Source organism: Eretmochelys imbricata, chromosome 7 (genome assembly GCF_965152235.1).
Source record: "Eretmochelys imbricata isolate rEreImb1 chromosome 7, rEreImb1.hap1, whole genome shotgun sequence".
NCBI classification, from domain to species: Eukaryota; Metazoa; Chordata; order Testudines; family Cheloniidae; genus Eretmochelys; species Eretmochelys imbricata.
In genome coordinates, this window is record NC_135578.1 from 20,780,376 (window position 1) to 20,902,699 (window position 122,324).

The 122,324-nt window shown below is 43.2% G+C and overlaps 5 protein-coding genes across 13 annotated transcripts; 2 read left to right on the forward strand and 3 right to left on the reverse strand.

Annotated features, from left to right (window-relative positions):
• Positions 1-12,388: 12,388 nt before the first annotated feature.
• LOC144267781 (uncharacterized) lies at positions 12,389-41,956 on the reverse strand. Its single transcript, XM_077822062.1, has 5 exons — positions 40,317-41,956; positions 36,132-36,238; positions 14,019-14,117; positions 13,514-13,922; positions 12,389-12,934 (listed from the first exon to the last, which is right to left on the reverse strand). The coding sequence occupies exons 3-5, from the start codon at positions 14,094-14,096 to the stop codon at positions 12,393-12,395; spliced, it is 1,029 nt and encodes a 342-aa protein (XP_077678188.1). The 5' UTR covers positions 14,097-14,117; positions 36,132-36,238; positions 40,317-41,956; the 3' UTR covers positions 12,389-12,392.
• An 11,144-nt stretch (positions 41,957-53,100) lies between these two features.
• Positions 53,101-58,404, reverse strand: LSM3 (LSM3 homolog, U6 small nuclear RNA and mRNA degradation associated). The gene is made up of 4 exons (XM_077821679.1): positions 58,314-58,404; positions 55,740-55,850; positions 53,878-53,973; positions 53,101-53,520 (listed from the first exon to the last, which is right to left on the reverse strand). The coding sequence occupies exons 1-4, from the start codon at positions 58,332-58,334 to the stop codon at positions 53,440-53,442; spliced, it is 309 nt and encodes a 102-aa protein (XP_077677805.1). The 5' UTR covers positions 58,335-58,404; the 3' UTR covers positions 53,101-53,439.
• Positions 58,405-59,344: 940 nt separating this feature from the next.
• On the forward strand, positions 59,345-79,328 carry XPC (XPC complex subunit, DNA damage recognition and repair factor). 5 transcript variants are annotated; one of them, XM_077822634.1, is made up of 16 exons: positions 59,345-59,644; positions 62,942-63,134; positions 64,194-64,312; positions 65,922-66,045; positions 66,998-67,082; positions 68,568-68,725; positions 68,979-69,096; positions 70,764-70,853; positions 71,693-72,592; positions 73,123-73,283; positions 73,420-73,501; positions 74,048-74,182; positions 74,849-75,018; positions 75,415-75,508; positions 76,430-76,519; positions 77,516-79,328. In XM_077822634.1, exons 1-16 carry the CDS (start codon positions 59,530-59,532, stop codon positions 77,726-77,728), a joined length of 2,847 nt encoding a protein of 948 aa, XP_077678760.1. In that variant the 5' UTR covers positions 59,345-59,529; the 3' UTR covers positions 77,729-79,328. The 5 variants fall into 5 exon arrangements, with proteins under 5 accessions (XP_077678760.1, XP_077678761.1, XP_077678764.1 ...); XM_077822635.1 differs by having other exon boundaries at positions 71,699-72,592; XM_077822638.1 differs by lacking the exon at positions 77,516-79,328 and adding an exon at positions 77,045-77,457.
• Positions 74,229-101,218, reverse strand: TMEM43 (transmembrane protein 43). 5 transcript variants are annotated; one of them, XM_077822642.1, is made up of 13 exons: positions 101,048-101,218; positions 99,943-100,092; positions 98,086-98,220; positions 97,047-97,141; positions 93,842-93,891; positions 92,392-92,461; positions 90,240-90,310; positions 89,901-90,022; positions 88,935-89,009; positions 88,741-88,842; positions 86,846-86,963; positions 75,656-75,779; positions 75,340-75,465 (listed from the first exon to the last, which is right to left on the reverse strand). In XM_077822642.1, exons 1-12 carry the CDS (start codon positions 101,057-101,059, stop codon positions 75,688-75,690), a joined length of 1,092 nt encoding a protein of 363 aa, XP_077678768.1. In that variant the 5' UTR covers positions 101,060-101,218; the 3' UTR covers positions 75,340-75,465; positions 75,656-75,687. The 5 variants fall into 5 exon arrangements, 4 of the variants coding, with proteins under 4 accessions (XP_077678769.1, XP_077678766.1, XP_077678768.1 ...); XM_077822643.1 differs by lacking the exons at positions 75,340-75,465; positions 75,656-75,779 and adding an exon at positions 74,229-74,513; XM_077822640.1 differs by having other exon boundaries at positions 75,332-75,779.
• Positions 101,219-101,475: 257 nt separating this feature from the next.
• CHCHD4 (coiled-coil-helix-coiled-coil-helix domain containing 4) lies at positions 101,476-121,681 on the forward strand. The gene is made up of 3 exons (XM_077822570.1): positions 101,476-101,794; positions 108,454-108,552; positions 120,491-121,681. Exons 1-3 carry the CDS (start codon positions 101,773-101,775, stop codon positions 120,781-120,783), a joined length of 414 nt encoding a protein of 137 aa, XP_077678696.1. The 5' UTR covers positions 101,476-101,772; the 3' UTR covers positions 120,784-121,681.
• Positions 121,682-122,324: the final 643 nt, after the last annotated feature.

The window sequence follows — 122,324 nt, forward strand, 5'->3', positions numbered from 1 at the left end:
TTTTGATGTTAAAAATACATCATGATATGAGGGGAGAAGATGACCAGAAATTCACAAATCCTCCTATCTCAGGCATGCCTAAGCATGAGGCCTGTAACCTAAGTTCCCTCTAAGCTGCACAGCTGTCTATTAAGCCCCCCGCAGGGGCTCAAGGCTGCAGCAGGGAGAGATGCCTCTGCCACAGCATGGACCTGCTGTGGCGGGGAGAGGTGCCTCTCCCTCCCTCCTCCAAGCCCATGTGCTGCTGTGGGGAGAGAGAGCTGGGGGGAGTCCTCTCTCCCCACTGTAGCCCCTGGGCAGCCTGCACCCCAAACCCTTCATCCCCAGCCCCACTCCAGAGTCGCACCCCCATCTGGAGCCCTGAGCCCCTCATCCCCAGCCCCACCTCAGAGCCCTCACTCCCCCCCACACCCCAATCTTCTGCCTGAGCCCTCTTCCCACTCTCCAAACCCTCAGCCCCACCCCCACCACATGAGTTTTGTTATGTGCACCAATATGGAGCTGATGTGTCACACATCACCTCCATATTGGTGCACATAACAAAATTCATTCTGCACATGTGTTGGAAAAATTAGAGGGACCCCTGCGTAACTCATCATTTCAGTTCAAAATGTACCACCAGACATTATCCCACTGTTTGTTGCCACCAATGCAAGTTGGAAATTGACATCAGAAATGATGAAACAGGAACTGAAGTTAAAGAAAGCTTTGCAAATGAAGAAGGTATTGCAAGACGCAACTGTGATCCTCCTGTGAAAAGCACTCACCCCAATAGTTCTACTGATGTGAACTGGCAGCCCATATATCCAGTACAGCTTTCCATTGTTGACATTCTGAGACCCTGCCCGGTGCGATTTACAATTCTTTTGGCACCATATTTGCTTAATTTTTTTCAGTCTATAGAAGGAATCCCATAGCAGAGAATTGGCAAAGGATCAATGAGCTCTCAGTGACTGCACTGGGCTATTCCCTGATGGGAACCTGGGGCGTAATTTGAACACTAAAGTTGCACCCTGGTTTAAACCCATACCATGTGTCCTTGCTTTCTTCCATATGATGAGCACAGCAGTTTGGCAAGAACTGCAATCTCTGTGCTGGAAAGGAATAGGACTGGCATATCAGGGTGTGGTGCAGGTCAAGACTGAAGTGCATGGGTAGAGTTGTGTGAGTTCCAGGGTTAGACTTGCAGCTGGTACTGAGACTAGGTTGAGCTGCATTGGCAGAGCTATGGAAGAAGGGACCACAGAGCTGGACTATGCAGGAGTATTACAAGTCAGGGTTGAGGTGCATTGGTTACAGGGGCAGTGGGGGGGGGCCTTGTGTGGACTGATAGCCACCCCAAAATTTGCCTTAGCCCTCCCGTAGTCATCCCATAGCAGCCGCCACTCTCTGGCCACCCACCTCCGAAGGCAGAGCAGAGACAGCTGTGGCTGCTGGCTAGGTGCCCAGCTCTAAAGGCAGCGATGCCACCAGCAGCAGCGCAGGAGTAAACCCAGGTGGGCGGGGGGAGAGCAACCCCCCAGCCTGTGTCCCCGCCCACTTGAGTGCACCACCCAGGGCAGGTGGAGGGTCCAAGACTCCCCACAGCGGCCCAGACTGACCTGCTTCGGCCTGGGCTCCTGGGCCCCGCCCCCTGCTGTCACTGTTCCCTGATTGCACCGCTGGCCCCAGAGCCGGGTCCCCCCACCAGGCCATTTCTTACCAGCTGCAAACAGTCAAAGGGTGGTGGGGAGCTCAGGAGCAGCAGCAGAAGAAGGAGATGGGGGAGGACTGTGGCTGCCCGCACCATGGCATCAGCTCGTGCAGCAGCCACCCCACACTGCAAAGGAGCAGGGCCTTGTGGTGAGGGGGGGCACAGCCTCCTCAATTTTTTGTCTAACCCGCTTCAGCCTCCCCATCCCACTAGGGAGAGGCTGGCGCTGCCCCTGATTGGTTCTGTGGATGAAATGAAGCTGGCACTGGGCCTGGCCACACTCAGCCTCACTCTAAATTTCAGGTACTTCCAGGGAGGAAGGGTGTTCTTGTGGTAAAAGGACTAGCCTGGAACTCTGGATTTGATTCCCAGCTCTGTCACAGATTTCCTGGGCAAATCACTGAATCTCTCTGTGCCTCAGTTCCCTACCCATTAAAAGGGATATTAACACTCCCCTATCTCACAGGAGTCTTCCCAGGATAGATCCATTAAGTTTGTAAGGTCGTCCGACACTACAGCAGTAGGGGCCATATATGGTAAGTATCTAAGTAGATCAGAAATGGGAATTACCATGTCACGAGCACTCGGGTTTACAAGCTTCACACAAAGAATGAAGCAAAGAGACGAATGGCAGAAAAAGCAGGAGCTAAAAATGAATGATCAAAATAGCACAAGAATTACATTAAAACCCAAACCTAGTGATGAAATGACAGAACTACCACAGCATGCAGCAGTCTCTCCCCTGCATTTATTCTGTCTTTTGTGCATGGTCTGACCTACTTGGTATATTTTCCCCACACTAAGGCCCTACCACTAAGTATCTTAGAACCCTCAAATCGCATTCCAGATTTATAATGGCAAAGCAGCTGTCAGCTTAGAGTCCTGCCATCGTATCCCTCCCATCTGTTCATCTATATAGCATTACTGTCAATGAGAGCAGGAAGGCTGAAACTGTATCAGATGGAAGGATAGTAACTTGCTGCAGGACCCACAGGGCCAGATGATATCATTTGCATTTCCAAGAGCCTTGGAATCTTCCCTGTTCTTGAAGAACAGTGGGCGAGAGTCCAACCAGAAGAAGGGAGAAGGGACAAAGGCAAAAAGGATTAAAGTTCAGTGGTGCAATGGTGGCATCTGAATTAAACAACACAGACATCCCCAGTTTTGTCGGGAAGTGGACATTGGACTCCAGGGTGGGGCTCAGGATCACTTGAGACCTTCTTAGAGAGGCAAAGCTGATACTGTAGCTTTCCCAGAACATTCCCTCCGCCTCCAACCCTGTTGTGCTATTAGGTATCAGCCATATCAGTCAACCTTGGCCGTTTTAAATCCATAGGGTGAAATCAACTCAGCTGAAACACAAACTTAGCTGAGCAGAAGCAGAGGCTCCTCCTGAATATATTAATTTGTTAATGTTTGCATAGTGCTTTGAAGATGAAAAGGGCTACGTTACAGTTAAGTAGTAGCTCTGGGCACAACCCTGAAGCCTTTACTCAGTACTTAGACTGGCAAAACTCCAAAAGGAAGTTAATGGCTTGTTTGCCTAAGTAAGGATCGAGTAAGAAAGGGGTGGGGACTTCAGAGTTTGACTCCAAATGAATACGACTACCTTGCGCTTACAGAGCACCAAGAGGTATATGTCTCCTTTCACCAAGGATCTGAAATCACTTTACAAAGATGGGGAAGCAGATATGGAGAAGTTAAGGCTACATCTACACTACAGACCTTACAGGGGCACAGCTGCACAGTTGCAGCTGTGCTGCTGTAAGGTCTCCTGTGTAGTTGCTCTATGCCAGCAGGATAATTAAACTAACAAGCAGGGGTAGCTATGTCGGCAGGAGAGCGTCTCCTACCAGCACAACGCTGTCCACACCAGCGCTTTTGTCAGTAAAACTTTTGTCTGTCAGGGCAGTGTTTTTTTCACACCCCGGACCAACAAAAGTTTTACCGACGTAAGTGCTAGTGTAGCCATAGCCGATCTTGCCCAGGTTCACACAGTCTGTAGCTCAGCTGCAAATAGAATCCAGATCTCCTGACTCCTAGTCCCTTGAGCCAACCACTTGATTCCCACGGTCCCCTTCTCATTTGGAAATCACTGCCAAGGAGAAAAAATAAAGAATTTGTTGTTAGCAAAGTTGGCAGCATCACTCATAAGTCTGGGTCAGGACCAGAGTGTGGGAAGAACCCCTGGGATTCCCACTTCTTGGGACCATGGATGTCAGATAAGGAGGCAAATGCATTAGGTGTCTGCGTGGGTGTGACTGGTGCTCTGTCTCCTGTTACTTCATTCATGATACAAGTGGAGGAGGCTGCAGATGGGGAAATGACAAGCCGTCAACAGTTGCTAAGGGAGTTAGAAGGAGCAAAGGAAATTCCCATTCTCTACCCTAATGAAACTGAAGAGGCATGACATTGCCCCGTCAATACCATTCAGCTTTAGTAAAGGTGTAGCCAGATCCAAGTTCCCATAGTCCTCTTGCCAACAGACTGTGTCCCTAAGAAATAGATGATTGACATTGTCAGGGTCCGTTCCCTTACCCTCCGCCCCCCACCATTATACCAACTGGTCTGCTCCTCGTCTACCCTGCAGCTTCTGCCTCTGGGGGTAGATATGACCAAAAAACCAGAAGACTCTTCCAGGGCAGCATAAACTCCTCATGCTTCATGACTAATCCTTCTGATATGCATCCAAAGCCCAGGTCCCAGTTCCATTACCCATGCCATAGACACACACACGATCACTCTGAACTCAGCCCCCCAGCCCATGCTCAGTATTTTGGTGCTCTATGACATCCATTTCCAGCAGGTCCTGGAGTTGCTATCTGCTTGTCTTGGACCATATGAAAACTCCTAGTGCCAGTGTAGCATATTCTCACAAATTCTTTTTCTGGCAGAACATGGACAGCGGAAGGCAGAGATGCTCCCATCGGTCCATACTGTTATACTGAATGCCAGAGCAGACAACCCAAACCTCTTAGAAGGACACAATACATGCATCACAAACAGCTGATCTCTCAACTCCCAGAGTCCATCTGGTGTGTGGGTAGCTGCACGATCAGCAGAGGGGACTATGACGCATGATGCTATTTCTGGATCGCTGCTTTATAATTTTGTATTTAACCTCTAGACCTTTGTTTTCTGCGGGCCAAAACCTTCCCTGGGGAAAGCTATCACTGAGGTCAATAAAACAAATCACATGGTCTTTGGGCAGTCATATTCCCTTTGATTTCAGTGGCAGCTTTGTCTGAAGGCTTTTCTACACTGAGGGTATGTCTACACAGCAAAGAAAAACCCAGGACTACTTAGTAATCCACCTCACCAAGAAACAGTAGCTAGGTTGATGGGAGAATTCTCCTATCAACCTAGTGCTGTCTACACCAGGATTAGGTTAATTTAACTGCATCGTTCGGGGTGTGGATTTTTCACATCCCTGAGTGACAGTTATACCGACCTAATTTCCTAGTGTAGACCAGCCCACAGACAAAGGAATGTATATTTGATTCTCTGACCAGCCTGATAGTCACTCAAAGATAACGAAGGTCCAAATTTACAGGTAAGTAGTAAACAGGATCATCGAGACAGCAGGGGTGTAGATGGCAGGGAACAGAACAATTTGCATTTTAGCAAACATAAGTGGTGGGGGGAAAAGAGTATGGAGCCTCCTTCACCACCAGAATCCATGCTTCCTCCCTGCTTGAATACACTTAACTTTGAGGGGTAATCCTCAGAAGAATCCATGTCAAAGGTTCACTGGTCTATAAAGACAGGAGACCTCAATATCAAGTGATGAGCAATTGAATCAACTGATTGTATACAATATTACTGTGTTATAAAAATGTATAGAGTGAGGTCTTTTCTGAAAGCTAATGACAGACTGGTGATTAAAATCATTGTGAAAGGTATATAGTACACTGCATAAGGATTTATGGAATCTCATTCCTATTGGGCTGTACAGTCTACCCCGACAGAAGGGAAGGTCACAGCTATCTACCTGTCTTCTGTGTAAATTAATCATGGTGAAATCAGAAACAATGGAAGCCCCATTTACATAGAAATCCTACCAGGGGATGGGGAAGCCCACTGGAAGGGAAGAACAACATGAGCTGATCCTGCTTTTTGAAACAAGTTCACTGAACTTTGGAACATATAAGCAAGGACAGAAGCCATCTTTGGCATCCATCATGAGACAGACACCAGGTAAGAGAGCTCTTGAAAGCTGAGAAAGATGGCTCCTACAACCAAGGTGGGGGGCAGTTTGAAGTCTCTGGAACAGAATATAGGAGAGAAACCTCCTTAGACAAAGAAGACAAGGGAAGCCAGCATCTTGTACTTTTGTGGAAGGTCCTGGCTGAGGGAAAGATAGCCATAGCTGAGAAGAAGCATGACTGAGGAGAGAAGCCATCTTGAACAAAGCCTGTATCTTGCTAGATTAAGTTTTAGACTTTTAGATGAATATTTGGTTTTATTTTACTTGTAACTCTTTCTATATCCATTCCTTACACTTTAACTCTCTTAACTCCATGTATATTTTCTTAAGAAATTTATTTCATTTTTACCTTAAACCAACTCAGTGCTGTATTTAAAGGGAAGGGTGTATTTACCCCCAGTTAAGTTATTAAGCTGTGATGTGTTTTGTCTCTTTAGAGGAGCAAACAAACCATATTGTTTCTCTGAACTGTCCAGTAAAGAGCTTGAGATTGCAGAGCACGTGGTTTGGGGAAAGTGTGGGACTGGGGTGTGTTGGGGTGACCCTGCTGGTTGTAACCAAGGCTGGTAGAAGCCAGAGAGGGGCTCCTGGGGTCAGAGCTGCTAAACCAGGGCTGGCTGCACAGCACACAGACACTCAGGATGTGACCTGCATGCTGGTAGGCTGGTTGGGAGCTACCAAAGCAAAGCATTGCAAAGCACCCAAGGTTGCAGGGCAGGCAGTGACAAAACCCCTCACTGGTTTGGCTAGCACCCCAAAATGTAAGAGTGTCATCTGAAAATTTTATAAGCATTCTCTCCACTCCATTATCCAAGTCATAAATGAAAATATTGAATAGTGCCAGACTCCGGTACGTCACTAGATACTTCCTCTCAGTTCGACAGTGAACCATTGATAACTACTCTCTTTCAACCAGTTTTGCATGCACCTTATAGTAATTCTATCTAGACCACATTTCCCTAGTTTGTTTATGACACCGTTATGTAGGACTCTGTTAAAAGCCTTAAAAATCAAGATATATCACATCTGCAGCTTTCCCCTTCTCCACTATGCCAGTAACCATGTCAAAGAAGGAAATTAGGTTGGTTTGGCATGAATTATTCTTGACAAATCCACACTGCCTATTCATTATAACCCTGTTATCCTCCAGATGCTTACAAACTGATTGTTTAATTTGTTCCAGCATCTTTCCAGGTATTAAAGTTAGGGTGACTGGTGTATAATTTCCCAGGTCCTCTTTGTTCCTGTTTTTAAAGATAGATATTATGTTTGCCCTTCTCCAGTCCTCTGGGACCTCACTCAGCCTCCACAAGTTCCTGAAGATAATTGCTAATGGTTACAAGATTGCTTCAGCTAGTTCATTAAGTACCTTAGGATGAATTTCATCAGGCCCTGCTGACTTGAATACATCTAATTTATCTAAATATTCTTTAATCTGTTCTGTCCCTATTTTGACTTGCATTCCTTACCCCTTGTTGTTAATATTGATTACCCATTAATTACCCATAACTCACTGAATCTGGGGGCAGGAGGATGAGGGGGAGGAAGGGAAGTTACTCTCCTTTTCCTCACATGCCTGAAAAGTCTGTGCATAATGTGAATATTTTGCTGCACAGTGTTGCAAGGTCCTGTTCTGGGCTTGATTAAATCACAGGATTCTTTGCTGGAATGGAAAATACTCCTAGCCTCCTTAGCCCTTGACACAAAATGTTTGTTTTGCTTCCAGTCTCCCAGCACATACAGTAGATAACACAGAAAACACTCAATATAGTTGGAGTTCACTGCAAAGGGAATGGAGAAGAGAATTAGTGCATAGCGAAACAAAAGCTCACTTGCAACTTTTCCTTCTGCATTGCTTGGTATGTGTTATTTCTCAACCAGAGTAAGGAGGAAATCATGCGATTAATCAGTCCAACACTGGTGTTCAATGCACAGGGCAAAACCCACCTCTGGTGGCCATAAGTGGGTTAATATCCAACTCCATTTCCTTTCATCCCTACCCCATCCTCATTCTGCTCATCAAAGGGGATGACAGCCTTTTCCCTAGACCTATATAGGCACCATCCACACAGGTACACTCACACAGAAGCACATTTACAGAAGCAGTCATTTGTGTCCTGCCTGAAGGTACAGGATCCCACAAGAACACAGATCTCCCTGTGAGGTTGTGAATTTAAATCAAAAGCCGTAAACACAGAGTGCAGACTAATAGTAATTGTCCTGCAGGAGCACTCTGGTATTAATGCTGACAAATGTCCAACACAAGGGACCTAATTTTGTCGTCAGATACCTGGTTGTAATCCTTATTGAAACCAATGAAAGCTGCACCTTTGTATCTGAGGGTAGAACTGGGCTCCTGAGTTACACCCGTGTTTCTAAGGGTATATTTATGCCCAGTATTCTGAAGTCTGTGCTAGAGAATTTAGGCTCAAAAGTTGCATCACTTTCAGAGTGTCATTTTCCATGAGACTTTGCAGGTTACACAATTCCTGCAGATGCTGTACATCTCCATGAAAATGCCAATCTCCTGTGACTCCCTCATGGATCTCAGCAACGGCCAGATCCTACATTCCTTGTGAACCATGAAACTCCCATTCACTTCAAAGGGGATTTGTGGTGTGCATGATTGGATCAACAATCTGCACCCCCTACATGCACATACGTTCACATAACACTCATATGCCCACGCACATATGTACACACACATACACTTCATTAGCACCTTCACTGAATAATTTACAATTCCCAGGGCTCACAGCTCATTCAGCTTGTTTTGTGAAGCTTACAGTAGCTGTCTTTTCTCTACATGCATTTAGGGACTGTTCCTACAGGCTTAATTCACCCAAGTGGGGCCACTTTTATATGAATCAGGGCTGCAGGCTGGGCGCCCACTGGGAACATACTGTAGGTCTCTTGCAGCCGCAGGAGGGGAAGGAAGAATACTCATTCCAAATGCTAATTGCACTTTGTGATTCTTGACTGCAGTTCTTCTGTGCTTGCAAGTTCTCATTTCTTTTTTCCTTTTGCTCCAAACAGACAATTTAATCTGCCTGAGAGAACCTTTTGACAGTGTATCGGTCTGTAACAAGCTCCTGCTGGGAGCAGCTGGACTGGTATGCAAGGATTGGAAAGGCAGACCTTTCCCTTCAGAGAAAGCCAGGAAACAGAAGGTTACTAGCTCAAGACAGGGAGTTCAGGCTGAACCTGGCATGGGTCTACGGAGCAGCGGCGGCATCTCTCCACCCTATCCTCAAATTTGGCCTTCAAACCTTCAAACATTCTGGGCTGTTGCCCACTGCATGAGATGTCATCATGAATGAGTATAACTCTCAGAGCTTGTGCAATTAAATTGCTGCCTGGAATTTGCTGAGCCTACGACCCACCTTCTGTGCATGTAAGGCAGGCCAGAGAATCCACCCAAGAAAGAAAGCTAATGGAGCTGCTTCACCCAGCGAACCATCTTTGGCGCTATAAGAGTAAATGTGTTGATGGGTTAGAGCGGGGGAGGAGGGGGATGGATGACAGGACACACAGGCACCCTTCCCCATCAGTGTACACATAAGGCAGCTATAATTTAGCCCCCAGAGCTCCAGTGCATGAGGAGAGTGGAAGGACAGCTAGAGCTGACCAAACCCAAGGGGAGTGTCTGCATGTGGCTGGGCATAGCTAGACCCCAGCACCCTGAGCACTGACCAGCACTGTAAGGGTATGTCTACACTACGGAATAAGGTCGAATTTATAGAAGTCGGTTTTTTTAGAAATCGGTTTTATATATTCGAGTGTGTGTGTCCCCACAGAAAATGCTCTAAGTGCATTAAGTGCATTAACTCGGCGGAGTGCTTCCACAGTACCGAGGCAAGCGTCGACTTCCGGAGCGTTGCACGGTGGGTAGCTATCCCACAGTTCCCGCAGTCTCCGCTGCCCATTGGAATTCTGGGTTGAGATCCCAATGCCTGATGGGGCTAAAACATTGTCGCGGGTGGTTCTCTGTACATATCGTCAGGCCCCCGTTCCCTCCCTCCCTCCGTGAAAGCAAGGGCAGACAATCATTTCGCGCCTTTTTTCCTGAGTTACCTGTGCAGACGCCATACCACGGCAAGCATGGAGCCCGCTCAGGTAACCGTCACCCTATGTCTCCTGGGTGCTGGCAGACGCGGTACGGCATTGCTACACAGTAGCAGCAACCCCTTGCCTTGTGGCAGCAGACAGTACAGTACGACTGGTAGCCGTCATCGTCATGTCCGAGGTGCTCCTGGCCACGTCGGCTGGGAGCGCCTGGACAGACATGGGCGCAGGGACTAAATTTGGAGTGACTTGACCAGGTCATTCTCTTTAGTCCTGCAGTCAGTCCTATTGAACCGTCTTATGGTGAGCAGGCAGGCGGTATGGATTGCTAGCAGTTGTACTGTACCATCTTCTCCCGGGTAGGCAAGAGATGAGGATGGTTAGCAGTCGTACTGTACCATCTTCTGCCGAGCAGCCATGAGATGTGGATGGCATGCAGTCCTTCTGCACCGTCTGCTGCCAGCCAAAGATGTAAAAGATAGATGGAGTGGATCAAAACAAGAAATAGACCAGATTTGTTCTGTATTCATTTGCTTCCCCCCCGCCCCCGTCTAGGGGGCTCATTCTTCTAGGTCACACTGCAGTCACTCACAGAGAAGGTGCAGCGAGGTAAATCTAGCCATGTATCAATCAGAGGCCAGGCTAACCTCCTTGTTCCAATAAGAACAATAACTTAGGTGCACCATTTCTTATTGGAACCCTCCGTGAAGTCCTGCCTGAAATACTCCTTGATGTAAAGACACCCCCTTTGTTGATTTTAGCTCCCTGAAGCCAACCCTGTAAGCCGTGTCGTCAGTCGCCCCTCCCTCCGTCAGAGCAACGGCAGACAATCGTTCCGTGCCTTTTTTCTGTGCGGACGCCATACCAAGGCAAGCATGGAGGCCGCTCAGCTCACTTTGGCAATTAGGAGCACATTAAACACCACACGCATTATCCAGCAGTATATGCAGCACCAGAACCAGGCAAAGCGATACCGGGCGAGGAGGTGACGTCAGCGTGGTCACGTGAGTGATCAGGACATGGACACAGATTTCTCTGAAAACATGGGCCCTGCCAATGCATGCATCATGGTGCTAATGGGGCAGGTTCATGCTGTGGAACGCCGATTCTGGGCTCAGGAAACAAGCACAGACTGGTGGGACTGCATAGTGTTGCAGGTCTGGGACGATTCCCAGTGGCTGCGAAACTTTCGCATGCGTAAGGGCACTTTCATGGAACTTTGTGACTTGCTTTCCCCTGCCCTGAGGCGCATGAATACCAAGATGAGAGCAGCCCTCACAGTTGAGAAGCGAGTGGCGATAGCCCTGTGGAAGCTTGCAACGCCAGACAGCTACCAGTCAGTTGGGAATCAATTTGGAGTGGGCAAATCTACTGTTGGGGCAGCTGTGATGCAAGTAGCCCACGCAATCAAAGATCTGCTGATATCAAGGGTAGTGACCCTGGGAAATGTGCAGGTCATAGTGGATGACTTTGCTGCAATGGGATTCCCTAACTGTGGTGGGGCCATAGACGGAACCCATATCCCTATCTTGGCACCGGAGCACCAAGCTGCCGAGTACATAAACCACAAGGGGTACTTTTCGGTAGTGCTGCAAGCTCTGGTGGATCACAAGGGATGTTTCACCAACATCAACGTGGGATGGCCGGGAAAGGTGCATGACGCTCGCATCTTCAGGAACTCTGGTCTGTTTCAAAAGCTGCAGGAAGGGACTTTATTCCCAGACCAGAAAATAACTGTTGGGGATCTTGAAATGCCTATATGTATCCTTGGGGACCCAGCCTACCCCTTAATGCCATGGCTCATGAAGCCGTACACAGGCAGCCTGGACAGTAGTCAGGAGCTGTTCAACTACAGGCTGAGCAAGTGCAGAATGGTGGTAGAATGTGCATTTGGACGTTTAAAGGCGCGCTGGCGCAGTTTACTGACTCGCTTAGACCTCAGCGAAACCAATATTCCCACTGTTATTACTGCTTGCTGTGTGCTCCACAATATCTGTGAGAGTAAGGGGGAGACGTTTATGGCGGGGTGGGAGGTTGAGGCAAATCGCCTGGCTGCTGGTTACGCGCAGCCAGACACCAGGGCGGTTAGAAGAGCACAGGAGGGCGCGGTACGCATCAGAGAAGCTTTGAAAACCAGTTTCATGACTGGCCAGGCTACGGTGTGAAAGTTCTGTTTGTTTCTCCTTGATGAAACCCCCCGCCCCTTGGTTCACTCTACTTCCCTGTAAGCTAACCACCCGCCCCTCCTCCCTTCAATCACCGATTGCGGAGGCAATAAAGTCATTGTTGCTTCACATTCATGCATTCTTTATTCATTCATCACACAAATAGGGGGATGACTACCAAGGTAGCCCAGGAGGGGTGGTGGAGGAGGGAAGGAAAATGCCACACAGCACTTTAAGCACAGCACTTTAAAAGTTTACAACTTTAACATTTATTGAATGACAGCCTTCTTTTTTTTGGGCAATCCTCTGTGGTGGAGTGGCTGGTGGGCCGGAGGCCCCCCCACCGCGTTCTTGGGCGTCTGGGTGTGGAGGCTATGGAACTTGGGGAGGAGGGCGGTTGGTTACAGAGGGGCTGCAGTGGCAGTCTGTGCTCCAGCTGCCTTTGCTGCAGCTCAACCATACACTGGAGCATACTGGTTTGGTCCTCCAGCAGCCTCAGCATTGAATCCTGCCTCCTCTCATCACGCTGCCGCCACATTTGAGCTTCAGCCCTCTCTTCAGCCTGCCACTTACTCTCTTCAGCCCGCCACTTACTCTCTTCAGCCCGCCACCTCTCCTCCCGGTCATTTTGTGCTTTCCTGCACTCTGACATTATTTGCCTCCACGGATTCGTCTGTGCTCTGTCAGTGTGGGAGGACAGCATGAGCTCGGAGAACATTTCATCGCGAGTGCGTTTTTTTTTCTTTCTAAGCTTCACTAGCCTCTGGGAAGGAGAAGATCCTGTGATCATTGAAACACATGCAGCTGGTGGAGAAAAAAAAAGGGACAGCGGTATTTAAAAAGACACATTTTATAAAACAGTGGCTACACTCTTTCAGGGTAAACCTTGCTGTTAACATTACATACATAGCACATGTGCTTTCGTTACAAGGTCGCATTTTGCCTCCCCCCACCGCGTGGCTACCCCCTCAACCCTCCCCTCTCAACAGCGGGGAACATTTCTGTTTAGCCACAGGCAAACAGCCCAGCAGGAATGGGCTCCTCTGAGTGTCCCCTGAAGAAAAGCACTCTATTTCAACCAGGTGACCATGAATTATATCTCACTCTCCTGAGGATAACACAGAGAGATAAAAAACGGATGTTGTTTGAATGCCAGCAAACATACACTGCAATGCTTTGTTCTACAATGATTCCCGAGTACATGTTACTGGCCTGGACTGGTAAAGCGTCCTACCATGAAGGATGCAATAAGGCTGCCCTCCCCAGAAACCTTTTGCAAAGGCTTTGGGAGTACATCCAGGAGAACCACGAATGCCAGGGCAAAGTAATCCTTTCACATGCTTGCTTTTAAACCATGTATAATATTTTAAAAGGTACACTCACCAGAGGTCCCTTCTCCGCCTGCTGGGTCCAGGAGGCATCCTTGGGTGGGTTCGGGGGGTACTGGCTCCAGGTCCAGGGTGAGAAACAGTTCCTGGCTGTCGGGAAAACCGGTTTCTCCGCTTGCTTGCTGTGAGCTACCTACAACCTCCTCACCATCATCATCTTCTTCGTCCCCAAAACCTGCTTCCGTATTGCCTCCATCTCCATTGAAGAAGTCAAACAACACGGCTGGGGTAGTGGTGGCTGAACCCCCTAAAATGGCATGCAGCTCATCATAGAAGCGGCATGTTTGGAGCTCTGACCCGGAGCGGCCGTTCGCCTCTCTGGTTTTCTGGTAGGCTTGCGTCAGCTCCTTCAGTTTCACGCAGCACTGCTTCGGGTCCCTGTTGTGGCCTCTGTCCTTCATGCCCTGGGAGATTTTGACAAAGGTTTTGGCATTTCGAAAACTGGAATGGAGTTCTGATAGCACGGATTCCTCTCCCCAAACAGCGATCAGATCCCGTACCTCCCGTTCGGTCCATGCTGGAGCTCTTTTGCCATTCTGGGACTCCATCATGGTCACCTCTGCTGATGAGCTCTGCATGGTCACCTGCAGCTTGCCACGCTGGCCAAACAGGAAATGAAATTCAAAAGTTACCGTCGAATTGTGTCCACAGTACCCCAAATTCGAGCCGGCAAGGCTGATTTAAGCGCTAATCCACTTGTCAGGGGTGGAGTAAGGAAATCGATTTTAAGAGCCCTTTAAGTCGAAATAAAGGGCTTCATCGTGTGGACGGGTGCAGGTTTACATCGATTTAATGCTGCTAAATTCGCCTAAAGTCCTAGTGTAGACCAGGGCTAAGTGTGGTAAGAATTACTTCACTTTCCCCAGCACCTAGAAGTCTTCGCATAGGTACTGCTGCTCCGATAGCAAACTCCAACTCCCGACCAGCCCAGCTCTGCCTCTTATGTGGCATAATTTAGCCCAGTGGTTCTCAAACCATCAGTCATCCTCACCGCCTGGCCTGGGGGTCACAGGATGAACCCAACCGGGGGGAGCCAGTGTGTTTGGGTGCAGATATCTATGGGTCTATGGGAAGGTCTCTCTCTTACAAGATTGTTCAGATTATGAAAGAGCTAGGGAACGTACTTTGAACCTACAGACTCATCTGAATGCAGCCCCCTGTATCGTCCAGTGTTTGAGCTATTTCTGGACTAGCTTATAGACCCTTCCCTACTGCCTATGACAATTTGACCTGTCTTTTAGGGTTTCGAAAAGCTGTGATGTGCCAGCATCTGGGTTTCTTATGTAGGTCTGCCACCTGGCTGTCAGAGGGATTAATCAGCTTATATGCTAGCTTTGACCCTGCTGGAGAGAGAGGCTCCATCTGTCCTTGCTGTGACCTTTAATGACTCGGGCACCAGGCCCAAGTATTTTTGTTCTAGCGTCAAGTGGGTTTATTCGTGGCTGATTAAATAATCAGGCGAAGTGTTGCTGGTTTAAGTAAACATTTTTAGGCCTCTCCTGAATGTGTTCACTGAGTGGATAATAATGATCAGAACACTTTATGCTAATATTGCACCTTTCATCCAATGCCATCAAAATGCTTCACAATCATGGAATTCATTATTAATATCTTTGTTTTTAGAGAAGGGGAAATGAAGGCACATAGAGGTGAAGTGATTCAAGCTAAGGGCTCATGAGTCATTGGCAGAGCAGAGAATAGAACCCAGCACTCCTGACAGCCAGTCCTTGGCTCTAATAACTGGACAACATCACATGCAGAAGCAACAATAGAGCTTCTCAGTCTCAGATGCTGAACTTGGAGCTCCCTGCCTCCCAGGCAATTCCCTTCACTCTCCCCCATCCCTTTTGTTGTCCCACAAAGAGGGACTTTGTCTGTGTTTGGTAGTGGATAAGGTGACTGGAAGTTCTGATATTATTGTGACCGTCCCGATATTAGAGGCTTAGACTCTGGGGGCTGGCCTTTGCTAATCAAAAGAAGATCTAATCAAAACAAGACAGGAAACCACTGCCTTGAATGTAACCTTGTTTACCCTCTAAAAGAACACATCAATGCTCTTCTCATGTTGAAACTATCACCAGATGATCCCCCCAAAATGTCATTTTCCATGAGACCCTGCATAGACGAAGTTGGAGAATTTGTAACTTGCCAGTGTGAGGGGTCTGGGACCAGTCAGGAGACCCTCAGGACAGCAAAGATCAGATACCTCATGAGTTGACACACTGGAGCTGTGACCCTTGTCAGGTTTATAAAATGGTATTGTAAACTGTAGATGGGATATTGGTGCCAATCAGCTGTCATGGAGTTAGAGAAGATGTGCATGGCTTTAAGAAGGTGGCATTAATTTTACTTTGTGGAAGCTCAGCATGATGTTCAAGCATTGTGTGCTTTTGGGTCTAGCTTGTTATATTATCTTGCCAAAAAAAAAAAAAAACTCTGAAGACTTTCTCCTACAAACAAACCCCAGCTAAGATGGTGGTTTGGTATGTTCTCCATGAACATAGCCTCATGAGAGGCAGCAGTGTCTGATGGATGCAGAATTTTGTTTCTTTTGCACTGAAAATTGCCTGTGTGATGTTTTGTCCATAGCTGTGGACACATTTTCACTCGTCAATTAGCCTAAAGCTCTGTCACAGTGCTATCTTTGAAAAAAGATACATTTTTTAAAAGAAAGATTGGGCCTGTCTGACTTCTGTGTGATGGCCAGTGTGGGGGTATTCAGTAAATATCAGAAGCCTAATCTGAAGAGACCATTCTGATTAGTCTCAGATCATCTGGCCAAATTCTTTGCCGCATAGTTGGAAAATTAGAAGGAATCCAAGTCTGAAAAGCACAAAGGACTGCAGGGTTTGTGTGTGTGCTGTAGACCAGTGTTTCTCAACAACCAGTCTGTGGACCGGCACTAGTTCCTGAGATTTTCCTGACATGCTTTAGGGCAGCAACAAGCCGGTCTCTGGTATCAAAAAGGTTGAGAAACACTGCTGGAGACTGTATGGTGGTGCATTAGCACCAAAGGATAAACCATTCAGCATCCTGAAAACCTATCAGATTCATGCATTTTGAGGGAAAGTTGGCAGCAATTCCTTTTTTATGAAACCCAAAGATATTTTATTTTAAATAGGAATGGATATAGAATAATTTGGGTTGAAAAGAATGTCTGGTTTTTGTACTATGTTTGTATAGCATCTGGTCTATGACTCGGAGTTCTAGATGCCACAGTAATACAAATAAATAATAACAACAAAGCGGGTCATCTAGTCTATACCCCTGCTTCATGCACAGCAGGAGTGATTTCTTTATTCCACAGTCCTCTCTACCATATAGGTGTCTCGTCTATCTTTGATCTCCAATTACACAGATTCCACAATCACCCTTGGCAGCTTGCTCCATAGTCTAATTGTCCTAACAGAAAGGTTTAACATTTAACCCATATTATCTTGCTACAGTTTAAGCTGATTTTGTCTTGTTCTCTCCTAATAGGCTAACAAGTATAATAGATCCCACACTTCTTTTGCTCTTTTCAGCAATAATAGAAGGTTTTATATACTGTTTCCAACTTGCAAAATAATGGACTAACTAGGTAATAAATCAAGATTTAATTAAAAGATTAATATTTATTTTATTTAATTAAATTATTTAATTTGAGTAAAATATTAATATTAATGCTCTGTAAAGGTTGGGAAATCAAACACCAATGAATCAGGAAATTCTAAAGGGAAGGTGCCAAATTCTGCTCTCAATCACTGCTGTGTAAATCTGGAGTAACTCCATTGGCTTCAACAAATGGGTGGATTTATAGTGAAGGCATGGCAGCTGGTAGATCTGGATTATATCCCTGGCTGTGGTACAGAGTAACAGAGCCTTATGTCAGGAAGTTACTCATTCAACAAGCCTTTGCTTAGTCATCATTAGCTGTGACTTGTTTGTTAGTTTAATTCTCTAAGTCAATGCAGGGCACTCGGAAACCTATTTAAGCAAGTCCACAAAAGGGTGTTGCATCAATATAATTAAATCAACTTAGAGAAATGAGTTCATTAAATCAGTGCAATTTCTGTGTGTAGATTTGGTCTTGGTGAAAATGAAAATGAGGCCCAACGGCTCAGATCTCGTGGAAAGGACTCTTTGCAGTTCCCCGCATACAGTTTCTTCCAATGTCTTCCTTTGGGACAGCAGGTTTGCTCCCTCTCCCACAAGGTAAGAAGCAAGGGCATCAGCCCCCAGAATGTGTTCAATCTCCAAGATCTTGGGGAATCCGGCCAAGACCAAGACTATCCATAATAAGGGGCCTCTTAGTGGTGCTTCTTCTATGGTGCCTCTTAGTCCCCACTGGTTGCCCCTAGTTTCCTTGCCAGAATGGTTCTGGTGGAACCCTGTGATATGATTCCCCCCAGCTGTTTGCTGCCCCATACAAGAGTGGGGGAGGGTTCTGCAGCATAGAGGGGACATTTGTTAGATATTAGGCCTCAGGATGCTCATTCCCTCAAAAGAATCAAGTGTGATGATATGCAGATGACTTTTTTAAACAATAATTTAAAATCCCACTGAAATAGGACTTTAATAAATTTGGGAATGTGGACAGCTAACAAGTCTGCATCAATCCAACTTCAGACACAATTGAGATCAGAATCTGGACTCCTATTGCCAGTGTTCATCAGTTTCCATTGCCAATCTATTTCCACACTGATCCTGAAGCCAGAAAGCCTGCCATGTCTTAAATCAATCAGATGAAATGTAAAGCAGAGAGATTGGAATTTGTTTTAATCTCTAGAAAAAATGCAATCAGTTGACATGACTACTGGCCTCATGACATTTCCTGTTGCTGCTATTCTTTATAGCAAGATGCAAACTAGCTGACACTGCTGTCCCCAGATTTAATATCAATAGCTACTGGAAAGCAGAGATAGACCCTGGGATCTGAACATCCCTGAAATTTGAACCTGGCTCTGAACTTTCTGGCCATCGTAGGTGGAGTGGCATGCTGCAATGTGGGACAATATACAACAAAGTCCCAAAATGAGGGACAAAAAAGAATTATTCATGCAGGAATCATAAAATGCTGTGGGATTCCTTCCTCTTCAGTAAAGAGTTCCTTCTACAACATCAGCACAGTGAGTCTTATTTTTGATGTAAATACTCAGCAATAAATAGGAGAGCACATCAGATTTGCCTGGAAGGTAGTAACTTTGTGACTAAAATGAGCATCATCCCCTGAAATGTAAAACAGCTGAGAAGTAGGTTTTGCAGCTCAGGCCCATCTCTGCAATGGGGGGAGACAGTGTTGATTAGGGCAGACGAATGGATCTCTGTGAACAGATTTCTTAGCAAGCTTCAGTCTTGCAGGGGCTATGAGTGATGTGCTGAGCAAAGCAGGATTACGATGTGCTATCAGTTTAGGTGGGGTGGTGGTACTTTAATTGAACTATGGTAGTAAATAAGCCAATAATGCTTTAAATCAGTGGTTTTCAACCTTTTTTCATTTGCAGACCCCTAAAAAATTTTGACTGGAGATGCAGAACCCTTTGGAAATATTAGACTGTCTGAGGGCTCCCAGGGGTCCACAGACCACAGTTGAAAAGCCACTGCTTTAAACTATAATGCCACTGATAATTGCCATCTTTGTACTAACAAAACAGGTACTAGATGCATCCACAGACTTTACTAGCCTCTTATAGGTCACATTAGAGAAGACATTGGTTATGAATTATTAAAATAAATAGTCTAGAGCTTATTTCAAGATCATATAATTGAATAACTGAATTGTGGGTTCTGAAATCCAGATCTGAATCCAAATCTCAGCTACCCTAGGGACTTGTGTTTGTTTGGGCCCATTTCAGAGTTAGTACTTAGCCAGGATTATTAGATCTGAGGCCAAACTTTCCCAGAGATTGGATATGTTTGAATCCAGGGTTATGGTTTGGCCCACTGGAGCAATATCCTTAAATCATGAAGCCTGGATATAAATCTCCACAAGGTGTGGGGGTGAGGATGGACCCAAAGTTCCATTTTGGGTCATCTCTTATCATACCCAGGGAAATTGCATAAAAAAAAGTAATTCCCCTAATTATGCACTTAATCCTCAACCCAGCTCTGGTTGCTTTGTGCTGTAAAGAGTAAAGCACCCAAATAACTGCTACAAAGCAACAGCTGAGAACTTCTAGGAGAGAGCCATGCATTCCCCACCTCCTCCACACAAGCAGAAGGTTGGGAAGGGGGCAAGTTAAGGTAGGAGTGGCAGGCAGGACAGAATGCATTGCACTCTGTCTGTTCCTCAGCCAGCAGAGCAGTCTCTAGGAGATCACTGCAATCACCCACTAGAACTAAAGCAGCCCTTAGGGGAACTGGAAAGGTGTCTTACAGCCAACCTCCTCGCTGGCTCTCTTGAGCTGTGCGGAGTGAAAACTCAGTGCAGCTGAGGATCTGTTCTATGTCTATTGTATGAACCTTCTCTGCCTCAAATAATTTTCTCATCACTATCTAATGACCTTATTCAACCTCAGTTCATTGGTAGAGAAATGGTTTTCCCATGGAATCTCACACCCAAATTGTATTGTTGCAGGTCTCTGCGTACTTGCATTGAAATCATTTTTCCATGTAAACTGACATTACAATCCCATTGTCACTTGGCCCGGAAGGTTTGCACTGAAATAATTTCTCTATATCTCATATATTAATGCCATTGGTCCCCACAGATTGCACGGGAACAGTTTCCCCATGTGCAATCTTACTTTTTAATGCCATTGTCTTTACAGACTAGCATTGAAATGGTTTTCCCATATAATTTCACACTCAAATATAGCATCATTGCAGGTCCCCGCAGACTTGCATTAAAATAGCTTTCCCATTATAATAACACTACATAGGTGACATTTTTGTTGTTGCTGCTGTATAAATGTCAGAGGCAATTTACACATTTTTTAGTGCATCGAAGGTCCCAGGCATGGCAAGAGACTGTGTCATTTTGACAAGCACCAATAGTTAAAATACTGACCCTCCGAAAATAGTGCCAAGCCCCACTTATTATAAACCTTCGCTAAAGCAGCATGGCTGCAACAGCTCCACTAACAATGCAGAGGTGTCAGGCAGTATCTCTCATCTTTATGTTCTCATCTTTACTACTCTGATTTCCACCCACTTCTGGTCTCTCTCCTTCTCTCCCCTACTCTGACATGTGTTCTCCCTCTCTCTGCGCAGTCTTTGTTCTCTCTGTTTCTTCAAAGCCTCTCTTCCTCAGTAATTTCTTGTTCTACACTCAGCTACTAAAATGCTATTCTAAAGGCTTAATACAGCATCTACCAGTTCATTTTCCCATGTTGCTTCTTGCCCTCCAAAAGAAAAGTTGAGATTAGCAGGCTAAACCACAGTGCAACCAACCCCAAGCGGCCAAAATTCTAGAGTCAGACCTCAAAAATTCGTGAAATTGGTTTAAAAATCATGAAACTGTAAATAAAAACAAACAATATGTGAGTTCTTCTGGGTTTGATGCCATTGAGGAGTAATGTTTTCTAGCTTTTCTCTGCAATCAAAGGGTTAGAAACTTTTCTTAAATGAAAGATGAGATTCTTACAAAATAACATGATTCCAGGAGCTGGGGCTTTAAGAAAGACACCAAATATCATGAGACTCATAGTAAAACTGCAAGAACTGACCAGACTGAAATGATAACTCATTCAGATTGCCCCTCCTCCTCATTCCCTGTTGTGTTGCCTCATTTCAACTCTTCTAAATGAACAAAATGCAAGTGCTGGATAGCTTTCTCTCATTTCCTCCCCATGAACCTCAAGAGGATTTTGCTAGCTCTTAGTTTGCCACTTCTCTTCAGAGACGCTATAGAAATATAGAATTCACTTGTGCTTCCCATAGAACGTAGCCCCAAATAACGTGAGGGGAGGAACAATGGAATGGGCTTGTCTGTGGCTGGAAAGCTGGGTAACCTTTAGTCAGTGTGATAAGTCTGATAAAACCTACATTTCCTCCCTACAATCAGCACTCAGCACCCCTGTGTCAAGGTGAATAAAACATCTGACTATATCACCCAGAACATATTTTGTCATGATACAATGGCCTTTTCCTCAGAGAGTTGTAAGGGGAAAGGTTCCTGCTGAGGCCCACTGCAGCTGGTAGCTGCTCATACATTTTGTACTACATGAAGCACACAAGGGACCAAAGCCACAAAGCTCAGAGGCAGATCAAGATTTTGAATCCAGGGTTTTTTTCAATCCATTATAGTGAGAGGTCCAAGAGGTGAAGTTTGGATCTGTATTTGAACATTCCCAAATTCCAGTGAGGTTCTTGTTTGGGGTTATAGTTAGTAACTGTATTATTATTTGTGTTGTAATGACCATCAGCATGGGTCACCAGCAGGATTCTAACCTACGACGATAAGATCCACATTGCAGACCTCTGCCACTTGAAACTACAGGAGTAACTCTATTAGCCAGTAACAATAGTAGGCTGTTATCCATTAGAGGACTAGCAATAAGAGAGGGCAGTGACACATAATTTTCCCAGATGTTACAATAGTAGCCAAAGCACTCCGCTCAGAAGCACGGTCTCATTGTGCTGAGCACTGTATAAGCACTTAGTAAGGCAAAGGCCATTGTATCATGACAAAATATGTTCTGGGTGATATAGTCAGATGTTTTATTCACCTTGACACAGGGTGCTGAGTGCTGATTGTAGGGATGAAATGCAGGTTTTATCAGACTTATCACAATGAAGAGGCAACAAACAATGATTACAAACAATAGGAGAAGGAAGAGGGTAATGGTTAGGACTGGCTGGAAAACAATAATTCTGTTTCATGAAAATCTTCTTGTCAGGATGGTTGAGCACTGGAAATAAATTGCCCAGGGAGGTTGTGGAATCTCCATCACTGGAGATTTTTAAGAGCAGGTTAGACAAACACCTGTCAGGGATGGTCTAGATAATAATTAGTCCTTCCATGAGATCAGAGGTTCTCAACCAGGGGTACATGCAATGTTCCCTCTAATTTTTGACCGTCTGTGTGCGCAAAAAATTTCTTCTGTGCAAATTGCTGTGCTTCTGTGCAAATTTTTGTGCGCACGGTGTTTCGCCGTGTGTGCAGGGTTTAGGATCTGTGTGCACGCATACGCACACAGCTTAGAGGGAACAGTGGGTACATGTATCCCTGTGGGTATATCAACTCATCTAGATATTTGCCTAGTTTTACAACAGGCTACATAAAAAGCACTAGCTAAGTCAGTACAAACTAAAATTTCATACAGACAATGACTTGTTTATATTGCTCTACGTACTATACACTGAAATGTAAGTACATTTACATTCCAATTGATTTATTTTATAATTATATGGTAAATATGAGAAAGTAAACAATTTTTTCAGAAAGTGTGCAGTGACATGTTTGTATTTTTATGTCTGATTTTGTAAGCAAGTAGTTTTGAAGTGAGGTGAAACTTGAGATACACGAGACAAATCAGACTCCTGAAAAGGGTACAGTAGTCTGGAAAGGTTGAGAGTCAGTGGACTAGATCAGTGGTTTTCAAACTGTGGGTCGCGACCCAATACTGGGTCACGGAATATCAGGCACTGGGTTGCAGCTGCTCTGATTAGCACTGCTGACCAGGCTGTTAAAAGTCCCGTCAGCGATGCTGCCCGGCTAAGGCAGGCTAGTCCCTAACTCTTCTAACACTGTGCTGCGCCCTGGAAACAGCCAGCAGCAGGTTTGGCTTCTATGCGGGGAGGCCATGGGGCTCCATGCACTGCCCCCACCCCAAACACCGTCTCTGCACTCCCATTGGCCAGTTCCCAGCCAATGGGAGCTGCGGGGGGGCGTGCCTGCGAGTGAGAGCCGCGTGAAGCCACTTGTGTGCCTCTGCCTAGGAGCTGGACCTGCTGCTGACCACTTCTGGGGTGCAGCATGGCCCTCAGTACCAGGACAGGCAGGAAGCCCGACTGGGAGCCATGCGAGGTAAGTCTGCACCCCAACCCCATGCCCCAAAACCCCTGCCCCAGCCCTGAGCCCCCCCAACCCACAGCCCCTTCCTGGCCCCCAAACCCCTCATCCCCAGCCCAGAGCCCTGACCCCCTCCTGTACCTCAACCCCCTGCCCCAGCCCTGAGGCCCCCCAAACCCGGACCCCCCTCTGCACCCCAAATCTCTCATTCCTGGCCCCAGCCCAGAGCCTGCACCCCCAGCCCAGAGCCCTCACCCCCTCCTGCACCCCAACCCCCTGCCCCAGCCCAGAGTCCCCTCCCACACCCTGAACCGCTCATTCCTGGCCCCACCCCTCGGCCCTCACCCCCACTCCCCAACCCTCTGCCCCAGCCCTGAGCCCCTCCAACACCCCAAGCCCCCCATCCCCAGCTCCGTTGGGTTGGTGGGCATCAACAATTTTCTTCAACTGGGTCACCAGAAAAAAACTTTGAAAACCACTGGACTAGATGATCTCACAAGGTCCCTTCCAGTCCTACGATCCTATAAAGGTTTCAACATTCATTCTGGTTCCAATGTGGAATAAAACCAAGACTTTTTCACAATGTTCATGAAAAAAAGAGAAAGCAAGAGAATATCCAATGGCCTGGGGACTAGGGCACTCACCTGTCATGGAGAGGACCCGCATTCAAATCCTTGCTCCAAATCAGGCAAAGCACTTCTTTAACAAAACTTTGGTTGGGCAGGTCTTGGAGAGACTATCTGGTCACCGAGAGAGAGAAACCCACCCCAGAATAGCCAACAGGCCAGTGATTAGGGCCCATGGTCAGCTCTAAGTCCCTGATCTGAGTCAGGCCCAGCGGGGACTTGAACTTGGGTCCCCCACAGCCCCGCCTAGTCTCTAGCCACCAGGCTATCCTGGGGTAGGGCCATCTCTTTACCAGAAATTCCATCCTGCACCTGAAAAAAGCTCTCCCAACAAACTGGCATTTTCCATTGAAAAAATGTTTCACCAAAAAGTCTGCAGCCAGCTCCAGTAACGATAAGATCAGGTAGTTACACAAGTTAGCTATTGTACAGTTTAATGATTCTGAATAATGTCAACTATCCATAACGGCTGCTCTACCTAGCCATCTTTTGTCGGCTGATTTCTTGTGGGCATCGCAGCAGAAGTGGGTCTTGAGGCTGGGCTTTGATAAGATTGAAGCTTCGTTCAAGTTCTACTATCAAGGCAAATGAGGTAGTATATTTGCAGGTAGAGGCATTCTTAAGAATAATTCCAAAATTCTCCAAATCTAATAACAGAGTTTTAAGCCATCACTGCACACGCAGCCTGTGCTGTGTGTATCAGATGCTCCCCAGGATCTGGCCCATCATTTTTGCACGCACTCAATCTGTCCTTTAGCACAAAGTGTACCTTAGGCAGTTCTTATGTTCCATGGAATTACAACTGTGTTCTTTAATCTAAATGTACACATGAATAGCCAGTCACTTCATTAAGATCAAAGCTGTGATAACGACCTCCCAAGGAATTCATACTGATCACATACTTAACGGGGAGAAAATATTAAAGATTAAATTATGCACATATTAGCTAATGATCTCTTAAGTTATTCTATGAGGATCCCTTGGTAATTAGAATTAACAGGAGAAGCAGAGCATGAGAAAGGAAATCTCTCAATGTCCCCTGCATGCCGAGCATTTAGAAACCCCAGATTCAAGCTATATTTTAACTTGGGGGATACTTAAATGGGCACTATCAACAAAAAACTCATAACACTATAGACTACTCAAACTGAATTTTCAAAATCTAAAGTATTAATATGCTGGTGGTTCCCTTATTTCATTAGGCTGAGACTATCAACCTAGACTGGTTAAGTTTCACTTGTATTTATAGAAAGTTTGGTCCAAATTCTCAGAGACAAATACATAAGGGCACCATGCATACTTTTGCACATGCCTAACTGAGATGTGAATATCCCAGATGTACATGTATTTACAACCTGATTAGTGCACTTTAACCAGGTACGCACTTATTGGAAAATGTAGGCCTCCGGAGTCAGTTTCACTTTCTGGTTTTCATGCAATAGCACAAATCTTTGATTTGGATTCACACCACCTCACTGCCCCCTAAAACTGCCCCTCCGTTTTATCCTTGACATTTTAAAAACATTCACAAATGCTTTTCTTTTCATAGTAGGTTTTGTAAAACACTTTTGTTAAAGAGACTAAACCTTGGGCCCAAACTCTAGCTGGTAGCATGTTCCTTTAATCCTGGACAACACATGACATTGTGAACACACAAGGATCAAGTGAAAACAGAAATGAATACAACTTGATGCATTACAGCACAGGATCAGTGACTAATTCCAGCTTCTGTAGGCGATGGCTCTGGGATGCTGTCGGAAAACATCAATGTGACAAGCAATATGTTGAGCGTGAATCACAATTTCAGGGTTGTTTGTGGTCATGGAACAAAGGGAAGATACAAAATGTCGCACAGGGTGGATTCTAGGCCTGACTCTAGATAATAAACAATCTTTTTCATAAAAGCAAACAAGAAGCTGATTATCTGCCTTTAGAACTGGAGCATCTGAGCCTGTAACATCTGTGGCACCTAACGGATGAAAGCTGAGTCCATCAGACAGAGGAAATGGGCAACATCTGTGAGTCTGTGCCTGTTAAGAGCTTGAAAATCATTTTCTGTCCCACTTTAAAGGTGGCTTAATAATAAGAATTTTACTAAAAAGAAAAGGAGTACTTGTGGCACCTTAGAGACTAACAAATTTATTTGAGCATAAGCTTTCGTGAGCTACAGCTTCGTGAGCTGTAGCTCACGAAAGCTTATGCTCAAATAAATTTGTTAGTCTCTAAGGTGCCACAAGTACTCCTTTTCTTTTTGCGAATACAGACTAACACGGCTGCTGCTCTGAAAAGAATTTTACTGTTAATGCATTATAGAAATTGAAGGTGAGAGATCTGTTAGATTATCTAGCCCATCCCCATGCTTCTGCATGAAAGGTTTTGTTTAAATATTAAACAGCAAAGTTTTCCTGATGTCAAACTAATATGGAAACTGGTTTATAAATACAGTCCTGTACATCAGCAGCTAGCAGGGACCATATTATTGCTTCTAATTAACCAAATAGACCAGGAGTTGGTAAACACTAGGTGGGGCTTACGAAAGATGTTGAAAAAAAAGAGAGAAAATAAAGATGATGGAGAGCTGGTACATGAGACAAGCGTATATTTACAGTGGGGCAGTCTAATAAACATCCACATACTGGGGCCTGTTGTAATAATTGGGGCATAGCAGGTCTAATTTAATTGATGGAAAGTGGTTAAGGTTCACAAATTTTCACATGATTTGTTATATAAAACTGTTTAAGAAAACATGTGAGAAGGAGACAGAAAGACGGAATTCATTTAAACAGAAAGGGTTTACTGATATCATTCAAGGACTGTGTTAAGATTATGAGTGGTAAACAAGAGGAATAGAGGATTGAAAATTAATGAACCAATATTGGTGTGTTAGAAATTAAGCCTAATTGGTGGATGAAATGAGGGAATGAATTATCCCACCCATTGCCTGTTTGGGACCCTTAAAAAGAGACTTTGGGGGACAATAAAAGAAGAACCTTTATTTTACCATCACTGCAGCTGCATTGGAAGGATTGTTGCCGTGACACCAGATCTTGAAATTCCATTGAGCACACTCGACCATCATTGCTGCACCAGTAAGGACTCAAACCTGGTACATGTAGGATGACCAGATGTCCCGATTTTTGGGTCTTTTTCTTATATGGGCTCCTATTACTCCCCACCCCTTTCGCAATGTTTCACATTTGCTGTCTGGTCACGCTAGATACATGTGAGATTGTACTCTATCTTCCCCTCCCTTATGTGCTCCTTTCTGCTCCTATCTTCTTCCTGTCCTCTCTCCTGGCTTTTCCGCTGATCCTGAAATCAATTGTACTGCATGGCATCTAACGTAGCAGGATCTGACAACCCCTCACTGGTCTGGATTGCTCCCCAGAATGTGACAGCATGACAATACAGTCTTTAATTATATAATCACTTACTATTTTTTCCACAGGACTCCAGCCTGTTAGAAGTGGAAATGGGTGGGAATAAGCAGGGAGGCGCAGGGAAACAAGACAATGATGAAAAGGAATCCAAAGAAATGTGGCAGGAAGAGGTGGGGACACAGGGAAAGACATGAAGAATGGATGGGTCACAGGGAAGGATGTGAGGACAGAAGGGCCCTGATCTGCCCAACCCATCAAACCACACAGCAACTACTCAAATTCTTATTTGTAAAAGAAGAAGAAATGTGCCAAACTAGCAGTCGTTCAGTTGACACTGAACTACTGTTTTCCCCAGAGCAATATATCACTGCATAGCTGGGCTCTGGAAGGGGCAGAGCACAAGGCCAAAAAGGAAAGGGAAAAGAGAAGGAACACGAACCTATGGGCATGTCTACACTGCAGCTGGCAGTGAGCCTCCAAGCCCGGTTAACACTGGCATTAATGGGACTCAAGCTAGCATGCTAAGGATAGCAGTATGGACGTTGTGGCCCATCTGAATCTCTAGGATTGAAAGCCTGAGCTCTAACCCAAGCTGCAATGTACATGTTGCTATTTGCAGTGTCCTAGCTTGAGTCTGTCTACCTGGGCTGGGACGCTGCAGTATAGACATACCCCATGACACTTGGAAAGTCTGCATCTGCAAGTGGAAGTCACCCGCACATGCAGCAGCCCTGCCTTACACAAGCCTCATTAACATGGATATTAGAGGAATCAACATGGGTAGGAGACTACTGATCCCTATTCATTCTACAAAGCCACCTTGACACTCTGTCCTCTCACTTAAAAAGGTACTACATCGGCCACAGTGGCTTTCCAGATCATGCACCCATCCCATTATAATGAACAACCTAAACTAGTCATGGATAGAAAAAAATATATATCGGCATGCAGATGAGGCTGTCTTGTTTTGCTTTTGAGGCTCACACTTTTAAAACTGCAAGCACAAAAATGTGCATGCAATGCAAGTTAATGCGTAATCTGCATGGGCACTTGCCATGGATGCGAGTGATTACCCAACTGGTACGTGCAATTGCAGTCATTCAGTGTATATATTTTTTAAATCTTTTCATATTTCAGAATTTTTTAAAATATCCAAAACAGGTTTGAAAAGGGCCCTCAGACTAAAGTACTGAAATCTTTACCCAGTTCTGCTTCTTTACAAAGTTATAAAACATTTGCTTTATAGTGTAACTGAGAACTTTATTTAAAACCCTCCACTAATTAAGATGACAATTTATTATGTGCTGGATGACATGTATTTTCTTTTAGCTGTTTTGAATTTGCCACCTTGCAATTTAATTGAATGTCCCTTTGTTCTTGCAGCATGGGACAGGAAAAATAGAAGATCCTAATATGCCTTCTCTATAATATTCATTACCATAGAAAATCTTCAAATTCTGTCATAAAAACAGCCATAACGGGTGAGACCAAAGGTCCATCTAGCCTAGTATCCTGTCTTCCAACAGTGGCCAATGCCAGGTGCTTCAGAGACAATGAACAGAACGGGAAATCACCAAGTGATCCATCCCCGGTCACCCATTCCCATGTCCAGAAGAGGTGGATGCATTGAACTAAAGGGAAAGGGAATTGAGACGACAGGGGAAAAAGGCAAAATTCATCAGTCTTTCTGTCTCAATATTGGATTGGGTGTCAGGAACTTCTATGTTTTAATTCTGGCCATCTGACACCCATTGTGTGTGCACCACTCTTCTCTAATACCCTGGAATGTTATACCTGCGGAAGTATTCATCATTTCCCACTCACACAGAGTAACGGTTTGTGTTTTTGGAACTGCAGATCATGAATTCCAGCTGTGTCTGTGTGTGGGAGGCCACGGAACATTACACAAGCCATTATAGTACAGTGTATCACAAGTTGCCGCAGCAGTTGTCAGGGTACTGTTTAAACCCTATCCTCTCTAACTGCCTCCTGTAGGCATATTCACCCATATGCCATGGAATCAAGAATAATCCAGTCCCATGGCTGTAGCTGAACATTACACAGCTGACATAGCCCCAGTCTTTACCTGATGGCTGCCCCATTCAGTTATATAGCTGATCCACAGGAACAGAGAAGCAGATATACATAAGGGGCTCTCTTCTGCTCCTATTAAAATCAGTAGCAAAACTCACTGATATCAGTGGGAGCACAATTTAGACCTCACTTTCGAACTTTGTGCAACATTGCCATCTAGTGAATGAAGTATTGGAAACCCAGGCCATGCTTTCTCAATACATTCTTCCATGCACATTGTGCTATGTAGGTAGGATGAAGACCTGCAACTGAACATGCCTTTGCTTCTTATTTACAGCTTGCATTTCATATCACACAGGAATTCCCTGCCATTCATCCTCTATTATTCTCATCCATCCATAAAGCCATCTTCAAAAAGGTTTTGTTTATTTCTGCCTGGAAACGAGCCCGCGCAGGACTCTTCAGAGCAACAGCTCAGAACCAAAATATTCTAAACATTTAAACACTTTCTGTCCCACAAAGGGGTTTTCCAACCACCATGACCAAGGCTTTTTGGTGGGTGTTATGTACACCATATTTGTAATTGGTTGGATGATGACTAAATTATGGCTATATAGATCAATGGGGCTTAGACATAATAATACAAGTAATAATCAGTCCGCTTTTGTGTCGTGGCATTTCAGGTGAGGACCTCGAGGTGTTTCGCAAACATTGAGCCAGGCTCCCAACCTCAGGGGGAGCTCGGGAAGTATTCGCGCCACTTTACAGGTAGTGAAACTGAGACTTCTGGGTCCTACTCCTGGCTCTCCCGCTCGTTTGTTGTGTGGCCTTTGACAAGACAACGAGGCCCAATTTCTTTAAAACTCTGATTTTGGCTGCCCAGCTTGAGAAACCTGAGGTGCTGAGGTCTCACAACTCCAACTAGAGACAGCTGCGGCAGTTGCGCTCTGTCTGAAGGAGACAGACCCAAACAGAGAAGCCCCAAATGAGTACCTGGGGAATGGCTGATAAAAAAGCCTCCCAAAGTCCAGGGATGCTATTAGTGCTAATATTATTGCCCAAATAATTATTGCCCAAATCCTGCCCTCTCCACTGTGTTTGTTAATTGAGTGATACCTCGGATGGATTGGGCCCATAAACCTCAGTGTGTAAACTTCACGATTACGAATAAAAACAGTCACCACCTGCCCAAGATTAACTCAACTTGTTTGCCTCAGATGTATCTGATGAAGTGGGTTATAGCCCACGGAAGCTTATGGCCAAATAAACTGGTTAGTTTCTAAGGTGTCACAAGGACTCCTCATTGTTTTTGCTGATACAGACTAACACGGCTACCCCTCTGAAACTTGTTTGCCTCAAACTCTGAAAGAGGAAGAAACTCAGCATCATCATATCCGTCACCGGAGACATAAGGCGCTCTCTACCTAAACATATCACATCACATCCTAATGCCACAGCTTTATTACAGTAGGGTGGCCCAGCAGGCCAATAAATAATTAAAACCAGTGGCTAATGCATTCTTCAAAGCAAGGAGGAACTTATTGAAGACACCGTGCTGACAATGTTCATGTTCTTGGAATTAAGTGCTCCCCCGTAGGTTTTACATAGTTTGTTTTAACAGTGGAAGCTCAAGAAGATCTGCTGTTCTTCCTTTCTTCCTCCCTTCCTGCTCCTGACCCTGGGGAACAATGCATTGCTAATAAAAACCACAAAGACCAACCCTAAAAACAAATATCCGCTGTTGGGCTAGCCAGGTTTGACTTTTGAAAGAATTTGATCTGAGTGGTAATTACTTTTCATTTTTCAATCTGTACAAGAATTTAGTGCTGGGGAGAGGCACCAGTCCATTTATCTTCCTATCCCTTCACCAGTCCATCCATCAGCATTTATAAAGCATTCATGTAGGCAGCGAGTTATTTGGGCCCATGGTGCTCCACCAATATTCAGGAACATGGGCCCAGCTCCACCAATGTTGGGGCTTATATTTTCAGAGCCATCCCGTCCACAGGATGGACTGGGGCAACCGCCCCGGGCCCCGTGCTTTGGGGGCCCGGTGTTTCAAGGGGACGCGGAGTCCAGGGTGGTCTGAGGGGTTAGGGGGGGCTTGGCCACAGCAGCAGCTCCGCCCTGCATCTTCCTGTCCCTGCTACACCCCCACCCCATCCCCATTCCACCCCTTCCCTCAAGCCCCTGCCCTGCCTCTTTCCAGTTCCCGCACCCTTCCCTGAGAAACACAGGGAGCCGGCAGGGTGGAGCAGAGCGGAGTGGGGAGGGTTGGGGCTGAGTCACTCACTGCTGCCAGCGCCAGGACCCCTGCTAAATCCCCAGGCTGCCCTGGATCCCGCATCTCCCTGAAGCGTGGCACCTCCCCCCACAAAGAACGGGGACCGGGGCGCTAGCTCCCAGCCCAGTCCATTCAGCTTGGACCCGTTCTGGGCACCACCAAAAATGATACAAACCTAGCACCCATACGCATTCCTCATGGTAGTCTCAGTGCTACACCCTAAAGCCCTTTGTTTATTCACCAAGCAGACAGACAGAGGCAGCGGTAGTGCAAGTTTCCTATGCACATGGCCCCATTCGTATACCTCCACCATACCTGGAGAGAGCACAAGTAGGCCTGAGTGACTCTTTCATTCCTTGGCCTCTGTCCTGAGGTTATCCACTATGTTTTTCCGACGGGGAGAGTGGGTGGTGTGTGCGTGTGAAGGGCTGGGTGCTATTCTGACATATTTCAGCTGGTTGAGATAACACCCAAAACAAAATAGCCCATGCCCCATGGCTGTGAACATTACCCACAATACCAGTCACCAGGGATTGACAAGCACAGAGGCTGGCAGAAAATAAACAGCAACTGGGAAATTCACAAGGGCATGCAAAGTAGTACAAAACAAACTCAGATCCCCAAAGGATAAATGCTAAGAATGCAGGCCATATTTACAGGAGCGGGACTCAACCTTGGGAAGCAATGACTCCAGAAAAAGACTTGGGGAGTCATGATGGCTAGACAGTTGAACAAGAGCAGCTCCCAGTGAGATGCTGTGGCTAAAAGGCCTAATGCAACCTATGGATGGATAAACAAAGGAACACTGAGGAGGAGTAGAGAGGTTAAATAACCTCTGTATTTGGCACTGATACGATCACTACTGGAATACTGTGTCCAGTTCAGGTGCCCACAATTCAAGAAGGGTGTTGAAAAATTGCCACGAGAACAATTGAAGGATTTGAAAACATACTTTATAGTGAGAGAATCAAGGAGTTCAATCTACTCAGCTTATCAAAGAGGAAGTTAACGGGTGACTTGAGCAGAGTCTATAAGTCAGGGGCATGGCCAGGGCCTAACCAATTAGCCCACCAACATCTGAACCTGTATGAATGCCAGCTGAGAAAGTGCCATCCAGCAGGGGAGCCAGCCCTTCCTTGGCCCCACTAGTGCTGTGTCCTGCTGGCCCTTCCAGGCAAGTCCCCTTGGACAGAGCGCTGTGCATACCCTCGTCCCTGGGCTCTGCTGACCTTGATACTACGGGAGCAGGCCTTGTCTGGCCAGTGATGCTTCCCAACAGCCTGTGGTTAGGGATTGGGCTATGGGGCTTCTGGGCTGTGTTCCTGCCCTTGCCGTGGTCTGGCTGCATGCCTGGAGTGAGTCACAGCCCTTTCCCACTAGCTCCCAGCCCAGCTCAGTGGCTTTTTTGGAATGGGATCCAGCTTCTCTTGAGGCAGAGGGGTGTAATGAGCCCAGGACTGGGGGCATTGGACCAGGATCCAGATGCCCCCAGTGCTGTCAGGGCCTTGCCCCATGCCCAGTTCAGCACTGGGGCTTGTGGCTGGCCTCACTAGTTCAGACTCCATCACTCTCTTCCCTGTACTGACAGAAGCTCCCTCCCTTGGGGCTGAGGGCTCCTGCCATGCTGATGACACCCCCTCCTAGCCATGTGAGCGCTCCTCGTCGTCAGGACACACAAGTCGGGAGATGCCTATCTCAGGGAGGTTCATGCCAGCAGCCCAGCTGCTGTATGTGCCAGTTCTGGGTCCGAGTAAAGGATTCTCTGGCCTTCTTAGAGAGATAGCAAGGTCGTTAGGACTCTTGGGTTCCATTCCCTCCTCTGTTGCTGGCTGGCTGCATGTGCTGGGGCTGGGCCACGTCCTTTCTCTTGGCCTCAATTTCCCCTGGTGTCACTGAGGCTGCTGTGGATGTGGAAGGAGACAGCCCAAGACATCTCAAGCTCTCATGGGGCTGTGACCATGCACCCCCATCCAGTGCGAGGGGTAGGTTGTTGGGGTGCTGAGACTGGGTGCTCTGTAATCGCACCCTGTCTAGCCCTGACAATCTGGCTCATGACGCAGAACCACAGCATACTGGTGACCGAGTGCAGTGCCATGCCCTTCCTGCCTGTCAATGGAAGGGAATCTGGGGCTTGCTCTCCCTTGCGGCCTGTGCCCCCCACACGCCCACATCAGCTGATGGAGTTAAAAGTCAAACCAGCCTGGGATCATGACCCCCCGCAAGGGGCTGGAAAGCCATGGTCTGCATTTCTTGGGCCCAGCATAGTCGTGGCAATAACATGACACCTCCAAGGGATGAGCTAGCAGGATTGGACCCTGGTGTCTGCTTTGATCTGCCAGCCAATGTGCTAGGTTGTACACTGACTGAGGTTCTCTCTGGGTCTGCAAAGCATGGTACAGCCAGCAGGAAGCAGTTACTCCATTGGGGCAAAGGAGAAGTGTCTATGTGCGGCTTCTGGGTCCACACTGGTGGTGTGGCTGGGCACTGTTATAAGGGAGCACCCAGTGTTTTGGGGGGAGGGGGCCAGTTCTTGCACTCCAATACAAGGGGGTTGTCATGGGGTGCATGCTACTCACTGCTCAACAGCACCTCCTCTTGGTCATCTGGGGAATTAGCTTGCCACTGTCCATGTCCTCTCCTGAAGTCACTCAGTCCATTGCCTCAGTCATTCACTCTGTGGCCCCTCTCTCTCTGGATAGGAGCTGCAGTCAGGGCCATCCCTAGACATTTTGGTGCCCTACGCAACACCCCCTTGTGGGCGGAGGCGGGGAGCGTGTCCCCAGGCCTCTGTGGGGAGCGGGAAGCTGCACCCAAGGTCTATTGGGGGCATCAGCAGGCTTGGGGTGTAAGGGGAAACTGCCCCCCATCACGAGCCGGTGGAGTGAAGTGGGTTGGGGCCGGGTCGCACTCACGGTGTGGTGGGAAGTGGACAACTTCCCGGCCTGCTCCTCTCTGCTCCCCTGGCTCTCAGACTTGGGGGGTACAGGAGAACTGCCCCCCAGCACTCATCGGCGGTGTGGAGCGGGCGGGAGCCGGGTCGCCCCACTTCCTGCCGCTCCGTGAGTGCAGGCTGCGCCCAACTCCTGCTGCAATCCCCCAGGACATAGCTCAGGGGAAGGGGTGGAGTAAAGGTGGGGCTGGGGCGGAGCAAGGGTGGGAAGAGGCAGAGCAGGGGCGGAGCAGGGGCCAGGGCTTTGGCGAAGGGGTGCAGTAGGGGCAGGAGTGGGGGCAGCTTTCCTGGCCAGCTGAGGTCACCAGGGGATCGGGCTGGCCGCTGGAGCAGAATGCAGCTGCGTAGGGCACCAGGAAATTTGAGGCACCAAATTTCCTGGTGCCCTACACAGCCGTGTAGTTTGTGTATGGGTAAGGACAGCTCTGGCTGCAGTGCCTCTTCTTCATGGCTCAGCCCTCCGGCCAAATCACTATCATTCTCCCCTTCTGGGGTCTTATCAAAATCTTCTTCCTCAAAGTCTCAGGCAGTCTCTATCTCCATGGTGCTGACTGCACTACTCGTGCAGTAGTTCATAGGGGATCCCAGGCCGGCCCGCTAAACCAGGTTCCAATCCTGGGACCCTCAGACCAGCAGTTCCTTCCTTCCCCTACTAGCCTGTACCAGGTAAGGGGGCCATAGAGTGGGGTGGCTCCTGCATGGATCTGTGGGTCTTGGTGTGAATAACCCATGGTGGAAGGAGAGCCACAAAGGGACCGTGGGGCTGGCACACTGCTGGGGGGCTGCCTGGTGGAGCAGTGATTTAGGGCCCTCATGGCTCATGTGCTTTCTGTGACATCAGACCTTTGGTCATGGCCTAGCCACTATAAATGGGGGCCCACCCAAATGTCCACTCCTAGCTACACCATGGCTGTAAGTACCTACATGGGAACAGAAATTTGATAATAAAGGGCTCTTCAATCTGGCAGACAAAGGTATAATAAGATCTAGTGGTGGCTACCAGTCAAAATTAGAGAATTCAGACTAGAACTAAGGTGAAGATTTTTAACAGTGAGGGTGATTAACCATTGGAACAATATACCAAGTGTTGTGATGGATTCTTCATTACTAGAAATTTTTAAATCAAAATTGGATATTTTCCTAAAAATATGCCCTATTTCAAACAGGAATTAATACAGGGAAGACTTCTGGCTCATATTATGCATGATGATTACAATAGTCCCTTCTGGGTTTATAATCTATGAATCGATTAAGTGGACTGCAACCCTTTTGCAAGCAGTTCACTTTATCAGATGGTAATAACATTAGAATTTAGTGGGCACCCTGCCTGATAGCTATAAGGGAAAAAAAGTTGTCTATTATCATGTACATCCTATATTATTTTGGAGTAGGCTGATGTGCTCACCTTCTCTCTCTCTCTGAAGAGTCTAGTTCAACACTGCAGGTAAATGGGTGTTATTCTTTCAGCTGGTGGTCTTTGTTCAGCAAGGTCGCCTTGAAGCTTCTGGCCCCCTACACAAGATTAGAGAATAACACTTCTTATGGAGTCAGAGATGGCAGAATTTTTTTAAATAATCATAGGATTTTCCATCTCAGATTAGACCACTGTCCAGTCTAATTTAGTCCTAAAGAATTGTGTTCACCCTCTTGCCTAGGGCATATACGGGTTATGCTGGACAATATGTGAATATCATTATTTCCCTTTTCCATTATCATTGCTACCACCACCATAGTAAAAATAGGGGAGGAGAGGCTGATTTAGTCTGACATCCTGCCTCTAGCACTAGCCAGTATTGGATGCCTCTCCTTTATGGCAAAGGTTTTCACTTACAGAGACCTTATAAACATCACATGAAAAGGATTTCAAGTGAGGAAAGTTATTTTCTTCCTTGCCTGCTTCTCTTGACAGGCAGGGATGTAAGCAGCAAAGCCACATGTCCTGATTTCTGCCTCCTTCAAGTTAGAAAGAGAGGCAGAAGCACAGTTATTTAAAAGTTATGCGCAGAGATGTGACTGTTGGCATTTTTTTGTAGGACACAAACAAGCCCCCAGTGTACTGGCACCTCTGGGCCTTTGCCCCTTAGATCCCCAAGCAGTCAGTTGTTTCCAGAGCACCTGTTATAATGGAATGTTATAAGGAACCTATTACACATCTCCATTTACTTCCTGAATTCAGGATGGACTAGAAACAGAAACACTGGGATTGCTTCCTACTAGGTATTAACATAAAGTCTAGCACAATCGGATCCTGATCTCAACTGGGGCTTCCAGGTGCTACCAGAATACAAATAATAACAATAACAGAAAAATGCATGGTTCAGTGGTCTGAGAATAGGACTGAATACAAGGAATGTCTGGCTAATCCTAATCCTGGTTCATATAGTTCCTCCAGTTGTGGCCTTGGGTAAATCACTTAACCTCTGCATTTCATTTCTGTACCTCTAATCTGCCTGTTGCCAAAATATCTAGGACTGGTTCTGGGAATTCCTGTCTATTTGAAAAGAGCTTGTGAGGGTTAGTTAATGTTTGCAAGGTGCTTTGAAGATGTAAAATGTAATCATCTGGGGATTCCTGACTGGAGTGAAATCTTAGCCTCATTGACTTTAGAGGGGTCAAGATGCTACCTCAGGACTTTGTAACAACTAGAGAGTGTCCCTCCTGAATACCCATCCTGGTTTACACTTGCTCCAGTGCATGCTGGGACAGGACTTTGGGAGTTCAGGAAGCACTGATGGAGACCAATGCCATACAAATAGGATTAACAATACTCCTAACTACAAACCAATGCGATCAAATTTTAAAATTAGGAATTCCCAGTAGTCTGGGACACAACACTGGACACTGCCATTTAAGTGTTCAGTACTACAGTAAATAATAATTTTAAATAACAGCTAGAGTAATTTTGAGAATACATTTGTTCTTATACATAATTAAGTGGATTTTTGAAAGAAGAGTTATCCTCAAGAGTAGGAAATGTTGGAAATCACTCAAAAACACCTTTTCAGACAATATTCCCTGCCCTATGTCAAGACTGAAGATGCCCAGATAAGAACCCAAAACTTGATTATCACTCTGGAACTTCAAGGCATTTTGAGCATCACCCATGTCTAGCCATTGCATCCTACATTCTGCATGTCGTTGCATTTACTGTAAGGCAGTGGTTCTCAAACTTTTGTACTGGTGACCCCTTTCACATAGGTAGCCTCTGAGTGAAACCCCCACTTATAAATTAAAAACACTTTTAAATATATTTAACACCATTATAAATGCTGGATGCAAAGGGGGTTTTGGGGTGGAGGCTGACAGCTCGCAACCCCCCATGTAATAACTTTGCGATCCCCTGAAGGATCCTGATCCCCAGCTTGAAAACCCCTGCTGTAAGGGGACAGCATGCTGCAAAAAGCTATGTTGAAATACTTGCACAGATGGATGCAAACATACAACTTCCTTTCCTCTCAGCGCACAATCTCCTCTCTTCCCACTCACAACAGTTCTCTTATTCTGCCAAAGAAACAAGTCAAGCAAAATGAAATGACTATGGCACAGTCTGTGTTAGCTACTGTTGCCGCCTACAGCAGCCTAGTGAATTAACAACAGCCATTTCAGATGAAGGGTAAGAAAACCTGAGTGTACTGCTTTTTTGTGACAATTTTAGGAGAGTGCACAGTTTCCTGGGAAGAAATGAAGAAAAGCAGAAATTAATGCAAATGCTTATGTCAGCATCTGCATTGCACATCACACTCAAAGGGTATTTCGCTGTTTAGGTAGGGCCTGTCTTTGGAAGTGAAACTTTTTATACTGATCAATCAGGGAAGGGTTATAAATAAGTAAATTGGGTCTATTGGAGATCAATCATGTAGGGTCTGAAACATACACAAGACAATGGACTTTTTTTCTTTCAGAAATAAGCTGCTCCTATCATGGGAATAGTCTTTAGGGCTTGTCTACATTTACCATGGATTGATGCTGCGGCAATCGATCCACCGGTGGTCCATTTAGCGGGTCTAGCGAAGACTCGCTAAATTGACCACTGATCACTCTCCCAACTCCACCCGAATGAGAAGCATAAGGTAAGTTGACGTGAGAGTTTCTCCCATCAACCCAGCATGGTGTAGACACCACAATAAGTCGACCTAAGCTATGTCGACTCCAGCTACATTACTAACGTAGCTGGAGTTGTCTAACTTAGGTCGACTTAATCCCGTAGTGTAGACCTGCCCATAATGTTAGCTGGGACTGCAGTTAAGAATTAAATCTGAAGAAAAATGTGAGTTTTGCTACAAGCCAAACAAATATCTTTTAACTGCACTATATAAGACACCAAAAAAGATTTGGAGAGGTGATGAACATAACTAATCCACGTTGTCTAACTGAAATTTCTTTAGTCATCTGATACAGCAGGATTATAGATCTGACATATGACAAGATCAGGCATCAGTGGGACTACTCACCTAACTAAAGACAGCAGGACCAGACCCTTCGATCTGGGAATTGCTGTATATGTCATACATGCTTAGTAATAAATTATATAATTAAATCTTCACTTTTCCCTGGTACTTTCAACATTAGCTTCACCACTCTTGGTTCATATTTTCAAGTTCCTGAATAAAACACACAGGGCATCTTTGCATCTTCATAACATTTTAAAATAAAGTTCCTACACTTTTTTTCAAGAGATCTATTGTTTTTATTTGTTTAACCTAGTTATAAGCCAAGGGCTGAAATAAATCTTGGCTCCTCTGAATACAGTGGCAAAAGTCCCAGAACTTTATAATTCTTGACATCTGAGAAGTTTCTAAAAAACCAGGATCATTTTCATCATCCCATCACATGGCTGTAAGAATGGTCTGTTGATCAGAGAATCATAGAAGTTATGGAAAAGACTCATTGTTGGCTCACCTAGTCCATCCACCCTCAAGCAATGTAGGATTGCTCTCCATAGCATATTCTCCACTGATTTGTCTCATCTAGTTTATCATGTGACTAGGCTAGTGGTCTGTTCATCATGCAGTTAAGCTGGTGGTTTTCTCAACACTGAAGAGAAGTTCAGGGATTAATGTAAGCCCTGAGTGAAATGAAAATTCCTTTAGCCTTGGCTCATGCATTGTAAAACTCCCACTTAAATCCATCTCATTTCAAGTTCTATTTTGTTAAAGAATTAGAAACAAAACAAAATCTGTCTTAGGCTGGAAAGTTTTACATTCCACTGCATATGAGGGATGGCAACGTGCACCTTGTGGGCCAAATACAGCCCACACAGAGTTCCACAATGTGGCAGTTTTAATCTTCAGTACAAAGGAGAAGCCCACAGAGGTTATCGATCTGAGCATGCAGTGTTCCATCTTGCTCTGAGCAGAAACAGGGCATTGCATGATGGGCCCTGCAGTTAATGAGTACACTTGCAATCTACTACATCTTATTGCACTCAGACAACCAAGTATTGCCACTGATTTCAGTGGGAGCAGGACTGAACCCTAGGTGTGAACCGCAGATAGCTAGCAAGTAACTAAAAGAGATCTTAGTTGCACTAAATTTGCTACCCTTCAGCCCACTGATTCTTCTTATGTGCTCCATATTTATAAAGCCTTACCATGCCAGAACCTCTTTGTTGGTGCACCAGCTTCATCCATGATATCGGTACAGATATTCACATAGTATTTGTGAGTTTATTGCCACTGTAGAACCAAAAGGGATGGATACAAGATTGTAATTTTGTAGGGTCTAAAATATTACATATTGTAATTTTCATTAAATGTATGGGAATAAAAAATGTAAGTTGTAGTCTTACAGTATTTTAGTTCCTGGATGGTGGAAGTAGTGTGGGAAGAAAAAAATGGTGTGTTATATTGTCCTTATAACTGGTTCCTTGAAGCATTAAAATACCTCATGAAAATTATAAACACAAATGCAGATTTATTCAGCTTTATTTGGGTTGTTGTGGAATCCAAAGTATCTGCCCTACCGTAAAGGTATGTAAACAGATATAGCCCAGAGATTACTAGAGATAAGAAAATTTCATCTGGAACTGTAAATTAAATATTATTTCAGAGGTAGCTTGGAAGATACTAGAAATGACCCCCACGCTGCAAAATTTGGATCTAGATGTACATTTCCTCAGTGTTTGAAGATGGTCCAGATTCTCAGTTTTGGCCTATCTGTGTAGAAAATACCTGACATTATGTCAAAAGGCATAAGCAGTTAGACAATTCCTGTGCTGCAGAAGAAGTGTTTTTCACCACTATCATAGAATCATAGAAATGCAGGGCTGGAAGGGAGGAGGCCATCTAGTCCATCCCTCTGTGCTGAGGAAGGACAAAGTATATCTAGACTATCCCTGACAGGTGTTTGTCTAATCTTTTATTAAAAACCTCAAATGACAGGGATTACAAACCTCCTTAGGTCACCTGTTCCAGTGCTTAACTATCCTTAGGCTTGGCAGAATTTGATTTTTTTTTTTTTTGGTAATTTCAACAGATATCAATATTTATTTTTATTTTTAAACAATTTAAATATTCATGGTTTCACAGGAGGGGCAAAAGGGGGATGCTGGTGCAGCTATGGGGCCAGTGAAAGTGGGGTTTTCAGGGGGCTCCCTGTACAGCTGAGGGGCCCAGTTTACCATATCCCTGCAGATGCTCGGTACAGGGGAGGCTGCGCCCTCCAGGGAAGCGGAGACCCTGTTTGATTACTACTGAAGGATTTTTTTTCATTGATTCATCTATCTGTGTGTGTGAAATTGATGTTTAAAGATGATTAACGGTACAAATCAAATCCTACCAAGCCTAAACTATCCTTATAGTTAGAAAGTTTTTCCTAATATCAAACTTAAATCTCCTTTGCTACAAACTAAGCTGATTCTTCTTGTCTTACCCTTAGTGGACTTAGCAACAATTGATCACCACCAACCTTTTACATATTTGAAGACTTATGTTCCACCTCAGCCATCTCTTGTTTTGACTAAACAGGGCCAGTTCTTTCAACCTTTCTTCATAGGTCATGTTGTCTAAACCTCTTATCATTTTTGTTGCTTTTCCTTGGTCTCTCTCCAATTGCTTTATTTCTTTCTTAAAGTTTGGTGGCTAAAACTGAACATAGTACTCCAATTGAGGCCTCACCAGTGCCGAGTAGAGTGGAAAATTACCTGCCATATCTTACATACAACACTCCTGCTAATACCGAACAGAATGACATTTGTCTTTTTCTGAGCAGCATTGCACAGTTGACATTCAATTTGTGATGCACTACAACCCCCAGATCTTTTTCTGCAGTACTGCCGCCTAGCTAGTTATTTACTATTTTGTATTTGTGCATTTTAATTTTCCTTCCTACATGTAGCACTTGGCACTTGTCTTCATTGAATTTTATCATATTTATTTTGGACCAATTCTCCAATTTATCAAGATCATCTTGAATTCTAATCCTGTCCTCTAAAGTGCTTGCAACCTCTCCCAGCCTGGTGTTATCCACAGATTTTATAAGCATACTCTCCTCTCCATCAACCAAGCCATTAATGAAAATATGGAACAGTACCAGGCCCAAGACAAACCCCTGCAGGTCCCCACTTGATATGTCCTTTCAGCTTGACAGTGAACCATTGGTAACTACTTTTTGAGTAGGGTCTTTCAAGCAGTTGCATATCCACCTCATAGTAATTTCATCTAGACCATATTTCCCTAGTTTAGGGAATGTCATGTGTCCCTTAGGAAAATGTCATGTGTGACAGTGTCAAAAACCTTAATAAAGTTCAGTTGTATCACATCTACTGCTTCCTCCATCCACTATTGTAGTTACTCTGTAAAAGAAGGAAATTATATTAGTTTGCCATGATTGGTTATTGACAAATCCATGTTAGCTATTACTTATCTTCCAGGTTTGAACAATTGATTAATAATTTGTTCCAGTATCTTTCCAACTTAGGCTGAGTGGTCTGTAACTCCCAAGGTATTCTTTCTCCCCTTTTGGATGACCCTGTTTAGGACCATGTCTGCCTTTCATGAGTTATCAAAAATAATCGCTAACGGCTCAGAGTGCTTCAGCTAGTTTATGTATACTCTAGGGTGAATTTCATCAGGCCCTGCCAACTTAAGACCATCTAACTTATCTAAGTATTCTTTAATTTGTTCTTTCCTTGTTTTGATGTGAGATCCTTCTCCCTTGTTAATATTAATTGTGCTAAGCATATGGTCACCATTAACTTTTTTTTTTTTTTTTTTTAGCAAAGCTGAGCACTTCACTTCAGCATCTTCTATATGATCTGTTATTAGCTCTCCTTCCCCCATTAAGTAAGGGGCCTACACTTTTCCCCATTATTCTCTTAGTCCTAATGTATTTATAGAACCTATTCTTTTCCTTGCTAGTTGTAAGTCATTTTTTTGCCTTTAGCCTTTCTGATTTCGTCCTTACCGGCTTGTGCTATTCGTTTATACCCATTCTTAGCAATTGTCATTGTTTCCACTTTTTTAAAATTTATTTGCAGGTCTGTAAAGAGCTCTTGACGCAGCCATATTAATGATCTCTTACCATTCTTTCCTTTGCATGGGGCTAGTTAGAGAAGATGTATAGAAGAGGAGGAGAAAGGGTTGCCCAGCACAATCCACACAGATGTAGCTGGAAGATAGAATTTTCCGCTGTTTTATTTGCATGACAAGTTCCACCACTAACTGACTTTTGATAGACAAATTAACTCTTGAAAATTGAGGCTCAGAGTTCTGATTCCAAAACAGATCAGTTACCCAAAAAGAGATCTGAAAAATAGGCAGGGCTAGCTCTTGAACAACCTTGGCCCCAGTACAATGGTATCTGGGTGCCAACTGAAGCTCTAATACAAAACTGTGGCTTCAGTAATTTGTAAGGAGTGTAGCTCCAGGTCCTTTAAACTTTTAAATTCCACAATGAATCACATAGCACCTAATAATGCAGCCCTTACATGTAAGACTCAGTAGGACTTCTCTTGAGGAAGGCAGTGGTGCCAATTACGGACACTGGATCTGGGTTCTACTCCCAGCTCTGCCACTGACTCACTATGTGATTTTGGGCAAGTCCTTTAATCTGGGTGCCTCATTTACCCTATCTATAAAAACTGACATAATGATGGTTACCTTTGTAAAATGCTTTCATGTTTATGGATGAAGTGTGCATAAGTCCTTAGTATTATTATTCACGTGAGGGCTCTTCATCTCTGTAAACTGGCTGCTACTCTACTCTAGCATTTTTCTGAGCAATCTAAAACTGAGAAGGAACCCCTCCAAGGTACAAGGTGATGGTCAGGAATTGTCTATCCGTAGGATGATTTAATACCAAAGCAAGAGGTGAGACAATCTTGCTGCCCCTTGCCCTGAGCCAGACAGCATCAGGCTTTCAGCATAGCAAAAAAACACAGAGTATATCCCACCCTTACGCAAACTGGCAAAACAAATCTTTATTTGCAGGAAACTTAGGCTAGTGACCCAATGGAGACCAGCCCCTGCTAATCTGCCTGCTATTGCCTCAAACCTCTCAAAATTCCCAAGTGCCTACTGGTCCCTTAAAGTGGAAAATGTTCTGATTATTTCCTCACAAATATCCAGCTCATAAACACAAGAGAGACACTGAAGGGAACAGTTATGCAACAAGGCCTTATGGAAGAGAAAAAGTGCTCAAGGCAAATTGGCCATTTACATCATGTATTTTCATGCTCTGTTTGTAATATCTTGCTGCAAGATTTTCACATTTCTGTTGCGACTAGAGATGGGTGAATAGGCTTGGATGAAATAAATAAAATACCCTGCGTGAACCTTCACCCCACACTTAATTTGAATGATTTACTTTTAAAGCTCATACACATTTGGTGATTTCTACATTTTTAAAAAATCATGTGCCCCCAATATCATGGTTTCAAGTGGCAAAATTGGGTTTGATTTCAAATTTCCCCAAAATGCAGGCTCTCTCTGATCAGGTAAGTGTGTGGGTGGGAGGGAGGGTTGGCCTCATCTCCAACTAGAAGCAGAAGCAGCAAGAAAGCTATTTCTGTAATATCAATGGCTCTCACAAGGAAGCCAGATTTCCAAGCTGGAGGCTCAGAGAGGCTTCCAAAAATCTGGATATTCTTTGGAACTGAAATGTCACAGCTTCAGAGGTTCAGCTATCATTAACCATAACCAGAAAAAATAAAGTGTTAAAAGGATAAAGTGTGAACGAGATATGACGGTTGCTTCCACAGAGAACCTGTGGAAGAGTACAGTCAACCTGTGGAACTCCTTGCCAGAGGATGTTGTGATGGCCAAGACCATAAGAAGATTAAAAAAAGAACTTGATAAATTCATGGATGATAGGTCCATCAATGGCTATTAGCCAGGATAGGCAGGGATGGTGTCCCTAGCCTCTGATTGCCAGAAGCTGGGAATGAGTGACAGGGGATGGATCACTTGATGATTACCTGTTCTGTTCATTCCCTCTGGGGCACCTGGCACTGGCCACTGTTGGAAGACAGGATACTGGGCTAGATGGACCTTTGGTCTGACCCAGTAGGGCCATTCCTATGAAGGGCTACTTTAAGCACAAGCCAAGCAATCTGAGAACTGGTTCAGTGCATGTTCTGCAACTCAGGAGCTTGTCACATCTCCCTTTGGAGCAGCTAAAAGAAAGTTGACACCTTTCACTCCCTCATCTTCTCTTTCAGTATCAGAAAAGGACTGGGGAGGCAATCTACTGGCTGATCTCTTCTTTAGCAACAGGATCCGAGAAGAAGGCAGTTTGTTACATAATTCCTTCCCTTCCCCACTGTGGGAGACTGGAGCCCTGCTTTTGCTTGGGGCCCCATGAACATCACACCAGCCTCATGCATCGCATTTTGGTGCGTAAGCATTATGTTCAGATTGAGAAAGCAGCTGTCTCTTACGTATATAGTTTATATAGAGCTTCAGAGATTTGCTTAATGTGATAGATCTAGGCTGCCCATGATTCCCACTCCATCAGACATCACTTCTTTGAAATCAGTGCAGTGTCCATAGAAACTTTATCAATATGCAGATGTTTGTCAAGTGCTTACTGATGCTTATGATTGCTCTCCCTCCTTGGCTGCTTATGAGTCAGAAGAGTGAGAAGCACAAATGAATGACTATATCAGCTGCAATCAGAGTATGCTGCAGCTGACAACACTCTTACTAGCCTTTGGCTACAACAGAAAGAGCCAGAGAGATTAGTTCAATGTTTTTGTTTACTTTCTTAAAAGTTCTTCTGTGTTAATCAGACAAAAGAATCACTAGTATTGAATAAGGTAAAGGATTTGCCTCCTTTTCAAATAGGAATTAGAGATTACAAGATGCTGCCTTATATTAAAGGACACAGCAGCATGGTCCAGTGGATAAAGCACTGGATCAGGAATCAGCAGATCTTTGCTTTCTACATTGACTCTGACCTATGGCAAGTCACCTCATCTCTTTGTGCTGCAGTTAACCAGCTGTAGAAAGAGAACAACTACTATGTGGGTGAAACAAGACAATCACTATCCTCTCGAATGAACTCGCATAGAAAATTATAGAAGACATAACCACCATATCACCTGTAGGTGTATGCTTTTCATACAGCGATCACTCTCTATCTGAGCTCTCATTCCCATCCTCAAAGGAGACCTACACAACATCTTCAAAAGATGAGCTTGGAAGCTTAAACTCATAACTTGGCTAGATGCTAGTATGCCAAAGTCAGCCTGGGCAGCTATAAGAGGGTGGTGGAAGGCATATATATTAGCACCAGAATGATAAAGGCCTTTTTCCCCATAAGCCGAGAAGGGGTTACCTCAGGCCAATTCAGGACTCCTGAGTCCAATTAAGGGCTGCCTGAGACCTTTAAAAACTCTTCCTCAGGTGAGAGAAGGGGATAGCGAGACAAGCTGCTGCGGGGCTAGTAGGAATAAGGAAGAAAGGTTGCTCCAGGATGGAGGGCTGCTCTCTTCCTTACAGGGGAAGCTACAAAACAGACTGTCTGCCGTGGGAAGGGCTGGCACCCCAGAGCCAATAACAAGGCCATCCACCCTCAGAGTGAGGGGAAGAAAAGGTATTTTCCCTTTTCTTCAGTTGGAATTGGTTTCTTTTTGTTTTTGTGTGTGGTTTTTTTTTGGCAGGGGGCATTCCATCAAGCCCACCACAGGCTTCTCTAGAGAATACCAGGAAATAAACTGCCAAGTGGGAGAGTAAACACCCTCCAGAGTGGAGGCTGACTTCCCCCTCTGGCAGTGAGCGCCTAGGGTAAGCACTGAGCCTGCTGAGGCAGAGGCGGTGCCTTGCCACACTGGATACTAAAAATCATGGACTGAATGAAGTCACAGGATTTATGTCTTATTACAACAATCTATAATCCACTTACCCCTGCCCTCCCAACATACCCCTCCCCCCCACACTTCCCCCTCCTACAACTGGAGAGGTGTTTGCGGACTACTTCACCTTGAATGGTCCCTTGAAATATATAAGCTCGAAAGTTTGTCTCTCTCACCAGCAGCAGTTGATCCAATAAAATATTACCTCACCCACATTTTCACACATGAAAGAAAAGGACACAATGGTTTTCATTTAAGCTTACAGATGTGGTTTGGGGACTGAAGCCAGGACAAGTAATTGCTACAAATCTTTCCATTTGACTATAAGGAGAATTTCCATTTACCAGTACCAGTATTAAGTCATTTAGCATATATGTAGAGCAGCCATTAGAAAGCAACATAACACTTGAGCAGGTTTGAATGGCACCAGCAGAGGGCAATAGTGATCTATGGCTACTCTAACTAGTATATTATAAGGACCCTGTTAAGAACTGTTTAATTTTAATATAGTGTCTTCTGTTGGTTTGCATGGGAACTTCCTCTCTTGCCTTAATTAAGCAGGCAACTAAAATTTAGCCTGGAGGAATGTATCATAAACATATCTAATTTAAGACAAATCAGATTAGCTTCCATACTTGTTAACACTTCAGTTCTTCCCCAGATTTCTGCTAATCAGAAGCATGCAACATCTATACACCTGGAAGAGGTAGCAATTTTACTTTAAAGTCCTGGAAGTGGACAATCTAGAACATAGCAAATCATTTCACAGACTTTCTGACGGCAAGGGCCACAGTCTGAGATGGAAGCCACAGGAATTATTTGAGGCAAAAAAATTAAACCATGTTCCTTTAATTGTGCCTAACCTGTGTCATTGCTATGTAAAGAATAGAAAAACAAACTGTCAACTTTTATGATGTTAGGAAGAAACATGTTTATAGCAATTAATTGTTAAGGATGAACATGACAAAGTCAGAGTCACCTGATGCAGAGATGAATTCACGTACACCCTTTCCCTGGTTCAAGTTTCTTCCCTACAATCATAATTTGAAGGTCTAGAGGAAGACTGGGTACACAGCTACAGTTAGGCTGATGCTCAGAATTACGAGTCTTTTAAATTAAGAGTTTATAAAGGAGAGAATCTCAGTTTCATCAAACAACTGTTTTTATCAAGGTTCTCTGTAATTTACATAGAGTGCATTGGGGAAGCCAATAAGTGATTCATGACAAAATTTTAGACAAGCATTTTGTGTTGAGCGATACACTCACAAACACATTTGGCGTAATGACTTGTGTAGCATTTGTGGGGATTTTGTTGCCCAAAGAAGTTCATAAAATGAAATTAGAGCAAAGGAAAATTTAAAATTGCAAGGAAAGTCTCAGTTGTGAGGTCTGTTAGACAGTGAATGATGGAGGATCCCTTAATGCATCAGCACCCTTGACAGCTATAAGATTTTGCACCCACCCAATCCCAAATTAGAGATCCTCCACCGAGAGAACACCTCCTCCACCCCTTCAATTGAGCAGTGGGGTGTTATGACAAAGGTGCACCAGCTGGAGAGAAATGGCTTGCTACTGGGACATCAAGACAGACCAGGGCTGCCATAGAGTCCCTTTAAATGAGGAGCCATGTGCTGCCACTGGCTAAGTCTGTGACTACAATCAGTCCATAAATAATATTCCCAAGGAAGTGGGGAAGCCCCATTGGTTGGGTCATTTAAAAGTGGACTAGGCAATTATTAGAGAATATATTGTAAAGAGCAATCCTGTATTGGCAGGGGGTTGGATTACATGATTCAACCGGCTATAATTTGAGGAAGTTATGCTTGTAAAGCACTCTGTTGCTAAGGTGTCAGATGAATAAAGTATAATAATAATGAACAATTAGTTTTAAAATTTAAGAAACTAGAGATGCAGAATTATTATTTATATAATAGCATTAGGGCTGTACCCGGTATTAGACAAAGACGAGCTCTGTGCCCCCAAAGAGTTCACAATCTAAAATATACAATAGCATATCTACATAAAAGTTATAAGGCCAGACCCTTAGCTTGCAAAAGTCAGATAAAGCTTCATTGAAGTCAGTGGTGCTATGCCAATTTACTACAGCTGAGGATCTTGCCCACTGCAAAATATTTCATATATCTCCAGAAATAATCATTTGAGGTCCAAAAATGTTAATGCTTTCTTTCTAAAGTTTAAACTATTTTAGTAATTGCAATACAAATGTGTATTATTGACTATAAAGCATTATATGCACTAAGGGTCAAATTCGCCCTTCTGATTCACACAGTAGGTTTAGATTCCACTATTCTATTATCCTCTATGCGTGGTGCAGTCAAGAGAAGTCCTGTGGATAGTAGAAGAGAATTTTGCCCCAAAGAAAGTGCTCATTTGAATAAGTGATTCCCACCAAATCTTTTCATAGGATTAGGCAGAATTTTCTGAAATACCTTATTCTGCCCCCAGAGGCAGTTAGTCATTTTCCCAAAAGGCCAGGTGATCCAAATTTTGAAAGTGGGCCGTTCTCTCGTTCAAACATATTTAGGTAGCAATGCAAAATTTACCTCAGAAGCAGGTAACTGCACCTCTTTCCTTCAATAGTTTGTTTCCCTCTCCAGGCCACATCATCTAGTCCCTTCCTTTCACCCATCTTTGTTTCCCCCCTTCATCCTGCATAAAAATTTGGCTTATATATTATCATTTTTCATTTGAACTTTCTATTTGCCTTTCCCATTCTTTTTGTTTAGTATATAAAAAGAACATCCTCTTTAGAAACCTGGAGCACAGCATTGTGCAGCCAAGTGCTTTGCAAACTTCCCTGTTGTGGATGACATGCACATTTCTCCTTTGCTATTCTATGCCTGAGCCCCTGCATAGCTCTGCCATTGCAACACATTAACCCACCTGTACTATGTACCCTTACTATTCAAGCCAAATCTCTCCTTTGCAGGGAGTACCAATCCTGCCATAATGATAATGAGGTAACAGACTTAGCCCACCCAAACTCACATGTAATCTAACCCAGATTTGAGGAAGGATATTTAAAAGATGAAGGCTACCCTACCCATAGCCCCTCCCCACCTTAATTATATTTCTGACAGTATAGTGTGGAAGTAGAGCCTACCTTAGATACAGAATGAGAAACTCTGGTGAACCAAAACATAGCCTATACAATCTGTCTGTAGGTAAGAGTTATCAACTGAAGCTGGTCCTTCCTCCTTCAAAAAGCCAGATTTGATCCAAGCCATTTCCATCGGCTCAGAAAGAAAATAAAGAACAATATGTTGACAGTAACTGGAAATAACAAGTGTTTGTCATGTTTTAAACAGAATTTGATATATGTACACTCAGAAGCTTAACCTGTTTCTAATGCTGAGCTTTAATCACACCAAGGCTGGTTCTCTACAGAACACTGAAGTCAATGGTGGTGATAGGCACAACTGGCACATGCATGCTTTCTGTGCTGCCGTTCTTCAAGCTAAGCTGTTAACCACAATTGTTTTTTAAATGGTGTACTTGTTTCACTGGTGCTATTAGCAAAGTAGCCAGTCAGGATTTCAGGAGTTTGAATCAGTCATAATGCAGGCATGGGGTGGAAGGAGGGGGTGGAAGGGGACGTTGCCCCCTGCCCCGAACTGCAAACCTTGGGCAGCCATGGAATTTGCCCCCCACACACGGTCCCATTGGCCTGACTGGAGCTGTCCCCCCAAATATAGAAGTCAAACTATGCCTGTGAATGCAGGGCACATGTACTAAACTGTTTTATATTTACTCTGCCCCTGAAGTCATTTGTGCCTATGTAAATATCAAGACATATTTGGATATCTAACTCTCCTGCTCAGCATAAGTAATTAGAATCACATTTGATGGCAGTTTTAAATTAAAAACAAATGACTAATTTGAGAAATATAGGCACAGCTCAAATATACATCACTGATAAAATCAGGCAAGGTGAATCAAGCTTAAACCTGAGGGAACAGAGCACCATCTAGTGTTTTGGGTGAGTTAAAATTCAAAGATCAGCTTCAAATTAATCTACACAGAAAAATCACAGACAAACAGTCATGGGGGAAGAAGCAGTTGTAAACCGAACACCCATCCTATGGAGAGGCCTTTTGGGGCCAATTGGCAGGAAGTGCTGCACCTGTTTTGAAACACCACATTAAATACCAGCAGCAGACAGTAATAAGGCAGAGTTGCACTACACCAGAAGAAGCCATTAAGTGAGGAAGGTTAGATGTTTACATGTTATGAGCATTTCCTAGTCTGCTGTGCTGAATGAGGTTCACCTGCAGGAAAGGTTTGAAAACCACAGTGGAAATGGGGCATATTGCCTCCACTGTAGATCAGTAGTAAAAGGAAGCTGCAGACTCTTCCATAAGAGGAGCTCTCCACAACTGCACATGGGAGCAGGGCATCCTACACCTCATCAAAGGCAATACAGGTAGTGAATGGGAGTCAGTGCAACTTGAACAGCATTAACTCATGCATGGATATGAATGTAGGTCATGGACTGCAGCTGCTCTCCTTACCTCACAACAGAGTTGACTTAGAGCAGCAGAGCTTCCAAGGCAATAATCAAACACAGCATAGAGAGGGAAGCTTGCTACAAAGTCACTGGTTCCCTTCTCCACCAACCTTGTTCTGCTCCCTTTCCCTTCAGTAGAAGAGAGCATATAAGGCTACATGAGGGGCCTAAACACAAAAGCATTATTCTTAGATTAACTATTCTTGCATGTGGAGAGGACTAGAACAATTTGCCTACCTAGCATGTTCTTTGCACCACATTCTAAAAGTTCTACGGCTGTCAACAGAAGACTCTATTTTTTAAATGGCATAATTAATGCACTGTAGTTACCTGCAGTAATTTGAACTTCGTTTCAGCTATTGTTTCCATTTCACATACTTGAAGATACACCTCTCACTGTAAATGTAGGAAAATCATACCAGAGCTCCTCATATCATGAAAAATACAGAAAAGTTAAGTTGAGATATTCCACTGAAACTATAACTGGCTTTCTGCCCAGGTTCTCTTGAAATGAGGGGAGCAGAAACATACAGAACAGATGCAACCTGGAGGTTCTTGACAATCCTTGGCACAAAAGGCAGCATTTTCTCTTTTTAGAATACAAACCCAGAAGTAGAGTCTCACACATCCGGCACTCTTATTACTCTGGCCACATAAACTAGGGGTACTGTAGATCAGAAAGGATGTTCACTTCTAGGAGAAAGCTATTCAGGACAGCAGCTTGTACTGGCAAATATTATAAACTAAAATGCTAAACATGCACTATTTGAGAAACAGGCCCAGTATAGAACCAGCATCCTCAATCTAGCCCAGAGAAATTTATTGAAATGGGAAATATACCCCAATTAGGTAGCTGGCCTTTTATAACTCATAAATTGCATAGATACCTAGCTCTCATACAGTCCTTTTCAATAGTAGATCTCAAAGCGCTTTACAAATTTGGTTGGTATCATGATTCCCATTTTACAGATGGGGATTAATGGTCTTGCAGAAACTGCTATGCACTGTGGCTTAAACAAAGCCACAATTTCAGACACAGATGCTACGACTCCCATGCGTCAGTGCTTGCTAGGTTTAAGAGTCTAAAGAAAGCAAGTTTCCTTCATCTACCAGGATCACACCTTCCAATTAGACTGCAAGACACTGGTGACTACCTATACAAATTGGACAACACAAATGGTTGATATTCAGACAACAAATCCTTTCAAAACTGATTTTGGATACTAGTTACTAGGACTATCCCAGTGTAAAGCAGAAGACTCCATGCTTTAGAAATTATGAATGGTATGTGCATACACAAGGATACATGTTAAGAAACTGAGCACAAAACAGCCACCTCTGTATGACTGATACAACAGTGCCCTGTATAAAGAGTCAGTACAAGCTGTAACCCTTGCAAATTAGAGGAAACAAAGATGCAATGCAACATAAAAAAAATTAACCTCTTCCATAAAATAACTAAGTGCATTTAATTCCACAATAAGTTGTAACTTGTAAATACGATGCATGTTGAAGGTTATTTTTATATACCAAAAATTGATGACAAATCAATAATCCAAAAGATAAACCATATTTATTTAAAAAAAAATTCAGAACTCAGCAATTGCCAAGATTGCAAAACTGAACAGATTAATTTACTGATCTGACGGACACCTGTATTATAGCATTTAAATTTACTCTTTGAAAACTAAACTGTCTCACACCATTGTCTTTCGTCATTTTTGAGGGTTATTTTCAAAGATCCACATGCCAAGGAGGTACAAAAAAACAAAAACAAAACACAAACCAACAATATCATATAAAAATATGCAGAGTTTTACACAGAAGCGTGAGCTGAACAGGAGCCTTATCTCAAAGCGAGCAGCTTCCAACCAGGGCAAATCCTTTGTAGTTTCAGCCAACCCTCAGTGGGGGAGCTACAAGCACAACGCCGTCACCTCTGACAAAAAGCATTGGAATATTCCTCTTGGTAGACTAAGTGGAAGGAAAGGAAAACGTAATTTACACAATGCATCTGAGAAATGTAACCAGCTTTAAATTCATGCTCAAAGAAAGAGATATCAAAGGTTCATAAAAAGCAAGTTTTGAGGAAATACAACTTAGAGTCTTATCCACACACTGAAAAGAGCAATACAGTTAGCAGGCAGGTTTGCTGTAGCTTTTACTTTGATAACAATTTGCCTGAAGTTGCTTTAAATCAAGTCCTGCTCAAATCTAGCTAGCAAAAATCAATTTTCATCTGTCAATTTTAAGTTTTTTAGATAAAACATTTAATTTAGAAAGTACTTTCAGTTTTTCTTTTCTCAACCACAAATACATTTAAACCCTTACTTTATAAATCTCTTCATAGGTTTCCTCATCAATCTCTATCGTTGTCACAGTCTCTTCAACATCACCCAAAATCATATTTAAGTGCTGATCATAAGCCTGTGCGAATGAGACCAGTTTCAATTATTTTCTTTATAATCTGTACCACATACAACAAAAAAGTGTTTAAATCTTTGTAGATCAAAGCAGTTCAAATACAAACTAACTAAAATGAAAGTAACTTTTCTTAGTGTATTTCAACTTGGACTCATGAATAATCAATTGCTTTGACTGTCAAATATACCAGTATTTTAACATGAGTGTTAATTTCACCTGCACTAGTGAACACAGTACAACTGTTTTCTTTTTACAAATTAATTTTCTTTCAAATAGTTGTTTCAGCTGTCACATACTTTTACCAAATTATAGTTGCACAGGTTTAAGATTACTAAAGTTATATAAATAGGGCCCTACCAAATTCAGGTTCCATTCTGGTGAATTTCATGGTAATATGATTTTTAAAATCATACATTTATTGGTTTTAGATATTTAAAACTGAAATTTCAGGGTGTTGTAACCGTAGGGGTCTCAACCCAAAATGGGGTCGTGGGGGTGGGGTTGCAAGGCTATTATAGGAGGTTGTGGTATTGCCACCCTTACTTCTGTGCTTTGAAGATTTGAAGCTTTCAAGATGTCATAAAAGAACCTAGGCAAAGGCCTTAAAGTGGCTCTCTTAATTTAGTCGTGTATGAACAGTAAAAATCCACACAATCATCTCCACTAGGGGTGTGAATACAGTTTAAAAAGTTAACCATTTACATGATTTAAAAATGTCATTTAAACGGTTAACCGTTTTAAGCAGTTGGGGCCCATATGGCCAACATGGCTCAGGCTGCTGCGGGCAGCGCAGCTAGCCCCGCTCAGGCCAGCTGAGGTTAGCGGTTAACTGGTAAGACTACGCTTACCCATTAACCTTTTACATCCCTAATCTCCAGTATGCACACTGAAACTGGATCTACCTGGGGCCAACCCAGCATAGCGCTCAGAAGGCCTAATCAGAGATGACCATTCTCAACACACTACATCAACATGCCATAAACCACACTGGTGCTGAAGCTATTTCAAGGATAGCCCATTTGGGACTTTGAAGGTGAGGACTATACCACATTGCAGCGTTCAGGAGGGATGCTTTGACTGACAAAAAGCCAGATATCAACTTGTGAGAGTAAGGGACATGTCATTATCACTGAAAGTTGCTTGAATACAGACTAGACTTCTGTAGGATATCAGCCTGAGCCCAAATAACATTATTTTTAGAGAATGTTTCAATACCTACTTTTTATAAAGCTCTTTTCATCGGTAGATTTCAAAGTGCTTTATAAAAAGGTTGGTATCATTATCCCTATTTTACAGATGGGAAACTGCAGTATATAGAGCTGAAGTGACTTGCCCAAGGTCACTCAGGAGGTCAGTGGCAGAGGCAAGAAACAAACCCAAGTGTGTGCTGAGTTCCAGTCCTGAGTTCTATCCACTAAGCGACACTGCTCTAAAGTAGTTTAAACTAGATTTTTCCTAAACCATCATGTTGTAAAGACAACTGGTAATGGCAGAAAAGAAAATCCAGCACCTTGTCATTCTAAGAACAGAATAAAAGACAAGGATTTATACCTTTTACAGGTACCCATACTCAGATACCAAGAAACGCTCAGAAAATGTGTCAGGCACAAAAAAAACTTCTACACACTTTAAATAGATCGTAAAAATGAACTTGAATGGAATGCCACAAAGCAACCAACCTTTATGAGTATAAGTTACCTTGACTTTTATATCTACTGTTTCATAGTTAAAAGTACACCAGTGTTAAATCTTTCCAGTGTTTCACTTACATGTAATCTACCTCGAAGTTCTCGGTCATTCCTCATTTTCACATAGATTCGTTCATCTAGACTGAGTCTGATCAGATCCAATGGCTCCTCTACAGTATTTGTTGTTTGTTGCTAAAAAAAACAGAAAGCAGCTTTCACAATAACTTATGTTCAAAAGCAGTCTCTCTCTCTCTCAGGGATAGGATAAAGTACCCTTCACCTTCATCTCAGTCATTTGATCCAACCCAAGCTGGTAACAATCAAAAATCATTACCATAAGATGAGCATTTGGTGGCCGGTATGAAGTGACATGAATTTCAGTCCACTTCCTAGTGGACAGGCACTACCACCACAATTGGTACCATTTACTGGCAGTCTTAGTGACAGGCCAGAAACCTGAACAGAAAGGGAACCAAATATGCCTTTCACCCTCAAAGCTGAGCTTGCACGGTCAGGTCTGAGATACCTTGGCAGGGGATGTAGAGAAGCTTACACTGTCACTGACTATGCTGTTCTCATTGGTGGATAATTATTTGTATTATTGTAGCACATAGCAGCTCTAGTCATGAACCAGGACCCCTCTGTCCTAAGCATTGTGCAAACAGAACAAAATGGTGGTCCTTGCCCCAAAGAGATAATGCATTGGGGTCTCCGGGGTAAGTGTCCTGTATTTTATATTCCTTCACAATTATTCCTTCAGCTTCATTTTCAACAAAACAAACTGCAATAAAAGTAGGAAACAAGGCCATGTATTTCTTAAGCTTGATAATAGCACTGCCAATACTGAGGTTCCAGGAGACATAAAACAGCACTGAAATGGCACTAAGACCACAAAGAACAATGCAAGTTAGATTTTTATTTTTTAATAAAGTAAAGATCATAGTAAAGACTGAAACAAAGGAAAAAATTCTGATGTAAAACACAGTAGTGAGAGGTTAAAGATTTGCTGCTCCATAGGGAACATTCAGTCTGCCTCACGTCAAAGGTTGCAGCTTTCTGCTATTTCTTTATGTCATGCCTCCACTCTGACATAGAATCATAGCGGATTAGGAGGAAACCTAAGGAGGTCATCTAGTCCAACCCTCTGCTCAAAGCAGGACCAATCCCAACTAAATCATCCCAGACAGGGCTTTGTCAACCCAGGCCTTAAAAACCTCTAAGGATGGAAATTCCACCACATCCCTCGGTAACCCATTCCAGTGCTTCACCACCCCCCTAGTGAAATCGTTCTTCCTAATATCCAACCTAGACTTCCCACACTACAACTTGAGACCATTGCTCCTTGTTCTGTCATCTGCCACCACTGAGAACAGCCTAGCTCCATCCTCTTTGGAATCCCCACTTCAGGTAGTTGAAGGCAACTATCCTTTTTCTGTTCTGCCTTAGCTTACTAATTCAGGGAAAAAAAAGCATCTCATGTCACTCTTGAGCAAGTCCCTCTGGTTGAGCAAGGACTGAAGAGTGGTGGAGGCATGCTCTGAAGCAGTGGTCACCAATCCTAGAGAATCTCCCAGTCGATAGCGACCTCCGGCTACAGCGGGCCCCATGGATGGGGGGTGTCTCCCTCCCCACACCGCTCCTGCCTGCAAGCACCACCTCTGAAGCTCCCATTGACCAGTAGCAGGGAGCTATGGCCAATGGGAGCGGCTGGGGTGGTGCTTGCAGAGAGCGACAGTGCACAGAGCAACATGCCCTCCCCTCCCCCAGGGGCCGCAGGGGCACATTGGCCCCTTCTAGGAGTGGCATGGGGTCAGGGATCCTGCCTTAGCCTCACTGCACTGCCGACTGGGAGCTGCCCAAAGTAAGTGCTGCCTGGTGGAAGGCCGTGCCCCAACTCCCAGTCCCCTCCCAAAGCCAGTACCCCACACCCCCTCCTGCACCCCAACCCTCTACCCCAGCTCTAACTCCCTCTCCAAGCCTGCACCCCAACTCTCTGCCCCAGCCCAGAGCCCCTCCTGCACCCAAACTCCCTCTGAGACCCCACACCCCCTTCTGCACTCCAGCTCCCTGCCCCACCCCGGAGCCCCCTCCGACACTGCAAACCCCTCAGCCCAGAGCCCACACCCCCTCCCAACCCTCTGCCCCAGCCTGGTGAAAGCGAATGAGGGGAAAGCAGCGAGGGAGAAACGGCGGGATGGAGTGAGCAGGGCAGGGCTTTGGGAAAGGGGGGGGGTAGATCCCTTACATTCAAAAAGTGATTTGGGGCATAAAAAGGTTGGAGGCCACTGCTCTGGAGGGGGCTGTATCCAGCGCTTCTTTGCTGGAGGGCCGCAGCTCAGCTAGACAGTGAGCGTCTGAGGCAAGCTGGGGCGGGCTGAGACAGGGGACACTGGGGAGAGCAAACAGTGAGGGGACCCCCCCCCCGGGTGAGCCTCATTCATTAACCGCCCCGGCACTGTCTGAGCAGGGGAGAAGCTGAGTAAGAGAGGGGGCTTGTAGCGACAGCGACCAGGCGGGAGGGCGACCCCGCTGACGGGGGGAATCCCCAGGAGAGGGGACCCAGCCTCTGGAGGAAGGGGAGAGCCTCGCTCGACCCCACGCACGGGCCCAAAACGTGGCTCCCGCCAAACAGTGAGAAAGGGGCGAGTCGCTCACCTGGTCCACTTCGTCCGCCATCTTTCAAACGCCAGCCCCGCCTCCTCTCGCGAGACTCTGTCACCCCTCAGGGAGGCGCCGGCGAGTCGGCGCGTAGGAACGGAGGGGGGTGGCGCCACGCATTGCGTCGGGGAGGAGGCGTGGCGCGGTCTCCAAGCGAGGGAGGGGCAGTTGCGCCGTTCGTCGGCCCAGGCTGGCAGAGGCGGGGCCTGGCGGGAGGGGCGGGGCGGGGCGGGGCAGGCGCTGTCTGGGCCCGCCCCACAGGCAGGGCGAGGGAGAGAGAAGCCAGGGGGCGCCGAGGCTTGTTCTCAATGGTTCCCCAACCCCCTCCCCCCCCGTTGTTCTGCCCTAGACGCTCTATGCGAACAGGGCCGGTCACTTGGCCTCAGTTTCCCCGCTCCCCTGACCGCCACAGGGGGATAGGTAGGGTGTAGCGCTGGCTCCCAAAGGGCGTGGCGAAGGGAAGCAAATACTGGTAGACCCACGTTACAGATGGGCAAACTGAGGCTCCTTTGGAATTACTTTATAACGGCCTCAGGAGGCGCAGGAGCGGCCAGCGTGGGTCAGCCCAAGGCCTGTCTGCCCCGCAGTGGCCGTGCCAGGTGCTTCAGCAGCGTTGCCCTCCGGCAGGCGCACGGGGGACGTGTTAGTGCGAGGCCGCCTCGGGGCTGTTCAGCCGGGCGACCGGCACGTGTGACCGGGGTAGCTCGCTAGCCCCTGCCCGCAGTCACTCCTGGGGGGCAGGCAATGGGCACACGGCGCTCGCCCGGACTGGGGCGGAGCGGACACAATGGGAACAACCTCTGCCAAGAAGGGGCCAGGACTGAGCACCGTCCAACGGGCCCCTGCAGCGCCCCGCACAGAACAACGGCCGCCCCGCCATCCTGCCCTAGGCAGCTTTGCGCAAGTGGGATGTGACGGGCGCTGTCTCCCGCCCTTGCGGGCTGCAGCCCAGCCGGCCGGGCCGGAAGAGACGTCAGGCAGAAGGGGAGGCGAGAGCAGAGGTAGGAGGCGGCTGTGCCAGCCCGGCCTTCCCAGGGCCTTCCTGCGGCTACGGGAGACTTCGGGGGCACATGCTCTTCGGAGGCGGGGAAAGCGTGGAAAGGCCTTGCCAAAGGAGGAGCGGGCTGCCTTCACCTCCGCCGTGTTTGCTTTGTGTCCCCCGCCGGTCTCTGGTTGCACCCCTTGAAAGACGCAGCTTTGAAGAGGAAACAGCATGGGAAAGAAGCGCAAAGGTTCCCTGCAGCAAGAGACTGCCAGCAAGAAATTAAAGGGAGAGCCTGCTGCAGCAGCCACCAGGGCCCCCCAAACTCCCAGGCAAGAACCAGAGGGTGAGTGTAGAAATAGACTCTCTCTTGGCCAGAGCCTGTTACAAGCTGTTGCATAAGCATCATGGAGAATATAAAATAAAGGCGAAGCAGCACCTGGCACCAGATTTCAGAGCGGGGAGGGAGATTGCCACTTTCCCCCAACATGCTCCTTTGTTATTACTTTAAAAATGACTTTAAAATGCTCCCTCTATGCTGATGAAGGATTTTTTGTACCATATTTCTGTAGGACATTAATCTCACTTGATTTTTTGGACTTTCACCTCATTTAAATGTTACCGTTTTTGCAAGCCTTTGGCCTGCTGTCCAAAGTGCATTTCTAATTAGATTGTGAAGAACAAACCAGATTTCCCCCTTAGTGTTTATTTCTAGCTGCATTCATTCTGTGACATCCGTTTTCCTGAAGGGTTTTTGTAGGAGTTAAAAAAAAAAAAAAAAAGTAAAAGTTTATTTAGAATTGTTTTTGTCTCTATTTGTCTGTTTAGAGCTAAATAAAGCCTTTGAAATATTTTAAAGAGCAGATATACCCCCTTTAAAAACACAATCTGTTTTCATATCCACTAAATAGTGTAGCGTTTGTGTTTAACTCCATCTGCTGATCTGTTGTCTATTATACAGTATGTAGTCATGAGATCATGGCTGATTTAGCTTTTTTTTTGTCCGCCTCATTTAAATTATACAGATGTTACCTAAGCAAGATAGCTTTCTCTCTAGAACTTAGAGAAGTGCTTACTGCTGTCGGTAGACAATCCAAGGTTTCTAAACCTTTCCTTTGTCACAATGAAAGAAGGCAGGATCAAATGATTTGGTCTGACAGGTGCAGCTAAGAAGAATGAAAGTTCTAGGGTGGATTGTTGCTGGTGGCTTTTAGTAAATGTATGTCATTTCAACAGATCTTTAGGGCATTATCCTCTGTGTAAAATATAAGCATGGAATTCAGGCCATTCTTAATTCAAATGATAGTAGAGTTCAATTGATTGTACATCTGCTTGTGGAAAAGGCTAACTGAAAGAAATTCTATAAAATCTTAAGGCCTGATCCTGTATTTCTTGTGCAACCAACACTCAGGCTCATAATTAATATTATGCTATGGTATCTTCTATTCCTTCACCACATCTTCCGTGCGCATAATTTCTCTCTGGATTTCACATGATGTGGTGAGAGTTCCAAGCAATCTGTATCATTCCTTAACTTGTGAGAGAGACCCTAAATTTTCACATGGTGTCCTGCTTTTTTGTGACTGCTCTGTCCAATATATTGGATTTGGTCCTGCAAAGTGCTCAGCACCTTTAACTCCTGTTCAGTGACAGTTGAGGATACCTGAAGAGCCTCAGAAAATCAGGCCTCTCATAAACACACCATTTAAGAAATAATGGTTTTGAAATCTGTGTAGGTCTTGATACAATGTTATTGGACCGTGGTGTCTATGTGAAACCCTATTAAAGACAGGAGGCTACTTTGTGGGCTCAGGAGTGTGGTGTCACAGAGCAGTTCACAGGATTGGGACCTTTGTGTTGTTTTGTTTTTTTTTTTTTAAATGGAATGTTTAAAGTACAAAAGCCTCTCTCCTCAGTAAATTTTCTCTACAAGGTTGTTTTTTAAAAATTTAATTGAATTTGAACCAATTTTACTGGTCTCAGAATAGGGTCCATTGTGGATGCCCACCAATTCATGCAGTATTGCCAACCCCAGATGTTCAGAACCATGACTCAGGCCCCCAGAATGCATGGGATTGGCTTAAAAATCATGAGACTGTAAAAACATAAGAAGGTCGTCTTGTTTGCCTTCTGGAGTGTTGTTGTTACTTATTATTTATGGTACATTTGGGTCAATTTTCAAGTTTTGCTTGGCTGCCTATGTTACGCTGGGGGTCGTTCTAGCTTCCATAGCAGTCCAGTATGAAGAGGGTGCAAAGGGGCACCTTAGACCCCCCCCCCCCATTTTCCCCCCGGGGTTATGAGTTCTGCTATGCCTTGAGCAGCAGATACTGCAAGACTTGCAATAAAATCATAAGAGTTGGCAACTCTGCTTCTGATATGTATTTACAATTGCACTGGTTTGCAATTGCTTGGTCCTATGTGAATTGACTTGAAATAAGAAAGCTTGTTTCAGTAAAATTGATAAACAGAGTCAACAGAGATCTCTCCAGTTTTCTTGCTTCTCTCAGACTTCCAGACGCTGTAATTTTATAACAGATAATCTCTACTTTATTAGGAAATAAAAATCTAGGTCCTAATCCTAGCTAGCTCTATACATGCAGAGGATCTTAAAAGTGACCTTCAAAGCTTTCTCCAAAGTGGGTTCATTACAAACTAATGAGGTGAATGTCAGACAGCCACTGGCAGAGGAATATTCAGCTAGTAAATTACTGTAAATGTAGCATTGGAAAAAAAAAATCAGCTCCTTCAAAATTACCGTACATTGGCTGGTGTTTCTCTGCTATACTGACCCAGAATGCATTGATCTGTAGGCCTGATCCTGCACACAGTTAAGCACATAAGTGACTTCATGCAAATAGCCCTTTTGCTCATGCATTGACTTCAGAGGAACTACATGCATGATTAGAGTAACTTATATATGTGAGTGTTTTCAGGAACAGTGTGTATGTCAGCTTGGACACCAGCAGTCTCCCTGGAATATGTAATAACCCATAAGGGATTAAATAACTGGCATTTTTTTCCTTACATAGAGTGGCTTTGGAAACCTCTTATAGATATAAAATAGCTATTCCTATATACTGGATACCAAATAAAATAAATTCTGTGGAGCCATGCCATATCCTGAAAAAGGAGGAAAACCTGGCACATTGCATGACGGGATTGTACCCATCAATCCAATCTCATATGTACATAGTGCACCCATCACAGTGGGCTCAGTGGTTTCACTGTGATGAGGAAAGCATCTTGCTATTGTTACAGGAGAATCTTCAGAAGTGCTTTAAATCCATCTTGCAAAATTCCACTTGTCTGGGAAAAGTAACTCTTTTGAGATAGGTGAGAACAATATTTGTTTTTCATCCACCATCATTTGTAAGGGCAGGTATTGTCCATCTTGTGTATTTTGGGCTGCTAAATTTCGCTGATAGTTTTGCTTCAAATGCACTTTTTGGTAAACACTTCACATTTGTTATGAAAATATTCTCATAGGCAGTGTGTTCATTTTAAGCCTGCATTTTCCCCTGCAACCTGTGAGTGATGTGCTGGCTCCATTGAAGTTGATGGGAGTTTTATTATTGACTGAGTTCTGTGGGGCTAGGATTTTGCTCTTTGACATGTATTTTTCCCCTCTGATCCATTGCAGGTGATTTTGAAGAGGAAAAGCCCAGTATGAAGAAGAAACTCTCAAAAGTTCCTGGTGGAAATAAGAAGAAGAAAGGAGATTGTGACACTGAAGTTCATAGCCTACCAGGTAGATCTTCAAGGCAAAAAGGAGGAAAATCAGTAGTGAAGGAGGAAAATAACATAACTGTAAAAAACAAAGGGGAAACGTGCCGGTAAGTTAATCTACAGCATCAGCATAATAGTCTGGGACAATATTGTGTTCACTGTTAAATGTGTTTAGTTAGAGCCTGATCTTGCAAATACACACAGGTTCCTTTACTCACACTAGTAACCTCATAGTTCCACTATGCACTTGAGCATAATTATTCAGGTATATGGTTGTTTGCAGGATCAGGCTGTTGGAATTCATTCTGGGTGGAAAGCGAATATTTGAGACGTTTTCGAGTTTTATGTAGCGCAAATAATTTAAATTTTATATGGAAGTTGCCTAGTAATTTAGGCCAAAAATTCAGGTTTGTTTGTCTTTAAATGAAGGTAGGGAGGAGGAATGTAACCTAGGACAAGAAGAAATGGGCTTAAATTGCAACAAAGGAAGTAATAATCCTGCCTTGTGTGCAGGGGACTGGGCTAGATGACCTATTGAGGTCCCTTTCAGTCCTACACTTCTATGATTCTATGACATTTGTATTTAAAAATGTCAAAGAAGCTTTTGTGTGGACTAATAGCAGGAAGTGAAACTGATCAGTCTTGTTTCACTGGCCAACCTGAACAAAATTTACTAAAATAGTAAAACAGACAGTTCTAATTCCTGTTCTTTTTATACTGATGATTCTTCAGCAAGATTAACAGTTCTTGAATTCTTTAAGGCCCTGATCCTGCAAAATGTTATATGGAGACAGAACCTCTGCATCTATGTAGAGCCCTGTTGATTTGGGATCTTTTGAGGGTGCAGGTATCCATCTCCCTGGAGATCCTTACAGAATGGGGACCTAACATTACACACTGCACTGGGAAGAATATTTCCCTATATTTACTGTTCTACCTCTATTTATGGCAGGATATTTTACTTTACAAGTACAGATGCATTGTTTGCATTTGTAGTTTGCTTGTCAAATATTTTAAGGCTTTGCAGCTGTTATTTTTAATACAGATATATTGTATTTGTTTTTCTATTATTTTAATGTTGTTTTCCTCCAATTTTTAAACAAACTAGCAAACAAACTACACTAACTCTTAAAGCCTTTTTTTGTTGTCTTTTGTAATCTTTATAGTGCTTTACCGGGCCCCTCTCAGAAGGAGACGACAATGAAGAGAAAATCAACTATTAAAAAAGAAATGGATGAAGATGATGATGGAGATGGAAGTGAGGATGAGTGGGAGGATGTGGAAGGTAACAGTCTTTTACAGTGGCCTTATCAACTATTCTGCTCTAAATATTGTCATATACTGTTGTTCTCAGTGATGATTTATTTGACTCTGGTGCAACCTCTCTCTTGAATTCAGATAGTTTCTATACTCAGTATTACAGCTATAGATATTTTTTTTAATTGAATCTCTTCTATAAATATTATAAAGGATCTAATCTAATATACAGATCAAGATTTTGAACATTCCAGTGTTCATGGGTGTTTAAAGATGGATCCAAACTAAAATCAATATACTTACCAGCGGGTGGCATTTTAGCCTCCTATTATTCATCCACAAACAGTGGATAAAGGGGCAGCCTTGCCCCTCTTCTAGAATTTCCTTTACTGCTTACTTAAATAACATAAGATTCCTAGCAGAATTTGCCCCTGAGTTTAGGATTGCTCCCTGCAGAACCTCTCTATCCTGCCCCTCATTCAGTCTGCCTCAGAAAGACACTAGGGACCCTTTTATGTATGGTAGTTGGTGTTACTAAGACCCACCTAGTTTAGCTGCCAGTGTCTGTGAGCAGAACAGCTCTGCATCTTTATGCACCTGATACCTATTAACGTGTAGCAATGCTGTTACCCAACATGTGGCACTCCCTGAGCTATTTGTAAATATGAGATATCACCTTATGCCGAGAGAAGCTTACAGTGAGTCCAACAGAAGAATCAGACTGTGATTTACTGTGATCGAGATGGAGACTGGGCAAGTTAAGTCATTCAGTCAGATACCAGTTAGTTGACCATCAAACCAGGTTATGAAGACCAGAATTGAATTGTATTGTATTTTAGCTGTAAATGCATGCCTACTAAAGTGAACTCCCTACTTAAAAACACTCCTGAATCTTGTCAGTGCTTTTGAACTGATAGAGAAGGATTTAGCCTCAATGTAGGAATAAGGCGCCAGGGGAAGAGGAGCTCCAACAGACAGAGGGTGAAGTTAAGAATACCAAAGTTATGGTAGAATTTTGACATTGTTACCGTACGTAATAATATCCCTCTACCACAGAACACATGGTAGAGTCCCAAACATGGTACTTTAAATAGGGCAGCAGTGCTGTAGAGAAGGCTGCATTCTCAGCTCCTACCTAATGTGGAGCACCCAGTTCAAAAACTACTAATAAAGATTATTTTACAAATAACTGTCTAAATGTATTGTTCCTGTAAGGTGCCATCGAGACAACTCTGAAACCTAAGTATTGTGTCCCCAGAACAAACACAGCATGGCCCATAGCAATGCAAAGCTTCCCTTATGCTGCTCCACCAGTGTTCCTCAATCCACTTCTGAAGTAATGATTTGTTCTTTGGACTTTCTGCTAAAGGAGGTTGATTGTGATGGTAGTATTGTGAAAGGGAGACCTGTCTGCTAGAAACTGGACAGTGTCAATACCTTGATACTAAAGCGACTGGCATTTCATGAATACCTTAGATACAGAATATCTGCTCATTTAACACAGGTTACTGAAGAGACACCAAATGGCAGTGACTTTTGGCAGTTCAACTTTGGCTATGTTTGAACAGGTGAACCAGAGAGGAGACTCCTCAGGGCCATTGATTCCATGGGTATTAATTTTAATTTTACATTTCCAGAACTCGAAGATCCTGTCCTGGATAAATCAGGAACAGCTGCTGCCCTTCCTGCGCTAGTGTTGCCCAGCAAACCAGTTGAGATAGAGATTGAAACTCCAGAGCAGGCAAAGAAAAGAGAGAGAAGGTAAGATCAGTTATACAGGGGAGGCAGCATAGGCCAGTGGGTAGAGCGGGGGGGGGCCAGGAGTTGGGAGACCTCTCAGGTTCCAACTCTGGTCACTGTCTGGCTGTATGACTTTGTCAGCTGGGGTAAATGGTCATAGCGCCATTGACTTGAAGTCACTGGAGTTATGATCATTTAGACCAGCTGAGGATCTGTCCCCTGATCTTTAGATGTGCTGAGCATCCAAAACCTGAATTGAAGTCAGTGAGAACTCAGGGTGCACAGCACCTTAGAAAATCAAGCCCTTAACTTCACTATGCCTTTCTGTGTCCCCATGTATAAAATAGGGATAGGGATACTTACTTTTGTAAAGTGGTTTGAGATCTGGGGCTGTTGTAATGTAACTATACAGTACTATGACTGTATATATCTTCTTTGTCTTTTCCCATTTTTAATATAGTAGTACCCCTTCAGTAAATTCAGTTAGCAGCAGCCCTCTTAGATCCTGTCACAAGTTTGGGTAGTGAGGCTAGGAATTTACATCTGGTCTTATAGATGTATGAATACTAGTTATAGGTGGAATCGTGTTACCTGTATGCTGAATTTTTCTTTCCTAATTCACATGGGTATTTGGGAGGGTTGAGTAGGTAGGTAGTTCATGAAAAGTGCTAAATAAGTACTAAGTATTTTTTATTGTTTTTGTACCTCCTTACACTGGCAGCTCTTTAAATCAAGGCACTAAGTCTCAATAGTAAGGTATATAGTGCTCACAGTTTTTTAATCACATCTGCACCTCATGACTATTTGCATAGAATTGACTGAATTCTCCCAAAGCATGCACAGATCTTAGCATAAAACCTGGAATTGATTCTCTGACGCATTCTCTTTTTTGATTATTCAGAGTCCTGGTCAGGAATCTGGAATAGTAGGTCCACAGGGTATTACAGCATTCATTTTTTTTATAACACTGCAGAGAGAAAAGGAAAGCTGAGTTTGAGACCTATCTCCGGAGAATGATGAAACGCTTCAACAAGGAGGTTCATGAAGATACGCATAAGGTGAGGGTCACAGAAGCAACATGGCAGAGAGGGTACAGATCATGAAGACTTCGGAACAGTTGTGGTATGTGATTTGAAAAGGCACAATGACATTTAGAGCCAATTCTAATCTGTATGATTCATGGACATGCCTAGAAACTAAAGGGAAAAAGGAAAGCAAAGTTCCAATCAAATTCACATACAGGTTTCTCTCTGATCATCATTTGGAATCCCCTGCCACTTGGAGAATCTGCATTTCTGGAATTCAGGAACAAAATAGATGTCAGTGGTGTATATAGGATTAGTTTCTGAACTGGAGTGATTCCCACTCATATTCATGGAGTTAAACTATTCATCACATTTGAGGCTGGTGATACTGATGAGCATGAAAGGGATTTTGATCCGGATCCTCAAAGGTATGTAGGCACCTAACTCTCATTTACATCAATGGGAATTAAGTACTTACATACCTTTGAGGATCAGGGCCTTTATCACCTTCCTCTGGAGCAGGGTAAGATGGCCTTGTGTTCAAAGCACTGGAGCTCAGGAGATCTGGGTTCAATTTCTGTTTTGACACAGATTTCCTCTGTGCCTCAGTTTCCTATTGCTAGATCCAAGGATATGACTTTCCTACTTCACAAGAGCATTGCAAGAATAAACCCATTATTGTGTAGTGCACAGATACGATGAAAGCGGCCAGATAAGTACCTAGATACATTGAGTTAAATTAGGAAGGCATAAGTACATAATTTTACCATTGTTTTGTTATTGGCAGATCTCCTTCTAGCTTCTGTTCCAGTTTTTGTACTGGCTATGGGAAAAGGGTGGGAAATCCAGTACAATGAAAAGTACTTAAAATAAGGACTAGCTTTTGACTTCAAAATTGTCTTTGGAGATGAATATTGCTTCTGCTCTCAGGTGAAGCAATGACAGTTGTTTCAAATGTTCAAGACACAAAGTTGGTTTTGTATCTGTTTTGTGCCTAGTCCTAGAAAACAAACGATGTGAAGTGTTTAAATCAAAGCTCATCAGTGTTTCCAGATGGTAGATGGATGCATGGCTGTCAAAAAGGGAACTTAACTGGCATTTCATTTTGCATTAATTTCAGGTATAGTTTAAAATCTGCTCCTCCTTTTTTAGCTATCTTTATTTCACGTCCCTAATAATTGTGCCATGGAGAGGGAATTGAAACAAAGATCTTAGAACTGACAATTTGAAGACAGAATTCCAACGGAGGCCACAGAAATTGTAGTCACAAAAGGCCACATTCTCCTCTGGCTTACATGGCCACAATTCCTTTGAGAATCTTGGTATCTCCTTCCTCGTATAGCTATTGGGTCAGATTCACACTGGTATGTTAACTGTAATGGAGTTGCACCTGAATTAATATGGCTTGTTGTATTTGTATTTGCCCTATCCCTGGCTGTTGATGGAGGAGTAAAGTCATTCATTGAAACAGCCAGTGTGTTTGGTACAATCTTAAAACCTATTTTCTGTCTCCTCCAGGTTCACCTACTATGTTTGCTAGCAAATGGTTTCCATAGGAACAGGGTCTGCAACCAGCCAGATCTTCAGGCTATTGGCTTTTCCATCATTCCCACCCACTTCACTAAAGTGCCTGCAGGTCGTATAGACCTTCTCTACCTTTCCAACTTGGTGAAATGGTAAGAACCTTCCTTGTAATCTAGCTCTCTCATGTTAATTATTGAATTTTTGATGCAGCACAAGGAGAGAGAGAAAGCTGAATGAGTGTAGTCATCCAGACTCAAGTGATTTATCTTGTTAAATACTAGTGTGGGGAAAATCCCACCTCCCCCCCCGCCCCACACACACTTTTTTTTTTTTTAAAAAGAGGGGTGAACTATGAAGAAGTTATTCAGGAAACTAGACACTAAGGTGAATTTGTCATTCTTCAAGGTTTGTTGCAACCTTCACTATCAACACTGAACTCTCTGTTGATCGAGAGAGCCTGCAGTCCACTTTAGAGAGGCGCTTCGCCATCTATGCTGCAAGAGATGATGAAGAGTTGATCCATGTGAGTGACTTGAAGTCTGGAAGCTCCCAAGGTTGCTTGCTGGGGTTGGATTCCAGATCACTGGGGTAGAATTGCTGCTGTAGAGGTTGCAGGTTAGGCTTAAGGAGTGGGGCTGGATTTGAAGAAAACTGATGGATCATCTCTGGGCCTCAGCTTTCTCTTTATTTTTTCCTGTTTTGAACGTAGCCCTGGTGCTTTGAATGACATATGTGCCTTATAACCTGAAGAAGCACCCACTGGGATCCTGCTGTGGTTAGCCCTTGATTCTAAGCTGTACCCAACTGAAGGCCTGATGATTTTGGCCCTCTGTTCTAGGCAATATCCACTTGCCTTAATGTGTAATTGGTCCTGATGCTGGTGGCTTCACAATAAGTATGTGCATTGTTCAAAATCATTACCCCTGAGTCTGCTCTGGCAGTGCAAAGCAACTACAAAGCCAGATTAACCAGCTCCCTATTCCTCTTTTGTGAAGCAATTCCTAGGGGGTCACAGCCCCTTCTTGGTTCCCGGTTTAGGGGGTTTACCTGGAGAAAAGAGTTGTGATGAAGGTGTTACTGCATTGAGGCAATCCTCAGCAGTCAGAATGACCCTTTGAGGCCAAGGGCAGCCAGATGTGATTTAGAGTAGCCTGAAGGCTTTAACTGACCACTACTTTTTAAGACATCTGGCAATAAGTCAGCCTGTGACTTTGGAACTGGAGTAGGGGCAAACTAGTCATGTCTTTCCAGTTCTTATAGGGGTTGCTGGTTAAAGAAAAATAATTCATGAGCGGAAAACCGAACATTGAGGGAAGGCTTCCCATCCTTTGGGAGAGCAGCATATGAACTGCCATTTTGCAGGCATTCTGCCCACAACTCCGTCATGCTCCTTGGAAACCTGGGAAATTGCAGCCTTGGTCTAGTTGTAGAATGTCTTTGCTGTGGCTGGAGATGTAAAAATACCTCTAGCTAGGAACTGAGGAATTACGCTTACATACGCTGGTGGGAGATGACCACAGACAAAGTGAACTATGCCTGAGTTTGAACACTTCTGGTTTGAAGTTATCTATTTTTGCCCATTTCTGCTGAACTCCCACATAACAAAACAGTCAGCAGGTCACCACTGATACTAGGTTACAGTCACTAAACTACCATTGCAGTGTCCATATGAATGGCAGATGTTTCTATATAGTAACATCTTGTTAGCATACATAATTTATTCAATCCATCCTTAAAAGAGGTGCCACTTTGTCTCCTTTAGCTCTGTTTACCTCAGGAATGAGGAACTGAGAGGAAAAACGGTCCAGTGTTGGGGCAGTAGACTAGGACTTGGGAGAACAGGGTGCAAGGCCCTGTTCCACCACAGACTTCCTTTGTAATATTTGGGAGTCATTTAACTTCTTTATGCCTCTGTTCCCCATCTATAACATGGGGATGTTGTGAGGATAAATACATATATTGTGAGACATTCAGACACTGTAGTAATGGGTGCAATGTAAGTACCAGAGACAATTGAAATGAATCTTTATCAGCACACATTGCACCAGGTTAAAGATCTGGATGAAACTTGACTTTTGGGTTGAACTCTGGCTCCAATGTGGTTTTAAGCTAGTTGTTCATACTTAACCACCCCCCGCCCCCCCCGCAAAAAAACCCCAACCCTCAAGTTTTTTCTTTTTTCTTAAACAGATATTTTTACTTATTCTACGAGCGTTACAGTTGCTCTGCCGGCTTGTGCTGTCTTTGCGACCCATTCCCCTGAAAGAGCCAGCGGGAAAGGTAGGGTTAATTGGGATTGTGAAATAAAGGAATTGACTATTTTAGGAGTCCACACTCTGGCCCAGAGGGTGATCATTAGGAGTCACATGATGTTAATGAAGAGGGAAAAAATAGGCTGAATATCAGAAAAATCTTCCGGACAATGAGCTGTATTAGGGCGGAGTTGCCAGAGTTTAACGTAAAATGTGATGCTAAACTGATTTAGCTAACAGTAAAGGCTGTGTGGACACTCTTATTTTGGTTTGAATGTCTTATTTCAGTTTAGTTTATACATGTTTCTTTTCAAATTAAGATGAATAGAAATAAACCAGGTTTAAACTTAAATAAGAGTGTCCACACAGCCTTTGCACCAATATAAATTGAATAAGTTTAAAGCCACACCTCAAGTTGAACTGGTGCGACTGAGACAAGGATTTAAGCTGTAGAATGTCTTCCACCACTTTTCTTTGGAGACCAAGTTGCTTGGGACTTTTAAAACTAGGCTGGATGAAACTAGAGTTGGACTGAATGATCCAATAGGTCTTTTCCATCTCTGACATCTGTGATGGAGACTAATTAACAAGCTCAGATCCTTTAAAGACAGCCAGCCTGTGTATCTAGGCAGTGTTCTCATCTCTGGGTTGGGAACACAGAACACAGCCTCTTGAAGCCCACCAAATGGCCCTACCCAGCTGTTTGACTTTAGGTTTATGGTTCCCTAAAGCTTGCATATTAACAGGACTACTGTACTCACAAAACTTTGTTCTGCTTCCTCCTAGCCCAGTTAGTGGAAGTTGGAGTTTGTTAGACAAACATTATTTACTCTAGAAAAATCAAAATCGCCTCTTTTTTGTTTTGAGGGCAAGAGCTCCTGCAAGAAGCACTCTGCCAAAAAACCTAAGGCTCCGTCAAGAAAAAGCTCCTGCAAAGGAGCCAAGCAACAGGAAACTCTGTCAGGGAGTGAAGGAGCTGACAAGGAACCAAACACCTCTGGGTCCAAAAGGAAAAGTAAGTCAAAGGTGATCAAGGATTGCCAGGAACAAAAGGAATCCAGCGATGATGAAAGCAACTTGGGGGAGGGGGAAGAGGAAGGAGCACGCAGGCCCAGAAACAAATGCCAACGAAGAGTGACCTTGAAAGTGTCTTACAAAGAGGAGAGTGGAAGTGACGAGGGTAGTGTTTCTGAGTTTGAGGCTTCGGAGGAGGAAGACAGTCATTTCTCTGATGAGGATTTTGAAACTGTCTCTAAGAGGCAGAAGAGAACATCAGGGCCCCATAAAGCAAGGGTAGTAGTTGAAAATAGCAGGAAAGCCAGGTCTTCCGAACCAAAAGGGCCCAAGAATTCAGGTGGAAATGAGCAATTGCTGGCAAAAGCAGCTTCTCCAGGCTCTTCTAATACACCCAGGAAGAGGAACAAAATAATCTCTAGTGACGATGATGAGGAGCAGGAGGTGGTGAAAGTGACAGGCACAGATCAGTGGTTGGAAATCTTTGTTGAGCGGGAAGACAGGTGGGTGTGTGTGGACTGTGTTCGTGGCATCGTTGGCCAGCCCTCTCTGTGTTTTAAATATGCCACCAAGCCAGTTTCCTATATTGTGGGAATTGACAGCAATGGGCATGTAAAGGACGTAACGCAAAGGTACGACCCAGCCTGGATGACTTCGACAAGGAAATGTCGTGTGGATCCTCAGTGGTGGGAAGACACGCTGGAACCATATAGAAGCCCCTTTGTGGAAAGAGAGAAGAAGGAAGAAAGGGAGGTAAATGGACACCAGACATTCAGTGTCATTTCATACTGAGAGCCAAATTCTGACATCCTGAGTCTGGCAAAGCTCCCTGGGAGATTTTCCCTTAGAAGGGATGCTGGGATTTGGTGCCAGAATATTTGCTGTATTCATATGTGGGTGTTTTAAATCTGGGAACATATATGTGTATGTTACAAGAAATAAAATAAAATGGAAGCTGTTTAGAAGAGAATCTGGAGAGAACAAATCCAGAGGACAACCCCATTTGTAATTTGTTGCATAGAATAGCATTGCCCTTGTCATGAAACACTTTGAACCAAGTTAATCTGTGGTGTAATTCCATCATCACCTAAGGAGATACACCAGGGATGCCTTTGGTCATTTGGATTACCTGCTTTTGTATGGGTTTCTGATTTTTTTTTTTTTTTTTTTTTCCCCCCGATCAAGTTTATAATGCAATCTGTCATCTTTTTGTAAAATGCTGGTAAATTTTTGTAAAATGCAAAAGACCATTGAATTCACTATTATTTGCATGGTTCACACAGTTTCTAGTTAAGCTTCAAGACCAACCTCTGCCGACAGCCATTGGAGAGTATAAAAATCACCCTCTTTATGCATTGAAGAGACATATCCTGAAATATGAGGCCATCTACCCTGAGACTGCTGCTATCCTAGGATACTGCAGAGGAGAGGCGGTATATTCCAGGTGAGACCTACCTGCTTGTCATATTGTAAAAAATTATACAGGTAGCTAAATTGATTGAATGTCAGCAAGACAGTTCTGTGTATTTTTGCAGTCCATTGAAAGAGTGTAGACAGTTGCTTTGTTCTGGCCTCTTTAGAGACTGTGTGCACACACTGCACTCCCGGGACACCTGGCTGAAGGAGGCTCGCGTGGTGAGGATTGGGGAAGTGCCCTATAAGGTAAGGGAGCTTGGAATCATGTCAGTGCAATGTGACTGCACTCTCTGGATAAATAGTCATTGCTTTTATACCTTCTGCACAGACAAGATTTGCACAGCGGACTCTGTGACCAGGGCGGTGAGGGGAGTGGGAGGAGTCAGAGATGGAATTCTTTCCCTCCAGGCTACAGGGAGCTGCCCTGCTGCTGTGGATCCGTCAGCCAGCTGTGTACCAGCTCTACCCAGAACTCCACTATGTGTTCTTCACACTCTCAGGGACCATCCCTGTTTGGAGGCTTCCTGCCTAGCAGAACTGCACTCGTTTGATTCTGTTCAGAGCCTTCCAGGACCCTTCCTTGAATTGGAGGATTTGGCCCCAATTTGCTCACAACATGCCTAGGTGCATCGAGCATAAGCTATAAATTACAGATGTCAAAGCTATGGAATGAGCACCCCTTTCCTCCCAGACCCTTCTTTTTCGGTCTCCCAAATAAAATCTGAAATCCCAGATTAGTGTCTGTTTGTTTGTTTCTAAAGTGTGACAAATGCAGCCATTGTGTTTGCACAGATGGTGAAAGGATATTCCAACCAGGCAAGGAAAGCACGACTGGCAGAGCCTTCGAACAGGGAGAAAGACGATTTGGGGCTGTTTGGCCTGTGGCAGACGGAGGAGTACCAGCCTCCTGTGGCAGTGGATGGAAGGGTAGGCAAGAGGGAAGAGAGGGCGGTGTGTGTGGTGAATGCAAAAATCTGGAACAAGGACATAGGCTTTATTTTCCTAGAGCATCTTTGAGTGTTAGAGGTAGATCAGCTTCTGGATCCCAAAGTTCTGGGATTTGTAGATTATATTGGTTAAGTGCCCAAATTTTAGTCCCACCTTAAGTAGGCCTCCATTTTTATGATTGGAAATCATTATGGAGTTCTGTGCCTGCAATTCAGGGCTTGCAAACATGCGGAGTTATTCTTGATTAACTTTGTAAGTGAATTAAGTTAATTCGGAATAAGGCACTCTCTTCCGGTGTAAGAGCATCCACCTATGGAGAAAATTGGAAATAGTTAATCTGCTTGAAATTCCCATCCTACCTTATTCTGGATTAATTTTCAAGCCCATAGTTACAAAGCACAGATGGTAACCATAAATCAGGGTTGTCTATGTAGCTAAAATGTAGTTGCAAAGTGTGGCCAATGTCTGAATATATGGCTTGTGTCCTGAATATTAAAGAATTGTTGCCAGTGTCGCTAATCAGACACTCAGAATAAGGATAACTAAGCAGACACTTGTATCTATTTCTGAATAAGAGCACGAATTTCCATTCATCTCCTGACTGAGCATGAGGCTTCACTTTTTATTTTCATTTTTCAATAACAGGTTCCCCGGAATGAATATGGAAACGTGTATCTCTTCCTGCCCTGCATGTTACCAATAGGCTGTGTGCAGCTAAAACTTCCCAATCTGCATAGAGTGGCACGGAAACTGGACATTGACTGTGTTCAGGCCATCACTGGATTTGATTTTCACGGTGGCTACTCACACCCAGTGTACGTGATGTGCCTGCTTTCTGTTTTGTTTGACCTGTGAGGATTTTTGTATATTGCATGGTGGGTGCTCCATGCTAAGGGTATATTCCATGCCATTTTCTCTGTCAGCTGCTGTAGAGGCAGGACACCTCAGAGCAAGCTGTGGCACATGACATCACAGAATTCAGCTCAACACGTGTCCTTTCATTTCCATTAGCAGCCTGCTCTTGCTCTGGAAGAGTAGGGAAGCCACCCTTGCAAATGCATCATGTGAGATACTCTGCTTTCTCTGTCAATACTCAGTAGTCTTCGGTCTATGATGCATCGATACGTATTGGCCTGCTTCCTTTCTTCCTCTAGCACTTGGCCTGTTTTGCGGGTGCATAAACTGATAGGTGAATGTATTCTCCTTTCCAGTACTGATGGCTACATAGTCTGTGAAGAATACAAAGAGGTGCTCGTCGCAGCCTGGGAGAATGAACAGGCAGAGATAGAAAAGAAGGAAAAGGAGGTGAGAATTGTTTTCACAGGGTCCTTATTTTTATATTGAACAATAAGTCACCTTCACTTACAGTTATGTAAAATAACAGTCAAACGGGGTTGCAAGCATTAAACACAGAGCTGAGCCAATGTAAATGTGTAGTGGTCACAATCTTACATTTCAGTAGAACCACTTGTCCAGATGGATTCCTAAAGCACTTTACTCTGTCTGATATCCAAACTGCAGGGATGCACGTGATCCATTATAATAATGCAGCCATCTCTGAGGTGGACCACAGCAGCTGTTTAACAGCACACAGCAACGTTACACGGTTGTTCAAAACAGAAAGTGAAGAATCCATACTCTGAGCTAAATTTTAGGCATAATATAATTATCCAAGTTGGAATTTGCCAGGGAATGAGGGTCAGCATCCCTGCTCATTCACAAATAATTATAAATGGCCATGACATCGGTGTTACATTTAATCCAAATGATGACCCCTCCAGCAGCCCTGGATAGTGGGGCACTGATTCAGTACTGACTTTGAGAAAAGTGCCCAATTCAGTATTAACTCAGAGACGAATGCCCCATATCCTGCAGCATCTACTGATGTTCTTTTGGGGCCTCCTACATAAATACTTATATAAGACACTGCTTAGTTTGTGAGACGTGACAGCAAAAAGCCATGTTGGCTGCTGATAGTGAGTAAAATGGTATAAAGTTATATGATGGAATAAATACAATGATTCCTGTACAAACAGATACCTCTTAAAATATAATGATGTTTGGTTAATAGGCCTACTGAATGCTCAAGAGTGATGCAATACATTTAAATTAATATACAGAATTTCTCCGTTTTGTTTAAACACCAAAGACTGTTTGTATGGTTCTGAATATATCAGAATTCCTGACTTTAAGGATTTCTTTTTTTGAAATAACAATTCCACATAGAAAAGAGAGAAGAGAGCACTGGGTAACTGGAAATTGCTGACAAAAGGACTTCTCATAAGAGAGAGACTGAAGCAACGCTACTGCAGAAAGGTAAGAATCTGTGTGTATATCTGCTACTTGTAAGGACTAAAGAGTTTTCCAAGGCAGAATTTGCCTGCCAGGTAGTGCTAAGACCTGTCAGGAAAATGGTAGCAGTGGAATTTGTACTGGGTTTGGAACAAGAATTTAGCTCAATCATGTCAGTTGAAATCTCATCCTTGTTTAACATAACACGAGCACTCTGCAACCAGGCAACATGGTTTTATATTATGGCTCTATTGTTCTGACATCATATCCACTTCATATTTTGGATTTCTTAGTCCAAACCACAAATGTAGTTTTCAGAGGCATAAAGTGACCTGTGTCGGTTTGGGTTATGAAGTGAAATGATTCTGTCCTTAAATATGTTTTTCATCATGCTCGGTGATAAGTCAGATTTTAAAGCCGGTTTATTCTTACACTCTCTTGACTAGTGAATATTCTTTCTGAACTTGAATTAATGCTGCACATACGAGACATGGACTGATACTGCTTTGTGTAGAGAATTACATAAAATGTACCGCTTGTCTGTTATAGATCACTCCTGCTAACTAGAGCAGCATCTTCCATGGTGATGAGACTATTATGACAAAAAAGGACTCTTAAAAAACACCCCCTAACCACAGTTGCCAACTTTCACATGGTAAATAAGCACCTAGGCTTTCACAATAAGGCAAAAATCAAGCTAATCCCATTTCAAAACAAGGCCAAAACAAGCTAATCCCTAAGAACCCCAACACTGTATGTGACTAGATCCCCCTAGCGTGCAGTGTGGGACTGTGGTGGGCCTGCTGTGCCTCGCTGACTATCTCCCCCCTGCTTGCCAGGAGCCAATCAAAAAAAAAAAAAAAAATAGCAACAAGCTAAAAGCCAAACAAGCTATAAGCCAAAAACTAGCCAACAAGCAACTCACAAATCAATTAAGCCAAAAACAAGCCCAATTTCTGCGTTGTTTTTTTTTGTGGGTTTGGCAAGTTTGCCTCTAACATTCATGCTTATTTTTTCCAGAGTGAGGCATCCGGATCCATGATTGAGAAAGGAGCTGGATTTTCTTCTGATGAAGAAGGGGAGCCAAGTTCAAAGACTCCAGCTGAAGATGTGGCGGTTTCTTGGCCTCTGAATCGGCAAGTGGAGGAACAAAGAAAAGAGAAAAAAGGCAGAAAGAGCAAGCGGGAAAAGAAGGGAGAAGTAGCACACTTGTTCCCCTTTGAGAAGTTATGACCAGAACCCAGGCCTAAACTCTTTATGTTCAATTTCCTGATGCAAGGATGAAGGTGGTTGGTTTCTTTAAAACTATCTTGTAAATAATTTCAGAGCTAGAAAATGTTTGATGTTTTCTACCAGTTGCCTGCTTGATACTGAATGAGTCAAAATTATATAAATAGAGCAAAGAGCAGATGTGGAGGTAGATAAAAATACATCACAACAGGAGCATACCAACCAGTGTGTGCTTTCAGCTCTCTTGTATATATGTATTTCTGATGGTCAAAGGTGGACTCTCTCCACAGTGTAATGTCAAGCCCTTCTCTCTGATCTAGCATTGAGAGTTCTATAAAGGTGAAACTGGATTTATTTTATCATTTCTTTTGGAGTCATGGGTAACCTTTTTATCTGTGGAGCTTTGAGGGACAGATTTGTAGATATCATATCCTTCTCACAAGAGTGACCCATTGCAGCTGTTCTTCCCCTTTGACAAGTATTGTCACCCCTGCAGTACACCTATTGCTGCATCACTTTCACAATCTCCTTCCCACAAGTCTTGTTTACCAACAAACAGAAGCATGTGTAGCTGCTATTCAGGAGTCCCTCCTGTACTCTATTACTGGCCTATTATCGCTATTGGTAGTTAACCCATATTGTTTCAAATCAGCAGTGCAATAAATTTTTATTCCCATTTGTAGTCCATCATCACAAGGGTGGAAATGATAAAAAAAAAAAAAAAAAAAAATCTTTAAAAAATGCAACATGACAGTGTCCCAAATTATCTCAAGACTTTTCTCTCTCGCTCTCTCAAAAGGATTATGGAGGCAGGGAAAAGATCAAGGACTGAAAAGTAAAATAAGTCAAAACTACACTTAAGAAATTTCTGTCCTTTGCAAAACATGTAAATGTTAGCGATCTGCCAGGTTTTGAGGTGCTATTGATTTTTTACATCACCGCCTTTATCATTTAACTAAAATAACTTTTCACCCTTAATGTTTATTTACTGTCTGCATATGGCATAGCTTGGACAACAAAAGCAGACCAAGAACTTTCAGTTTGGGGCAAAATTTGCAAGAGCGCCATTGCCAGAAGTAAAAGTCAGTGGGACTTAAGCACTTTTGAAACTGTTACCTATTGTCTATAGCAAGTTTCACTTTCTCTCTCTTTAGCATAGTTCTTGGTTTGTATTCTAAACACTGTAAAAGAATGTTTAAATCCATGCAAACTGTTTATGGGGTTTGTTTTTAATGAAATAGTACTTGATCTAGACTCTAATTATTTTTAGAAAACCTATAGTTGGGCCTAAACAGACCTAAATGTCTCTTTAAGAAAACTCCTGGTTATGGAGGGAATGCAGTAATGTTAAGAGCCTGCTGCTTCCTTGCCTTATGCCATGGGCTCAAACTCATAACCCCAGTAGAGAGGTTAAAAATGCAAGGAAAAAAAGCTTTAGTACTTATGTATATTTAGAAAAATATTTTTATACTGAATTTTTGGAAAAAAAATAGTGTTTGCAAAGATCAATCCTATGCATGGTCCCTGTTATTTCTATGGGTCATTCTTTAGTGCATTTATCTGTATTCCCAATGAACAATTATTAAAGGAAAAAGCAGTGACCTCAGACAGCTTAGTTGTCATTTTTGTATTACAGCAGCAGTATCACCAGTCCTAAGTGTTCAAAACATGTAAATTTGCGTTTCTTTACATTCTGTTCTTTGAGCTTTTTAAGGTTTATGTTAAGTTTTTTTTTTAAACAAAGACTAGAAATGCTTTTAATGAAAGCTGAGATTCTCAGGTAAGTACTTGACTGCAGATGAGGCTTCAAGAAAAACTCTAGGTATTGCAAGATTTGACAATACTGCAGTAATTACCAGAGGGTCCCTTTTGGGGTCTGGGTCCTCTTGTGCTATATGCTGTGCAAATACATGATGACATGCTCATACACTGAAAATGGTTCAGGGTAAGGACCAGAATCCAATTCACTGAAATTTGTGAGTCTTTCCATTAATTTAAATGGATCTGAAATTAAGTAACAGCTAGGCATAAATGGAAGATGACTATGGAATCCATTTGCATGGTCAACCAGTATCCTAGGAGATCTAACAGAGCTTCACATAAATTGAATTTTGGACTGTATCACTGGTGGAGGTTCCTATCCTGTACAGCCAGCATAAGAGAAATTTTATTGCTGCAGTTGTTACTATAGAAACTTTTGTATATATGCAATAAAAGCACCAATTCTGGCTATGTTGCTTAGAAAGAAAATGCACCTCTGGTAACATGGAGTTTTGCTTCACATTATTTGTGTGTGTAAAGTAAGCTACTGTGGATGCATACTTAAAATTGTTCTGATTGTATAATTAAGCCTAAAGCTCTTAAATATTTAATCCAATGGAACTAGAACCATTATAATAGTTCCAGTTCCATTGTATAATGCCTTTCAAAGGGTTGTGGAGGTAGGAATGTTGCTGCAGTTAAATAAGGAGAACTGGAGGTCCTGGTGATGTCAAGGAATTATGACGTGATTGGAATAACAGAGACTTGGTGGGATAACCACATGACTGGAGTACTGTCATGGATGGTTATAAACTGTTCAGGAAGGACAGGCAGGGCAGAAAACGTGGGGGAGTAGCACTGTATGTAAGGGAGCAGTATGACTGCTCAGAGCTCTGGTACGAAACTGCAGAAAAACCTGAGTGTCTCTGGATTAAGTTTAGAAGTGTGAGCAACAAGAGTGATGTAGTGGTGGGAGTCTGCAATAGACAACCGGACCAGGGGGATGAGGTGGATGAGGCTTTCTTCCGGCAACTCGCAGAAGCTACTAGATCGCACGCCCTGGTTCTCATGGGTGACTTTAATTTTCCTGATATCTGCTGGGAGAGCAATACAACGGTGCATAGACAATCCAGGAAGTTTTTGGAAAGCGTAGGGGACAATTTCCTGGTGCAAGTGCTAGAGGAGCCAACTGGGGGGGAGAGCTTTTCTTGACCTGCTGCTCACAAACCGGGAAGAATTAGTAGGGGAAGCAAAAGTGGATGGGAATCTGGGAGGCAGTGACCATGAGTTGGTTGAGTTCAGGATCCTGACACGGGGAAGAAAGGTAAGCAGCAGGATACGGACCCTGGACTTCAGGAAAGCAGACTTTGACTCCCTCAGGGAACGGATGGGTCCGATCCCCTGGGGGACTAACATGAAGGGGAAAGGAGTCCAGGAGAGCTGGCTGTATTTCAAGGAATCCCTGTTGAGGTTACAGGGACGAACCATCCCGATGTGTCGAAAGAATAGTAAATATGGTAGGCGACCAGCTTGGCTTAATGGTGAAATCCTAGCGGATCTTAAACATAAAAAAGCTTACAAGAAGTGGAAGGTTGGACATATGACCAGGGAAGAGTATAAAAATATTGCTCGGGCATGTAGGAATGAAATCAGGAGGGCCAAATAGCACCTGGAGCTGCAGCTAGCAAGAGATGTCAAGAGTAACAAGAAGGGTTTCTTCAGATATGTTGGCAACAAGAAGAAAGCAAAGGAAAGTGTGGGCCCCTTAATGAATGAGGGAGGCAATCAGTGACAGAGGATGTGGAAAAAGCTAATGTACTCAATGCTTTTTTTGCCTCTGTCTTCACTAACAAGGTCAGCTCCCAGACTGCTGCGCTGGGCATCACAACATGGGGAATAAATGGCCAGCCCTCTGTGGAGAAAGAGGTGGTTAGGGACTATTTAGAAAAGCTGGACGTGCACAAGTCCATGGGGCTGGACGAGTTGCATCCGAGAGTGCTAAAGGAATTGGTGGCTGTGATTGCAGAGCCATTGACCATTATCTTTGAAAACTCATGGCGAATGGGGGAAGTCCCAGATGAGTGGAAAAAGGCTAATGTAGTGCCAGTTTTTAAAAAAGGGAAGGAGGATGATCCTGGGAACTACAGGCCAGTCAGCCTCACCTCAGTCCCTGGAAAAATCATGGAGCAGGTCCTCAAGGAATCAATTCTGAAGCACTTACATGAGAGGAAAGTGATCAGGAACAGTCAGCATGGATTCACCAAGGGAAGGTCATGCCTGACTAATCTAATCGCCTTCTATGATAAGATTACTGGTTCTGTGGATGAAGGGAAAACAGTGGATGTATTGTTTCTTGACTTTAGCAAAGCTTTTGACACGGTCTCCCACAGTATTCTTGTCAGCAAGTTAAAGAAGTATGGGCTGGATGAATGCACTATAAGGTAGGTAGAAAGTTGGCTAGATTGTCGGGCTCAACGGGTAGTGATCAATGGCTCCATGTCTAGTTGGCAGCCGGTGTCAGGTGGAGTGCCCCAGGGGTCGGTCCTGGGGCCGGTTTTGTTCAATATCTTCATAAATGATTTGGAGGATGGTGTGGATTGCACCCTCAGCAAATTTGCAGATGATACTAAACTGGGAGGAGTGGTAGATATGCTGGAGGGCAGGGATAGGATACAGAGGGACCTAGACAAATTGGAGGATTGGGCCAAAAGAAATCTGATGAGGTTCAATAAGGATAAGTGCAGGGTCCTGCACTTAAGACAGAAGAACCCCATGCACAGCTACAGACTAGGGACAGAATGGCTAGGCAGCAGTTCTGCGGAAAAGGACCTAGGGGTGACAGTGGATGAGAAGCTGGATATGAGTCAGCAGTGTGCCCTTGTTGCCAAGAAGGCCAATGGCATTATGGGATGTATAAGTAGGGGCATAGCGAGCAGATCGAGGGATGTGATCGTCCCCCTCTATTTGACATTGGTGAGGCCTCATCTGGAGTACTGTGTCCAGTTTTGGGCCCCACACTATAAGAAGGATGTGGATAAATTGGAGAGAGTCCAGCAAAGGGCAACAAAAATGATGAGGGGTCTGGAACACATGACTTATGAGGAGAGGCTAAGGGAACTGGGATTGTTTAGTCTGCAGAAGAGAAGAATGAGGGGGGATTTGATAGCTGCTTTCAACTACCTGAGAGGTGGTTCCAGAGAGGATGGTTCTAGACTATTCTCAGTGGTGGTAGAGGACAGGACAAGGAGTAATGGTCTCAACTTGCAGTGGGGGAGGTTTAGGTTGGATATTAGGAAAAACTTTTTCACTAGGAGGGTGGTGAAACACTGGAATGTGTTACCCAGGGAGGTAGTAGAATCTCCTTCCTTAGAAGTTTTGGATGATTTAATTGGGGATTGGTCCTGCTTTGAGCAGGGGGTTGGACTAGATGACCTCCTGAGGTCCCTTCCAACCCTGATATTCTATGATAAGGAAATGTCAAGGTTTAAGCAACTTGCTCACAGCAAGTCTGTGGCAAACTAGGAACCAGAACCTGTCTTCAAGTTCTAGTGCTCTTCTTAAACCACTCCACTGTGCTGCCTTTTATATATAAAAGTACCTTACTGTGGATACTAGTAATTCAGGTAATATGAACATGCCTCCTGAGAGTGAAATATTTGAATGTAAATCTACAACTAAACAGTTGCCTTTTTCTCAGTGTAGTTTTAGTAATGAGCTGGTTTGTCTAGGAGCTAAGAGCTGTATGTCTCCCTGTATTTAATAGTCTCCAGAAGAGTTCAGATCAGCTGTGGTTACAGCACCTTTAGCATCAAAGCCCAGTTACAAAACCCAAACACACACACCATCTGAGAATTTTTTTTTTAATAAAACATACAAAAGTTCAGCACTTCCATAGAAAACTATTTCAAGAGTCTCCATTGTACAGTAGCTGAATGCTGGTTGGGGTTTAAGTTTGGAAAGTATCAGTTCAACACAGTGTTCCCCAAAAGAGCACCATCTGAGGTACTGGAAGATATACTGCAATGATTAAGTAGCAGACAAACACTGCATAAGTTCATTAATTGACTATTTGTACATCCAGGCAACCTGCCCAAGAGCCTATTCCCACTGACTTCACTGGGGGCAGATTAGGGCCCTAGAGCCTTGAAACTAAACTGACACTGGCTGGATATCAACAGGAATAAAAGGGCATTGCCTAATGATTATTGTTCATTCAAGTAGCAACTGCCCAAAGTTATATTTTACAAGCCATTCTTTCTAATAGTTTTGTGCAAAAAAAATTCAAAAATTGCCCCATCACTAAAGACTTGGATTCTCATCTTGTAGTCAACTTTTAAATAGTCCTTGGGCTGTTAGATAAGTTACTAATGCTAATAACCTTGGTAACTATAGTAACTGATTTTAAAATTACATGGTCTGATTCCTTAAACATGTTGACTACGTGTTAAGTGGATTTAAGGTCTATACCTTCCACATTCCTCAGCTTTGGTTTAGTTTCTCCTGTTTAAGATCCTGAGCAAACAAAAACCCTTTCTCAGATATATTCAAGTAAAATAAATAATGTAGCAAGGGGAAGGAACCTTTCTTGAAGTTCTTAACTGGACTTTAAGGGATAAGATTTTGAAAATCAAGGTTGAGGTCAATGAGCTACCATATTCCTCCTTTGTGCATGGAATTAGGTATTCTTCTTAAACATCAGTTGTGCTTACAAAAGTGGAAGCACAGGAAAAAGCAGGCTGAAAGACAGCCCTAAGTTGTTAGGAGCAAATACACTTTTAAAAATAATACAAAAGGGGTTCCAAAAACGTAAGTATTGGTGTTAGCAGAAAAACGTAAACATGAATCAGTGAGAGGTTAGATGTAGAGTTGCTTCTTCCCCTAACGTGACCAAGCTTAACATTTAGGTTTACAAAACATTAACCAATTTTTTAATGATTAATTTCAATTAAGGTTTTTAAGTATGAGGCCCTTGCAAACCCCGAAGGAGAGCGTTTAAATCCAAACACTACAGCTTATATAAGTACTCAGTTTGTTTCTCATGCATCTTTCCTTAGCCAAACTAAGTGAAATGAAAAAAATAAAGGGGGAAATATTAATCAGTTTTTAAGTACAGGAGTTTACATTAGTTTTACAGGTTACATCAGTTCTTAGTTTCAACCGGTTATGTTTTTTGACCTTAGACTATCCCTTTAAGCAGATGGAATTTTAAATCAGTTTTAAAGTTTTACAAAACAAGGTAGACATGCTAGCAATTTTAGGTGCCCAAATGAGACCGCTTCCAGGGTTCTGATTCAGTGAAGGCTCATCCCTTTCTGAAAATCAGGTCTGTTTAAAAGGTAAATTGAGCAGCCAAAATCCCTAGTTACTTTTGAAAACCTTATACATTATACCTGGTTTTCTAACTACTGAAAAATTAAATGCGTAACACAGCTTTCACTCATGTGGAAGCAGCATTTTGTCTATGAACATGCACTTCAAAACATTGTCAACATAAGTATATTTCTCCATGTACATAAGAAAATAAGAGGGAATAGTTAAATGAGAGGCAAACACACAAAATCTGGTAGAGATTGCACATCATGGATCGCATAATTAAATCTGTCCCTGTTCCCCTGTGGATAGCACACAGCATTGCTCTTTTAATAAGTAAAGATTGGCAAATAGCAGTTAAGTAACAAATGCTACTTCCTCCTCTAAATACACAGAATATCACCCACTCCAAACTGCAGCTTCTACAGTTACGTTTTCCCATGGATGTGTAATAAACATACAAAAAATTGCACCTTTGTCTCCTACTGGACTCTGGTGCAGGGAGTCAAGATTCTGAACTGTAATGTGCCTTAAGCATGTCATAATAGCTTGAAACATGATAAATGCACTAGGATTCAAAGGGTTAAAAAAACAGGGTTCAAGTACAAGGGGAGAGAAAAAAAAAGGAATTCTTCCATCATCACTGATGCTTCTTCGGTGGAACCCGGGATTTTGCAATCACAATAGGAACAGCAGACAGCAACCCAATCAGTAGAGCCCAGAGTGGGCGGTAGAAGAGCCACCCCACAGAAATAGTAAGCAGGGAGAGCGAGGTGGCTGTACAAAAAGCAAAAGCTTTAAGTCCAATATTAACCAGATCTCGAACAACAGGAAGCCAATCCACTGTGGGTGGGAAGAAGAATTAAACAGAAAATGAAATATTTGACAGTGTGAACAGCTGTAAGATTTTATACTGCTAAAAATTTGTGGTTAGAGTCCACATCCAGCTGCCAGTGAAATCCACGAAAAGACTCCCACCCATTTCAATGAACAATGGATAAGGTCTTTCCACAGTCCCTTCAATCAGAGGATCGCAGATCACTTTACAAACACTGACAAGCAAAGCCTCAACATCTCTGGGAGGCAGTTAAGTGTCATTCCCCTTCTCTTCAGATAGGGGAAAGTCAGGGAAAGTAGTTAAATACCAGTTCCAAGATACAACAGTAATGTATGGCAGAGCTGGGAATAGAATTCAAAGCCTCCTAATGGCCAAGCCTGTCCCAAAGTTAACAAGGCCATCCTTCTTCTTATGTATAAAATACATAGGACAGAGGTGTGTGAAAGTCACAAGAGGAAAGACTAGGTATAACTAGTCACATTTCACTGAGAACTGGAGATTGCATAAACTTCTCTGAAGAGTCTCAAGCATCGTGAATGTCTCTCTCAAAATATGGGATAGATGCTATTTCAGAGCAAGAGGTAGCTCTGGAATTCAATTTAAACAAGTTTAATGTAAAAAATGCTCTTTTGCCAAGTTTATTCTTGTAAAATTTGCCTTAAACTAAAATACAAATAATTCAAGGACCATTTTTTAGTTCAGTGTCTGTACAGCGCCTAGCACAGTGGTGGCCTGGGACTCAAGGCATTACTGCAATACAAATCACAACAATTCAGACTTCAGGTACATAGCAGTTCTGTATTTGGAAACAATAGCAGGTCTGATAGAGCTGCATGGGGAAAGTCTTTAAAGAACCTGCCCAGCTTGTGTTATCAGTCTGTGACTGGTAAGCACAGGGTAAGCATCCGCTGCGGACTAGACTGAGAGACGAGACTATGAATTGTGACCTAATCCACATTTCAAATTACATGGGTTCAAATCTCAAAGTTCTGATCCAGATTTCATACATCCACAAAGCAGATGTTTGGATCTGGGATTTTGGTTCTGATCTTTATTGATTTAGAAGCCAATTGCAAAGTTCAGATCCAGATTCAAATTCTGCACCCGCCAAAAAATTAATTTTTGTGTTTTGGTCATTTTGTCACTAGGATCCAGCATTTTGAGTCAGGTCCCGTCTCTAAACCGAGCTCTGTTTCTAGTAACAGACATACCCAAAGTGTGGAGGATTCTGGTCATAAGGTTGATGCCTACAAACATCGCCAGCCAGCCAGCTGCACGGAGACCCCAGGTCTTCATGGTGTTACTTTCATGCTCTTTTTGAAACACCTCCTGAAACCCAAACACTGTTATACATTGCCCATTTCTGGGTTCCTTCAAGCCCCAAATCCTGCTGCTTCCTGAACCTTATGAATAAATACATCACAGGGGATCATGCTTGTAAATATTAATGCTTCCCAAGAGATACAGGGCCATTTGCAATACTATCTTGGCTACTAAAAGTGTAGCTTTTTTCCCCTCCCTCAACAGCAGCCCAACATGTTACAACAGTGGCCAAAGGGCAGGGCCAAGGCCATCTTTGTGGAGTCCTAACTTGGTCCACAACATTTTCTGTCACACCTTGTGATTAAAGGTGAGAACACACCTGAAAAGTGCACACGTGTTGTTGCTGATGAACTCAAATAAGGAGCATCCATTTCCCTACCAAGGAACAATCAGATACACTTCTGTAAAGATTGCTGCCTTCTCTCTCTCCTTATCCAAACACATGCACTAAAATCAGCAACCTCCACTGGGACCAGGGAAAATTGTAGAAGATTTGCATATTAATTAATTGTGTTGTTTTTATTCAGAAGAGATACATGTGTTTTGCTGACTAGAAATTTGGGCACGTTTCAAAAACAAGACACTGCCTAGCAAACAGTTTTAGTAAAGGAGATTTTCAGAACCACATGTACAACATTAATGAATTAAGTTCATACATGCTTTGAGATGCTCTGCAACTGCTTATAAAGATTTTATAGTAGGAAGACACCTCCTGGAAACTACTTGTATCCTATTTGGACCAATCTCTACATTGGTGGTGTCTCAGTTTCTGCTGAAGTAAAAATATATTAAGGGTCACATCTTACAACAAAAGTTGTTACTATTTCTTATCTCTTTCAAGACCAGCCTGAAGCAAGAGCCAGTTCACCAGCTTTTGGGAACTCAAATACTTGGCATCAAGGATCTTTGCAGCAAGGCACAAAACAATCACTAATGGAAGCCAACCTGCCAGGGGAGTAAGTGAATCATCAAACTGCTAGAACTTGCAAGGTTTATTGCAACCCAGTTAATTGCCAGAGGGTTCCCACCCAACTGTACTAACAATAATTGTATTTCAAACCTTTAGCTCCCTTAAAAGGGATGGATTTTGGAAGGGGTGAGGATGGAATTACAGGCTTTAATTAAAAAACTAACTTATTTTAAAATATCACCTTTAGAAAATATTTGGGTGATCATGAAACAAACAGATGGCAAACAATTGTGGGGGGGGGTACGGGGGGACAAAGAATGCCATTTACAACAGAGCTGTTGTAGCTGAGTTGGTCTCAGGACATGAGAGAGGCAAGGTGGGTGAGGTAATATCTTCGGTCCAACAGACATTATTGTACCCACAGTCGCTCTCTCATTTACAGCAGAAGGAAGCAATAGCAGAAGGAAGTTATTTTGTGTGGTAACTTTTGCCACAAATCACACTTTAATGAGCAGGAATGAAACAGCCTAACTGGCTACTGCTGATAGGGTAAGAGTACACAGCATTTGCATTCTTCTGAGGCAAAGTCAAGGTCAGGCACACACAAAGACCAGGGTGGGGGGATGAGGGAGGTGGACACAGGCTCACAACTGTCTTGTCCTCCAGCAGTGAGATTAGAGGCAGGAGAGGCAATACTCAGACCAGATTTCCTCTGTCCAGCATCAGACTGGTAACTTACCACCCGATCTTTCCCCTGCAAATGAAACGTGAAGAGGGAGGAAACTCACTGTCCCATTCCCTGCTTCTTGCTACCTCCTCCAGTTTCAATGCTAGCTGTCTCCAATAGTTTACTCATGCTGTGGGATAACTCACCTCAGCAGAGAGATCACCAGGATAAAGAATCTGCAGGACATCTCCAGACTTGGTTTGGTATGAAACCAACTGGTCCCCTCGCTGACGAGCAATCACGGACACCTTACAAGAGGCAGAGGAACCAATCAAAGAGCTTTACTCGTTACAGCACTGGGGCCTTAGGGAGCAAATCACTGGAGAACCTGAAGATTTACCACATCTGCTGGGCCCAGGTGGGACTTGTCTCCGCTCAGACCCGCATAGAAGAATGAAACACGAAGGTCTCCCACCTGGAAATACGGAAATCACAAGTTAATAAAAATTTACTTCAACAAAAAATTCCCAGTGAAGCCACTCTGCACGGGAACATCATGGGAGAATCATAGAATATCAGGGTTGGAAGGGACCTCAGGAGGTCATCTAGTCCAACCCCCTGCTCAAAGCAGGACCGATCCCCAATTAAATCATCCCAGCCAGGGCTTTGTCAAGCCTGACCTTAAAAAACTTCTAAGAGAGGATGCTGTGCCATAAGGCTTTGCACCAGTATATGAGACAGCCAGGTAGGATTCTTGGCTTGTGATTTTTCCAGGCTGGGTTGGCAGAAAGTGAGGGCTGCAGAGACAGCATAACTCAAGTCCCAAAGAAGAGCAAGCTTTATGCCACTTTCCCCTGTCTGATTTAGGAGTGGCAAGGATGGGCTCCCAAAGAGAGTTACAGCTAGCTATCCTCAGCCGCAGGCAGGCAGCGCCAGCCAGCAGTGACCTGGCTCACTCATTACTGCGTTCAGTTCACTTGCACTGAGCAGACCTAACTCAGTCAGACCAGTTAGACACGAATGAAACCCACCTATGTGAGAATAGCAGTAGCCCTGCTCCTGTTTCTTTCCATTTAAAAGCATCTTCTTAGCCTGTCAGTCTAACATACGGGAAGAAGACACTCAAGAAGAGAAAGAGGAGGGTAAGGGCAGGATAAGAAGCTCGTTTGATATACAGAAATTAATCACTCTTCCATTAGCTCTGCAGTCAGAGCTAAGTGGGCAAGCTGCTCAGCACTATGACTTGCATTGATTTCAATGGGAGATGAGAGTGGCGTGCAGCTTGCAGGATAAAACCCTACGTTTTCTTCAATGAATAGATTTTAGTTGCTGCCTTGATGATCTCTGCAAAGCCCTTTCATCTTACTTCTGGACGCCTGGGATTCTCGCTGTGATAAAAGTAATCTTCTCTTCGAGTGATGTCAGCATGCGGATCCTCCAGTTTCGACAGGCTCATCTGCTTAAAACTGTCAATTTTCTCAATAAGACCTAAGCAGAATAAAGAGCCAAATGTAGGTCTCAGGTGGTGCACTGACTTCAGGATCCATTGTGTTAGCCCTAGACAGCCATTTAAAAGTCTGCCATCCCAAAAGATAATGAACCAAAAGCCATCTGCAGTGCAATTCCAATGAGCTTAATGGTGTTACACCAGTGATGAACTTGACCCAGTGTGTATTTGTTATAATAAGTAAAAAACATCCCTTACCTTTTGAAAGAAAGAAACTGCCCACCTGGACATCAGGAGCAATTGCAGTGAAAGATTCCACAGCCATGGCACTTGGGGAAAAGAAATAATCTCTGTATAAATTCTAGTATTATGAGCACACTCTTGACCAACAACATAGAATACACAGAAGCACAAAATACTGATCCGTGCTGACAGACAGACAAAAACCTGTGAGTGTGAGAGTGTACCAGAGAGTTAAATAACTGCCATGATGTAAAGATAAATACATTAGAAGATTGTTAGGTGCTCAGATACTACAGTAATAGGACCATTAATAGTTACTAAGGTCAGAAGGGGCAATTATGATCATCTGGTCTGATTCCTGCATAACACAGGTCAGAGAGTTATACCAGGTGATTTTTCACATCTAGCCCATAACTTCTAGTTGAGCTAGATCATCTCTTTTAGAAAGCTATTTAGGACTTCACATGATGAAGAATCCATCACATCCCTAAGTAACTTGGTCCAAGGGTTAATTACCATCATGGTTTAAAAAATGAATCTTATTTCTAAGTCTGAATTTTCCTAGCTTTAGCTTCCAGCCACTGGATCTTGCTATGCCTTTGTGTCTGCTAAATTAAAGAGCCCTCTATCAGAAATCTTCTCCTCAAGTTGGTACTTAAAAACCATGATCAAGTCATAGTAGTAGCTGAAGCCCCAGTAATTTTGGAAGCACCTACACGTGCTTAATTTTACTACCATAAGTAGTTCCACTGATAACTCATGGCTGTAAAGCAAACCACATGTATAAGTGTTTGAAGGATCAAAGCCCAAGATACATACAGATAGAGCACCACCCTACAAAAGAAAGAATAAATTCAAAGGCCACATCTTTTCCCTACAAACTGTTTCTTAGAATTTGAGTCTCTCTTACACTCGTAATAGCTAATGAGGTGATAATGCACTTTGACACATTTAGAACTGACTTGAAAGATATAGGTTCTCATCAGAAAGGCATGAACTGTAAATTTTAGTGTTCAAATCGGTGGGTTTGAGTCAGGCATGTAACTAATTTACAATGGCATTCACAGCTTTTATGGTTTGCATCATTTGACTCTGGGCTGCTACCTATTTTATTGTTATTCCTGTGGCAGCCCTAGAAGCAGAATAAGATTATTATTTGAAATCAAATCACAATGGTAGATCTGGTTGGAAAATGTCAATAAAAAATAAAGGAAAACTAACACATAACAGTCCCTCCACCCTGCCATGTTTTCTGACCAGCTCTAAGTTATTTGCATAGCTCAGGGTGCCAATTTGTTAAAAATACATTGAATATTTTGGAAACAAAATTCCACTTGCATAAAAATGCTTCAGTTTATGGGACGCTTGTGAAAGTCCAAATCTCCAAAGCAAAGATGCAGAGATTTTTCAAAACCCCAAATGCCATTTTTCCCACCTATCCTTATAGACATTCTTTGCCACATCGCACCACTGGAAAATGCTCAGATACTACCATGATGAAGGTGGTATCAGAACCTGTACGGAATATTATTTGTATTACCATAGTGCTTAGGAGTTTGTAAATCAGAACCTCACTGTGCTAGGCACCGTACAAACACAGGACAAAAAGAAGGTCCCTGCCCCAAGGATCTTATAAGAATAACTCAAAAGTTAATAAGTCAATAAGTCAAAATGTGGCAGCAGGGAATAATTAAAAATAAATTATGCCTTGAGTGATTGACACAAACAAGTCTGTGATCTTGCATATGCTCTGTCAAAAGATGCAGGCACTATTGCATCTGGCATGACAATCACATGAGATGTCATTCTATTTTTGTATTTTTAATAGCTCCATGCTTCATTGATGGATTATGAAAGTCAGAAAGGAATCCTTTCTAGTTTTCCTACTTGGAGGCAGCACACTCCAGAGGCACAAGAATACAGTTGGAAGTCAGGAAGACCCCTTCCTATTACTTATTAGCTATAATATAGATAACTTAATCTTGGCTCCACTGTTGATTCACTGTGGTACCCTTGGGCAAATCCCCTCCCCCGCCCTGTCTGTACCTCAGTTTCCCCACCTATAAAATAGCGATAATTCTCACCTACCTCACAAAGAGCTGAAAGGACTAGTCAGTTAGCATGGGTATCAAATTCAAAAATATTATCTTACAGAAGTCAGAATTACCTGGGGTTTTTATGGCCAATCTCTCGATCAAAGTTTCTGCTGTTCACAACTTCTGATTTCCATTCAGTGTCTAAGGAAAATGGGATACAAGTTGGGAAGAGAAGAGTTAAAAACACTAAAATCAAGAATGTTCTGCTTAAATGCTACAGAAGGACTGACAAGTTTTAGGCAACGTGCCTTATACTTGCAGTAACATTCTTTACACCAAGGTATATATTTAAAAAAGGTACCATATATACACCTGCATCTCATGACATATTTATAAAGGAATGGAAAGATTTAGGGAAAGGCTACCTGGTGTGAAATCCTGACTCCACTAAAGTCAATGGGAGTTCTCAGACTGACTTTAGTGGAGCCAGGATTCCACCCCTGGTTCCCATCACTGGATGATTTCTGGCTGGCTGAGAAAGGAATAACTGTTCTGCTGGAATAAGTTGCTTCAGTGTGGTGATACAGCAGACAGAGAGGGGAAGAAGCCCCAGTAGGACGCAATGTTGTGCTACTGTCTTCACAGCAAAGACACACAAAGCAGCTTCTTGAGATTTTCAGCACTGGCTCTGGCAGCTTCCTTCTTACTCCTGCAGCATCATCATCTCTTCCCCCTTCTTTCTGTAGCTCATCTGCTGAATAAGGAAAGCTCCATATTTCCATGCAGGGACAAAGACAAAGCAAGGGATCCTCATTAAAGGGTGAAGTGAGGGTGCTTGCATGGAATGCTCTCATGTGTGACCTACTGACAACTATTGGTTGGAATACACCAGTCTATATTAGTTCCCTTCTAATGTAAAGCAGCTCCTTTAGCTCACAGCCACCAGTTCTGGTCCTGATATATCTCCATAGCAAGGAGCTCTGTATTCCAACAGGCTGATAGTATTTTTTATAATCATGTACATGGCTTGTTACATACCCACATTACATGCCCATGTGCTTGAATCAGGGACAAATGAGGCTCAGAGACTCAGAGTATTTGTTTTCTGCCATCGGGTAGCTCAGAATTGGAGGGAAATAATCCTCTCTACAGCTTCTGCCAGATGGGCATTATAGTTTTTGCCAAATGCTTGTCAAAAGGCAGAGGCACTCAAGATACTGGGCATTTCCACTGGCTGATACCAGTGCCTGAGCAGTCTCTCAATACGTTGAACATAGAGTATGAAATACACATGCCATTCCTCCCAGTCACCCACTCGGACTATCCAAGCCTGAAGACATTTTGGGATTTGTAGGTTATTCATGAACAGCGTCCCAGTTGGTCCCCATCTCAATTACCTCATGGAACAAAGTCTCTGCCATTTGCTAAGGGAGCATGGAATGAATCTTTCCCTGTTCCTCCAAACCCCTTTCTTCTCATCCTAGCAGGGTACTATAGGACTTATTTTTAAATCAGCATGCAAACCCCATTTTGAATTCAAAGGGGGAGAAATGCTTTTGTACTGTGCACTGATGAACTTACTATATGAATATCTTGTTTCTTTCTTAACTTCACCATTCTCCTCATATTCTCTGCAGAAGAAAACACACAGCATGAAGGTCAGGACAGGGCCCACCGCACAAGTGAAACATACAGGAAGCCCATGGGAAACGAAGCACAAGCCAAACTTATCTTTAGAATGAAGTAAACGTTTCCCTAAATAATAGATTCTGAACAGCAAGGTTGGGGGGATCCTGCAGACAGGTATCATGAAGTGGCACACACCCTGCCCTTCCCCTATAGCTAACTGGAAGGTAGGCGTCCACTAAATTAGTGGCGGGGAGCCCAATATGGGAAGGACTGAACCACTGCCCTAAACCAAGGACTCTTACTGGCATTAGCATCATATGCACATTATAGGTAGTTACTCTTATGGCCAGGTGTAGAGTATAGATACCTATTCTAGAGTAGAGACAGTACCCAGCTAGCACAGGTATAAATAGCGGAGTAGACAGTGAGGCACAACTATGGCGAGTAGGGCAGAGATTCCTACATACTGTAGGGTTCAGGGATATACCCTACACAGCTCTATACCACACCCAACCAGTGCCTCCCAGGTCTAACACTGCTGCCTCCCTGCTGCCAGAGCCTTTCCCTCCTGTAGTGAAAGGCTCCGGCAGCGGGGAAAGGCTCTGGCAGAGGGGAGCTACCAGAGCCTTTCCCCGCAGCTGAAGCCCTGCACTGTGGCATGCTACACACTGCAGCGACAAGTGCGGATGTAGCCTGCCTTTCACTGCAGTGCGTAGCTACATGTGTGGTGCCTGTACTTTACACAGTGCCGTAAACGCAGACTCTCTCTAAACTGGGGACCTCTTGTTTTCTGCATCTTCAAAATTTTCTAGATGATTGTTTTCTGTGTGTTATGACAACAGTTTCCCAAACAGTGAGTCCTGATTCCACACCCAAAGCTACAGACATCCATAACGAGGTTTTTATTGGTTTCAGAGTAACAGCCGTGTTAGTCTGTATTCGCAAAAAGAAAAGGAGTACTTGTGGCACCTTAGAGACTAACCAATTTATTTGAGCATGAGCTTTCGAGTCTGCTGCAGTTTCCACGGTATGCATCTGATGAAGTGAGCTGTAGCTCACGAAAGCTCATGCTCAAATAAATTGGTTAGTCTCTAAGGTGCCACAAGTACTCCTTTTCTTTTTGAGGTTTTTATTATAACAAATTATGTGTTGTTGTTTCATGTCAGTAAAATAATAAAATAAATAATAAATAATAATAATAATGCTTTGCTCTTCTATTGCACCGGTCAGCAAAGCAGCTAAAAGGCCTTTCCTACATTCACTCTTGAAAGCTGCACAGCCCACTGGGAGGAAGGTACCACTAAGATTATTACAGACAAACTCCAATGAACTGAAAGTTTTGGATGACCCTGAGACATTCAAGAAACTGGAATTTACAGAAATTAATTTTGGTTTTTATATGACTGTTGAAATTGCAGGGGGGAGGGGAAGAAGAAGTTTGGATAATCCCAAATTCAGACACGGTTTTTCCTGTGTAGCCATTTTATAGATGGGCAAATTGAGACAGAGGGAATTAAGTGATGTGCCCAAGGCCACATACTGAGTTACTGGCTGTTGGCAGGGCTGAGAATATAACCCATGAATCTGGATTCCCAGGCCTCTGTTCTAACCAGTATACCACACTAAATATATTTTAAAACATTTTAGGTTATGTTAAGAGCATGGTATTGACTAGACACTTCCATAGAGTTTAAGGTCAGAAGGGACCCTTAGATCATCTAGTTACCCATTCATTGCATTCCAGCCAATGATCAAGGGCTGTAGTTTACCACAGAATTCACATTTTAAATTGTGGGTTTTATTTGTTCTAAGAAAGTTCATCATTATTGAGCTTGAGGGGAGGAAAGGAAGAATCTATGTTTAACATGGAGAGGTTTCCAGATCCAGCAGAAGCCATTTAAAATGCATTTACTTTTTGGCGAAGGAGGTCAAAAATGAGCTTGTGCCTCCATTCTGGAGTTTGAGAGTTCAACAGTGGGGAGAGTTCAGCTGGGTGATACCAGAAAGCGTTCTATACTCTGCAGCTAGACTTTGCACTTAAAAAACTTAAGACATCAGGAGCAATTGCTTCGAGATTAGGGGCTGCAAAATGATGAATGCAGGGAGAAGTCCTAGGCCGGGGTGGCCAACCTGTGGCTCCGAAGCCACATGCAGCTCTTCAGAAGTTAATATGCGGCTCTTTGTATAGGCACTGACCCCGGTGCGGAGCTACAGGTGCTGACTTTCCAATGTGCCCGGGGGTACTCACTGCTCAACCCCTGGCTCTGCCACAGGCCCTGCCCCTACTCCATCCCTTCCTACCCCCTCCCCGAGCCTGTCGTGCCCTCACTCCTCCACCCCTCCCCCCGCCTTCTGCATGCCACAAAACAGCAGATCGAGAGGAAGGGGGAGGTGCTGATCGGTGGGGCTGCCGGTGGGTGGGAGGCACTGGAAGTGGGGGCGGGGGGACTGATGAGGGGTTACTGTCGTATTACTGTGGCTCTTTGGCAATGTACATTGGTAAATTCTGGCTCCTTCTCAGGCTCAGGTTGGCCACCCCTGTCCTAGGCAATACTGAGCCACAAAGACCCATGGGAGTCAGCAGGGTTCCACAGGGGCACATCCACATTGATCAGTCTGTACAATCCTTAGTGCCACTTTTAAAAAAAAATTGATTTCTATACTTTTTAGAAAGTGTATTCAACTGTTTTTGTAAATTATAATAAATTATGCATGTATAGATTCTACTGACATTGCCTACAACAAATTAATATTCCAGGAGCCTATGGAATTGTATCAGAAAATAGAAGGTAAAAGCCACAGCTGTATCTTAGATTGCAAGAGGTCTGATATAGTACTATATGAGGTTAGGGCGTGGGAAAACATTTCACCTACTGCTGGAGGTTGTTGGGATTCTCTTAAGACTCTGCTCCTGCAATGGGGTCCACCCGCATAGAGCTCATTACAGGATTGGGGCCAGAATCACTAAACCAAAATTAAATGTAGGGAAAATTAAAGGAAACTGTGAAAACTCAAGGGCTCTTGGGTCATCACGTTACAACCCCCTCCCCTCTCCCCCCAAAAACACACACACAAAAAACATTAATTAGCCAGCACCTTTTCCTTAAATTGTAATTGGATTCTGGTAAGAAGTAAAAATAACGAGCCTACGACTTACTTGGAGTCTTCATATTCTACCCACTGATACATTTCCACCTGACGTTTCAGTTTGACAGCGTGGATGGAGAGCCCATAGCTGGGATCAAACAAAGGCTATTAGGATATAAATAAAATACAAGTCAGTCTAAAAAGCTGTATCTCAGATAACTCCAACTTCTTATTATTGATTCCAGCAGAGCAGATACCTGTAAATTTATCTTGGCGAAATCTCAGTTTATTGTGATGAAAAAGTAAAGGGGGTGTCATGTAAAATTTTTCTTTCAAAAACACTCTGAAATAAAAATTAAAAGAAAAAGGCCCTGGTGACATGCAGCAAGACAGACGATGGAATAAAAGTATAACAACACATCAGGAACAGTTATTTCTCTGCATTTCTATGCTGTAGCTTCTTTCATCTGAGGATCTTGAAGAATTTTACAAACATTAACTAAGCTTCCCAAAATCACGTGATAAGATCCATTTTGTGGATGAGACACCACATTTATCACTGTCAAAAGTATGTGAAATTCCATGAACCCACAGAGATATCTCAGTGATGGACAGGCTGTACAAATCTTTTTTAAAAAGGGAGCACTACACCCTATCTGCTTATACCACTGGTGAATTTGACCTGAAGAAACTGAGACAGCAAGTCATTGGCACAGCAAGGAAATAGAACCAGGAATCCTGGTTCACACTTCTAACCATTAAACCATGCATGAACCCACTTGAAGAGAAACTTTTATTCTTTTCTGCCGGCTGCTTTTCCATCACATTCTCTCTTGCAAAAAGAGCTGACAAACAACATCACTATCTCTGGAATAACCAGAAGATGCACAGCCTCTGCAATGTAAGATCCTCAGGACTTTGTGTCTTCAGGAATGCACAGCTGGCTCCCAAACACACAGCACAGGAATGGGGAGGAACATTTTCAGATGGGAGGTTTACAGCCCACAGTAATATTTCATATCAAGCATGCATGGGTTTAATCTGGTGGTAAAGAGTTTTTCTTCCTTTTAGTTCATGCATTATTTTCAAACTAACTATTGTTTACCTACCTTTGATGTTCTAAGGGCACCTGACAAGTGCACTAGTTTTCCCTCGTTCTGTTGGGACACACTGTGAATATTGTCAAGAGGGACCACAAGAGAAAGACCCTCATCAAGGGAAGTGGCTGTCTTCAAGGCTCGTCCCTGTAGTCAATTAAAAAAGAGAAAAAAAACCATGTGGAGGTATAGTCACACACTGCCACTTTGTGTTAGTTTAGTAGGAGTTGGAGCCACAGCTTCCATTAAGTGCTAATAGGTTCAGCCTCCATGCATGTAACCAAGGAACACATCTGCACTTCCCAGCTGTTGCAATCTTATGTCTGATACTTGAGAGTAGTACTTATTTGTGAAACGAACCTCACCGATGTTAGTGGAACTACTCATGTGCACAGGGATTACTCCCATGAGTAACAGTTTGTGGGATAATCAGACTAGCAATAACAGGTGGCACCCTTAAAAAAAAAACCAACAACCACCCACTACCCATACATGTAGCTCTACTGAAGAAAACAGAACTGCTCCTGATTTACACTAGCATGAGCTATCAGCCCAGCAATCCTTATGTATGTAACACTCACAATTACTTTGATGGACATTGCAGGCACATACAAGTTGAAGGCTAGGACCCTGAAATTATTCCTCACCTTTTACCTTACCTGTTGTTTTTGAATAACTGCAATGGTGGTACCATTGTGAGTCTGTTCCACTGTCCAATTGTTCTGATTTATGATCTAGCAATTTTTTCTTCCCTTATTTTCAGATTATTGTTCCTTGTCCTACAATCTCCTAAACCTGTGAACAGTTCCCTTCCTTCATTTATACATTGATGGTTAGAAAATGTTGATGAAAATCTGAAATGAAATTTCACAAAATTCTGCTCCCACCCCAAAGTTTCCAACCAGCTCTAACTATAAATACCTTCAGGATAACAGATTATGGCCTCAATCCCACAAACTCTTATGTATGCAATTAACTTTACAACCATGAGTAGTTCTGTTGATTTCAGTGGGACTTCTCATGGTACTAAAGTTGAGAACATGCATGTTTGCAGAAGACAGGGCCCAAGATTATCCTAGGAATTAATCAAAATAGATCTGCCCAGTTTGGCTAGGTGCATTAAGTTCCTTTCATGTAAGTACAATGAAGCTAGCTGAAAATTTAGCCTTGCAATATACCAAGAGAATGAGGAAGCAATGAGAGAGTAAAAACCAGGCTGGATAAAAATGATCACCCCTGCTCGCTGATGGTAAGTCATTTTCTGAGACTGGTGAAACAAGTCAGCTAGATAACCTCCAATTCCCATATTCAATAGTGATTCATTCTGTGCTTCTGCAGCACATCAAGTCCCTCCTCACTACAACTGCCCCTCAGCTGTACAGCACAAAGCAGAAGTTACATACACAGAGGAGGTGCTCTAGCACATAGCAGACACGTGTAAGTCCAAACAAACTCTTCCAATCACACTTGTCATGTGCTGTTGACCCACCTTTCTCCCCACTTCCCAATCAATCCACTCCTCTGCCAATGGATCTTATTTTACTCAGTCATATCCTCTCTCTATTCTCCACACTCAGTTCTAGATAAAATCTCCATATACAGCTCTGCCATCCCATATCATATCCCCCTGTAACACCCCCACCTTCTAGGGGGTGTTACAGGACCAAGGATCAGGCTACAATTCAGGCTCTTCCACATGCATGACACCTCTCTCAAGTGTAAATTAATAATGAATCCTGGAGACAATCTGAACTGTTCAGCAACCTAGTGTTACAAATATTTTAGCAAGAAGAGCTTTGTCTTGAATAGCATTGGAGTTTGGACATAGAGGTGAACAAGGAATTCAAAAGTCAATATTGTTTTACTTACCTCATTGGTAAAAAGAAGGTAGAAAGAGAGAGAAAATGCCGCAAGTCCAATTAGCATCCCTCCAGCAGTGTCACTGAGTCGCTCCAGAAACCCTGGCTTGGGCTCACTTGTGATTTTCACATGTTCTTTCTTGCTGCTTGTGTCAGAGAACTGATAAGGAAAAACAAACACTAAATAACTTCTTAGCTAAGGCAGAAATTGCTTTGCCACTCACGGGGTCCCTTGTTTAAAAGGCGCATCTCCTGATTTAGAGCAAACCTGATCTCTGTCCCAGTTAAACATTTGTCTCATCTCATTTTTATTACTTTTAGTTATTTATACCAGAAAAAACTGTAAACAAACGGAGGTTTATTGAATAAGGTAATTTACACAATAATAGCCCAGTGTATTCTTTAAAGCTGCCTGAGATACGTTTTGTTAGGTTTCTCATTTTGTGTCAATATCACATATTTGGGCCTTGGCAGGTTCAATTATATTCCTGGCGTCCCTGCCATATAAAAGTGGAGCTGAGACTAACACATAATATTTTACATCACTATGGAATAACTGAGTGTTTTTCAAAAGTAAAGACCTCTCTCCCTCTTATGAAGCATCTAGGGCAATAAATGGAGACAGCTGATTTGATCTAAACACATATTATTCTATTGTCTTCAGATTAAAAGCAAGGTAATATTGGAGTGAAGGCACTCGGTATTTATGTTGGTGGTGAGGAATAGCTAGAAACAGTTTGATAATTGCTTTAGGTAGCTAAATAAGATTCGCAGGTTTGGGGATGTTTTTTAGAAAATACTCAGGAAGGGAGTGACCCTCCCACCACTTTCTGTTCCGATCTGAGCATTGGCTAGAACACAATTTTTATATCCTACATGCAGACTGACTCTTACATCCACACACACACACTTCCCGCAGCACCATGAAGCCACCCAGCTAAAACACAACGCGGCAGAGGGGCGAGGAGACTCCGAGGTGCCACCGCGCCCCGGAGGGAGAAGCAGCCAGCGGGCAGGGGCGAGTCGGCAGCGGGGCAACCCTGGCAGCGGGCTTACGGGGCGGGAACGTGAGTTATTCCCGGACAAAGGCTCCCCACCCGGACTCACACACTTACATGCCCGGACATCTTCGGGCGCGGCTGAAGCCCGGGCTAACGCAGCAGAGACGGGCCACCCGCGCTGAGCTCGCCCCGCCAGGCTCCAAACCCCGCCCCGCCCCAGAGGCTCCGAGGCGCAGACTCCGAGCGCAGCGAGAAACTTGCCGCCCTAGGACACAATGTTGCCTACAGAACTTTAGCCCGGCAGCTGCGCCCCAGAGCAAGGCATGCTGGGAAGCGTGGTTCCAAACTGAGAGTTGGCGTAGGGCATGCTGGGAAATGTAGTTTCAAGCTGTGTCGCCGCGGGACCTGCTGGGAAATGCAGTCCACGCGCGCGAGAAGGGTGCTTCGGGCGAATCCGAGCCGGGACAGCTCGCTGTCACAGGGCCCGATGGGAAACGCAGTCCTGTTTCTGTAAGAAGCGCGGCAAAACGCAAAGCACGCCGGGATAGGCGGAAGGGTGGCCGGCAAAGCTCCTGGTCCTGGCTGCGGCCCCGGCTTCCCTAACGGCTCCTCCGTTGAGCTGCGACCGATTGAGGTCGCTCTCAGGCTCTCAATCAGGCGCGGAGCCGGGCAGCCCGGGGTCCTTCTGGGAGCGGAGTGAGAGGTCGCAGTGTGGCGCGCCGGTCGCCGCTGGTTCAGGTGCTGGCGGGGACGGACGGGTCGCTGGCTGGGTCAGTCAGTCAGTCAGTCAGTCAGTCGCCGCGGGCCGGAGCTGCGGAGAGACCACCCCGTCCCTCACCATGTCCTACTGCAGGCAAGAAGGTGCGTGGCGGGGGGAGGGCCGGCCCTCCCCTCAGTGCTGGGGGGGGGGAAGGGCCTGCGGGGGCGTTGTGTGAAGGGCCCGCTCTCGGGGGCGGGGCACGGCGCGGCTTGGGGGCTGCGGGCTGGGGAAAGAGAGCGCGTGAGGCGGAGGGCGGCCACGGTGACCCCGCGTGGGGTAGAGAGCACGCGGAGCCGCCTTCCTGCCCGCACGTGGGGACAAGCGGCGCCCTGCGCAGCCGTCACGGGCAGTACTCCTTCGAGGGCCATAATTCACGGGTGCGGCGCGGCTGGCTAGCCTCGGGGGTTGTAAAACCAGGAGCCCTTCCCCCGTGTTTGCGTTCGGTTTTTTGAGCCTTTAGGGTTTGCTCGTGTCCCATTTTCATGTTTTTTCCCCCTCCTCTCAATCATGACCGCTAGGAGCTTTTATTAAAAAAAAAATACAGTTGAGTCTCTTCATTCCAGCAATTGCGATGTTAAGAAATACGTCGCCTATCATGAGATTTGTGATAAAATAATGAGAGTTGATCGCTCACTGGCACAAGATGTCCCTGAGGCCAGAGGTTTAGTAGGCATCAAATAAGGCTTAGGCATATGTACGCATGGTAAAAATACCCAGTTATGCTACAATGTAAAAAATAAAACCCTTGCACTTTGCAGCATAAGCCATTTTATAGCAAGCGTTAAATAAGAACCTACTCTCAGGGCTAGTCTGCGTGGTGCCTCAGGGGGTTGGGTGAATTCTAAAACATGCCAACGTTCTGCCCTAAGCATTTTAGGATTCACACCCCTCTAGTGCGCATTGCCACACTGTGTAGATGAGACTTAATTGTCCACTATCTGGTTACCTTGTACCTTCCTGTGAAGGGCTGGTGCTGTCTGTGCTGGAGATGCAATACTGGGTTATATGGACCACTCATTCAATCTGGCACTGTAATTTCTATGTCTTTTAGCCAGATTGCACTGTGGTTGTGCTAGCTCTCGCTATCTGAGCTGGGTCAGTACTCAGATGGGAGAATAAGGAAAACCCCAAAGCTGCACAGGATGGTGTGTAAGACATACCGGGAGCATGCCAGTTTGGCTCCGCATTGATATCCTAGTATGGCATTACTGGGTGCGGGCTCGAGGGTGGGGCTGGGGATGATGGGTTTGGGGTGCAGAAGGGTGTTCCGGGGGTCTCAGGGTTCAGGCTCAGGCTTACCTCAGGTAGCTCCTGGTCAGGAGTGCAGCGGGGGTAGTAAGGTAGGCTTCCTGCCTGTAGTGGCACCAAGGACTGCGCCTCACTCCGGAAGCGGCCAGCAGCAGGTCCAGCTCGTTGGCTGAGGCTCAAAAGCGGCTCTGTGTGGTTCTCACCCACAGGCACCACCATCCCCAGCTCCCATTGGCCGGGAACTGACCAATGGGAGTGCAGAGCTGGTGCTTGGTGTGGGGGGCAGCGCATGGAGCCCCACGCGCGCTCTCCCTCCTGCCCGCCCCACCCGGCCTAGGAGCCGGACCTGCTGCTGGCCACCCAGCTCTGAAGGCAGCATAGAAATAAGGATGGCAATACCACAACTTTCCTACAGTAGCCAGATTTCACAGTCTGTGACATAAAAAGAAAAGGAGTACTTGTGGCACCTTAGAGACTAACCAGTTTATTTGAGCATGAGCTTTCGTGAGCTACAGCTCACTTCATCAGATACATATCGTGGAAACTGCAGCAGACTTTATATATACACAGAGAATATGAAACAATACCTCCTATTCTCTGTGTATATATAAAGTCTGCTGCAGTTTCCACGGTATGTATCTGATGAAGTGAGCTGTAGCTCACGAAAGCTCATGCTCAAATAAACTGGTTAGTCTCTAAGGTGCCACAAGTACTCCTTTTCTTTTTGCGAATACAGACTAACACGGCTGTTACTCTGAAGTCTGTGACATGTTTTTCATGGCCAGGAATTTGGTAGGACCCTATATATCATACCTACTGCTTCACCGCTATTCACTAGGCCAGTAACCCTGTCGAGGAAGGACATTAGGTTGTTGTGGCATGATTTTTTTCTTGAAAAATCCATGCTGGCTATTCCTTATAACCCTGTTATCCTCTAGGTGCTTACACATGGATTAATAATTTGTTCCAGTATTATTCATGGCTGAAAAGTTTGCTTGACAGGGTGGAGGGTTTGCAGTCATGCACTCTACAGTGTTTGAAATAGCAATTGCCACAAAGACACTTCACACATCTAACTGGTATATTTCAGACACATCGAAATGAAGATTAGTAAATATTTCACCAAACGTTTATACATCTTGTAATTTGTATGTGTCCACTAATGGCAATCATGTTACCGAGAGCTAGGAAAGCCTTAATTTCTAATCCTACCCTCCCTGTTGACTCACTGTGGTAGCTTCAAGGAAATGTGAGATAGAAGGAGGCTATTGTATATCACCCTTTCTCTTCCCTCGCAAATGAAGGATTATTTCCCAATGAAGTTTCCAACATTTCCTTTTGGGAGACTATTCTGCAGTCTCATAGACTTCAGTTAGAAAAATTTACCCTGAGAATCATCCTAAATTTCCCCTAAACTTTCCATTACTCTAGTTTGAGTAAAAAGAAAAGGAGTACTTGTGGCACCTTAGAGACTAACCAATTTATTTGAGCATAAGCTTTCGTGAGCTACAGCTCACTTGTATACCCTTGGACCTTCACAGTGAGTTCTACCTTTGTAGTGTTTACACCCTTCAAATCTTATGCAGACTGTATTTTTCTATCCTTGATAGTGTTCACAGCACTTCCCAATTTAATATAATCGGCAAATTTAATGTGCTCTTTACTTTGTTCATGTAAATCACTAATAAAAATATTAAATCCATCCCTAATACAAAAGACCCCCTCAATAGTCCACTAGACACTTGCCTGGAACTCAGCACATGTGCCATTTATCAATACCCTTTGTTTGTGTCCCTTTAGCCAACTCTCTGTCCATTTGATGATATTGCTATCCAAGCCAGTTTTCAACTTTTCAAAAAGAACAGGAGTACTTGTGGCACCTTAGAGACTAACAAATTTATTTGAGCATAAGCTTTAGTTTTACTGGCTACTGTAGGGAAGTTGTGGTATTGCCATCCTTAAATTGGTTAGTCTCTAGGTGCCACAAGTACTCCTGTTCTTTTTGTGAATACAGACTAACACGGCTGCTACTCTGAAACCTGTAACTTTTCAATGTCCCTGATCTTCAGTGAAATGAGCTGTGACCTTGGGTTACAAATTAAGAGCTGCCAGTTTCTTGTTTAACTAGACTGTAAACAGGATATATACAGAGGTGCACCTGAGTTTTAGTTCTTATGGTAACTCAATTGCAAAAATCAATAAATTTTTGACAAGTCACAGTCAAGACTGCCTAAAAGTACTACCTGCTCTGTAGCAAATTACCTTACATGCATATTAGAAAGAAACTTCTCCACAAAGAGCAGTAATTCTTAAGGTCACCTTGACGGTAGCCATGCTTGCCAAGATAAGACTAATCACTTTGAATGCTTCAGGGCATAAGATAAACTCCTCCCTAAACCCTGTGGTGTCTGCCCCACATCATCTCCCAGCTCCAAACGTATAACATTGTGGAACTCTACTCCAGTGATGTGCAGCCTAATAAAATCTGGCTACAGCTGATTAGATATATTATGGGGTTTTCTAGCTTTCTCTGTTGGAGGAGGAATATTGAACTACATGAATAAATGGTGTAATGTGGTACATAGTTTCTTAGTAATTGACTGATGGTCATTGTTTTTTCTATGCTAAACTTTAACCCGTGCTAGCTAGTTAATATTTTAACTATTAAAAAAAAAGTTATCTGGTGTTTGACATCTGGGAAAGATCAGTAGGAAGCTAGTTACTTTGCTTTTAAGTTATGTTGCATCTTCATATGTGGCGAGTGCGATAGGGGGTTTGCAGGTGTTCTTAGCAAGCCAGTGGTGCCTTATGGCTCTGACCTTTAAAGCTCCCCTGAAATTAGCCACTACATTTGCCGTTTTTAGCTGCCTTAGTATATCCTAGCGGAAATCCTGCCTAGGTGCCTCAAGAGAATATGGTTTGGGTCCTGTCTTTACTGTCTAATGGGACACTAAAGTTCAATGCAGAGAAACAAAATGTGGAGAAACAAAACAATTCTTTGCATCAGTCTTCAGGGCTGAGGATGTGAGGGAGATTCCCAAACCTGAGCCATTCTTTTTAGGTGACAAATCCGAGGAACTGTCCCAGATTGAGGTGTCATTAAAGGAGGTTTTGGAACAAATTGATAAACTGAACAGTAATAAGTCACCAGGACCATGTGGTATTCACCCAAGAGTTCTGAAGGAACTCAAATGTGAAATTGCAGAACTACTAACTGTGGTATGTAACCTATCATTTAAATCAGCTTCTGTACCAAATGACTGGAGGATAGCTAATGTGATGCCAATTTTTAAAAAAGGCTCCAGAGGTGATCCCGGCAATTACAGGCCAATAAACCTAACTTTAGTACCAGTCAAATTCGTTGAAACTGTAGTAAAGAACAGAATTATCACACACATAGATGAACATGATTTGTTGGAGGAAGAATCAACGTGGTTTTTGTAAAGGGAAATCATGCCTCACCAATCTGCTAGAATTCTTGAGGGGGTCAACAAGCATGTGGAAAAGGGTGATCCATTGGATATAGTGTACTTAGATTTTCAGAAAGCTTTTGACAACGTCCCTCACCAAAGGCTCTTAAGCAAAGTAAGCTGTCATGGGATAAGAGGGAAGGTCCTCTCATGGATCAATAACTGGTTAAAATATAGGAAACAAAAGGTAAGAATAAATGGTCAGTTTTCAGAATGGAGAGAGGTAAATAGTGGTGTCCCCCAGGGGTCTATACTGGGACCAGTATTGTTCAACATATAAATGATCTGGAAAAAAGTGTACACAGTGAGGTGGAAAAATTTGCGGATGATACAAAACTACTCAAGATAGTTAAGACCCAGGCAAACTGTGAAGAGTTACAAAGGGATCTCACGAAACTGGATGGCTGGGCAACAAAATGGCAGATGAAATTCAGTGTTAAAAAATGCAAAGTAATGCACCTTAGAAAACATAATCCCAACTATACATATAAAAGGATGGGGTCTAAATTAGCTATTACAACTCAAGAAAGAGATCTTGGAGTCATTGTGGATAGTTCTCTGAAAACATACACTCAATGTGCAGCGGCAGTCAAAAAAGCTGACAATGTTGGGAATCATTAAGAAAGGGATAGATAATAAAACAGAAAATATCATATTGCCTCTAGAAATCCATGGTACGCTCACATCTTGAATACTGCGTGCAGACATGGTCGCCCCATCTCAGAAAAGGTACCGCAAAGAGAAACAAAAATGATTAGGGGTATGGAACAGCTTTCATGTGAAGAGAGATTAATAAGACTGGGACTCTTCAGCTTGGAAAAGAGATGACTAAAGGGGGATATGATATGATATGATGTCTATAAAATCATGACTGGTATGGAGAAAATAAATAGGCAAGCGCTGTTTACTCCTCATAACACAAGAACTACTGGTCACCAAATAAAATTAATAGGCAGCAGGTTTAAAACAAACAAGGAAGTATTTCTTCACACAATGCACAATCAACCTGTGGAACTCTTTGCCAGAGGATGTTGTGAAGGCCAAGGCTATAACAGGGTTCAAAAAGAACTGGATAGGTCCATCAGTGGTTATTAGCCAGGGTGAGCAGGGATGCAAAACCGTATTCTGAAGTGTCCCTAGCCTCTGCTTGCCAGAAGCTGGGAATGGGTGACAGGGGATGGATCACTTGATAATTATCTGTTCTGTTCATTCCCTCTGAAGCCCCTAGCACTGGCCACTGTTGGAAGACAGGATACTGGGCTAGATGGATTATTGGTCTGACCCAGTATGGCCATTGTTGTGTTCTTTTATAACTTTAATTCTGAAAGGTCTTTTCACATAAAGGGTCCCTAATTTTTTTAGTGTCGTTCCTAGGTGTCATTGAAATACAAATAATAGTGGGTCCTGGAGTAATTTCTAACCCCAAGTCCATGAATCCTAACAGTTGACTCAGAATCTCTGATAGATGGACACCTATGGTAGCCTTGAATCCCTTCAATGAGGACCCCTCTACATCTTCCCTGGCATCAAGTTCTATTGCCTAACTGCTCTTATAAAGATGTGAATATTTTTCCTAAATTACCCTGCTGTATCTTAAGCTCATTATGTCTTGCTCTGTCCTTGTTGATTAATCAGAATAAGTGATTCCTGTCCTCTTCATACCATCTTTTATGTATTTGTAGACAGTTATCCTGTCTCGCCTCAGTCAACTTTTTTTCTAGATTGAACGTAGCCTGATTCTCTTAACCTTTCCTTGTAGGTCTTATTTTCCAAATCTTTTTGTCATTTTTTAGCGGCTCTCCTCTGAACACTCTCCAATTTGTCTTTTTTAAAATGTGATGCCCAAAACCAAACACTGCTCCAATTGAAGACTAACCAGGGTCAAGTAGAGCAGACTCATTAGCTCTTAAAATGAATGCATCTGTTTACATGCACAACAGTTCAAAAGCTCGTACTGTGCAGCGGCTTTGTAAGTGGCTTGTTTTGTCTCAGCTTAATCCTTTTTCTGAACTCTTGCTTTTTGTCTTTCCTTAAAATGTTAGGAAAAGACAGAATTATATTCGTAACCAAAGAGGACCATGAGACACCAAGCAATGCAGAACTGGTAGCAGATGACCCCAATGACCCTTATGAAGACCAAGGTCAGTAACATTTGGTAAGAGGATGGTAAGACATATATTTAACAATCTAATATATTTTTGTGGCTCCCATTTAAATTAGTGGAGTAAGTCCCCAGAGAATCTCTAAAAGCTAAGTCATTCTTTTTCCTAATGCAGTACCATTAAACTTAGTCTTTAACTTTAACTTACTTTTTACTTTTAAATGGAGACATAATCCTTGTCTGTGTGTGTTCCCCTCTCATGTTATCTGGACCAGTGATCTACTAGGTCACTCCAATCCTTGACTCTGGGAGCCAGCCTTACCCTGCTTTGCTGTGAGAACCCCCATTCCTGGGCTGTTCACGCACAGCCTCTAGCATGTAAGTTGCTCCTTGGATTGTGCAACCGAATGACACTAGCCAATATTTCTGGCCCCAGACACAACCCCAGGAACCTCCGTCTTGCAGCATCCAGTTATGCCCGCTGGACACTGCAAGCTTTTATGAGTTTGTCAGTTTAACAAAGAAATTGATATGCACCAGGCTTGTTATCCCAGGGGGAGTCTCTGACACGCTTCAAATCAAACACACTGCTTCAGGTAGAATAAACAAACAAATTTATTAACTACAAAGGTAGATTTTAAGTGATAGGCAAAAAGTCAGAGTGGTTACCAAAATAAAATAAAAGCACGCAGTCTAAACTCTCAACCCTATTAGACTGGGCAACACCCCACTGGATATTGCAGGCCAGTCACCTCTGTTGGAGTCTTGTTTTCTTCTCAGTGTCTTAGGGCATGGCTGCACTTGCATAAGTAGAGCTCTGGGAGTTGAACCCGCCTTCGGAGAGCGCAGTAGGGAAAGCGCTGCAGTCTGTCCACACTGACAGCTGCAAGCGCACTGGCATGGCCACATTTGTGGCACTTGCAGCAGCATAGGGAGCGGTGCATTATGGGCAGCTATCCCAGCATGCAACTGACTGCAGCGTGCTTTTCAAATGGGTGGGGTGGAGTGTGTTGTGTGTATGTGGTGGGGAGAGTGTGTCAACATGCTGTCTTGTAAGTTCAGACCCCCCCTCACTCAAAGCAAACAGTAAATGTTTGCTTTTTCTCAGAGCTGATAAGCAGCTGGCTTCTCCAGAATGGAGCTTTGAAAGGGCATTTCCGCATTCCTGCAGCCGATTTCACAATAATGACAAGAGTGGCCACTTGACTTTCGGGGATTATGGGATGTTTCCAGAGGCTGATCAGAGCGCAGTAAAGCAACACCTCGTTCACACTGGCTCCGCGGCGCTCCAGCGGGGGCGCAGCAAACGTTATTCCACTCGCCAAGGTGGAGTACCAGCAGCGCTTTAGCCGCGGAGTCAGAGCACTCTACGTGCCTTGCCAGTGTGGACAGGTAGTGAGCTAGTGCGCCCGGGGCTCCTTTATTGCGCTGTAACTCGCAAGTGTAGCCAAGCCCTTAGTTGCTTGCAGTGAAGGTGGGGACAGGAGAAGGGCTCAGTACGTGTCCACTCTGTCTGTTTTATATCCTCAGTCCATGTGCTTGGGGAGTACAAGTCCAGGCATGTCTGGGGGGCATTGCTGAGTCTCTCCAGGCAAGGTTGAGCAATTCCCCTGGTGTGGCCTCATGCAGGTGAGTCATTGCATTGTAGCTCCCTTGCTGGACAATGGCTGTTGATGGGTTGTTTGACACCCAGCCTGGGCGTTGGTTACTTTCCTTGCTTTTGCCTCTGGGGAGCTAATATCTGGCTGATTCCCCAACTTACAGCCTGTTTTAGTGACCACCATACAACACACTTCTCATAACTTCATATGCATTAATGATACACATATATGGATAGAGAATGACTTTCAGCAGAGCATAACCTTTCCCCTGATACCTTACAAGGCATGCTTTATATGTGAGATCACAATTCCATGAAAATGAGGAATATGGGCGTTACAGTACGCTCCCCCAAAGACCGTTAATCATGTCTTGAACAGGTCTAAGAGGAGGAGTTAACGCAGTTTAATGCCATACAATAGCTTAGTGTTTCTCTAACTTCTTTATTCTGCATGTTTTCTAATGGTCCCCCTTCAGCCTCAACTACTTGTTCTACACCCAGTAACCCATTTCAACAAGTACTAAAACTATTTTCCTCCTCCTGTCACATAATGACCACTCTAAAGGGATCCAGTTGTCACTAATGCCTTAAGAGGCAAGTAATTTAACATTTGCAGTTTGGAACTGAAGTTTGCCAAAATATCATGCAAGATAAACCAGTACTGTTGCTAAACCGTTCACATCTGCAAGTGAACAAATTTAAGAACTCTGCTTTTACTATTGCTATTTATTCTGCTTTTTGTGAGACAGAATAACATGGGATTAAGCCTTGTAAAATCATGGTTGCCTTAGGCAAGTAATCTTTTTTTCTTAAAATCGGTGAGTAAAATATCTTAGTTTATAGTCATGGTAAAAGCTGAGTGGATATATTTTGACCCAGGCTAATAAATGTCTGTGAAAATTTAAGACTGGATTTGGGATTTATTGGATTGCTTTTATGTTCACCAGGCACAAAAGGCAACTGTTTGAAATATGAGTGCCAGAAGTTGGGACCTGAATGGAAACAATCTCATTTTTAGAGGTGCTATTACTATTCACAGCTCCTGTTGAAATCAATTGGAACTATGGACACTCAAGCAATTCTGAAAATTGGTTGCTTTTATTTGGGTGCATAAGTTCAGGTACTCCAGTTTGAAATTTGGCTGTAATGTCTACTTCAGTTCGCATGAATTGAGGTATACTAAGTATCAAGTCTTGTTGCCTCCAACTTTGACTGAAGTTGAGCTAAGTTGTTTCTTTTCCCAGCTGAAAATCTGCTAAACATACAGTAGTTAGCAGAAACTCTGCCCCTAGCATTTTAATCTCCAGGGGGCAGTATTCACACATCATTTAGCACTCAGAAAAGGATATTGGTGGTACAAACAAACATACAGTACACAGTCTAATTTGAACCATCTTTTCCTGTATAATTAAACTTTTTTGTTTTCATACATAGATTTGTGCTAAAATGAGCATGCATTACATACCTGCACAGATTCTGAACCTGTTTACAGCAGTATTCAGAGTGAACAGTTCTATCTGAACACATCCTCAACATGGATCCTTTGACTTTTGTAATGATCTAAATGAAAATTGGGACAAGGGAATAGAGAAATCTTTTGACTTTAGATGCTACATGTATGTCAGGTGAACAGACTTCTTTCAGATAGAACAGTAACTTACCAGACTCCTTCCCATAGCATTCTTGATTCAAAGTCAAAAGTTTCTCTTGAAGTTTAGGACAGTACGGTGAGAGATGCTCTGTACCCCAATCTCTCGGCCATCAGTCAGTTCACCCACTCAGAAGGCTGCTAGAATCTATGAAGTGGGGCGATATTCTGAGGTATTGCTCAGTAAGGATATGATAGCATATGTATGTTAGAAAGAACATTTAACCCTGGTGTGTGCAGTTGTTTAACCCAAGACATTTAGTATTAGCCCAGTATCTGTGAATTTAAGACAATGTTATGTTTAGGTGGTAGGTTGAGAGAACAGCCCATGTGGAACTTCTTGTGAAAGCTAGTAATAAAAGATGATTAAACATAACTTCACAGTAACAGGTAAGTAGAAACAGACATTCTTACACAGTACTTGATGATGTACCTCAGATAAGGTGCTCAAAATAAGTTCAATTGGCTTTCTCAATATATGGGACTGGCAGGCTTGGTGTGATTGAGGTTAACCTTACACCCTTTCTGAGATGAAAAGAAATAGCTGGTTTCCCCCTTAAACTTTCCAGTGTGTGTGTCTTTTTTCTGAAAGATGTGTTGAAGCTAAAGTTTAGTGTCTGTCAGGAGTTCCTTTACCCCTCATATTTTGAGGCAGGATGTGTTACTAGCTAAGAGCCAATGCTCAAACAGCAGATTTGTTTTCACCAATCTGCACAGTAAGATTTGTCAGCATCTCCTCTATGAAAGCAGTGCATCAGCTTCTAAAGATTTCAAGTAGAATCTGGTACTGGCCATGAAATCCAAACTATTTGCATCTGTTTTCTTCTCAATTTATGTCTGTATATACAACTCCCTGATTATGGAGAGGAGAATAGAGCCCACAGTATCTACAAATAGTCAGTTCTGTAATACAGTTGACCCTTATATGAAAAGCATTTTCTGAGAGAAATTTATCTGATCAGCCAGTTATTGTACTCTGTGGAAAAAACAATGAGGAAATGTATTTAAATGCTGTCTCAAAATTTTAGAAAAAGCCGTTTTAAGTATAGTGTTAATAGCCTGTGATGGGTGATCTTTTTCATTGATTAATATAGCGGTGGTAAGATCCCAACTCCCTTCTGCCTGGCCTGTCTCTCTTCTGCAAAACTAGACTACCAGAAATAAAGATCCCACCACAACCTCACATCTGGAGAACATATAAGCTCTTGGAGATGTTATAATGCATGTTAACAGTTCATAGACTGATAAGTCACCTTACGTGGTGTCAGGTTTCAGAGTAACAGCCGTGTTAGTCTGTATTCGCAAAAAGAAAAGGAGTACTTGTGGCACCTTAGAGACTAACCAATTTATTTGAGCATGAGCTTTCGTGAGCTACAGCTCACTTCATCTGATGAAGTGAGCTGTAGCTCACGAAAGCTCATGCTCAAATAAATTGGTTAGTCTCTAAGGTGCCACAAGTACTCCTTTTCTTCTTACGTGGTGTATAACTGAACAAAAAAGACTGCTGCTTATATTGGCAAATTCTTACATTCATGCAGTCTTGGGATATAGGAAGCTGCTTCAAGTCTTCGAATATCTCCTGTTATCATTGTAAAGACAGTGTGTTGGAATTTTTTTAAGTGACACTTCTGTTCTGCACTAGAAGTCATGTCTTCAACAACCAGGGCTTCTCTAGTAATGGGGTGTGTGTAATTAAACTTACCTTATTGGAACTGAGCCGTAACAGTTCAGGATATTTTGAGTTATATTACTAATTATGGTCCAGCAAGCCAGTGAGGTTTGCTGTATTGTCATTGCCAGATCAAAAGAGGGAAGAAAAGGATCTCTAGGCGTTGGTGTGATGCAGAACAGCCATGCAAGTGATTCGAACATGAACTCTGAGCATAGTTGTTCTCTTGGGACCTGTAAGGACAAGTTTCTGTGGTGTTCTTTCATGGCAGTGGTTGCACAAATGAAGTTAGTATGTCATAGAGTCTAGATCCTTTCCCAGTTGGACAGCCTGGGCAGAATTTTAAGGTGGCCAAGACAACTCATCTGGAAGGGCCAGTGAAATTGCCATGTTTATGTTGGATGTGGAGGGGCTTTGGTGGGAGGGAGATATGTATCCTCTCACAAAGCAGTAATTCCAGCACTTTAAACCACCTGCTAGCTGTGCTCTGGATTTATATTCCCAATTTGGCCTGTCCAGGCCTATTATGGGTGGGGGAGGAGAGAGAAAAGGCCAGAAGCTAGTTGTGTTGGGAAAATCTTGCAGTGAAAAGGATATTTTATCCTTGTCCTTTCCATTAGAAATACATATGATCCAACATGAAAGTGGTTTTTGCATTAAATACTGTAGTATGCTTTTTTGAATATGCCGTGAGTTGCTGCCAAAATTTAAGGGTTTTCTCAAAGTTTCTCACTTTGGTTTTCCAAAGCTACAACAATAAAACAATCAAATAAAAAAATAAACAATTCACATATCACAGATTGCAGTTGTATCTGAGTGGAGTGAAATCTATGGAGAGGAAAGACATGGGCAAAACATTTTGAAGCATTGTAGGGCAGGAGCTCTAGTTTATTGTGTGGTTTTTATTTAAAAGAAAATTGGAGAAGCCTTTAGCCGATCATAAAGTAACATGCAGGTTTTTTTAATTTAGCTTATACTTTGAACAGGAGATATGATTTCCAGTGTTCAACTTCTGTGGCATAATTCACAGTAATGGCCCTTTTGATCTTTTTTTACTGTACTATACACAGAATAATCACATTTAAGGAGGAATATGATTATTATATAAATGCCTTAATCTGCACTGAGTCCTAATATAATGTAAACCTTTACATTTATGCAGAATGTGGTCATTATTTTGCAGCCTTCCTAACACATGGTATTACAATGCAAAACATAATTGTTGTTGTAGCTCCAGTTGTTAAATTCCTCTTTTAAATCAAAGATTATCTTTATTAAGTTTCTGATCAATAGTTTGCATAGGAAAATCCTAATTATATGCTGTTTCTCTTGGGTAAGATATAGGTGTATTATTCTTCTCCCCTTCTACACTGTCAGTTATGAGGATTCAGTTACAATTATTAAAATGTCTGGAGCCCACTTTCTAAGCCAGAAGTATTAAAAGTACAATGGGCAAAGCTGCAGATGATTCCCAACTAAGTGGGATGGCAAAGTGAGTGAGAGATTTTAATTATAGCTTTTAGAACATAAAAGCAGTACCTAAAGTTACATTGTGACTCTCATTATAACATCCTTTCTTCGCAGGGGTGGGCAGGGCAAATTGCCTAAGAATCTCGTCATCAGCATTTGAATTACAGAAAGATGAAAAAATATTTTTCCCAATCTAAGACTTTGCTTTTTGCTTCCACATGCAAACAGATGAATATTACAGGTGTCGAATTTTTCAGGGTGACTGTTCCTAACTGAGGACCTGTTCCTATCACTTGCAAAATCTATATAATTTAAAATTGAGAAACCTGTTATAATTGTTTTTAAATAGTTTGTGCATGCCAGGTGACTTTTGTGAATGTTACAGCACTGTTAGCATAACTAATGTCTTACGTAGAAAGAGTTAGTTAATCACAAAAGATTCTAAATAAATAGATTTCAGTGTAAAAGCAGGTTCTGTATTGAAATAATTGTCTAGTGGCAGGAGTGGTTCCCAAAACTGCTGGTGAAGGCACAGGCCCTTCCCTTAAATTTCCCATTACACAACAAACGAGGATCATAAATAGACAAAAAAAAAAAAAAAAAAAATCAGCGGAAGGAAGGAAGGAAAGGATGCTACAAGATCAAGTTGGGTACATGTCTTGACAGTTCCATTAACTTTAGTGCTTTTGTGGGTTTTTTAAACTTTTCATAGGTGAGACAGTAGAAGTGAGTTTTGAGGATAAATTTATGACTTGACTTCCTCTTTGCACTGCAAGAGAGAATTGTGTGGCTTTCCAGTCTTGCTAAAGAAACCAGCAGAGCTTTTTAAGCTCCCAGTCTTCAATAACTTAATTTTGAAGAGCCTACAAGTTCCTCAAGGCTAATTGTTTTGGGGTTTTCCTGAGGTTTTTTTAATGGGGAGCGTGTCTGAAGAGGATTGAGAAACTAAAATGTTAATGTTTTGAATTTGAAATATTCAGAAGTAAGGAAGTTAAAACAAAGGTTCTCCTAAGAATGTTAACTCATCATCATTGCACCTTTTGCAATTTATATTCCTGTGTTTTAAAGGTGTACAAAACATAAATGTTAAGTGCCCTTATAAAATATACAAGATATGCCAAACTCATATTCACTTCTTGCATTCTGGGTATTTTAAATTTTTAGATTCCAATGCCAGAAGGGATCATTGTGTTCATACAGGCTCACCTCTGTGTAACACAGGCCATAGAACTTCCTCAATATAATTATTGAGTAGATGTTTTTCTAAAAGATATAATATTAATTTAAAAATTGCCAGCGATGAAGAATCAACCATGACCCTTGGCAAATTGTTCCAAGGTTAATTATATTCTCTGTTAAAAATTTATGTCTTCTTTCCAGTCTGAGGTTTTGTCTAGCTTCAGCTTCTGGCCATTGGCTCATGTTATACATTTGCAAGATTGAATTACCCATTATCAAATATTTGTTCCCCATGTAGTAGTTATAAACTATGATCAGGTCACCCCATAACCTTCTCTATGTTAAGCTAAATAAATTGAGTTCCTTTAGTCTGTCACTATAAGGTGTGTTTTCTAATTCTTTAATCATTCTCATGGCTCTTCTCTGAACCCTTTCCAATTCATCAACACGCTTCTTGAATTATTGACACCAAAATTGAACAGAGTATTCCAGCAGAGGTCACACCAGTGCCAAAAACAGAGGTAAAATAACTCTTTTTCTACTCAAAATTCCCCTGTTTATGCATCCAAGAATCGCATTAGCCCTCTTGGCCACAGAATCACACTGGAAGCGCATGTGCAGTGACTCTATCACAACCCCCAAATCTTTTTCAGAGTCACTGCATCCCAGGATAGAGTCCCCCATCGTGTAAGTGTGGCCTACATTCTTTGTTCCTAGATATATCCTTAGGTGTATTAAGACGCATATTGTTTGCTGGCGTCCAGATTACCAGGTGATCGCACTTGGTCTGTATCAGTGACCTATCCTCTTCAGCATATACCATTCCCCCGATTATTGTGTCATCTGCAAAGTTTGTCAGTGATGATTTATGATTTCTTCCAGGTCACTGATAAAAATGTTCAATAGCCAACAACCAATCTTTGCGGCACCCCACTAGAAACACATCTGCTGGATAATGATTCGCAGTTTGCCGTTTGAGACCTCTGTTAGCCAGTTTTTAATCCATTTAATGGGTGCCAAGTTCGTTTTATATGATTCACGTTTCTTAATCAAAATGTCATGCAGTACCAAGTCAAATGCCTTAAAAAAGCTAACAATGTTGGGAATCATTAGGAAAGGTATAGATAATGAGACAGAAAATATCATATTGCCTCTATATAAATCCATGGTACGCCCATATCTTGAATACTCCGTGCAGATGTGGTCACCCCATCTCAAAAAAGATACATTGGGACTTGGAAAAGGTTCAGAAAAGGGCAACAAAAATGATCAGAGGTATAGAATGACTGCTGTATGAGGAGACATTAATAAGACTGGGACTTTTCAGCTTGGAAAAGAGATGACTAAGGGGAAATATGATAGAGGTCTATAAAATCATGACTGGTGTGGAGAAAGTACATAAGTGTTAGTTACTCCTTCTCATAACACAAGAACTAGAGGCCACCAAATAAAATTTATAGGCAGCAGGTTTAACACAAACAAAAGGAAGTATTTTTTTCACACAACGCACAATCAACCCGTGGAACTCTTTGCCAAAGGATGTTGTGAAGGCCAAGGCTATAACAGGGTTCAAAAAAAACTAGATAAATTCGTGGAGGATAGGTTCATCAATGGCTATTAGCCAGGATGGGCAACCTCTGTTTGCCGAAAGCTGGAAATGGGTGACAGGGGATGGATCACTTGATGACTACCTGTTCTGTTCATTTCCACTGGGGCACCTGGCATTGGCCACTGTCAGAAGACAGGATACTGGGCTAGATGGACCTTTGGCCTGACCCCATTTGGCCATTCTTATGTTCTTATAACGCCGTTGGATGATTTTAAAAAAATGATGCCCAGCAGAACGCCACTTACAAGCATTTAATAAAGGAAAGACTTTAGAGGTGCAATAGATAATAGATATACAAGCTCACATTACAAGCCAACTGCAACAAAAGTCAATATTCCAAGAATGAATTTATAATGTTAAAGGGAATCCTAATGCAGATCTCTGCATCCCTGATACAACCTAATTATAGGCACTTAAGTAGGTTAGAGAGGACAAAACATGTATTACCATAAGTGCAGACATTTTTATTTGTGGCTGTGATATCAATTTCCATTATCTAAGAGGGTTTAGGTTGGATGAGCTCTGCAACGAATTGCCAGCCTAAGCCCTGGATCTGTTATGATGCCAATTGAGTGGTTTTCAAGCGTAGCCTCAACTAGTATTTAACAGTAGGTCTGGATTAGAGGATCAATGTGCTGCAGACTACCTCCGGAAGAAAAAGTGCAATTTACTATTAGTTCAGAGATTACATTAAAAAAAAAAAAATCCTGCCCACTTGCTTCATGTAAAAGGATGTTCTATGTGCCCCTAGTGGTGTCTGGGTAGAATTCTAGCTAATATACTATATCACTTTTAGTGTAGGGAGACTCCTCTGTGCCTCTGGTCCACTGGGAACAAAGCTCTTACTCTTGTTCAGCTTTCTTTTAAAATGTGGTTTCTGTGCAGTTGGTATTAGAAGCTTGTGTCTTTTAATGATGAGATTAGTGGAGTTATACCTATTTTTCTACTCTTAAAATATCCAGGAGTAAGCGCCAAAGATTCATGTGTGGAAAGTCATAATTTACAATTGAATTTTCTATATCACCATGCAGTCTTGAGTTTTAAAACTAATAATTTCTGTTTCAGATTGGAGGGTTATATGACAAGGAATTTTATTACTGCAATGCCCTGATCAGGTTATTTTCAGAAAACTTTTTCTATGTTCCTAAAGTACTTGAGACACAGCCAGTCATTTTAACAGTTGATATTCCGTAATTTCCCTCAGTGACTTCAAATTCTAGTTTGGTCTATTTACAAAGCAAAACCATATTTATTTTACACTGCAAGATCAATCTACATTCTTTCTGCTTGATATCATCCCTAGCAATAGAGAGTCTTCAACAGGCTGTCCACCTTTTTTTATGACCTCCTGCTTTCTCTCCCCCAACCCCCCAGCTATAGTTTGCCAAAGATGCCATGATGTACTGTACTAGCTACATCTTGTCCATGAAAGAGATTGAATTTTTTCCAGCAGGATAAGTGACAATTCTGTGAGCATGTCCAAAAGACCTATGCATGACAATGTTCCAGTCTTTGGGTAGTAAATAGTACTTCCAGCACAGAAATGGTATAACGGGGACTGTGCAGTTTACTACTAGGCTTAGTGTAAAGCAGATAGTCTGAATTCAGTGCCTTCTGGGGTGCTGAACCAAACCCACTTTGCTTCAGTTGTAAAAGCTGTTTTCTCCTGGCCTGATCTGGTTGAATGGACGTGAACTCCAGAGACTCACAAGATTCTTGAGCAAAAAATAGTAAACGTTTTACGTGTGTATACTACAGTGAGTGCTTAGCTATTTTTTTCCCTACTTTGTTCATTTTTGTTTTTAAAAATAAAACATGAATTGTGGCCCTCGAGCACTTGGGGTAACATAATCTGTAGGCAGATAGAATCTTCAGAGAGAATCTTAAACTCTAAGAAGTCTCTCCTGAGCATGTGCAAACTTCAGATAAATAAATAAAGCATATAACTTAGCCAAATCTGGGCAGATTTCCACAGGGACAGCAAAAGACACATCCCTGATACAAAGGCCACTGCCCTTCCAAATTTCAAGTCCCTGTAACAAACATGGAGTCACTAAAGCTTTTCAAAGAAAAAGTCACCCAAATTTTTTTAACATGGGCAAAACATCTTTTCCTAGCCTTGTTCTCAGCAATGGCTGAAGCTTTATGGCTTAAATTTTCAAAAAATAAATTCAACTGAGGCAGACACTCATCAAGGAAAACTTCAGTTCAAACAGTTAAGTTTGGCAACATAATAAGTGACTGGAAACAGGGACTTATAGTGGTAAGTATCAGGTGACCTTAAGTTATCATCTTCTTGGGGGATGAAGGCTAGTAGCACAACCTATAATAACATTACCAATTTACTTTATTTTATTTTTTTACAAACTTACGTTTCTTGATATTGTTAAGCTGTTTAACTTCTTGCCTTCACGTTTTGTGTTTTCATTCCTAGAATAGATCTTGATATCTTTTTCCTGTGATGTTGTCATTGTGTCCTCTCTTCTGTACATTGTCTTCTCTGTTTCCTTCCCTATCATTTCTTTATTCTCCCAGAGACTGAATTGGGACATGAGCTAACCTCTCCTCTTTCCCTTTCTCAGCAGTGAGTCATACAGGTCAGAGTTGAGGCACAAAGGCTAGGCAATAAAGGGTGGCTTGCACTGCCACTGTTGATTCTGTACTGGTTTTGTGGATATAATAAAGAACCTCAGACTTCAGTGCTGTCGCCCAGTACATTTCATAGAACAAAATTCACCTAAAAACAAAGAAGAAAACCTATAGGGCACCTAATTTTTATTCTGTCTTTTGTCTTTTTGTTCAGGATTGATATTGCCGAATGGAGATATCAATTGGAATTGCCCGTGCCTTGGTGGAATGGCTAGTGGTCCCTGTGGGGAACAATTCAAATCGGCCTTTTCCTGTTTCCACTATAGCACAGAAGAAATAAAGGGATCGGACTGTGTGGACCAGTTCCGGGCTATGCAGGAGTGCATGCAGAAGTATCCAGACCTTTACCCCCAAGAAGATGATGAAGAGAGAGAAAATCAGAGCAAAGATTTGGAAACTACTCCTACAGAGGCTGCAGTAGCCAAAGAGGAGAAGGGATCTAGCTAATGAAGATGCATGGAGGCTCTTGTCTCCACTCCTTAAAATCAGACACATGGACGTTTTGAAAAGTGTCTGTCTTTTGAGTCTTCAAGAAGTGTTTCACCTTTAATGTTCTATACACTGTGTTGTATGAAATAACTTATTACAGGAGCAGAGACCTCAGCCCTGTGGTCTTAAAAGTAAACACTGCAGAAAGAGCAAGTCTATATGTATGTACTGTGTAAACTGTTAGTGGGTACAGCCACTGCTTTAAAAAAAAATTTCTCCAGTTCTCAGTTTGCAGATTGGGTTGAATAATGTCTGTAAAAGTATAAAACATACTTTTTTCAACCAAAAAGTTCCATTAGCCAGTGTGTCAGGTCTATATCCATTTCAGTTCATTCTGATCAGTAGTTGTTCCTTTTCAATGTGTTCTGTGCTGTTGATAGGAAAAGCTTTTTGTGGAATTTCTTAAAGCTTCTCTGCCGGGGAGTAGCCCTTAAAGTTGGAAAGGAGCTAAGCTTAAAAGTTGCAAACGCCATAATTTCAAATGGCACTAAAAGGTATTGGCTGCATATACTACTGATTCCAGGTAAAGATTTCCTGAAAACTAAAGTTAAAATGTGTGGCTTTTTTAATGTTATGAATTGAATATGGCTCTTGCCTTTTGAAAATGGTGGTGTGTTGAGCAGTTTTTGATAAAACTATCAAGTGAATGGGAAGAATGCTGATCACTGTGTTCTTTTGTTCTGAAAGCCCAGCTTTTGGGGTCCCTCTGTTAGTGCCTGTTCCTTCTGTATAGACATGTTCTTACAATATGCCATTGACAATAAAATTGAAATGTTACCCGGAGTAACACCCTCAGAGCAGATATTGTGACTTGAGCAGATATTAAAAAAGCAAAATCTTTTTACCTTGCTTAGAAGCCTGTCTCATTGTTTTTACTCACCTCCCAGAAGTCCATAGTAGCTATGAAGCAACAAGAACCTCTTGCCATAATCCATGAATCATGTGAAGTTAAGTATATGTAACATGAAAGATATGATAATTTGCTTTAGATTTGTATATGGACTGTATATTATAAAAATTACATTGGATTACAACTTGCAGGTCAAAGGGATAATACATTTACCACCCTTTCCACTAGCAAAGAGACGGCCATGATAGTCAATGTGATACTGAAGCCTTGGGTAAGATCCCTTTCATAATATGAAAGTACCATGTGTAACTTGCCTTTACGCTCATTAATCGGTTGTTACCAAAATATAGCAAAGTACATTTTACAATAGCACTAATTCGCTCCAGCAGGTGTTTCGCTCCAGCAGGTGTGATAATGTTTAGATACTTGCCTCCCTTGGGGGGCTGAAAGCCTTTGGCTTCATCACTCAACACTGTTGATATGCCCTATATCAATACTTTGGTTTAGTGTTACTTTCTTATTAATGACAGGTTTCAGAGTAGCAGCCGTGTTAGTCTTTATTCGCAAAAAGAAAAGGAGTACTTGTGGCACCTTAGAGACTAACAAATTTATTTGAGCGTAAGCTTTCCTGAGCATCCGATGAAGTGTG

Coding starts and splice junctions, on each gene's coding strand:
- XPC (XM_077822634.1), top strand. CDS start 59,530: ATGGGAAAGAAGCGCAAAGGTTCCCTGCAGCAAGAGACTGCCAGCAAG. Junction 70,854..71,692: donor TGAAAGAGCCAGCGGGAAAG/GTAGGGTTAATT, acceptor TTTTGTTTTGAG/GGCAAGAGCTCCTGCAAGAA. Junction 75,019..75,414: donor GGTGGCTACTCACACCCAGT/GTACGTGATGTG, acceptor TCTCCTTTCCAG/TACTGATGGCTACATAGTCT.
- LSM3 (XM_077821679.1), bottom strand. CDS start 58,334: ATGGCGGACGAAGTGGACCAG. Junction 55,851..58,313: donor TGGCGGACGAAGTGGACCAG/GTGAGCGACTCG, acceptor TGTTTTTTTTAG/CAACAAACAACAAATACTGT. Junction 53,521..53,877: donor CCTATGAAGAGATTTATAAA/GTAAGGGTTTAA, acceptor CCTTCCACTTAG/TCTACCAAGAGGAATATTCC.
- TMEM43 (XM_077822639.1), bottom strand. Junction 98,221..99,942: donor ACCTTCTTTTTACCAATGAG/GTAAGTAAAACA, acceptor AATTGACTACAG/GGACGAGCCTTGAAGACAGC. Junction 85,640..86,845: donor CAGAATCCTCCACACTTTGG/GTATGTCTGTTA, acceptor TCCCACCCACAG/TGGATTGGCTTCCTGTTGTT.
- LOC144267781 (XM_077822062.1), bottom strand. CDS start 14,096: ATGCAGAGCTCATCAGCAGAGGTGACCATGATGGAGTCCCAGAATGGC. Junction 13,923..14,018: donor CAGCATGGACCGAACGGGAG/GTACGGGATCTG, acceptor AAAATCTCCCAG/GGCATGAAGGACAGAGGCCA. Junction 12,935..13,513: donor AGGCGGAGAAGGGACCTCTG/GTGAGTGTACCT, acceptor TTTCTCCACCAG/CTGCATGTGTTTCAATGATC.
- CHCHD4 (XM_077822570.1), top strand. CDS start 101,773: ATGTCCTACTGCAGGCAAGAAG. Junction 101,795..108,453: donor GTCCTACTGCAGGCAAGAAG/GTGCGTGGCGGG, acceptor TTAAAATGTTAG/GAAAAGACAGAATTATATTC. Junction 108,553..120,490: donor TGACCCTTATGAAGACCAAG/GTCAGTAACATT, acceptor CTTTTTGTTCAG/GATTGATATTGCCGAATGGA.